Here is a 144,179-nt window from a genome sequence, read left to right on the forward strand (position 1 = left end):
CAAACAAATATACCACATTGCCCTTATTTAATTTTTAACACTGGAGCAATGGCAATATTTCCAAAATTGATGTGAGAGTGATTCCGTAAGATGTTTTGTTGTAAATTAATACAGATGGACCATATGTACTCCCCATGATCAAATACATAGTTTAAATAGCATTAATGATAATAATAATAATAATAATAATAAAACAATAAGAAGAAAATAACTTACAAATGTTTCTGCTGCTTGGTAGAACTAAAAGTTAAATTTGTTTACTTGGATTTACTTATTTATTTATTTGTTTTTTATTTATTTATTTTACATCAAAAAGGGAATGTTATAAAATTGATATGTTGGGTGCCAGTGTATAGCATAACTGCTTATATTTTTGCTCAATTATTTCACCTATATATTTCTTGCTTATCTGCCATAGTACCTACCTCTGACTTCAATACTTAGTCAAAACTCAATAAATATTCATTGACTCAATTAATCAATATATGACATTTGTAATAGTTATTGGTCACTTGGAACAGCTTAATACACCCCATCATTTTCTCTCCCAGCCCATTATCAAGCATTCTCCTTTTCTAACTCTACATCCTGATAAGAACACAGAAAATGATGTGTTAAATGCAAAGATATATTATTTGGACACCAAGACTTGGTAAAAGAGTAATACCACATTTCTCTGAAAATAAGACCTAGCCGGACCATCAACTCTAATGCGTCTTTTGGAGCAAAAATTAATAGAAGGCCCAGTAATGTATTATATTATATTTATTATATCATATTATACCATATCATATCATATTTATTATATTATATTATATTATATTAGACATGGTCCTATATTATATTAAAATAAGACTGGGTATTATATTAATTTTTGCTCCAAAAGACGCATTAGAGCTGATGGTCCGGCTAGGTCTTATTTTCGGAGAAACATGGTAGCAGAATAATAACCAAGTGTCCTTCATTGGAGTAAATACTTCAATCTTGTCACAACTTTCAGTGGGTTACCTGGGACTTAGCCTACCAGCAGAAAGGTGAGATACAGAGGACTCCAACACTGGTATGGACTTGTTTCAGAAATCAAAAAAAACTGCTAAGCCTTTGTAGGTACTGGAACTCACATAAGCCATTTCTATGAATTCTCTGCATCAACAATTGAGTCTGAATACTGGAATAAAAAATTTGCATTTATTACCTATTAGCAAAATAACCTTGTGTATGTCAACAAATCTATGCTCAGTTTACTTATCAGTAAAATAGTGACAGAAACACTTCATGTAGTTGCTGTAAAGATTAATGAGATGCAAAATGCCTAAATTCAGTGTCTGAAACATAATACTCAATACTAGTTATGTTTTTATGATAAATTTAACTTAGTTTTTCACTTTCTTCATTCTATGCTACCAGAGGATTACAGTATGGTTTGGAATGTAATTACCTGTCAACAATAATAGTTTCATTTCTCTAAATATATTCTCTGCATATTAATTTTTCTCACTATCTAAAAAGATGTCAGGAGAGAGAATGAAGATGAGATTTGTGCTTGTAAATCCTGGGATTGAATTAAACACCAATAAATACAAGAATACTTTGAGTGCTATAAAACATGTTATTCAACTATCTACACAAAATAGACAATGCCTCATTTTTCTTAATCTATATACAGGTCTGCTACAGACCAGCAAGTTGAGTTCATGGAGTAAAGTTTGTCCTAATACGATTAAAAGTCTAAATGGTATGACATCTGTATGGAAATATTAGAAGTATTTTAGCTTATTACCAGAACTTTGGATGTAAGAGTACACATATGTTATTTGTGATATATACAGTATAATTTTATATTTTGAAAAGATATGTACATATATATTTAATATCTAAATTTATATATATATATATACTTTACATATAAATACTCTATAAATACTATATATATACATAAATACTTTAACTTTGAAATAAGAATGGGATTTCTAGGAATACTATTGTAGTATCCTTAAGTAATAAATAAAATAATCAGTGCCATTGCTACATCTAAAGAGCCACTGCATGAGTTAGATAATGCAACCATGTTAAACTGTGGAAGAAAGCAAGAGAGATGTTTAGTGGACAAAGCTTTATTATGGTGAAACTATTGGGAATTTGCAATAATATAAAAGCTTTTCTCGGCTTTCTGCTGATCTATTGGAATGGAAAGATAAGTGTCTCTATGATTTATAACACTAGGCATAGAAATTGAATAACATCTTGAGACACTGGAGTTGAATGAAACCTCCAAGTTCCATTTGGTTCTTTTTCTCCTTTGAGAAAAGGAAAAGTTACATTTTTACTTTAAACTATGAATTGCCTGATCAAAATAATAGAAATTAAGAACTTTTGGATGGGTTTGCTGTGAGGCATTTTTCAGAGGTTAAGGATGGCACAGAGACAAACTAATTCCTATATCTCTTGAGTGGAAGAAATGCCAAAATACCCATAAATATAGTGAAAGAATGATGTCAAAGCATGGAAACAAAAAATCACAAACGAAGCAATTTGGACAGTGAGACTAGGTCTTGTAATACACCCAGCAGAGAGAAAACAGCAAAGGAGGGAACAGTCTATCCAGAAGACAGGGCACTCTGTTACTATTGTCGTCATTTAAAGATGCTTTGAGTATCCACAATGTACTAAATGCTACAAAGAGCAATTATATCCAGTTCATGTCTACACGGCACTCCATTAGACACATCAGAGAGGTCTCTTCAGAGTACTTAATGAACACTCCCTATTTGGAGCATATTCAGAAGAGGTTGGCTATTAAAAAAGTTTCTGATGTGTACGTAAACTGGCACTGTAGATGAACAACCTAGCAATTCAATACGAACTTTATATTCTATGTAATTATTTATACTGTTTTCATAAAATGAATTATATAAAAATGTACAATATAATTGTACATTTGTATTAGGTTTTTTTTGTTTTTTTTCCTTTTTCTGCCTTCCCCACCCTCACCCCCGCTGTGGGCCAATCATGCTGGCCACCGACTGCTCATGGCAGCACACGGTAGCCCACGGCAGCCCACAGCAGCCCAGCTCCAGGGAGAGCCATAGTTCACAATCTTTTTTGTTAGCTGTAGTTAGCTGTAGAGGGCACAGCTCACTGGCCCATGTGGGAATCAAACTGACAACCTCGATATTAGAAACACGGAGCTCCAACCATCTGAGCCACAGGGCCAGCCCTGCATTAGTTTTTATATAGTACCTAACATATCGGGAAAATTAAAGATGAAGACATAAAGAGAGTATGAATCCTTATATATGGAGAAATATAGAAATCATAAAAATGTAGGCAATTGCCTGAAGCCATACACAGAAATCTAGACACTTGAAAACTAATCCCAGAATGGTTTGGGATTGTTGGTCGTAATTATATGAGGTCATTTTCCTGTAACTTAAATTCATTCAGATAGATCAGTCAGATACATTCACAAATATCACGAAGAAGCATCTATTATAGAGGTAATGACTCATTAATGCATGCATGTACCAATGAGGACTTACTACATTTGGATGCTGTAATCAAAATGAAATCAGTATTTTTAGGGTATTTATAATTTTCGTGGAAAAGCAATATAGTTGTGCAATAAAATAAACAAGCAAAATGGTGCAGATCACTGCATTGATGGCAATACTATCAGTAAAAAAACAAAATATAAACATTTATTCATTCTTTGCATCAGGAAGGGCTTTTATAAGCGGGTAAAGTTATTGACCGTTGACCTCCATGGCCACAAACTAGGCAGTTTCACAAATACTTTGGCACCAATGTTTCAGTATTTCAGTCTCCCCGTGACTCAGGACCCCAGGAGTATAGAACAAACTCCCCCACAGCCCCGGGGAACTCCCCCACAGCCCCGGGTCTACTATATCACCATGGAATCTGGAATATTTTGTTCATCCAAGTCAAATACTAAGACAACTGGAATATATTCGGACAAGATCATGTCCTTCCTCATTTCTATTATTATTTGCTCTTGTAATAGGATCATTTCTTCAACTTGTACCCTCAAAACTACGTTATTTCAACTTCAAAATATTTCTACCTCGATGTGCATTTTCAAAAAAAATGTAACAGGTAAATAAAGCAGAAATTAATCAGATACAGCAATATTTGTAACAAAATCCCCAAATTTCTGTTATTTATTGCAGTAGGAAAATTTACAATAGATGAACTATTTGGTATAATGTACCTATGGAGTAATGAGTATTTTACAGAGTGGGGAAGAGTGTGGACTCTTGGGTCAGGCTGTATGGGTTTGAAGCCTGGTATAGCAATTTAATAGCTTGTGCACAGACTTGAGTTTGAAATGAAAAGTTTTTTGAGAGCACAAATTCTGTCCATTATTACTCTTTAATGATACTGTTCAAAATGTAAATAATTTGCTATCCTTCTGCTTTCAATATACATCAGCCTGGAAACACTTGTTCAAGTATGATACTGCCAAACACATTATATAACATTGGAGGTAGTGTTCTTATTAGGTTCTGAGAAAATATTTTCCACATCCTGAATCCAGGAATTTGACATGCTTGAGAATTAAAAGCTCTCATCATGACCACCTATAATATACATTCTTAAATGCTGGTATCTTTAGGAGATCCGAGATTTGATTTGTTCACATAATACTGTAATTGGTTTTTGAAAAGGAAAGACTTAATTGGATGAATTTTATCAGTGCCACACAATGGCTATGAAAACAGGAACTGCTTGTCCTAGAATTCCACCTCAGAAGAGTTACTACTTTCATACTGTTTAATTGTATGTTTGATTTAAATTGATTTTTTCACTTGTTTTTTTTTTTTTTTTTTTTTTTTTTTTTAATTTTAGAGACCAAAAACTGGAAAAAGAGATTGATGAGATCAAATCATGGAGAAAACAGAAAATTTTCTACAAAAATCTCTATAAATAAAATGAAATGTCCATATTTAGTATGAATATTAAAATTAGCTATTTTGGAATATAATACATTTATATCAGCTACCAAAAGCATTTTAGTTTTATTTAATATTAAATTATTAAAATAAGTATTTTATCACTCAGCATAAGCTAATAAAAATTAGAAATTTATAGGATAACAGTTGAGAGATCATTGGTGAGCACTGTTAAAATCCAAATCAGTTATGAGTTCCAAAAAAATAAAGTGCACTTCATTCATTTCTATTTTTGAACCTTCATTTAAGAACTTGTTTCTATCGCTATTGCCTACCAATTCCCTATCCTCTATTCCTAATATTAGACTTACTTTAAGTGCCAAATCGCCTCACTTTCTCCAAGAATCCATCTCTAACTACCTAGAACAATGATGGCATTTTTCTGTATTTTATAGTATCTTCTAGTGTGTATGCTGGATTACATAAACTGTTTTTATATCTCTATAACATATATGTCTGCATTATCAGCAAACTACAGTTTGAAAATCAAATACAGCCCATCTTTGTACATATAGATAGCAAGCTAAGAAGAGTTTTCACATTTTAAATAGTTGAAAATAAATAAAAAAGATATTGATATTTGTTTCTCATAAAATTATAGGAAAATCAAATTTCAGTGTCCATAAATAAAGTGTCATTCGAGCACAGTCACACTCTTTCCTTTATAGGTTATCTATGATTACTTTTACACTACAACTGTGGAGCTGAATAGGTATAACAAAGGAAATATGGCTAAAACCCTATTTTTATCTGGGCTCTAAAAATATATATATTTGCCCACCCCTGGTCTATGGCATTAGTACCCAATTATTTGTGTTGTAGAACACATGTACATTAAATGTGACTTGTACAAATTTTCAGCTATAAAATAGATAAAATCTAAAAAACAACAACAAAAAAATAGTAACAATGCAGAATTTTGCATGCAAATAAAAAAAATAGATCAAGTTGTTGGATCTAACTTATAACATGGTAACTACAGTTGATAACACTGTATTGTATAATTGAAATTTGCTAAGAGATTAGAAAAGTGTTCTCATCCAAAAAATTAAAATTTAAATATGTGACATGATGTATATGTTAATTAACTAGATGGAAGGAATACTTTCACAAGGTATATACGTATAATCAAATAACCATGATATACACTTTAAATATCTTACAATTTTATTTATCAGTTAAACCTCGATAAAGCAGGTAATAACTTTCTCCCTACTGCAGTGTTTAAAAAATATATATATGATGTTTATTCTGTTTTGTCAACAAAAGCAAAATTATAGGTTGAATTGACTATAAACTGATACTAACATCACTAATTTTTCCCTTAAATTAACACTGTTATTTCTTTGGATAACATTTAGAAAGGAACTCATATACTCTGCTGAATTTCTCCAGGATTTCTTTTCCAATGACTTTAGGGAAATTTTTGCTATTATTTTTTCACAAGGGAACAATTTAGAAAGTTGGAGCAGCCCGAATGATTTTTTTCTTAACTTAGATAAGAATGCATTGTTTTGGAGAAATAGCTGCTGATCCATCTCGAAAATGATTGCCTTTTTGTCATAGACAGCTAAGATACTGTCTTCTCTCTTACGTTTCTGTTAAAGTTATAAAGAATGTGTCAGTAAGTAGGCGCTGCATGTTCCTGAAACATAGATGTCAATATGTGTCCCATTTGAGTGATGATGATCGCAATCAGATGACACTCTGGAGACTGTCAAACACACTCCACTTTCATCAAAAGAGACGAGAAATGTTTTACCATAAACAGTGTTAAGATGATTAATAGCACTTCTCCAGGGGTTGGACGTTAAACAGTAAAAATATTAAACATTAATTGTTTTTTACAGTGGGATTCTGACTAGATAAATACATTGTTCTCTTTGCATATATAATTGCATATCTGAATTTATATAACTACATCTATACTTTTCCTCACTGTTTAAAATTGAAACTTGAATTTCAGCGTATTTTTAACATGAAATGAATGTACTATAATTTTCTAAAATTGTAACAAATTAACACAATTTTCTTCAAATGCTACAATGTGGAAAACAGTATGAGACCCAAAGAGGACCACAGTATATAAAGCTAAGAATGTGTGATCGTTGTACTCAAGCATTTATAGCTTAGTTTTTTAACAGAATCTCTCATTTAAGTTCACAATAAGAGTAGAAGCTGATAGGAATTTTTGTTAACTTATCAAAAAAGTAATGGTTAGAAATTTTTTATATTTTGGCAATTAAGGTCAATAAAAATGTTGCATTAAAATTTACTTATGGCTTCATTAATTTATAACATAGACCTCACTACTTCAAAGAACATTTGGGTAGCTAATTGCAAAAGTGAAATATGGAAAAGAGCTGGCTTACAGTTCATGCAAAAAAGCTCTGGGAAATTCAGTGATATTCAAATCAATGACTCGGAATTACTGGGATCTCTACAAGATGTCCCCTAGTCACAGGGAATGGATTCTACAAAACCAAATAAATAGTGAAATCTATAATTATTAAGACAGGAAGACAGAATCCTTCAATAAAGTATCAAATTGTAGAATGTTAAAAAAATGTCTAATAATTGTGAACTATGTATGATATTTACACATTAAGTTTTTATAACTTTGACTGGAGGATGGTCAGGACCAATAGCAATTATTCCAAATCTTGACTTTCACCTAGCAAATATTCATGCAATGATAGGAAGACATCATGAACACAAAGCATATAATATATGCTATATCATACATACACATTTATATATTATGTAATATACAAAAGAATTTGTGTGTAATGATTTATTTTATATATATTTCTATATCTATCTATATGTATATATAGTACCTTACATATTATGTTAGTTATATACATATGTATATATACATACATGTGTGTATATATATACACATATATACATATGTGTATACATATGTATATACATATACATGTATATACATATACATGTGTATACATATATACATATATACAAATAGATGTACATATATACATGTGTGTGTGTGTGTGTGTGTGTATAATGTCTGCATCTTCCTTCCTCTTTCCTCAATTACCTCCATTTTTTTATTTCACAATTATGAAACTTTCAAATAAATAAGGTTTTGGCGGCGTTTGGTAAGGAAGTAATTAGTTCAGGTCTACCCTTTAGTTCTAGAAAAGCATATGTAACAGCGTGTCCATGGTAAAAAGGTTTTAATCAAACTAAAGGAGAGAAATACTCTTGGGCTCTGTGGGGTGCAGTAAATCACTGGACTGAGGCATAGGCGTTTCAAAGCACTTGTATGCCAGTGGAGTCTTAACTGTTACCTAGAGCACGTTCATCCTCCACCACTTTTTTTTTTTTAACTCCTCAGTTTTAGAGCTTATACATGAGTTCAATGAAACTAACATGGAGTGTGTGAGTGTGTGTGTGTGTGTGTGTGTGTGTGTGTGTGTTATAATAAAAACAGTAATTCTTCACTCACTGCAAAAACTAACACTAATTTCTAAAGAGCAGAAAGTGAATTAATTCAGTGATTTTTAATAGTATGAGAGCTCCCATATACAGTTTCTCCTTGTTAACATCTTATATTAGTGTGGTACATTTGTAACAATTAATGAAATGATATGACACATTATTGTTAACTAAACTCCATAGTATACATTAGAGTTCATTCACTCTTTGTATATTCAGTGGGTTTTTACACATGTATAATGACATGTATCTGCCATTACAGTATTATTCAGAATAGTTTCAAGGTCCTAAAAATCTCCTGTGCTCCACCTATGCTTCTTCTTCCCTTTCCCCCATCCCTGAGTCCCTGGCAACCACTTATCTTTCTACTGTATCCATAGTTCTTTTTTTTCCAAAATATTATAGTTGGAATCATACAGTATGCAGTCTTTTCAGATTGGCTTCTATCAATTAGCAATATGAATTTAAAGTTTCTTTATGTAGATTGATAATTCATTTATTTCCCCCTTTTTTTGCTGAATGATAGTCCACTGTATGTACATACCACAGTTTGCTTAAGCATTCACCTATTGAAAGACATCTTTTTCCTTCAACTTTTGGCGATTATGAATAAAGCTGCAATAAGCATTTGTATGCAGGTTTTTGTGTCAACACCAGCAATGAATTAGAGTAGAATTCCTGTTGTTCCACATCCTCACCAGCATTTAGTGTTGCCAGTGTTTTGGATTTCAGCTACCCTAATGGGTGCATAATGGATGTCTTTGCTGCTTTCATCTGCAATACCCTAATGACATATGACGTGAAGAATATTTTCATATGTTTACTTGCCATCTGTATATCTTCATTGGTGAGGTTCCTGTTCATGTTTTTTGCTCATTATTTAAACGGGTTGCTTTCTTGTTGAGTTTTAAGAATTACCTCATTTGCTTTAGATAGTCATAATTCCCATTATTTTCCCATATATGTACATCATCCATTTAATAATTAAAATAATACTGGAAGAGCTACGGAAGCTATATATTTATTAAAGTTCTAATACAATGCATCTTGGCTACCTAGTAAGCATAAATCTTCCTAATCAATAACTGTTTTCAAGTCAGAGTGCCAAGGTACACGTTATGACAAAATTAAAATGTTTATTTCTGTTTTTATAAACTTGAAATTCATGTGCTTATTAATTTATGAATTTACCAATTAGTTGCTTAGAAAGTCTAATTCTAACTCAGCAAGCGGTTGCTTCTTTATTTTTCTTATTATTCCATAAAATGCTTTCTTCTTATTAAATGTATTGGGGTGACATTGGCTAGTAAAATTTGTTGCTCCTTTAAATATCTTAGAGCCAGTTCTCTGTAACAGTGGTATATTGTGAACACCACTGGCTGAGTGTAATTGAGAATCGAAAGAGTTGTAACTTTTGAACCCATACAACACATTTTAATTAATGGCCTTGTAGGTATATTTGCCACTGTGTTAGATAGGAAGGACCCAAAGTTGAATAAAAGCAATGGGTACTCTCCAGATAGAAGAATAAAACAAACAAGCAAAAAATTTCAAAGTAATAAATTAATGATTTTTAAAAGAAATTTACTTATATAAGAACTGCCCCATGGAATGAGCACAGAACATAGTCACATGTCTTTTAATCATTTATTTTTAGCCACAGGAGTTCAAAAATACCTTGTTACTATGGGTAACACTTAGTGAGATGTGTAAATCACTTAGTGAGGTGTGTAAATGTTTATTATATAGCGTTGTACACCTGAAACTAACAAAAACAAAGCTTAATGCGGGTCAAGAATTACAATTGGTTAATATGTAAAAACAACAAAAACAACAAAACAAACAAAAAAACAAAACCTTGTTATTGTTATTCTCTCCTAACAGTCATTCTTGAATTATCGAAGAAATCCAGACTCATATTCACATGAAAGCACTCAGAGCAGGGAAGGCTTCTCATCTAGAGAGATGTTTCCCAGCAAGAGGGACATGAGTCCTCTTCCATGGACTTTGAAACTGTTCTAGTCTTGTACAATTCTAGGGGTGGTCACCACTCAGCAACCATGCCCACTCCAGTTCTATGTACCACCACGCTTCAAAGGTGTGACACATTTAGGCTCCAATTATGGTTCTGTTAGACCACGTCACATCACACTGTAAAATTATGTCTGGGTCCTAAAAACCTTCTACCTATTAGTAGTCAACTCTGATGGTGTCAGCCCTTTTCAAGAATCTACATGCCTTATTTACCTAAAACTGTCATCAATCCAGATGTTTCCTCCCCTCAGAGTCATTTCATTTTATTTTCTCTTCCCTGTCATGGGATTTAGGATAGGACAATATCTAAATACACCACTCTATCTCCTTGACTAGATACTCAGGAAGCACGTAAGGTATCAGTTCTTGTCTTTCTTCAAGAATCTTAGGCTCCTTATGCAAAGGTTTTCATGCCTACTGGCTTTGTATCCTAAGGGTATTGTAGACTTTGAGGCATGCCATGAAATCCTAATCTCAGATCTATATATGTTTCCTTACTTTACTTTTGCATAGCAAAACAAAAAAAAAATTGAGAAGTACTGAATCGACTTTCCTGAAAAAATGTATTCCGTCCACAGCAGGAGAATAAGTGGAGAGTAAATAGTGCACCGCTGCCAACCCCACAACCAGTTGGTAACTCTTTTCTCTACCTGGACAGCTACAGTATTACACTTACGAAAAGTAAAAGGAAATTTTCGTAAGTTTAAAATCCAATTTCCTCTTCCGAATTACAGAAAATAGCCTACAATGGGTTCTGGGACTAAAGGTCCCACCTCTCCTAGGCCTTCTTCCGTCATCATCAGTGGTGAAGGGAAGGCCTCACAGTTTTACACAATGGTCCCTAGGAGTCTCAACTCTTCCAAAAGTCAGAGTGGACCAGCACACTTGGCCTACGACTATGCCTTCCAAACCCTGTAACCTCATCATCAACGATGAAGAGGAAGAATCATAAGCCTGCTGCTCCTCAGCATTCAAAGCAACCTCCCTCTCCCTACCTGCATTGAATTCACTACAACAATATCATTAAACCTTTATTCCTCTTGCTATTAGTCAACACAAGAACGCTCAGGCTCACTGATCAACTGCCATGTCCCTCACTCTTCTATCCATTCCATCACTTTCTCATTCCTTAAGATCTTTCCTGAGATTCTTACAAGAAATTATCAGAACAATCTCGAATATGCTGATATTCTCCTCTGAACTTTTCCCTCATATTTGTATTCTAATAAAAATCTGGCTTATCTCCATAAACTCTGCTTCTCACATGGCCTTCTCGAGTGATGGTATTTTTTTTTTTCTCCTACAGCTCCCATACCACAGAACCTGAAAATGGGGCACAGGGATGCCTAGCTCCCATTGACACTTTTCTCATCCCAGACACCCTCAGCTGTGTATCAAATACCTTCCAGGTACATAACACACTATCCTCAATGCTATCATGTGACAACTGACTAGTCACATCCCATCATTTCTAGTTGTTTTTAGTTTCTGAATGGTGGTCACTCTCCCAGTACTTGCTGTCTTGATTTTTCATTATTATTATAATATATATATATATATATATATATATATATGATGAACAATATATATATATATGATGAACTATATATATATATATATATATGAACAATATACAGCTCATACATCTAACACTTTGAACTCAATAATTTGAACCCATTTCCTCTTATAATAAATATACCAAAGAGCAGAATTCACATCCTTCTTGTGAAAGAAAAAATGGTTTCTAAATTTCCCATAAGCTTTTCATCACCTTACACCACTAACTTGGGAATTTCTTTTATTCCCAATTTACCTTGAAACTTGAATAACTTTACATCGTATGCCTTATTTTTTTCTGCCCCTGCCCCGTCCTTGTTAAGTTTTTCATTATTTTATTTCGTCTCCATTTTTCCCTGTTAATTTCTCTGAATATTCTGGTCCCCATTATTGCAATATTAAATTCTGTCACACAATACCACCATGTTTTCTCTACCTTTTTTTCTATATTTATTTTCTATCCTTTTGCAGCATCACTGTCATTTTCCCCATCCCCAAATTGGTTTATGAAACTTTAATGTTTCCTGATAATTTCTATAGCATTTGGCGGTCATTTGGAATATAAGCATATAAAGAGTCAAATGCCAATATTTGTAAAAAAGACAATGAGGAACCCAATAAAAGGGCAAAAGAGGAAAAGCAGGGCCATTAAACTAGAAGGCAGAAACAGGAATTACCATGGCCTGACTTCGAAACAATAAAAGCATTTGTATAAAATCTGCCACCTCCACATGGTACTCATCTCTAAAGACTAAGAAGTGATGAGAATTTGACAACCCTGTTAAGCAAGGTTAAAAAAAAAAAAAAAGTTGAATAGTTCTTATAACAGGAAAGATTTATGAAGACCATGGGTTTTCAGCAAGACCAAATGGTTTGAATGACACTCTCAGGGATCAGATATCTGCTGAAGGAACGGAAGTTATTTTCATTGCATTTTTTTTTTCTCTAAAAAATTACTACATCGCCTCTGCTTTCCTATATACTTTCAATGTGTATTTGTCAGAATAAGACAAGCTCTTCCCCCAGAAAATGCAAGCCTTACTTATGGTAATAAAAATGTGCAACAGTACAAACAAAATTTGTTTCTATCCTAGAAAGAAAAACAATTCAATCATTCTTCGAATCCTTCACCAAGGGCTGAGTTGTCCTATTTTCCCCTTAGCATCAATCCTCTGTGTCACTGTTTTAGTTCAAAACACACTAGAGAGTATGTACTGGAGAGTCTATTAAAAGCTACTGTAGCACCCAGAGGTGTGGGGAAAATGAATTATCAAGGGAGTCCTACTGGAGATACTATATTTATCATTCACTTCTATTCGGGGTTACGGAATGTTTCTTGAAGATTGTGTGACAGTTGTTATTCTTCTTTATTCATTGACATGGGGAAAGAAGAAAATTTAGATTGATATTCATTCCAACAATAAGAATCATATTTTAGGAGAAGAACACATGTGACCATTAAAAATCCTATAGACACCATCATATTAATACAAACACTAACATACATCAATGTTGGAAAAATGCATATATACTATTTTCAAGTGATTTTTTTATTGTTCCTTGCTTTATTTTTTTAAGTGTGCTCTCCTGATCCTACTGCTTTGGCATCCGTTTCCTCAGTATTCTTTTATTGCCATAATGCGTTTTTTTGTGTGTTTTTCTTTACCTCATTAACTTTTCTTATCCTTTCAAAAATCTGCCCCTTTATTCATATATAGCATATTTAGTGCTTATTAGCTGACTTATGAAAATCTTCTTTGAATGAGGCCATCCATCATTTTTTCCATCTCATTTTCCTTTCAAACATATCAGGGGTGCCAAAAAAATGTACACATGACTTGTATTCCTCTTTTGTTGTCAGTATATATTCAGTATTACAATTTTAATACAGTTTTTTCCTTTCTTGAAATGTGTATAGATATTTTTTGGCACGCTCTGTATACTTAGAAACCATCGATTATCTTCATTATTTTTCCACATACTTTAAATAAAAGTGTACCTTTATTTTAAAGATTTCTTTATATATTTTGTTACATTTGATTATAAACTTTGCCTGTTGGTATTATGTACAATTTTATTTTTTATTACTTCATTAAACTGCTGATGTTGAGAAGTAAAAGTCTGGCATTTGTCAATTATTCAACAAATATTAATTGAGTGCCTAATGTAGTTCAAGCAATTTGCAGACTCTTGTGACACAGGAGTACACAAGACTGGTTAAGTCCTTGCCTTTAAGGAGATGGCATTCTAGGGGTGGGACAACAGCGGTGGACATGATAATAAGCACAAAATCAAATGCATAAATAAGTTAGTTCTGATTTATTTTATGAAGAAATTACAGCATAATAATACCATAAAGAATGTCTGTGGAAGTAACTATGGTCTCTCAGAGGAGCAGGGCCAGGAGAAATTAGGCATATTATGTAGTTAGCTGAATTTGGAGGTAAACTGGGAATAAAAGAAATTTGCAGGTAAGTGGAATTAAGGGCATAGTAAGGTTATGAGAAATTTATCTTTCTCAAGAATGGAGCCGATTCTGTCTGGATGAAGTAAAGCCTTGAACCTTGTGGAAGTGACAGGCAGTGAAAGCAGCAATTGTAAACTTCCAGAGCTAGAGAGTGCTTGGCAAGTTTAAAGACTAATAAGGAGGCTACATGTGGGGATGACAGTGAAAACTGAATAGTGGTAATAAATGAGGTTGAAGAGATTGTTAGGGAACAGATCATATAGTCTCTCAGGTCTTGGGAAGGAGATGGGTTGTTTATTTAAGTGTGATTGAAAGATACTGGAGTGTTTAGAATGCGGGCTCCACATGATATAATTTATATTTTACAAAGATCTGCCTGGATACTGTGGCAGTGGGCCGTGGGAGTGTGACAGAGGATGGTACTGTTATTCTCCATATTAGATGTTTGTTGCTCAGACAAGCGTTTTTACAGTAAAGGAGGTAAAAGTCAGTCAGATACAAAATGCATGTCGAGGGCAGAGTCAATAGGGTTTATAGGTTGGTTTTTGATGTGAAGAAAAATATAATCTGTAATGACTCCTTGAGTAGCTTTGAGCAGTTATGCTAACATCTAAACCATTAACAGATATGGTAAACTATTTATGATTAATAGATTTAGGAGGATATATTAAGAATTATGTTTTGGTTATGATAAGGTTAGTTATGAAATGCCTATTAAACACGAATGTGGGAGGCCAAATAGGAGATAGAATATAATAGTTTTGAGCTCTAGGATGTGCTAACAAGTAGAGCTTTAAATTTAGGACAAATTATCACATAACTTTTAAAATTACAGAACCAGATGAAGGCTGATAAGGGAGAGAAAATGTAGGAAAAAAGTGATCCTGAGGGTGTCTCAATAGTTATAGATCTATGAGAAAAAAAGAGGTCAGAAAATAAAACTGGTAAGAAGAAGGTTGATGATGTGCTTGCAAAGGACATAAAACAGTTCAAAAAGGAGGCTATGGTATACAGATATTTCTAGCACATTTTTTAAATCAAAGATCAATTTGAGTGCTTTATAGAAAAATGAGAATATGAGAAGGAGAAAACAAGGAGAATCATGGATGCTGTTCCTGTGCTTAAAATCAGGTTGATTATGGAATGGGACAATCCAGCAGAGGAGGTGCTGGAAAACTATGGCCCACAGGCCAAATCAAGATCACCACAGGTATTTTGCAAACAAAATATATTGAAATATAGTTATGTCCATTCGTTTACATGTTACATAGGGCTGCTTTCATACTAAAATGGAAGAATTGAATACAGTGGTACCTCGGCTTTCGAACGTCTCCGTTGACAAACATTTTGGTTTACGAATGCCATAAATTTTATGGATCTATGGTACCATTAGATAGTATAATTCATGCTAACTTTGCAGTTTTAAGTGTTGATTTTAAAGGTCTGGAGCGGATTAATCTATTTTGCATTACTTTCTATGAAGAAACAGCACCTCAGTTTTCGAACGTTTCAGAACTCAAACAGTCTTTCGGAATGGATTATGTTAAAAAACCAAGGTACCACTGTAGTTGCAACAGAGACCAGATAGGCTGCACAGTCTAAAATATTTAACATTTGGCCCTTCACAGAAAAAGTTTGTTTACTTCTTCAGTTGAGAACAAAGTAGAAGTAATATAATATAAGAGAAAAAGAGGATAGTTGTAGAAGATAGGTTGAAAAAAAATGGATTAAGTGAAAGGGTTGATTTCATATAGAAGCAGGTTTGGGTTTTTCTTTTGTTTGTTCGTTTGTTTGTTATTTTTTTCTACTACAATATAAATGAACCACAGTGTAGAAAGTAGGGTGTATTGTATTATAAACATGAAACAGATCAATTTGAAGATCTTCATTTCCGGCCAAGGTGCAATAACACAAATTAGATTGACCCTTCTGACTGAAACACCAAAAAATAGGCAAACAACAGGAAAAAAGATTTGTAAGACAGAAGATAACAGACAACAAAAGATCGTAATCCTTCTAAGATGAGACACGATAATTAGGTGAGCCTTTTCGCTGCTGCCACTTTTTTCTTTGCAAGAGATTCCATGTTATAACTCAGGAAGGGGAAATGCAGCACAGAGAACTCTAGAACTTGAGGCTAGGATCCTCCTCTCCAGGAAGACCAGAGGTTTTCAGAACAGAGTACTGGAGAGAAAAGGATGACACAGAGAGTAAACTGGAAACCGTTAGTGAGTCTCTTTCAAGCATTAAGGTGAGAATAACCAATGAATACACGTGAGGAAACTATTCAAGACAGAGGAAAGAGCCATCAAGAGGACCAGAAGTAATAGGGCTGAGTCCTCACACAGAAATGGAAATCATGGCTGTTCCCACCAGGAAGACTGGTGCTCATGCTACGTGAGGCAGTGGTAGAATACTAATGAAGTTCTCAATAGTGGGTGCAAGACTAGACTGAAGACCTCTTTGATCCCACATAAAAAATCTTAAAATGAAGACCTGAAATGATCAACTATTTCCAAGTAACTTAACTGTATCCTAAAACAAAGTTCAAAACTATTTGTAGGAATGAAAAATTATTAATCACTCAACAAAGTAAATTTTACAGTGTCTGTTATCCATCGACAAACTATCTAGCATGGAAGAAGCAAGAAAATAGGAGCCAAAAATGAAGAGAGAAATCAATCAAAATCAACCCAGAACTGACATAGATGTTAGAATTAGCACACAGGGATACAAAAACAATCAAACAAAAAACACTTGTAACTATGTTCCATATATTTAAAAAAAATAATAAGTTGTAATATGAAAGACAAAAAAAAAAGAGAACCAAATTAATCTTCTAGAGATAAAAACTAAAATTTCTGGAATTAGAGAAAGAGAAAGAGAGAGGAAAAGAATAAAAAATGCCCATTATATAGGATTAACAGCAGATTAGACATGGCAGAACATGAAGATGCAACCACAGAAACCATGCAAAACAAAATCACAGAGAAAATACAATTGTAAAAAACTTAGAACTTATGTAAACCGTGGGACAACTTCAAGGAATTTAACCTGTATCATTAGAGTTCCCAAAGGATTGGAGAAAAAGGCGGAGAAAGAAAGATTACTTAAAGAAACAGTGGCCAAATATTTCCCAGGCTGTTTTAACATTTGGAAATAACTAAGTGTAACTTAGTGTATTAACAAAATAAACATGAAAAAAACATATGATAATCCTAGTAGAGACAGAAAAAAGCATTTGATAAAATTCAACATCCATTCCTGATTAAAAATTAATAATAAAATCTCTCAGAGAACTAAGAACTGAAAAAAACAACACTCTAGACATGATAAAGGGCTTCTATGAAAAATCTATACTTACCTAGAAATAATCCTGATAAAATATGTGAAAAGATCACATAATGAAAACTGAAAAATATTGCTGAGTGAAATTAAAGACCAAAATAAAGGGAGGCATATACTGTGTTAATGTATGCAGCAGACTATGGTGTTAAATGGTTGGATTTATAAGTGGTCAACATCAGAGAGAAGTATTATATATGGGAGGCAGAACGTGCATTAGTGAACACAGAATATAGATTATCACTCTGCATAAGTGGATGGAATGGAGAGGAAGATATTATCTCCAAATGAGGATGGTCAAGATCGTGAGAAGACAGAGTATTGGAGGAATTGGCTACTGGATCTTGAATTTAACAAGAATGATAACAGGAAGAATGAAGAAGACAACCATAATCCAAGTTTTGAAATCATGAGATAATGAAGGAGCACAATCGGAAGATCTTTAGTTGACATTAACAGCAAAGGAAAAGGGTATGAAATATGACTACACACATTTCAAAAATGTTGGAGATTTTAAAAGAGGGAAAAAGAGATATTTGATGGAAAGGTCAGTGGGGAACCAAGATTCCTACCCATTTACCATTTACACATACTAGAAACATACCATATGAGGTGTGGAAGAGAATAGCCTCCTCTTGTAAAGCCTGAAGGGGTAACTAAAAAGGCCCTGGTTTTGTATAGAGAAAGGAGAAGAGAAGATTCACAGAAAAGTAAAATCCAATGGTGTTTATGATTTGGATGTTCTTTATATATTATGTCTGTAAATATCAATCTAACATTGCTCTTTGTATGAAATGAAAGACCACATATAAAAAGTCCCAGTAGTGCCAGAGGCAAAGTAAATACCTAAGTTCCCTTCAGTACCCACCACTCTTCTTTCCTCTTTATTATTTACTTAGTTCTACATTCTGCTCTTCTCAATTAATTTTACCTGGGGAAAAAAACAAAACGCACAAAACAATACCGATACAACTTATGAAGCATCTCTCTTCCTAAAATTTTAGTTATAATAAGGGAGCCAAATATTTACGTTCAATGAGAAAATGTTGGTGTTGCTTTCTTTTTCAAGGTGTATCTCTGATAAAAATCAAACTTACAAATTCTACTACACTAAAAGGGTAACTACTCCATAATATTGTTTAATTACATTCATAGAAATCCATCGCCATGGATATTGACTGCTGAAACTTCTAGAGTGACTTTATTTCAAACACTGAACTGTCATTTTCAGAAATCAACATTTGCCACATTTGCTATTATCTAACTTATATCTTTACATGCATTACATATTTTTATTTCTTGGATTAAAGTACTGGTGGTGACTTTGTTCTTACATTTCAACACGCATATTTGAATAATGACAGATATTTAATCTCAGTTATGTTTTTGGTGTCATTATGAAAGGCATAGAAAAGTGATCTCTTTTATTATCCTTTATCTTTCATTTTATAAAATGGAAATAAAGTTACAATAAAGCAAAGAAATTTTTAAATTTAAAGGCTAATTTAAATTCTAGAAAAATTGCACTGAATAAATTATTTTAAATATACATGAAAAAAACATTTACTTTGTAGAGTTGAAAAATTTAAATGACATGAAATATGTCAGTATAATATATAATAGGCATTCAGTAATCATTTTTTTTTCATTTTTTACTTTCAATACAAAGAATTTCTAAAAATCTCGGTCCGTGACCTATGTGAGAGAGGCAGCGATAATACTGAAATGTTATTATCTTGATGAAAAAAATAAGATGTACATATATAAAACTTAACAAATGATGTTAATGTCTGTTTTTGTATGGACTGCATTTTTTGAAGCAAGGCTTCATAAAATAGGCTGAACACAAGCAGATTTACTGGAGGAATTCCTTCAACAGGGAATAAAGTAGTATGATACCATCAACTCTAATATTTCAGGTGAAACTGCCCTGGAAAATATTTCAGCATTTTTGTAAATTTCTGTGGACAGTTTTAAATCTACTAAGTAGTGTCCATCTGACAGGGAGTAATATAAACATCTTTAAGTATAATTAGAAAAGATTATTTGTGCTGTCAATCAATAAAATTTTGATCACCTCATCCTTTGAATTGTATTATACATGCAGAACTTTCATTGTTAGACATATAAAAATATTTTTTAAAGTAAAATATGTCTACACAGAAAAGCTATAATGGTCAAACAAAAAATATTTTCTGCTTCTGGCAATTTGAAGGATTATGGTGATATTACTTCTGATAGGGAACATCGGAGAAAAAGCTACTTTGTTGGGAGAGAGGATGAATTTTGACATCTTGATTCTGTGGTGGACATCAAAATAGATGTCTAGGAGAAGATATTGAGAACTGTGCTGTTGGTATACATGCTTGAGGTTAGCACCTCCTTCCCAAAAAAGGTAATGGAATTTTTAGAAATGAATTGATCCATCACTTTTTCGGAATGTATATTTTTTATTTAATAAAAGGCTCACTTTTTTCTTACACAAAACATTTTTCTGGTTTTGAAATTCTAATCTATTGATCAATTTATCCTTGTCTGATTATCACACTGTATTATTTTTAACTCTAAAATATAATTTAGATTTTCTAACATGAGGTAAGGATCTTTTCTTCCAATTATATTCCTGAACATCCTTTATGTTGTGTTATTTTCTTTTTAAAGATAAACTATTGAAAGTTTTTGACAAGTTCAAAAATAGAGTTGTGGGAATATTGAGGTTGTGAGTATTAAAGGTGTAAATTTAATTATGGAGACTTGACATTGTCATAACTTTTAGCTTTTCCTTCCAGAAATACATCTTTTCTATTTATCCTAACCTGAAATTTCCCCTCTAATTAAAAATACATTTTTTTTTATGTGGCAGGTACTATTACTTTTATTGCTATACACACACTGTTTTTTATTTGGGGTGATTTAAAAATTATGTTATATCCTATTAAGATGTAACTCACGACTATTAATAATTTTAAACATATATATTTTTGTTTCCTAGGCACTTGATAGCCTTGTGAATGCTCACAGCCTCTGGTAGAATCCTAAGAGATTTCCATATTCTAAAAACATATTTTGCAAATCAGGAAAACCTTGACACTTCCTGTGATATTAGAAGTATGGTATGGGGAAAAAGCACACAGTTTATAATAGAATGAGCAAAATTTAGGAAAAGGTCTGGAGTGAGAAAAACAATTTTTTTTTTTTGAGAAGTTATTGGGGGAAATAATAAAAACGTTTAAGTTTTCAAGAAGAAGAGCCAATAGAGAGGAAGGAAGAACAAAATATAATTATTGGATGATGTATTAGGTAAGGTGCTAGAGAAGGCAGACGAGATCAGGCAGAGGGAGAAGGCACAGCTCTGAAAGGAACAGAGAGGAACAGGAGGAATGAAAAATACAGCAATGTTTACTGATACATTTGTAGGTTTTTCTGCAGAAATTTGACGAAGTTCTGGACACTTGGCTGCTTTTTTTTGTTAGTCCAAGAGGAGTTGTAGCTGTTATTTCCCTTAGTAAATTAACATTTCTGTTCTCTTTTAACATAGTGATTTTTACAAGGTTAGATTCAGACTAGACCTATCTTGGTAACTTTATGTAATAACACAATGTGATACTGTGTTTTCAGACTTTTTTTTGAAAACAGACTTTAAAAGTCTTGTACAAGCACTAGCACTAAAATGATTCGAGCAGTTTGATTTCTAAAGTACCTAAATGTCAATGGAATTGGAAAGTTTGTCAGCCCCATTTATATTCCATCAACTCTTGGACAATTTGTCATTGTCAGAATTTGCGCACTATATTCACAGCTGTCTCTGTGCCATTATGCTTTTAAAGATTACATTATGTTACAGTGCATTCAATTCCCTCAAGCAAAAAATAGGATGGCTTCCTATAGGTAAAATATTTATTTTTATATTCAAACTGATCATTTCTGCCTTCTACCCTTGCCTGTTACTGGTGTTTCAATTATATATGTGGTGTTAAGGAATGAATCACAATTTTAAGCCTGTATATAAAGTGGAATGTGGACGCAAATAGAGTTTCGCTGAAGCTTCACTGTTAATTAAGTGCTGGCATTTGATAGAATTTTACTACTTTTACATTGATTGCCAATGGCCATGAGAAGTAGCTTATCCTTAAAAAATAAGAGCATTTCTGAAACGAAAAAAAAGGCGGGCGAGGGGCAGAAAAAGAAAATAATCATTATTTTGAGTACATCTAGATAATATTAGTACCACAATGCAAGGAAGGTGAAAATTGGAAGATTTTATTATGAAATATAATCTGAGACAGGTAAGACTGATACAACGGTTTCAAAACCACGCCGCCAGTCTCATGTTGTAACCTCTTTTCTTTCTAGTCTTTCAGATCACTATGCTATTCGGTAAGTGTTTAGCTAGGAAGAGGTAACTATCTGGAAGTAGATGTTCTGCATTATTCTGGAGTTTAGACACCTTAATTTCAAGAAAACAAAATCGGCATGATCTTTCTATCTACTCATTTATTCATTTATCTACTTGTCAACGTGATTATACTTCAAGGTTGAAGGGAGTTATCTGAACACAGATACAATGAACAAAAAAGAAAAGAAAGACTTAGAACAATAACAATGAAAAATTAGAAATTTAGAAAACATTATTCTAGGAAAATGTCATTAAGAAAGTGTTATGTGATTATCCACATTGCACTCTACAAATCAAGAGGATTTGGCTACTATCACATCATAACTTGTTCATTTTCAGTCTGACGGATCATATCACTAATTTTGTACCCAAAATGTATCAGCTTCTCCATAATTAGTACATCTGTACTATAAGCAATAGGGCTTTATTCTGATCAATATTTTAGAAAAATAAAATCAATTGATGAAAATTTTAAACTTTGCTTTGATAAACTTCTTAAATCATGAAAATGTAGCAAATTAAAGTGCTTACCTTTATGCATTATTTAAACTTAATTTATAATTTTAAAATAAGGGAAATTAACTATACGAGTACAGTAGAGATGTTTTTATGAGTTTACATTTATTCCATCATATTTTTAACTGTTCTTATAAATAGAATAACTGAATTATATTTTAAAAGGATTGATTTGGCAAAGTATGTAGCAAGGATTGGAAGAGAGAAAGTCTTTAATCAAATGCATGGACTTTAATAAAAACAGAGAATACGAACAATGATACTGGAAATGTTAACAGATAGCCCACGAAAAATTATGAGAAGAATTAACCAGACTTAATAAATGACTGGAAGTGGACTGAAGATCAGAACTATGCCAAAAATGAATTACAGTCTTGGCTGAGGGGAAAAGAAAAAAAAAAGAAGGAAACAATGTATTATTGAAAAGCTTTTTACCTTACCCTCAGATATGACTGATAAGATAGACAAAGGTAGCGAAAATCAAAATGATACACCTTGAACTGTTCACCAAGAAAAGCATAAATGTGTTCTTTAAAGACCAAATATAGTATGTCAATCATTAAATTGGCTATAAATATACATTAATGAATTCCAAATCTTAGAATAGATACAAATCTCTAACTAAAAGTTCAATAAAGTTGAAAATAAATAAAACTGTTAATGATGCACTCAGACCAAAAGTAATTTTGAATATGTACACTGAAGACCAGAAAATTAGTTTTGAAATTATCTGAATCATTTTTGGGAGCATATATAGAATTACCACAAGAAATATTAAAACAAATTCTATTATCAAGTAAGAAAAAAAAAGGAAATTAGTAGAACAAGTACTCATATCTACCTACAATTTTAGGGAAACAAACAAACAAAAAAAGTAAAGGTTAAGAAAGCAAATTGTTGAAATTAATGTGAATTATTTAAGAGTAATAAAGTTAAACATGAAAAAATAAAATTGTTAAATCGAAAAACATTTAAGAAAGCAAATAAGTTAGACAAATTACTAACTGTAAATGAATCAAGAAAATGTAAGTAGCAGTAACAAACACACAAATTAGAAATGAGGAAGATAAAACACAAAGACAGAGGATGCATATTGATATATAAACATATCTGTACCTTAATCAAAGTTAAACCAGAATAAAATAATTTTCTAGTAAAAAACAAATTTCCAATTCTGACTCACAAACTAATGGTAATCTAACTACATGAACAGTCAGAAAATTTGGAGTGTTTCTAAAAAACTATCTCAACCAAAAAAATCCAGGCTCTTCTATGTGTCATTTTTCCCAAACTAATTAGGGAACATAGAGAAAGAAAAACTTCCAAGATATTTCTACAAAGTAGGCATAGATCTCATTTAAAGTCATAAAATTTCCCCACAGAAAATTAAACCTATAGACCAATATCATTCACTAACAATAATGAGAACAACAAAAATTGTTATTTTGATATATATCAAAAATACATTTGACAAAACCAAATATTTCTGATGAAAAACCATTTGCAAATTAGTAAAATCAATATAATTATTCAATACATAAATAAGTTTTGCATCAGCAAAGACCAATATGCCTAATGATGAAACAGTGGAAATAATCCCTTAAAAGTAAAACAAGAAAAAAAAAAAAAAGAAAAAAAATTCTTATCACCACTATTTAGAATTTTCTCAGCAGAATTATTTGGAAATTCAACTGTATATGGTAATAAAATAGAATAGAAAAAATGTATAATTGTTTCAGATGAAATAGTTAGATTTAGAGAAGTTTTGGTAAGTACACATGAAAAGATTTTTTAAATACTGTTTAATAGGTTGTCTAGCTAAAAAATTAGTGTGAAAGGGCTAATATGTTTCCTGAATAACAAATATAAGTAAAACATAGATAGCCCTTTATATACATAAATAAGCTTTAAAAACACTGAGAAGAAACTGAACCCAAAATGTACAGAACATGTATAAGGATTATTATTAAACTCTAATAAAAGTCAAAAAGGAGGCATGAATAAATTTGGAATGATTCAGATATAGGTAAATACAGAAATTTTCCCTAATCAAACAAAGTAGAAGCTTTCTTTGAAAAACCTCACCTATGCACATCACCTTATTAAATGACAATTTTCATTCCCTTTGAAACTACATGGGTAGTCTTCAGTATGTTCTTGTACTTCCCATAAATAAAGTTCAATGCTAACAAAGAGTCAGCAGTAACGTTAGTTCATAAACCTGTTTGGGCCAATTCTATGTGTGTTCATTTTATTATACGAGGTCTGACAATTAAGTTCACAAACTTGTTGCAATGATTTTGCTAACCTTTTTTGATATCAGAGGGATTATTCATTATGAATTTGTACCAACTGGACAAACAGTTAACCAAATTTACTATTTGGAAGTGTTAAAAAGGCTGCGTGAAAAACTTTTTGCCAACAATTCATGGCTCTTACATCATGACAATGTACCAGCTCACACTACACTGTCTGTGAGGGAGTTTTTAGCCAATAAACAAATAACCGTTTTGGAACACTCTCCCTACTCACCTTCTGGCCCCCAGTGACTTCTTTCTTTATCCGAAGATAAAGGAAATGTTGAGAGGAAGACATTTTTATGACATTCAGGATATCAAGGGTAATACAGAAACAGCTCTGATGGCCATTCCAGAAAAAGAGTTCCAAAATTGCTTTGAAGGGTGCACTAGGCACTGGCGTAGGTGTATAGCTTCCCAATGGGGAGTATTTTGAAGGTGACTGTAGTGATATTTAGCAATGAGGTATGCAGCACTTTTTCTAGGATGAGTTTGAGAGCTTAATTGTCCAACCTCTATATTTCATATTTTCTATAAGCATTATAATGACATGTAAATTATTATAAATAGAATCAATGTGATTCTATAATTTATTTTTTAAAGAAAATACATTATTTACATAAACTGATAGTTTTATTTCTATGGAAAAAAATTGAGTTACTTAGATTTAATAAAAATGCATTGCTATGAAATTGTCAGAATTGGTGTGGCTGAAAAAACAGTAGAGAAATGAAACAAAATTATAGGGAAAATGTCCTACATCCTTATCTTTCAATTGGAATTAGTGTGAACTCAGGATTCACTTCTTTTCCTTTCAAAAATAAATACTTATTTTCAAGCCACCATCAAGTCTTAAAAGCAAAAAACAAACAATTAACAATGAGCTACCCTAGTGACCAGGTTGGCATCTTTAAAAGACTTTCTCACTAAAAGAAACCAGGGCTCCTTAGAAAATGACCGATGCCTGGTAAGAATAAAAAATTTTAGAAGATCAGATATCATGTATACATTAAAAATGCATCTTTAAAATTATAACCAATATCTCTGACAAGCCTTATTCCCAGAGCACTGAGTTAAAGTATGGAAACTGTAAAGAATGCATCAAGTTCTGTGACTTAGTGTCAAATTAGACCTTCATAACAAAACAAAGCAAAAATTAATTAAAGAGAAATAATCAAGATTGTTAACATATTCTGATATGACCTAAAGTAATCCAGGAATTTGATGGAAAACTTACCTAGGAGAGAATATTATCTGTTGTAATTTATCTTTGTGACTCCTTTAGGCACAAGAGAACTTGAAAGTTAACAAGCTTCATAATTCCTTCCTGGGTATTCTTTGTAACAGGCCTATGCACACAAGTAGATGTAAGAAGCATTCTTCCTATTTTATAGCCTTTTCATATTTTGTTGCCCAGAAAATTAACTATTAAATAGAACTTCCTAGTACCAGATCACTATAGGTAGGGCCATTCTCTGTTGTTTTGCTCTCTCACGATCTATGGCTTCCCTGTGTTCTTCACATGCTCTTTTTATGATTCCCCAGACCTGGTCTGCTGCACATCCATCTCCATGGCTGGAATGCCTTCCTTTCTTCCCTATAGCTCTTCATAACTTCAGTACTTTGTGACACTCAAACCCTACATATTCAATCTTATCTCTATGCTTTCCTTCCTTTGTCTTTTCTCTTACAACTGTTCTCTCCTCTCCTTTTTCTGCTCTGTTCTCTTTTCTTCTTTACCTTTTCTCTTTTCATTACTGTCTTCTTCTCTCTTTCACTCTGTGCTACATTACACATTAGGCACAAGATCATGAAAAGGCAGACCCGTATCTTTCAGTTCAATGCTCATATAAGAGACAACAGGCTCTTAGGTCACATTTTAAAAAAGGAGTTAACTCTTACAATTTTTCCATCTGAGTGAGGCCATAAAATTATTATCAAATCACTGAGATAGTTATCAATCTCTGGCTCATTATTCAATGGCCTTGGAGTGGGGCACCCTTATACATACATGAATGGTGATATAATGCAATGGATGCAGAGGTTTGCATAGACAGGTCTATAGCTGGGGGAGGTTATAATGCATGTGTATACAGGGCTATTTGTCCATGCTTTTATTAGGCATGCACAATTGGTATTATTATGAATATATGTACATCTTAAATCTATTTTTATAGTTTCCCCTTTGTCTTTAAGTTAATGAACTATGCATTAAAGTAATTTAAACATGTCAGTTTGTCAAATGAATTTATTTATTGCTTTCTTCCAAAACAGATACCCTATCACTAGTGCCTGTTTTCCCTTGAGAGTTCTCCATTTGCTATATTATGCATGGGAAATACTCCCCTTTTCTGAGATCAGAAAAAAATATTCAACTTTACTTTCCACTAGTTTTTTCAATTTGTCTCTTTCATTTAAATTATTAATCAATCTGTAATATATTTTAGAATAAGCAAAGCAATTAGCTACTTTTTTACATATCAAAAAGATAGAAGTTCTAATGTCATTTATTGAATAAATGTTCTTTGTGATCCAGCTAATAATGTACATTGCTTATAAATAAGATTTGGATATATAAAATTGTGTCTGTTTCTGAGATATCAATTCAGAGACATTGATCTATCAATTGACTCTTGTGCAAGAAAAAAACTGTTAATTAGTGAACATTTACCAATTTGGGCAAGACCCTTCTCTTGTTAATTTTCTATGCTGGGTCACAAATTACTGAAAGCACAGTAGCTTAATTTATTATCTCACATTTCTGTAAAACATGTGTTTGTGCGTGGCTCAACTGGGTCCTCAATTGAGGATTCCACAAGACTGAAATCAAGGTTTCAGCTAGAATCCATTCTCATATCTGGATCCTTGAATCCATTTCCAAGTTCATTTATATTGTTGACAGGAATTTAGTTAGGTCCTTTTATTTTTTTTCCAATGCTGTAGGTTAGGTGGCTTCCAGGTGCTAGATAGTGCTCTCTAATGTTTAACTACATGGCCCACTCCACATTGTGACAGTTCATGTTTTCAAAATCAGCAGGAGAATCTCGGGCTTCAAAACTGTCTCTTTAGAAAGAGTCCGGTCCCTCTTTTAAGGGTACACATGATTAGTTCAGGCCAGCCAAGATAATCTCCCTTTGAATAACTCAAAGTCAATTGATAAATAATTTAATCATAGGGGTGAAATCATACATAAGCACAAATTCCATTTGGATAATCTCCCCATTTCAAGATATATAACTACGCCTGCAAAAATCCTTTTTCTTTATAATATTTATTGGCTCCTTGGATTAGTTAGAACCAGCTCCCTTAGAGTGGCCATTATTCAGCCTACTATAGGAAATCTACACATACTAACACAAAAGAAAAAAACTAAATTTAGTTTGGTTAATGGTAGCATACGATTTTTCTAAGTAGCATCTCAGTAACAATTAATTGTGGTTAATCAAACAAATCAATTTACCTTGATACCGACTAGAAACACAAGTACAATTGTACTAACTAACAAATCCCTCATGAGCAAAGAGAACAGGAATGGATACTTGAAACCATTTAAAAAGATGGAAAGCAGATAAATAAACTGAAACTGGCTTAGCAGACCAGAGAAAATTAAAATTTAAAATATAAACTTTAAGCTGGCAATAAGTGAAAACTGTTTGCAAATTGGTACCAACAAACACAATTAAGCTAAAACAAACAAACAAAAAACAAGCAAACAAACAAAAACTGGTGACAACTAAATGGATGCATATGTGGCTAAAATAAGAATTAAGATTGAAAACTGCAGTGATAGAAAGCTCACATTTCCTCAACCATCCAGAACTAAGACTAAAGTTTTCTGTCTGGAAAGGCTCTATTACAGTTTCAACTCTGGACGGGAGTCTATTGGCACAGCTGAGGTCAAAGACCATAGAGAAAGCACAGGATTAAGTACAAGTTGACAACAGTGACTTACTACATAAAGATAGCAGCCAGGTTTATGACTCTAAACATAGGATTAGAAGGTTTATATATGGAGAAAATAGCTATATAGTAGTAAAGACAAAATTTACTGCAAAGATTCCTGGATAACCAAAGGTCACCAGAAAAAACCATTAACATGCAAGATGAACAGAAAATAACTTGAAAGAAACAAAGTATATAGAGAGTGATGAAAAACCTCAAACAAAAGTAGTAATAATGTAAGTGAGATAAAGGAAAATATATTATAATCATGAAATAAGAACAAAAGACTATAAAAATGATTATTGACACAACCAAAAGAACTCTTACAAATAAATAAATTACTCAACAGAAGATTTGGAAGGTGAAGTTGAGGTAGCCATACAAAGAGTAAACACTACACATGAGAGAGGAAATGGCAAAGTAATAATAACAAAATTATAGGCTCAGTCTACATGTTATAACATGTAAATAATAGGAATTCTAAAAATTGGTGACAGCCAAAATTGCAGGAAGTACATGCAATAAACACACATGCACACACACACACATTCACACACACTCGCATGCAAAACGTTTTTCCCCCCAAGGACTAATGAGCGGTGTGCCTGCCACAGTGGAAGGGGAATCCAGAAAGTCAATTTACTTAGAAATTTCATAAAATTCAAGACAAGTACAAGCTGAAACCATCCGAGGACATTTTTTTAAAGTTATATTAAATACAGAATGGCATTGGACTTGTCAAATGGCAACACTGAAACCTAGAAGAAAATATAATACTGCCTTAGAAATCCTGAGAAAAATGAAATCCAATCAAGCATTCTGTACAAAACCAAAATGAAGATCAATTAATCATTTTCACACATGCAAAATATCAATTTATGCTTCATGTGTCAAGAAACAATTGGAACAGTTTTTCCATCAAAATGAGTTAGTAAAGCCAAGAAGTCTAAATACTGGAATCTAGCAATAGGAGAGAAACAGTGGGAATCACCATGACAAAAGGGAAAATAGATTCTAGTAGGATATGATGGTTCATCAAGTCTGAAGCTGCTTTTTCAAAGACAAGCAGGAAGCAGGAGAGGTCTGCAGCCTTTGAGAAGAGCAGACCATTGATGGTCTACATGGTCTATTAGACTATATGGAGAAGATTTTAATGCCTAGAATACAGGTTTGGACATAAGTTATTGATAGGCTTATGGAAATAAACAAGTGACAACAGGAGACAATTATTAACTTCAAAGAAAACATATTAACATGTAAAAGGACACTTAATTATAGTACTCTACAAAACTTGAATGTGAACAAAATATATATATATATATATATATATATATATATACACACAATTTTGGTAACATTAACGGTAAACATTGAACCATCTAAAAATTTAAATATAATTACATTGGTACTTGGGATAAAGACATAAATATGAGTGTGTGTGAGAAAGGGAAAAGAGAAAACAGTAGGGCTGATCAAAATATCAATCATTTATTTGGAGAAGTCATTTGATATCTAATTCTAATACATCGAAATATAGCAGGATTAGCTTTTTATTTATAAACATGGTGGTGATTACCAAAATAAATTATATCACAATTTGAAAGTGGTTACCAACGATAAATGAAAAACAGTTTTTTAAGGGGGAAGGTGGATAGAATATCATTTGTTTTTATAATGATTTTTATGGAAATACTGACTTCTTAAAAATATTACATATATGCATAATTTTTAAATGATGCTTTATTTCACCCATTCATTTTCTCTCTCAATGGCTTGGTCACAGGTTTTTTTTTTAACTTAACTCTACAGTCCATGTAATTGTGGTTGCACTCATCGGTCTCCTTCCATATTTAATTATTTTATGCTTTCTTTGCATTAACCTAACCTACATATTCGCCAGAGTCAAATTAATGTGCCATCATGAATGTTTACACACAAGTATGTGTGTGTGTGTGTGTGTGTGTGCGCAACCATTCATTTATTCATACATTCATTTATTCATTAAAACAGACATTTATGAATTGCCTGTTTTGAATTAAATACAATGACAAATATTCTAACCTCGAAAGCCAGTAAAGTTAATTACATTAACTTACATTGTTTTTCTTTTTTTCTCTGAATTTCTGAGACACTTTTAGTATGGTCATCCTAATATAGCACTGGATGTTTTAGTGTTTTCATTTACTCTTTTTTTTAAGGCATAAATCTCAATCCATCAACATTTTTAACTCCTCCACAGAGATATAAACATTATTTCTTAAGTAATCCCAGAGTAAGTTACATAGCATAGGATAGTTAACCCTAAATGCCCAGTAATTCATCATGAAAACAAAGCTTGTCAGGCATACATGAAAAGCAACAGTTAATGACAATGATTATCAAAAGTCCTTTAACAACAATCCTGGGGAAAGCAAGTACTGAAATCTGAAGGTGGGATTTGAATATCTGGATACGGGACTTCCGAAGTCTTAATATCCAGTGGCTGTTTTCCCACATATAAGTGATATTTACATATTATCATTTGTAAACAAACACAAGTCATATGTTCGACCTACTGAGTCCCAAAACTAAATGAACTAAAATAAAGACAGAACTAGAGAGTAAGTATGGATAACTGTATCTAAATACTCAAATTACATCCTATGTCGATCCTTCACAGAGGCAGAGAAGGCGCCAGCCTGATGGTTTGACTTCAGGAGCTTCTTCATAACCTCCATTGAAAATTACATTATCTGCATCAGATGATCCCAGTGTTTGTTTTCCCTGGATTATAGCTCTGGCAATGTCTAAAATCAAATACTTACAGCACAGGCCAAACTTCAGCCTGAAGTTTTGAATTTATTAGATACATTTATCTAATGAATTTATTAGATACATTTCCTCATAAATTGGTAGGATAAAACACAGTAATGAGGAGGGAAGAATACTAACACCTACTTTCTATTAGGAACTGTATACACATTTTATATAATTTAAAAAAGATTTCTGTGAGATCTGTCATATTCCCAATTTACAGGTGAGTAGAGTAAGACTTAGTGATTTGCTCAAAGACAGCAAAGAGGTAAGGAATTAAAATTGAAGGCCTCCAGTGCTGAAGCTTATACTTTTCTACAATGCTTGATACGTATGAACTGAATGAGCACGAAGTCTGTGTAAAATAGAACTTTCACTCTTTTCTTAATGTGTCCTTACGTGTTGCTTCACATGGTGTCTGTGAATGATGGGGTGACAGCACACAGGCCAAAAGCAGACACTGCGGATGTCAAAGAGAAAATTTACCTTATTTACATTGTTTAAAGTTGAATATGGTACAGCTATTTATAAATTCCAATGTAATTACATGGGTACATATATAGATACAAATGCAGATTTTTTCAGTAACCATTTATTGCAATATGGGAACCACTCATTAATGAGGAATATCTCAAAGAAAGGCAAGAGGGTCTCGGACGGGTAAACAAGGGAATCATTGGCGATTCTTATGGGAGTCTTGAGAAATAAGGTTATAGGATCTTATCTAGGAATACGTGCGATCAGGTAGCCCTTTGCCGTCAGCTGTTTCCTTGGAAGACAAAGGGGAGATATTGGTAAAAAAAAAAAGCCTGTTCTCCTAGAATATAGAATGCTTAGGTAAAGTTCAACACACATACACACACACATACCAAAGATCTATAATAACCTCTTTAACATTTAATGTGTTTAACAAAGAAAGATATCTGAGTTTTCCCTATTCTTTAAAATCTTATTCTTTCATTGTTTAATATAATAACTTTCATGAACATATTTTTTTTATGAGACCTCTAGAGAAAACTGAAGAGGTAGAAATGTGGCAGTGGCAGCTGTGTTGATTGCATGGTACAAATTGTGTCAATGACAGTACACTTTCAAGAGATCTATTTGTATAAAATACAAGTGTTTTCAGGAGGCCCTTGTGCTGGGAAATTCTGTTTATTTGTTTTGTTATCAAGTACCCTGTTTCTCATCACAATTGTTTTTTTCTAATATTCTGACTGGCTTTTCATTAGACTAAGGAAGTGATTTCTCATCCTTGTTTCCATTGCCAGTTATATTCTCAATAACTGTAATCTGTGACGGGTGACATGACTTCATTTTTGTAGGGCTCTGCTGTCCAGAAAAAATAATTTAACTGCACATTACAGGAACCACCTGAAGGATCTATCAATTCTTCCATGGAAAATATCAACAATTCATGTCTGAAGATTCTCTGAATCCTTTATCTCAACACTTTGCCTTGCTCTTTCCACAAATCCTAAATTATTGTATTGTGGTTCTTACTCAGTCCTAGTCAAGTTCTTGCATTGAAAGGTCTGTCATAAACCAAACTTCCATTTTTCAATCAATTTTTACCTCAACTTCTTCTCCTGCTAAGACACTGCCAAAGCTTTACAAGGTAGCAGTCTACCTTGCCATGGTAACGGCATTGTTTTATAAATAGTTTGTGTTGGTAATATTTAGGGAGTCAGCTTTTGACTTTGTGCATAATAATATCTTGGAAAAAAGTTTAACTTTGGCTTAAGAACTAGCATGGAATGTTTTATATCTCCTACCTCTACCTAGTCATAATGCTTTGTACATAAAAACACGATTTAGAAAAACAAACTTCAGGAATTAGCAGTCATTTAAATGTATGGTAAACAGATTTTATCATATCCTTTCTCTGAAAATACAAGGAAAGTGAGAGATATGAAAACAGAAGGAAATCAATAGTCTCAACCAACAAAGAGATTTTTATCCATACTAGTACCATCTCAATGCTATTTTCCATCTACTTAATAGTTGTGCAAATCAGAGGATGTTGCTCAGCCTTTTTACACATCATTTTTATTTTAAAATTAAAATAACAATATTCTTGGTTTGCAGGATTACCCCTGGAATTAAGCCTCTGCTTTACACACAGAAAGTATTTGCCATGTTTGAATGTCTTTTTTAAAATAGGAAGACTGTGCTTAACTTGTATCACCCATCCACTCCTCATTGTTTTTTTCTTCATTTTCATGAAAACAATTTATAAAATAGCAGAAACCAGGTGAAACAGGCATCTTTTTACTCTAATTATTTAAAGCTAAAATCTTGTAATAATATGGTAAATCTGGAAAAAAAATAAAAAGAATCAGAGGGGAAGCAAAAACAAGATGAATAGTGGCTTTTACTCTGCCGCTGATCACTTTCTATCCCCATGAATCCTAGGTTCCCATCCCTCCCACACATACCAAAGGAGAGTAGATGAGCAAGAAGAGTTAATAAAACTCCTAAATAATTTTGGAAAACTGAGAGAGGAATGAACGAAGATACATTTTCACACTGGAGTAGTAAAAAAGCAGGAGTAATGTTTAGGAAATGTTAAATATTATTGTTTTTTTAAAGCAAAATTATAACATACAGATACAAAATGAACAGATGTTAAAGATTTTGTAACTCATTAATAAGAAAACGCAGAAGATGTCATATCAGTTCAAAAGAGAATCTAAATCCAGCAAGTTTATATATCAAGAATATTAAAGTAAGTTTGCAAATAGAAGCAAAACTGGCTTTTTCCACAGTGCTCAGGGAGATCAACTGAACCTCTATCAGAATTTATTTGCATATCTATAGATAAGAATTTGCATTTCTAAAATTTATCTACAATATAAGAGTGGTAAAGCAGCTCATAATCAATGAAAAACTAGAGTCAAATAAGCAGGAATGGAGTGTTCTAGACAATGTACAGCCTCCTATTGAAGTACAACAGTTCTATAGATCCTCTTAAGTCAAAACGAATCTCAAAGAAAGATTATTACAGGACATGAAATAGAACTGGTCTCATTAGATTTGACCTGATTATTTACATAACTTCAGCAAAAGTCTTAATCTACCAATTATGCTGTTTTAAATTTACTTTGCTGATATTTTCAAAACCAGTCTCAGATTAGACTTAGGAGTATACATGGGAATACAGGGGAAAATGAGTAACTCCCCAGAGGTGGCTCAGAATTCAGATGTAAATGTCATCTTAATAGGGAGGGGGGCATATAGACCTCTGAGGGGAGAGTAAATGATTTTTAGGAAAGATGAACACACCCTTAGAAGAATAGATGGGAAGTATGATAGTGTTAAAGTAATTAAACAAGAAGACCATTAGACTGAGCGGTCTCTAATGCCTTGGAAGCCTATATAATCAAGAGTGTATTCCTGTAAATACCTCAAGGTTAAGAAATTAAAATCAAAGAACAACTAATTACAAATAGCCAATGAGGCTTTCCCAAATAAGGCAACTCCTTAAGCTCTAGCCAATCAAATAATGTCCTTCTGCTCCATAAAAGCCTTTCCCCTATTTACTGTCAACCACTTTTGATTCCGTACTAACCAATATGAAGAGATGTTTGCACAAATAAACTCTTGAAAATTTTAATGTGCCTCGGTGTATCTTTTAACAATAGCTTGTGACAAAGTTTCTCTGGGGGTAGTGTTACTCAATCTTCTCTGGTTGACGAAACTTCGGGGGAGGAGAATTATGGCACTTGAGTTCCTTTTGGAGGATCAGTCTTTAGGCAGAAAAGGGGAATTCAGAGAAAGCCTCCCTCAATGCATTTGCTGATTTTCCAGTGCCTACAGATCAAAATTATTATACCAAAGCAGCATATTTTGGGATGGCATATTCTGTTACCCTTCATGACAACAGTAATGTTAAAAAGAAAGGGCTTTCTTATACAGAAATAGGACATTAAAACAACATCAATGATATTTCAAATAAATAACATTTCCCTTGTCAGTTCATTCACCTCAGGATAATTCATTCTCTTTTTTTCCTTTTAAAAAAAGTTACTTAATGTTAGTTAACATCCATCACCTCATATAGTTACTTTTTCCCCCCTTGTGATGCAAACTCTTATGATTTACTTAAATCTCTTAGCAACTTACAATTATATCATACAGCAGTGTTAACTAGTCACATGTTGTACATTACTTCTCCAGTAATTATAACTAATTCTGGATCTTGGGTTAAGTCTCATGAAACCATCTAGAAAGATGTGTAAGAACTCTGGAAATCCTAACTCAGCCCACTGATATCAAAATGCCATCAGAAGCCCAAAACTAAGAGTCTAGTCTTTGAACTATAATTGATTTGAAGTACCTGGTATGGTCCTGTTCCATGGTGCTCTGATACAGTCCTTCTTTGTGCAAGACACGATCACTGGCAGGTAGCTGACGAGAGAGCCTTCAGGTAGGCATCGGAACAAACTACCTGTACATGACAGATATTGAAAATCACTGTGTTTCAGTTACTAATTTCCAAATGTGAAAAGTCTGACAATAGAATGTAGGGGGGGGGGACAAATATGTTTTCAATTAGCCTCTTAGATTTCTGGTGCAGGCCCTGCACTGACCAAAGAGACACTAAAAAGAGAAAAATAAACAGCGTTATTAGTGTATACATCATGGGTATACTTGGTAGTATTGAGAGATGAATAACTCAAAAGGATGCTTAGAACTTGCGTTTATATAGCAATTTCGGCTAAAACTAAGGAAAAGAGGTTGGGGGTTTCTTGGCAGGAGGCAAATTATGGCAAGATGACCAGCAAACGTATAGTAAATAAGCCTTGTTTAGTTATGATTGTTAGTTAGGTTAGTTAGGTTTGGAATGTAGATTTTAAGTCATTGCCTCTTCCATGGATCAGTTATTAAGAGTCCTCTTCTTCATGTTATGACATCTGGAGACTTTATAAATGTAAATTTCCTTCACAAAAGGAAATGCTGTGCCTTGATTTTAGAACGTCTCCTGTCAGCTGGTTCTCAATGGCTTTTAGTTAAATATAATCTATATACCAAAGTAGCATATTTTGGGGTGGCATATTCTGGTACCCTCCAAGATCATAACAGGAATGATATGAGATCACTAACAAAAAATATTTGGTTGTTTCTGTGTCATGCCTAACATTAAGGGAAACCTAAAAAAACAAGTTTTAGACAAAATGTATACCAGCATGACGATTAAGCTTACTTTCCAAATAAGACAGTGAGTGCTACATATGATTTTTAAATCAGACAAATATAATTTTTTTAGATAAAATAATATTGGAATAAGATATATTATGATAATGAATCAAAATATAGATATTATATCATGAATATATCAATCATATATTTAAAAGTATATCAATAATATCAAGTAACAAAATGAAGACATCTTTATTGTATAAAACTCGTTAGGTAAGTCTGATTAGTGTACAACCACTTGCCTAGAAGATGCTAGTTTCAAATTGATAAGTAAACTTGCATCCAAATTAACATTTATGAACCTATTGCTGGGGTTCAGGACATGCTACCCCAGAATATGACACCTTGGCATGCTAAATATTGTAAACAGAAGGAGTCTGAGAAAATTAAATAAGCAGGGGAGGTGACCTCCCCTTCTTTCCTGAAAGAAGGAGATAAATCTCCTATGTGAAAGGTACCCTCCCTGTACTAGGAGCAAGATATTCTTATCTCAGAGACGGGGAGTTTGGGGGAGAAAAAAATCTACATAAACAAACCTTGATAATCTTACTCTTATCTTCCTAGTTACTCTTTCACCATTTACTACCCTTTGCCCACACCAATCTGTCTTGCCAAATTCTTTACAGATTTGTAGTTTCTTTCTCTAAAAGCTTCCTGCTCTAGTCACATCTTTGGGTCTTCATTCTCTTGTGAAGTCTCCCACGTAATGTAAAAATTTAATAAAATTTGTAGACTTTTCTTCTGTCCATCTGTCTTTGTCGGTTTACTTTTCCTCAACCCCCCTAAGGGGGTTGAGGAAAATATTTTCATCCCCTACAGTATTCATGACTGATAATGCTATACTGTTTTTGCCCAAAATAATCAGACCAAATATCACCAGGTGTCTGCTAAATATAGACACTCAATGAAATGCAATTGCAGCATTTTTCATGAGTTTAGTACATATTATGAAACATAAGGGAATCGATAAACCACCAAGGAGTTCACAAAACCATATAATTTCTGAAATATTCATTTTAATTATATATTACCTATATAAATTTAACCTAGGGAAGACTGAGAAATTCTTCTGAGTTGTCAACTCTTTCCATGAAACTCATTAGAAGAGACATATCAAATAAACCTAATTGTTTTTAGCATCTTTCTTTTTTAAAACTAAAGGATAGATCTTTGTAAATTTCCAGAAGTCATCTGAAATATCTCAAAGATAGTATTAGATGAAAAAGATAACCTCAAATTTTAATTGAATCAAATTAAATTGAATTTTAAATAATTAGGATCCAATTTGGAGAAACAAATCAACAAGTTATTTAAAAATATTTGAATATTTGATTAATATAGGATTATGGGTGCCTGGGAAATAATACTAGGTTACCTATTCAATGTAAGTGTCTATTAAAAATTTAAAAATAAACAGAAGGAAACATGGTTGTAAAGATATTAGTTCTTTTAAAATTAATAAATCTTTGTTTTCTTAGATAATTAAGGCCATAAGTATTAAGGGCATGGGGTATCAAATCTTTGCTATTTAGACAGATTACCCAGAAAAAAGATCATAATCTTTCATATTGTAGAAAAACTCAATAAGTAGAGAACCAAGAAAACAATTCTATGACGTTTTCTGTATCAGTTAGTAACCGGGCAACCTATGTATTTACCGTGTTTCACCAAAAATAAGACCTAGCCGGACAATCAGCTCTAATGTGTCTTTTGGAACAAAACTTAATATAAGACCCGTTATTATATTATATTATATTATATTATATTATATTATATTATATTATATTACATTATATTATATATTACATTACATTACAGTGCATTACATTGTATTATATTATACCTGGTCTTATAGTAAAATAAGACTGGGTCTTATACTAATTTTTGCTCCAAAAGACACATTAGAGCTGATTGTCTGGCTAGGTCTTATTTTCAGGGAAACACAGTAGGAATACCATTTCTGGTCCTAGAATCTGCTGCATTGGCCAAGGGAAGTATGCTCGATCTTGACATTAAAAACATATGAGCAGTCTATTTTTAAATATTCTTCCAAGAGACCTTTAATGATCTAAAACACAAAAGCTTGAACTTCTGAAAGAGAAATTATAGAACACCAGCCATCAAATCCCAATGGAAAGAATCTTATAAGGTACTATGAGCAACTAACTCAGCAACAACATTCCAAGAGGTAGATCCTAAGATCCATCTTTTGAAATTAGAGACATAAATCAGTTTAAAACGAAGAGTATCCCAATTAAAGTCCTCAAATTGAAGATATTTAAACAAAACTTGGGATCAGAATATTGTCAGAAGACTGCAAACCAAGACCTTTGACTCAAGCTGTTGACAACACAAATTAAGCAGCTTCCACCCTAGATCTTTGCAGTAAGACTATCTATAAGCCAAGAGTCATAGATTAACATGTTCTCTTTCTTCTAGTACTTTAAACTTTTAGCCCATTTCTTTCCATTTTGCTGTTTTTATAATATTAGATTGCTAACAATTTAATTCTCATTCTTTAAACTTGTTGAGGAGAGGTCCTTTAAAAACTGTAATATCTTTATTCTTCCCAAAATGTATACCAAGAAATTATTATACATTTTGGCTACAGTTTTATATCTTGTGACGGTCATTTTTAATATCCACTACCTGGTTTCTCTGGATAAAACATCTAATCTCCATTACTCTAAACACTTCAGAGAATTATTTAGCTTCCAGTGGACACTCCTGGCAAATGAAATAGTTCCACGTTATTAATGCCAACATTATCATGTTAAAATTGGACAAGAGCAAAATGTACCTGCAAAAGATAATTACAGATTTGTTCACAGGGGCTCAAGACACAGCAGTGTTGAAACACATATTGGGGCTTTACTTTTAATATTAATAGATAGAGGGTGCCAAAAAAATGTATACAAATTTTAAGAAAGGAAAAAAAAAACTATTAAAATTGTAATACACAATATATACCAATAACAAAAGAGGAATACAAGTCACATTTGACTTCTGCAATAATGAGAAGTTCTCAAAGCGGCTGCCATCAGCATCCAGACACTTCTAATTACAGCAAACTACTGCTTGAGCAACGTTGGCCAAAGTGTCCACTTGTATACATTTTTTTGGTACCCTCCGTATATATTTTTCTTACATATTCTCCATCTCTACTCAGGAAAATTTCCCTCCTCAAAGAATAAATAATTGGAATTAATACTCCTGTCACATTAAATGCCATCTATATTTAAAGGTTTTATCCCATTAGACTAGTATGCCTTATGTAGTCACTAAGACTTCACTTGGTTTCCACACACAAACCTCACTTGTGCCTAGGGAATAATTATTAAAGTTTTTCAGACAACCAAGACCCCTTGACATGACACCCTCTCCCAATTTTATATTATTAGACTGTGCCCTAGAACCACACACACACACACACAAAATTACTCTGGAGAATTACTCAGAGCAATCAATGATTAACAATTGAAACACTTTAAATAACATTGGCATAGTAATTTCTAAAATCAGAATTATTCAAATTTTTAAAAAGTGGTCAGAAATTTATCAATAACTGAGCTAAAATAAATTATTGTATGTTTTTAGGTTCAGAACATACCGCCGCTGCACAGCCTTTGGGCCAGAGCCTGCTCCGGCAACCTGTCCAGGTTTCTGGGGTGAGGCGCCCCTTTGCGGCGATTCAGAGTGTGTTTGTGGCGAGGTGGAGTGGTGGGGGAGACGAGAAGGATTGGGATTTGCCTGAGAAGTGGTGAGAGCCACAACATTTACAGTCCTGGCTGTGATGATGGGTCTCCTACATCTGAGGCATCCAGGTGTTTCTCATCCCAGAACTTCCCAACCGACCCCCTTAGAACTCCTGAGATCCCGCGAGATCAGGCTTCCGCAGGCAATAAAGTCTCCGGGCAGCTGGGCCTCAGGTATGATTTGGCTCTATTATCTATGCATCCGAGTCCATCCTCCCTGTAGGACCTTCCATGTGGTCCTACACTTACTCCATTATAGCCTGAAGTCACGCAGCACTTCCTAAGAGCTCCCACTGAGCCCTGTTTGCTCTCCTAGGAAACGCCACACTCAGCCCACCTGGACCAAGCCCCATGGTTCTCAAAGTAAGTAAAAAAAAAAAAGGCCATTTTGCATTGTACAAGCTAATCTAAAAGCTTAGACTTTGTTTGCTAGCCAGGATGGGTTATTTTGCCCTCACTAATGTTTTGTGTTCTCAATTAACTCTTACTGAACAAGTAGGAAAAAAATCTCTCTCTAAAACGGCTTTCCACTGTATAGAGCATATGAGCTCTGTAAAGTGCTGTGTTTTCTTGAAAATAAGACCTAGCCAGACCATCAGCTCTAATTCGTCCTTTGGAGCAAAAATTAATATAAGACCCGGCCTTATTTTACTATAAGACCGGGTCTTATATAATATAATGTAATATAATATGATATTTTCTGGGAAACATGGTGTTTGCTTGTCCTGGGTTCACCGATTTGGTATCATAACTTTGAAGCATTCAACCAAATCCAATGGATACAGTGCTAAGGTCTGGCTGCCTGCAGCTTAAAAAAGTTAAAAATCAAGAGACAAGGTTGGTGGAAAGAAAAGCAGGTTTATTCAGAATGCTGGCATTCCAGGAGAATGGTGGACTCCTGTCCAAAGGCCATCTTCCCATTCTTAGAATGGGCAGAAAGTTTTATAGGTACACAAGAAGAACAAAGAAACAGAGGAATCGGTCAGGTAGCTGACATCCTTCACTGGAGTCTGGTCTGTTGTAAGATAATGTTATCTTTGGACTCAGGACTCAGACTGGGACACGGGGGCCTGGGGTTTTGTATATTCCCTGTCTGGGTGCCTGAGGATTAAGAAATTGCCCTTTCCAGTTTAGGATTTTGTTAATTATATGGATTAATGAGGTGTCGGTAGTCTTGAGACAGGGATAAAAGCAGGGTTCTTTAATCAGTGAGGGGGAGAAACAAAGAAAACAGCTGAGTATCAGGGTAGATCTAAATGCAAACTAGCAGTTTAACTACAAATGGCTAGCTAACGAGTATGTGGTGAATCAAACTGCAAACAAGTTAAGTCTAATTACTTATTGATTCACCAAGTTTCACCCTTACAGAATCATTTTATGCTCTTAGTTTTGTGTGAGTTGCAGCCAATAATTGTATATTCCTTATGCCAAGAAAATTATGTCATCATTGAAGATTTTCCATCAATCCTTAGGAGATCAACCAATCTACCGACTATGATACTGATATTCCATACTAAGAACTTCTGACAGTAAACTATAGCAATAAACCCTGTGCACTCACTTTCACTAATGTGACATCATTTCAGAATGATCTCTGTTGTCATCTTCCTTAATTGACTAAGTAAATGAAATTCATTTTGCTTATATCATAATTGGTTTATTTGAGGTAGAAATTTTCCTTTGATTTCAGTCATGAACAAGAATAAATTGGATAGCTGCACTCTATCAAAATAGCATCTTCTGTACACATTTTAGGTTGTTTTATCTATTTCTGTGAAACAAACATTATGAGAATTTTGATAGGAATTGCATTGAACCTTTAGATTGCATTGGGTAGTATGTACATTGTAACAATATTAATTTTTCTATTCCAAGAATATAGGATATCTTTCCATTCATTTATGTCTTCCTCAGTTCGTTTCATCAGTGTCTTCTAGTTTTCAGTGTACAGGTCTTGCACCTTGTTGGTGAAATTTATCCCTAAGTATTTTATTGTTTTTAATGCTATTATAAATGGGATTGTTTTCTTTTACTTTCAGATAGTTTGTTAGTGTACAGAAATACAACTGATTGTTTTAATTTTGATTTTGTATAGTGCAAAGTTACTGAATTTGTTTTTGGATGAGTAAGTTCCGAGGATCCTAAGTACAGCATGGTGACTGTAGTTAATAATATTGTATTTAATACTTGAAATTTTCTGAGAATAGATATTAAGAGTTCTTATCACACACAGAAGAGTTAACTATATGATGTGATGAATATATTAATTAACTTGATTGTGGTCATAATTTCACAATGTATACATATATCAAATCATGTTTTACATTTTAAATATATAAAATTATTTGTCAATTATTCTTCAATAAAGCTGGAAAAGAGAGCATCTTTCTCTTGCACTATAAAGTTTCATTCACATTATAAGACAAGAGCAATTTAAAATTTCTAATTTATTGCTCTTTGCCCAGACATTTTCCTGTATATATAAATTAGAACATTTCTGTAATAGAAGCTTTCGAATAAGATTTATTAAAGCTTTCTAGGAACTCATTCTATCTGTTCAAGTTCACAAAGATGTGTATATCACTTTAAATAATGCTTCAATAATGTCGTTACATCATCATATTCAGCCTGAAGTAAAATGTCCAGATCTCAGATTTTGGCCTCCTGCTAAAAAAATTACTTATAAATATAAAATTGCTTTACCATCTGAAAAACAAATATACATTTCCATTTACTAAATTTGCATAGTAGGTGGTTATTTTTTTCCTTCTGTTAGTGCTTGGAGCTCTTTATAGACAGTAATCCAGATAAACTATTAGTAATTGCTATTATAATCAGCTATTTAATTTGAATAGGTAGTGGTGAAATAATAAGGGTTGATGAGCTGTTTTCAGGACTTTTTATGTTAGACAAGTGATAAAAAAAAAGCAAATCAGTAATGAGACTGCATGTTTAGATGACCAAATTTAGTGTCAAATGAAGACATATTAATAAACTATTGACCTTATTTTAGGAAGAGTATGTAGTGCTAATTAATTGAAGATTGTTTGGAAATGAGCTTTACTAAAAGTTGTTTATTTTTTTTTTCAGATTAAAACCTTACCTCATTTACTGATTTTATATGAAAATAATTTAGCAATTATAAATGAAAATTTAGTAGAGTACTTAGTAGCAATTTAATATACATTTCAATAAATTGCTCTTACACTAAATGTCTCCCAACAGCCTGCTTGGATATACTTTTATAATATTTCTCTGTTTTTCTCTCTTTTTAAAATAGAATTCAGTTGACCCTTGGATAACACTAGGGTAAGGACACTGACCCCAGCTTAGTCAAATATCTGAATATCTGCGTATAACTTTTTAAGGGCTGAGTGGATTTAAAAATCCACCTGTAAGCGAAGCCCTGCAGTTCAAAGTCAAATTATTCACGGGTCAACGGTATTGTCTGCTAATCTCTAGTGTCTTGTCTTCAAAGGACTTTGAATTTGGAAAATAAAACAAAAACATAATTTTGCTAATTCAAAGCACAGTTGGTTTTAAATAAGTGACTGCAGAGAATTTCCAGTATTATAGGGCATGGCATAGGGCGTGGGCTTAGGAACTTCTGTTTTTACTTCTCTGTTCCACTTTGAGTATTTATGAGTTTAGCTCTCTTGCCAAGAACTGAAGAGAATAACCTATTGAAAATTGTATGCTTATTATATGATTCTACAGATAAGAAGGAGCTATCATGTCTCCCAAATATTTTTACCGCCTAGTGTTCATCTTTTCGTATAACCACCTCTCCTTGAGTGTGAATGGGTGTAGTGATTCACTCCTAATGATTAGATCATGGCACAGTATATCATTTTCAAGATTGTTACAATAAATACTGTGGCTTCTGCCTTGGGTCTCTTTCTCTCTCTTTCTCTCTCCTTCCCCCCTCCGTCCCTTCCCTCCCCCCCGCCCAGATGCTATATATGATCTGCCCTATGGAGAGGCCCACATGACAAAGAACTAAAGGGGGGCCTCTTATCCACAGCCCTTGAGAAACTTGGCCTTGAGTCCAGCAGCCCACAAAGACCTGAATCCTGCCAACAACCATGCACATGAGCTTATAAGCAGATCCTCTCCCAGTGGAGCCTTCAGGTAAGACCACAGTTCCAAACAATACCTTGATTGCAACCTTGTGAAAGAGCTTAAGGCTAAGCCATGTTGTGTTCCTGATCCATACAAACTGCAAAATAACAAATATGTGTTTGTTTTTCGGTGGTAAATAATATCTATAACATATATTTTATTCTTGATTACCTAATCATAGTTCCCTTGTGATTTGAGGGTCATGTTTTTTCTATTTCACCTGTTTCACAATTCTTGATTGCGTGCCACATATTGGGTATTACAAAGTGATAGACACTGAAGAAAATAATATTTATCATTAGCGAAGGCATAACCTTTCCTTTATCATCCCTCTAAAGTGGGATCTAAATCAGTCTAATGTGTAGTTGAGCTGGGCTTAGGCTTTTTGAAGCTTTAGTCAAATTTAGATAACCACTGGCTTCGTGAGTTGTGAGTATAGTATCGGGAGTCTCCCTAAAGCAGGGCTTGAAATCTGAGCACAGCTGAGACTCCAAACATACCTCTTTCTCATACTCTCTCTTTTCCTCCTGTTCTCCTTCTCCGCTCTATAGCCCATTTGCTCTATAGCCCATATGCCACTGAAGAAGTCTTTGCAGTCTCCCACCCACTGGAGAGTGTACACTGGGAAGATGTCATCCTATTGTCCTGCACCCAGCCTTCTTCATATTTTGTCATAGACTCACAAAACACCATGGGACTCATGGTATCTTTCTCGCTCTCCTGCTCAGTTAGGTGCAATGCCCTTGGCAAGTGCCTCTGGGAAAGAATTGGTGGATAGGTATGTTCCCACTGTACCTCTGGGACACTTTAGGATTTTAATCCCTTTTACCAACCCATGTATGGGTATTAAAGTTGCTAAAACATAAACTGCATTCTGCTTCTCTCTTGGCAGGCTTGTTTGTCTTCACACCATGTACTCAGGGATAAACATGGCTATGACCTGTTTTTCTCCAGTCAGAGATTGTCCCTTTATAGAATTTACTTTATTTTGATTTATTTGCATTGCACATCTCTGGTGTGCTTTTTTTTTTTTTTTAAAAAAAAATATATGTTCTTTTCTAGCGTGTTTCCAGGCTTTTTATCTTTGTTAAGGTGGGAGCCATGGTCTCTTATTACTTTTTAACAACTCAGTCGGAACCTCAGTTTTCATGGATTTTAAGATTAAGTATTTATCTCTAGCCATATTGGGGTTCATTTCTTCTCCATATATCCATAGCGTCCTACACGTCTTTGCTGGATGCTTCATATACATCTCAAAATTAGAACACCCAATGTTGAGCTCATGCTTGTGTTCCTAAAACCAGCCTCCTATAGAGTGTTTCCAAGTTAGTTAATGGCAAATCTGCCCTTTCAGTTGCACAGTTGAAATCTTTAACCCACGTGTACTGTCACACAGGCAATACTTTTTGCTTTTTTTCTTCAAAATATATCCGGTATCAGACCTCTTTTGCCAACTACATTATTGTCACTTTGGCCCATGGACTTTTTCTAGATGAAAACCCTTAACTGGCATTCTTCCTTTCGCAGCACCTAACTACCCACCCTGTAGTCGTGCCACTGAGCAGCTGGAGTGATGCTTTCACAACATAAATCAGACCAAGGTAACATTCAGAACCCTAAATGATTCTTCATTTAATCAAATCAGACCCAAGTCCTTACAATGGCCTACAAGGCTCTGTGCGATCTGTCCACTAACTCCCAATCCCCAACTCCATTGCCAAGTTCACCTCATCTCCTTTCTTCTTCCGTTTGTTCACTCTACCACAGCCACACTGGCCTTGTTTCCCAAACACAGCAAGTGCACTCCCGTCTCTGGTCTTTACACTGGCTGTATCTGCTCTGCCTGGAACGTGTTTTCCTCAGGTACCTTCATGACTCATATCCTTAGTTCCTTCAGGTCCTTCTGAATACTATACCCTCAGTGAGGTTCACTGTAGAACGAGGGTAAAACTGCGCTCTACTTCTCTTGGCATTCCCATGTCCCGTTACTTTGCTCTGTTTTTTTCCCAGGTAACTTATTACATTCTAGCATTTCATAAATCTATCTGTTTACCTACCTATCTCTCTACTTGGGATGATTAATTTTATGTCAACTCGATTGGACCACAGGTATCCAGATATTAGGTGAAACATCATTCTGGATAATTCTGTTAAGGGTGTTTTTTTGGATGAGATTAACATTTGAGTTGGTAACATTTGAGTTGGTCCTGCCCATGGAGGCAGGCCTCATCCAATCAGTGCAAGGTCTAAATACAACAAAGATGCTGACCTCCCCCAAAGGAGGGGAAATTCCTCCTTCCTGATGGCCTTTATTCTGAGACTGCTTTTTTCCTGTCTTCAGACTCAGACTAACATGTGGCTTTTCCTGGGTCTCAGACATGCCAGCCTTTCTCAAACTCTCACACTCAGGCTGGAAGTATTAATATACCATTGACTCTGCTGGGTCTCCAGCTTGTAGATCTTGTCAGCTCCCATAATCATGTGAGAGCTAATTCTTCATAACCTCTCTCTCTCTCTCTCTTTCGCTATCGAATATATATATATATATATATGTATATATATATATATTTATGTATATATGTATATATACATACACATATATACATATATGTGTATATATATACGTGTGTGTGTATATATATATCTATATCTATCTATCTATCTATCTATCTATCTATCTATCTATCTATCTATATAGTCATATGCTGTATAATGATTTTTTGGTCAATAATTGACCACATATATGCTGGTGGGCCCATAAGGTTATAATGAAGCTGAAACATTCCTATTGCCTAGTGACATGGTAGCCCTTATGTAGTAAAATGCATTACTCACCTGTTTGTGTTGAGGCTGGTTGTAAACAATCCTACTGCACTTCCAGTAGTATAAATGTATAGCACATACAATTGTGTACAATACATAATACTTGATAATAAAAGACTAAGTTGATGGTTTATGTATCTATTGTACTATATTTTTTATCATTATTTTAGAGTGTACTCTTTCACCTTATTAAAAAAAGTTTGCTGTAAAATAGTACACCGTGTTATGCTGGCAGCAGCATCATACATCTTGTCTACCGCCTCTCTTGATTGCATCATTTTCTCTGTGCTTGATTTAATCTTATGTTGTTTTGTACAGTCACATGCTGTACAGGCTTGTGGCTTAGGAGCAATAGGCTATGCCACACAGCCTAGGTGTGTAGTGGGCTGTACCGTCTGGGTTTGTGTAAGTACACTATGATGTTTGCGCAAGATGAAATCACCCAATAGCCCATTTCTCAGAATGCAGCCTTTTGGTAAGCAGTGAATGACTGTATCTATATATCTATATCTATCTATATATCTCTATATCATCTATCAGTTATGTTTTTCTGGCGATTCCTTATGAGTACAGTACTTATTTATCATCTATCATTTTATTTCGGTTTTGTTTTAGGTCTTCCTCCACCAGTATGTGACAATCATGAGGGCAAGGATTTTTTTATTTAGGTCTTTTCTATTGCTGCACTTAATTTTTGACAGAATTGCAAAAAACGCTTGAGGCATTTTTGACTTTCGTAACATAACCCATGTAACATTTCTTTGGAAGCTTATTCTGATTATCTTTTGTTTGCTGCTTCGAATGATCCAATTTCATATCAAATTTTATAACATATTACTCAGCATGTAAAATGTACCGGTGGTTTAGAAGCATATTGAATCACATGGCGAGCTCACAAGAGCATCAAGCGCATATTACCAGCAAACATGATGCCCAAACACTGTTCTGAATGTTTGATATACGCGACCTTATACAATTCTCACAACAGTCCTGTTTTATAGATGAGGAAACTGAAGTAAGTTTCTCAAGATTTCATAGTGCGAAGAGGTAGAGCAAAGATTTGAAGCCGAACTTTCTGTCTCTGAAGTCCATTTTTCACCACTAGGTTATATCATGCTGTATCTTTTAACTCTACCATGAGGTTGAATTCCATCAGCATTCCATCCACTCCAAGTTTGTTTTTTTATTGTTTATTTGTTTGTTTTATCTATTGTCCAAACATTATAGAAATTAAGTTTTACATTTTATTTATACATGTGTTTGAAAAGTGCTTACTTTGTCCCCAGATAGCACACAGAAACCTTCTGTCTTAGTCAGTTCAGCTGCTACATATAAGAAAATCCCATAGACTGGTGTGCACAACAAACATCTATTTCTCTCACTTCCAGAGATTGAGAATTTGAGATCAAGGTGCTAGCAGATTCTATTCCTCACGAGGGCGTACTTCCTACTTTGCAGATGGCAGTCTTCATGTGGATGGATCCCCACATGGCAGAGAGAACAGAGAGCAATTAAGCTCTTTCTTGCCTCTTGTTGTAAGGGCACTAATCCCATTCACAGTGTTTCTACCCTCATGACATAATTATATCCCAAAGGCCTCACCTCTAATAACATCACATTAGTGGTTAGGATTTCAACATGTGAATTTGAAAGGGGCACAAACATTGAATCCATAACCTTTTCCCTGACTTTCTGGTGAGCCAACCTGCTGTCAGGCTAATTACTCTCATCAGGCTTTTAAATTCTCAGTCATTGTTTTGTCTGGTTTCCAAAGTGTGAATATTTTCTCTCATTCATCCTATATTTTGCAAATATTTGTAAAGCACTTGCTATAAACCAGGAATTATTCTAAATGTAGAAATGTAAAATATTTTAGAAATATAAAACACCATCACCCAAAACTTCCTATAGTAAGTGAACTTTAGAAAGCTAGTTTAAAGGATATGTTTTCTACTTTTCTAAATAATGAGTTCTTTCCCCACTTCAAGGTTGAATCAAAGAAGTACACATATTTGGTTACCATTATAATATTCCCAGTTGACAATTACATTCTCTAAAATTGAGATTATGTGCTTGACTTGTCAATGATTACTTAAGGAGGCAGAGATATAAATCTATTTCTGTTTTATAGGTAGTTTTTAAGAGCATGCTCGCTATTTCACTCAAAGTTGCTCAAATAAGTTAGAGTACAGTAAAAATAAAGACAATTTTATGCTATGGAAAGAACATAAGTTTTACAATTAAGTATATGTGGGTTCGCCTGTCAATCTACCAAAATCTTTAAAAATAATCTCATAATTTAGTAATCGTTCTGTGAATTTTTGGGAAGGAAAATAAAATATACACAGGTTTATGGACAATAATGTTCAGGGAGCATTATACATAAAGCGGACAACTGAAAACAATATAAATACCTGGCAATATTGGAATAAACAAAACCTGAGGCAACCACAATAAGGTATACTATGCAGCCAACAAAATTTTGTAGAACATTGAATAACATAATTAAAATAGTGGGAGATAAAAGTTGTATTATTCTGATTTTGGAAAAAAAAGAAAATCATCCCTCATCCCCCTTATAGTTAGACAGATGAATTAAAAATAATTAAATATGTAATTATTTCATGTACATGATTGCATTTGGATTGGAAACAATTCTGTCATAGATGAATTATTCCTACTGTAAAGCAAGAGAACTAATGTTTTCAGATGTTAACCAACTTGCCCAGTACAAAATGGTTAGCACAAAACTTGGTAAATTGAACTCAGCTCTTCCGATGTCAATGCTAGTCATACAGTACAGCTTATGCACCAAAAGGCTATGCCCAACTCAACTTGTATCTGCTTTGGAAAATTCTTGCTATCTTCAGTGAAATGAATATAAGATATTTCTTCATTACACTTTCTCTCGTATGTATGTTTCTTTTATTTTATCTAAAGGACAAAAATAATCTGTTTTCTTTAATTGAGAGTTGTGGGTTTTTCCACTTATCTGTTGCTGTTAGACGTGCTCTCATGTGCAGGTTATGCTTTGCTTGTGTTCAAAGTCAATGTGCAAAATTTGTAAGCACTTGGTTAAACTAATGTTCTTTCATAATCATATTTAAGTCTCTAAATTATAAGACGATCTGGGGACAGAGTCTCAGAGAGCAGTTTCCAGGCTCTGGGCCTCACGTGGAAAGGTGCTGGCTGGGTTATTAGATGGCCATCAGCTGTAACCAGTTAGCCATTCGCCACTAATATAACTGTCGTGGCTACGCTGGCAAGGGGTTTTTAGTTGGTTGGCCAAGAAGCGGACTGAGGATTGAGGAGTGTGTTGATTCTGTTTCTTGTATCTCCAACCCAGCGGCCAGCAAGAATATAGTGGTATGAACACCCCATCCATGGCTCCGTTGTTGTTCCTTTTTGGCCTCACCATTTTCTTCTGCAGGGAGCAGGAACTGAGTCCCTGCATTACAGACCATTTCACAAATGAGGGAAAACTTTGCCAAACTTTAGAAAATGGAATTGCTAGAGCAAACAAGCTTAATTGATTAGCTACAGCTTTGTTGTAGAAGACAAAAGAATATTTCTCACTTAAAGTATTCTAAAAATATACCCCATTTATATATGCAAAAAAAAAAAAAAAGAAAAACAGTAAAAGAAAATATATACCTTCGACTGGCTTAACAATATACCAAGACAATGTCATATATGAAGTATCGGGCTTAATTTGAATATTGAAATTGGAGGCTGGAGTAGAATTAAATTTAAATTTAATTAGTTTCAGATTAATATAGTTTGTATATTCCTAAAATTGGTTCCTGTCAACTCTTGGAACTTCATAATTTTTCGTTGGGCCTATCAGTTTATGTTTTTACTCACTGGCAGACTACAGATTTCTTAGGGCCAAGGTCCAGTCTTACTAATATTTGTATTCATTACATTTTTAAATGAGTTTTAAGAAGGAATGAATCAGTGTAGACTAGATCTAGTTAAATTTAATGATGATGGGAATGTCAATACAAAATAGTGAGTTTTTTAATTTTACATTTGTAGGGATTCCCCCCCCCCATTATATACACAAAATAAAACCATTTTCCTGTATTTTCAAAATTATTCTTTATAGGAAATTAGAAAATATTATGAAAACAGCTATTCTCTAGTTTTAGAAAGTATGCCTCATTTGATAATGCTCATTTGATATCCACCTTTGGTGTTAATGCAGGAAATATGATTTGTACAATTGTAAAATTTTGCTATTTGGCCTTCTAATTTAAGATCACACTCTATCTGATGCTAAGAGAAGCATCGAATGAAAGGCAGTGTGCTGTAATTGAATATGTACAGGCCTAAAAATCAATGTCATCAGACCTAAATTTCTGAGCAAAATCAGTTACTGTTTTATATCTTAAAACTTGTATTTATTTATTTATTTTTGGTACCTGTTGCGACTCTCAAGAAAAATATTGGGATAGAGCAGGTAGCCACAAATTTGCTTAAATTGTTTATTCAAAAAGCGTTTATTTCTTTATGTGCACAACACTGTGGTCGCCCACGCATAACAACAAACAAACAACAACAAAAAACCCATAATCTTGGAACTTTAGTAGATGACTTTGATGCCTTATTTTAGGATAACAGAGTGTTGGCATTCATTATTGTTTAAGAAAGTTTCACTGCTGAGAAATGTATCTGCTGAAGTACAGTCGTGATTGGATCAGTCCTGATTTAAAGGAAACAGAAGGACAAAATATCATTAGTTGATATTACTGTCGGTGGGACGCACAGGCACACCTGACAATGCAACCAAACGACTTCATAGGAAAGACCAAAGTACAGGCAGGGTTCAGAAAGAGAGAGACCGGGTATGTGTGCAAAAGGGACTGAAGCTCACCACTGTAATTCTGTAACTTTCAAGGCATCATGTCAGTCGTTAGCCCCTAGTCTGCCTCCACCACCACTGCTACCAGTACCACCTGTATGAGTGACAAAACTCTTTCAGTCTCTGATTATAAATCAGGGTTAAGTCTCAATTTCAAATTAAGTTTTATGTCAACATATAAAAAGTTGGTTTTATACTTTTATTAGAGATTCTAGCAGCCACCGAATGCCAACCCCCCGGAAGGCATACAGGACATCTCTAAGTGATCATGACACTTTCCCACTGAGCCAGGATATGCCTTATGTTTCCTTTGCACAAACCTTAGAGAGCCACAACCAACAGACAATAGATGACCTTTGGGATTAAGTTTATTTTCCATTTCTGAAGTTAACAGTCTCAAAGAATTATTTACCTTTCATTCACTATATATTTGTCAACCCAGCCATTGCCCTATTCTGAAAGCACTCACATTCTACTGAAGGAAAGAGACAATAAAAAGGAATAAATAAATAAGATGTCAGGTTCTATAAATGCCATGGAAGAAAATACAGCAAAAGTAAAAAGATAAGGAGTTCTGAAAGTGGGAGAAGTTGCTATTTATATATGTTGGAAGATTCATTAATAAGTCCCACATTAAGGAAGGATGGGGGAAAATCCGTCAGGTAGAGGAATTGGCAAATGAAAATATCTGAGGAGAGAGCACACTGGGTGCATGTTAATGGAACAATGAGGAGGGTAATATGCTAGCGATAAGGTCAGTGAAATAGGAGGGACCAGAACTTACAGGTTTTATAGCGATTTATAGCAAATTTCATGTCGGATTGAGATAGCAAATCATTGGAGTGTTTTGACCAGTGAGTGACATTATATGATCAGTATTTAAAAGGCTTTTTCTGGCTACTCAGTTGAGAACACATGGAAGCAAGAGAGGCACATGAGGAACAATTTGTAGGCTGTTGTAAATATCCAGGCAGAAGATAATAGGAGCTATAGTTGCCTAAACCTGGTTAGAGCAGTAAATGGTGAGGATAGAAAGAACAGTGTTTGGTGACAGATTGGATGTGGAAGATGAGTGAAAAAGGAAAGTCTAGGATAATTTCAAGCTTTTAGTTCTACCTGGAAGATAAAGTTATACCAAACTAAAATGAGTAAGACTAGAGAAGGATCACATTTAGGGAGGTGTGTGAGTCAGGATAGGTGAGGTTATGTTGTGATGACAACAACTCCAAATTCTCAGGTGCTAAAAGCAATGAAAATGTATTTATGAGCATGGCTATGATACATATCCAAAAGAAAAGGGGTAACAAAAGTTCCGTTTGTCACAGCACCCCCAGAGGCCCAGGCTGACTAAGGCTCTATGTTGATATGTGATTTATGGCACAGGTCAGGAAACATACTAAGTCATGCACTAAATCTTTAAGCTTTTTCCCAGAAGTAAAACTTATAACTTACATTCAATACTTCATTTGCCAACGCAGGTCACGTGCCCACATTTATATTCAAAATTGCACTAGAGATGCATTTTTACCATGTGCCTGAAAAGTGTAGGCTGGACATATTTGGTTAATAGCACTTAAGATTCTCCAGATTTGAACATAACCACATTTGTATTTCTGATTAGACATCCAACTAGCGATCCAGGAGAGTTGCCTGTATAGGTATGAAGTTCAGGAGAGTGATCTGGATTAGAATTAAATATGTAAAGCCATCATCTTGAAAACCAATTGTAAATTGAGAAGAAGTACAAGATATAAGCAATGGACCACAAAACGTTGAGTGGTCAGAAAGGTGAGCTCGCTCATAAAGCCCATTCAAGTTGTCTTCTGTATCCTTTTGGCACGTCCTTTCCACGTTTTCAGTTCTGCTTTCTCTCCAGTACAATGACATTTGTTTGACGGCTTTTGGGATCATTGTTTTTTGTTTTTTTTTCCTGCCTCAAACCTGGAATTGGCTATTTCAACAAGGATCCTGGTTCCTATAGTGGGAGATAATATCTTTAAATTAAGCAGGGTGTTAAATGTGCTCTTTCTTTTAGAGATATCATTGATTTCTTACACCTTTCTTATCTCTTAGTCCTTAAGAAATACATACATTTATTAAATCATAATTTAATACTAACACTTTTTAATTCTAACCCAGGGTTCTTTTTGCCTATCTCCTTCCATATTTATATCCTTTAAAAGAACTTGTTTTAATAAAACGGATTATATGTCTGCTGAGTTTACTTGGCAAGCTAGCGTAAGTCACTTTTCTTCTATTTTAAAACCACTAGAATTGAGGTGTTATATCATAGGTAGCCTCTCTTAATTGTAGAAAGAGACCTACAAGCTGAGCATACAAATTTTATTTATGGAATGATCACATACTGCATTTTATGATAGACTATCCAACCAAATATACACTTTCTAGGGAAGGCTACTGAATCAGTCCTTATGAAAAGCAGTTTGACGGCTAATGTAATAATCTATGCAAGGGATAATTAGGATCGTGGTGCTTAGATCAAGGTAGAACAGTAAATGGGGAGAAGTGGATACATTTGAAGATAGAAGCGATAGAATTAGTTATGGATTCAATAATGAATATTTGATGATGAAAGAGAAAGTGAAGCGTATAGGATGATTTTGCTACTTTGCATGTAAAAAACTAGAAGAATGAAGCTGCACTGAACTTTAGTGGTGAAAACTGGAGAAGGAGCACATTTAGTCAGTCAGGACGGACTAAGTTATGCTGCGGTAATAATTAAGTCCAAAGCTCTAAAGGCTAAAACCAACAAAGATTTATTTCTTACGATGGCCTCCATCTCACTCCAGAGTACTTGCTAGACAGGGTCTTCCTAAAATTATCTTTAGCTAGCAAGAACTGTTTTCAACTCACAGTTTAATCCCACCCACCACCTCTGGGGAGTTAGAGTAAACTCACCCATTGCTTAGCAGACACTCCTGTATTTAAAAATTAGCATAATTAAGAGTTAGTGACTGACCTCAGGCTATACTGTTTGGTGGCTCTTAAGTTTGTTGTGCAATGTTTTATTGTTTTTCTTTTCTATGAGATTCAGGTTTTTACAATTTAGTACACCCTCCTTTATCAGCTACTTTAGATTCTGACAGACTGTGAGTTAAACATGTTTATTAAAATAGGCAATAAACACAGAAGTGTCTCTACTGTGAATGGATCCTTCTCATATGAGGTAAATTTATGACCTGTATAGTAGCTCTTTGACCTATATAATGGATGCATTTTTCTTTTAAATACATTGCCAGGTAATAAGAACATAGATATCATTAGTTGTAGGAAGAGAATAAGGCTAATGATTATTCTGCATAACACAAGCAGAACCCAAATGTATTAACTTTCTATTCTATACAATAATTTACCACAAATTTAACAGTTTAAAACACCACACATTTATTCAGAATACTGTAGTTCAAAAGTCCTAAATGACATTACTGGGTTCCCTGTTCATGGTATCATCAGGCTGAAATCACGCAAGAGTTCTTATCTGGAGGCTCTGGAAACTTCCGAATCCAAGCTCAATCTTATTAGCAGAATTCGGTTCCTTGAAGTTAGAGAACTCTTCCCCATTTCCTTGCCAGTCTTCAGCTAGGAGGCCACTCTTCACTCTTACAGCCTGCCTTCGCTCCCTGCCAAGTGGCACCCTCAGTTTTCAGTGCAGCAGCTGCACATCAAATTTTTTTTGTGCTTTGAATCTCTGAATTCCTCTATCTCTGGCCTCTAGACCTAGATTTAAAGGTTCAGGTGATTAGGGCAGGCCCACCCAGATACTCTATCTATCTTAAGGTCAATCATTTTGGAACATTGTTTCATCTGAAAAATCCCTTTTGGCATATAACATAACAGAATAACAGGAGTGTTATCTCGTCATATGCATAAGTTTCATCCATGCAAAAGGGGAGAGATTATACAAAAGGTGGGTGTCATTTGTCAGGTCTCTGAGACCTGAGCATCTCATAGAGGTAGAATTACCTTGTAATTCTGCTTTCCACATAGCGTTCTTTAAAATATTAAACAATCCTTGTATTCTAGATAAAATAAATACAGAATGTCAATGAATTGATTATTCGGATGTGGGTAAATGACTTTTAGATGGGAAATATTATCCTTGAGAATAAAATTTCATGTAAATGGTCCTATGGTTTGAAGAGAAAAAAAATCAAGCATTAAAAACAAAGATGCAAAACACAAAAGACTGTTCTAGAAAAAAAGGGTATCCACTGAGTTTGGCATATTTCTGAAAACAGCCACTCAAATCAAAATTGGAAGTTCATGCATTGATTGTCAAAATGTATTTTAAAGATGATTGGAGTCCATTAGCTTATTAATTAATCAAAGTCCATTGTGTCTCAAAAGGTTAAAATTGAACTATGTTCTAATAAGAATTTTAAGAGTCCTGTCCTATAACTATATATGAAGGCAAAACCTTGTTCTAAAGGAAAATGTCTTGAATTCTGATTAGATCAAAAGAGGGGGAAGGCTCTTGAAATAGTTTCAGGGTAAATTGAATGCTCCAGCCTGCATTTCTCTCCCTATGACCATTTGGTGCTTGACAATAATAGGGTTAGCCTAGGACAGAACAAAAGGAAATTAAAGATATCAGTGCCACAGATTTGTGGTTTCAAAAGGCCAGTCTAAGCCTTCATAAATCATCAGTGTAGGATTGAGCTGTTGTTCTGGGAAATATCTTAAGTCAAAATTGCAAAGTACAGCTCCTATAAATACCCTCAGAATATTTATTTCCCTATTGCTTTTATTCTCATTTCTTACCGTCTGAAAGGGAAATAGCATACCATTACATTGGATGCCTTCCTGAACGGCCGGAAGCTTCAGCTCTGTGCACAGCAACCACAAGAAGTAAGCATCTCCATTAACCATGCAATCTGATTATTAACCTCTAAAAATAAACACAGGTTGGAAAGCTTATTTCCCCCCAAGAAAGAGAAAAAGAAATCAATAATGACTTAGATTCTATTTGTGAACTAAAATGTTCAAGCTGCTGAATAAAATGTGTCACAATGTGACAGTATTTAAAAAAAAAAAAAGAAAGAAAAGAAACAACAACAAAAAAACCTTCTTGGAAAAGCTTGCAAAAAAAGAAAAAAAAACTTATTGGGAAAGCTTGCCAAAAAAAAGATCCCACTCCCTCCCCCACACAAAACCAAAACACAAGCATTGCTTTTGATGCACATCGGCATTCTTGAGATGGCAATAATTGTCAACAAGATCCTGAAACTAAGAATAACAGAGAAAGGATGAAAGTGTTTGCTGAGTATAGCTACAAATTCTCTTAGATTCATATGTTCCTTCATATGATAGATACAAGAATTTTAATGCTTAATGGTGTGAATTGTGGCATCAGTACTCTGATTAAGTTTCTATTCTTCATGTAGCAATTTGGGCAAATTAAATATTTTTTATATGCATCCCTTACTTCATCTGTACAATAGAAATAAAATACTAACGTGTTTCCCCTAAAATAAGACCTAGCTGGGCCATCAGCTCTAATGGATCTTTTGGAACAAAAATTAATATAAGACTAGGTCGTATTTTACTATAATATAACATAACATAACATAACATTATAATATAATATAATATAATACCAGGTCTTATATTAATTTTTGCTCCAAAAGATGCATTAGAGCTGATTGTCTGGCTAGGTCTTATTTTCGGGGAAACATGGTAGAAAGAATATAATAGACTCAAACATGGGATGTAAAGAAATAAATAGCATTGGAAAGGATATAAATGAAGGTACAGTTCAATTATGTGGTTTTAAAAAATGTAAAGGTCTAAAAGATAACTGTCTACTGAAAAACATTAATTAACAATATTTTTTGTGCTTTAGCATATGTAAAAGTAAAAGAGCAGAAGATGGCTTGTGGAATTGGGCTCTACTGTGCTATGGTTCTTAACCATATGGAGAGGGATGTAAGGCTCTTTGAAGGTAGACGCTAAAATGTCCACTGTAAACCTTAACACGAAACTTAGGGGGAAAAACACAAAACTTTTTAAAGAAATGTGTAAATAATGTATTGATGAGAATGCATAACCTCTTTATCCTTAGTATCCAAATATTAGAAACAAAGATTATTTCCTTCAACCAGTGATTGGATAAATAAGCTGTGGTACATATGTACAATGGAACCCCATACACGAAATATTACTTAGCAATAAAACAGAACGGCTATTTATTGCAGTAGTTAAACTTTGGTAAATATTTTAAGCATTGAAATTCACTCCCTTTAAAAAGGCTTTCAATTTAATGTATCTACTAAAAACAAGGAACTGTTCTTCATGCATCTTCCCTTTGTTACATTTCTCTCAGAAAAATACAAATCTTTGGTTTTTTGAAGAGCTTGATATATAATTTTGTATTGAGTATGATATTGCTTATAAGTGTTATAATGCAGGTTAATGCATGCATAATATTTATGAATATCATTGCATTAACCTGAATATATATATGCATATTATCTATTCATAGATGATATCTATTCATAGATAATAGTCATAAATAGAGTGTAATTTTCTTGAACAAAACTTATACCTCATACTATTGTCTTTCCCTAGTCTAATCTTATTATCAACATGTATATATAGAAAAAGGTGCCATACTAGAGACTATAGAATCATAATTTTTCTAATAGAATCCTTAAGATTCTAAGATTAAAAACATTTAAGATTAAACTTTCTTAAAGAGTATGAATATCCAGAAATCTTTTAGAACATTAAAAATTACCAAATACAATTCTTTATTCACAGACATGGAAATTGAAATTATCCAGATGGTGTGAGAATGACCATTAAAACTCAAGCCTTTTGAGTCTTAAATCAATACACTATTTCCCTTAGTACATGTTGTTTGCTCTTATAAGGTAAATTACACCCAGATCTGGTCCACTTATTGATGAATTTACTGGAGAGGTGTTATAAATTCTTTTTGAAAGATGCATTTTCTTTTATATCTCAATAAAGGACAATATTTGCATCATACAGATTCTCTGTATTCCTAAGAGTAGAAATGAAATAGCATTCTAAGAAATATATAGTTCTCTTTCTCTCACAGTTAAGGACCTTCATTTCCTAAAAAAATAAGTCCAGGTTAACTATTATGTATCAACTTGTGACCTTGATAATAGGTAGGCATTTATGGAGAGCTATGGGTTGTAGAGCAGACTCCTTTACTTAAAGCTGCTTGAAGGTAGTTTTCAGTAGACAAGCTTGCATCTGAAGACACTTGAAAGACTCCACATATGTTAATTATAGCAATCAAGACCCATAAAGCCTGGAATTTTACAACTCTTCAGAGAGCCTCAGGGAAAATAATATTTTCAAATTCAGTGGCCAAATTAATCCAATTATGTTCCCTTCCTTCTTTTGGCAGCCTCCTTTTTTGTACTCTTAAAATCTGCAAATTTAGCAAATTGCAAAAGAAAAAAAAAAGTAAACATCTAAACTGTACCATTGTACTATTATCAGGAGAAACAGTGTATACTATCCTACCATTTTAAGTTCTAATGGCAAAAGAGCTCCCTGTATTTATGTGTGTAAATATTTCATTTTCTAGATTAAAAGAAAAAAGTTGTCTACATTACCAGGATACATTATAGATACACACACACCAAAACCACCACCACCACCAACCTCCACTCCGCACCACCACCTAAAGCTACTTTTGAGTTTCAAGTATCAGATTTGCAACCAGTTATACTTTCCTCAATTTTAATTGGAGAGAAAGAAAACCAACAAAGGAGCTGAGACACTAAATATAACAAGCTGACAATGATAGAACCATATATAAAAATAGAGCTCTGACCCATGTAGGAGCTAAAAAATAACCCAAAACTTTTCCTCCCACCTTCTAAGCTTTAGCTAGGCTAATAATCAAATTAACAAAGATTAACAGGCGAAAACCAAATGTTTAATACATGTGCATGGGGAATTCACATAAGCATGAAAAGTCCAAATACAGTGGATAGCATTGGGCATATATGATATTTTGGACAAAGGAGAAGGGCCGGAAGGGAGTATTGGAATTCAGAAGTGAAAATGGGTGATGTACAGGTAGTTGAGGAAGAGAGAAACATACATGGCAGTAAAATCTTGCTGAGCTACTCAGAAAGTGGGACACAAAGGATATATGCTAACGGCTTAGATTCCTCCTGACTAATGCTAGGGTGAAGATTTTTAAGGTTCAGTTAAGCCAAAGCTCCCTTCCTATAGCAGGTCTTTCTGTCTGAATCTCTTGGGCAGGAAAGGGTGGGGAGCACTCAAAGGTTCTTTCTGACTCCTGTTTCTTATTGAACAGCTTAAAATCATGGGGATCAAAAAACAGCTTCAGGGTGACAATTTACTGGTTGCCTTAACCTACAACCTGTAGCAACTTTCCCAGGTAGCCAACCCTTTTATATACAATAAATAACACAGGAAGTCAGTTAGACTTCCAGGAATGGAGAAAGCTACCTTGAGTAACAATCAGAAAGCTAAAGAATAACTTCTATAACAAATAGCTCAAAATGTCCAGGACTTGATTAATAACTGACAGCTTCTTTAATTTTTGTAACCACTTTCGACTTAGGACCTACCAGAGAAAGCCAAACGTGCACCCCTAACCAATCACATAGGATGCCCACTTCTAATCAGTGCACCTGCAGCCTCCCCATGCCAAGTTTCTCATCAGGGTATACCTGAAGTCTTTCCTTCTTTCCACTATAAAGCTTTCCCTCTCTGCCTGCCTTGGAGTCTCTGCCAAAATGCAAGCGACAATGGCTGACTGTCACTGAAGCAAGCTTTTCTCATTTGGTTGGTCTGCTTTTATTTCCACAGAGCACAAAATCAAGAACAACAAAAAACATTCTATTTCAGAATGTCTAAAATGCATTAATTTGTTTTGTGGTTCAAAATGTCCACTTTCATGGTTAAATATACTCCATCTTTTCAATCGTTTTTGCTAATAAACTCGTAAAGATGATTTCACTTTGAGGGCAATGTTGAATATATTTAAATAGTAAATTATGTATCTATACATTATTAATGTTCTGCTTCTGCATGCAGTTTTGTATATAGAATCCGTAATTTTTAGTGTTTTGCACTGAAATTCTAAGGTAAAATTATCACATATACATATATATGTATTTGTGTGGGAGTGTATATACATATATGTACACGGAATTTTGGTGTATTGAAATAAATACATATAGTTCAATGGAACACAATATGTATTTATTACTAACTAGTGGGATTTATGTTCTCTCTGTGTATTTATTATTTAATCATATAACCAATAACTGGTAATGCATAATTTCTAAAATGTGTATTTAACTTAATTTTTATTAAGGATCATTAAAAATCTATAATAGACTATGAATAATTCTATTATTATAATATTAGCCAACAAAATTTTAATACTGACTTTTATTCTTTATAGATGCTTTAAAGGGTAAGTAAAGAAAGTCAAATTTTCATACATTACCGTTGAGGAACTGCATCTTTCTTATAAAACATTGGACAATCTATTCAGAATTTTTTTCTTCTGTTTTTTTAAAAGTGAAAGTATTTGGAATATTTGTAATATAAAATTTCCATAAATTTATTCTATAATAATTAAATGACATTTGTTAACTAAAAAGCATGAAGTCAGGAGCAGGCAAAGAGAATATAGAACTACCCAAATTCAAATGTTATAGATTCCCTTCCATGTGTCAGCAAGCTTTGCACTGTTAGTTACTTCTTTTTCATCTCTCTGTTACCTGTTTATATAATCTCATTATATTATTCAACAGTATCTTTTAGTTCAACTCTTTGTGCAGGCCAAATAGATGTGTGCATCTGTGAACCAGGAATGTTGGTCTTTGTGAATACCTACATCCTATTTTGCAAAGCATACTACTTAACAGTGCAGATCATAATTTCAATCTTATCACTACAGTTTATAATGACTTATGTGTAACTAAAAATGGTTTTCTACCTATCTAATATCTAAAGCTCAGTTTTCTTATCTATAAACTAAGTATGATAACAGTATCTACTTTATAGAATAAATCGGAGAATTAAATTAAACAAATTCTTATAACATGCTTAGGTTGGGATCTGGCATAGAGTAGCTACTCAATAAACATTTGCTATTATCTAATAACACTGTGTAAAATGAATGCTATTTCACAGTCATTGGATCAAAAGAGTGGCCTCTGAAAAAGTGAGCTAAGAGCTTTCCACTATCTCTTTATGCTTTTCACTACATGATTTCTATAAAGAGACATACTATATTTCTTCCCTTAAACAGAACTCTAGGAGCCACTGAGATAAATCTCACTGGGTAGTATATAGCAATATTCATATTGAATTCCTGTCCAAGGGGTAAAGACATTTATTCCTAACCTTCATAAACACGTTCCACTGACACCATTGAGTTCCTCAACATATAGACTCTTTGAGCCTTTGATTCTAAGTCTAAAGATAGTTGAGATCTTTATACATGTGAGTCCTTCTTTATGGACATATATTTCCACTCTTGTTGACATGACTGTCCCTTACTAAACCTTAATGTTATTAGATTAATGTTACAAGATTAAATGGTATCCTAGTCAGTGACTATTCTATTGGAAGTGTTATCCACCTACACTCCAATTCCTTCTCTGTTACTTCTATGGCACCACTTGGCTTTCTTTACTAGATCCATTACATGTTGTCATTATTTTGCTCATTCATGGCCCTTTTAACCCATTTTTTTTTTCAGTTTGTTATTTTTGTTTTTGTTGTTTTGTTTGCCCAATTTCTTTAATAAGCTGTGTGATCTATGTAGGATGAGATTTTATGTTCTGTTTCTTGCTAAGCATAATGTCTAGGACATAACCAGTGCTCAAATAATATTCTCAAGTAATATGCTAAATGACTATACACTGGGAATTCTGGAACTTGTTTGCATAATTCTACTACCAACGTTAGAAAAGTAAAGAGGAATGGAAAGCGTTAAGGTTAGAGAAGAATAAAGGTGTCAGGAATATAAAAATTTCCTTTTCTTCATCTACACAGAAGTGTTTATTTAAGCAGCTTTCACTAAGAATATGAAAGTATTTTTAAAGCCACATAGAAGGTGAAATTATTATTGAAGATACATAGAATGATACAAGACATCCTGTGTAAATAAATAGGTTCTTTTAGTTTTCTTTAGTGTTATTAAGCATCTGTCATGTAATACTAATCTAATAATTGAAATGATGCAAGTATTTAGATGTGGCCTAGTAGTTAAAGTTATTCAAGAGTCTTTGTTATTCAGGAATTTAAATGGTTTGTCCTCTACAATTAAAAGCTATTTTCTTGAATAGAAACCCTATTTGATTAACTGAACTAATACTCAGTACATGGATTGGGTACATTTAATATGACAGTTATTTGTTGTTACTTTAGTTTCCTCTACTTTTCAGACATTGCTTTCCTGCTATGGGGATGTAAAATCCTGTAAGATAGGAACGATGTTTTACTTATTTGGCATATCCATGATGCCTGATATAGAGCTTTTCTCATTAGAAATGCTGACTAAATCTATGTATAATTGAGTCCATGGTGTGCTGCTTACACTGCTACCATAAAGATTGCTATTGTCTCTTTCTTTGAAAGTCTAATCAATTTATTGATGCTCATATTTATAGATAGTTCTCATAGTAAGTGCAAAACAAAATTATACTGAAAGAAAGAGATGACCTAATTTAAATTCATTTGGGACTCTTATCCAGAGAAACTGAGATAATAAACGTGTGTTGTTTCAAGCTACTGAATTTGAGAATAATTGGTTATGCATCAATGTATACCTGATACAGGCACGCATCAAAATTATTCATCCATTCATTCAAAAATATATTCATTGCACAAATTTATGTGATAGACTATCAAGAAATATGAAAAGGGTAACAAAATGCAAGATACAGTAGCTGTGAACCCTGCTAAAATTGCTGAAATCGCATACTCTAATTAGCAGATAACACATGTGAACAGATATATAGTAATAAGGTCGAGAGTGATAGATCTTAACATACTTTAAGATTCTGGACTATGAGAGCATAAAGGATGGGATTTGGGGTTGGATTGTATAGCCCCTCCCCCATCCTAAATAAATAAATACAGAAAGGAAGGAAGGAAGGAGGGAGGGAAGGAGGGAGGGAAGGAGGGAGGGAGGGAAGGAGGGAGGGAGGGAGGGAGGAAGGAAGGAAGGAAGGAAGGAAGAAAGAAAGATATGTTGAAGTCCCACTACTTCAGAATGTGATCTTATTTGGACATGGGCTTATTTTAGATGTAATTCGTTAAGTTGAGATGAGCTCATGCTGGAGTAAGGTGGGCCCCCTAATCCAATAAGACCTTTTTCCTTATAAAAACAACAGCCATGTGAGAACAGATACGCACAGAATCTCATGTGACGACCATGGCATAGATTGAAATTAGACAGTTGTAAGCCAAGGATTGTCAAAGATTAATGGAAAAACCACCAGAAACTAGAAAGAGGCAAAAATCACCAGCATCTAGGAAGAGACAAAAATCACCAGAATCTAAGAAGCCTCAATCAAGTATTACCCTACAGGTTTCAGTGGCATATGGCTCTGTTGACACCTCATTTGACACTTCTGGAATACAAAACTGTCAGACATAAATTTCTGTTGTTTTAAGCCACCCAGTTTGTGGTAATTTGTTCCAGCAGTCACAGAAAACTAATACACGAGGCTTTGGAGTCAGACCAATAGCGTTTTATCTCTGGCTTCACATTCTGATGCTGGGATCTTGGGCAAGTTATTAAACCTCGCCTAATTTGTGGTACTTTGTTATGTCAGCCCTCAGAAACAAATGCGAACAGAGAGATTTTTCCTAGTACTATTTCATTAGGATTTTCACATCGCCATTTCAGGATCATAGGACTCAAAGCATCGATCTACTTCATTTCTCCTTCAACACCAGAGGCACTTCCAGCCCAATAACTCAGTCTCTAGAGTCACCTTTGTCAGCATGGGAATCCCAGTTCCAACAGTTAACACGTTTTGTTGTATGTTTTGGAGCATCTAACTAAACTTTTTTGCCTCAGTTTTCATATATCTAGGATGGGCATATTGAGATGTAATAGTTCAAAGTTTATCACAGGATTAAATGAGACAATGTGGATCAAATGTTAAGAACAGTTCTGTGTGCATTATGAGTGCTCAGTATACGTTAAATCCAATATTCTCCTTGGAACCAGTCTCATCACGCGTAGATCTGGCTGTAGGTGAGAAGACAGAAAAGACTTATCTTCTGGTGGTGTTTGATTTATTATAGGTTGTCTAGTTGATCTCTGCCACTGAGCTACTTCAGAGTTTCTTATGCCACCCATATGGGAAATGTGTGTTGAGTTAAATACCTACGGAATGATGATTTCTTTTCTAGAAGTCTCTTTTGCAGCAGCAGTTAAATCTTCAAAATGTCTAACGCACAATGAAGAAGGTAGCTGCACAATACAGAATCACTCTTTCCTAAGACTTCCCTCTGCTCCTATAGCATATCTCAGTTGATAAGACAGTCCTGCCTCTGAAGTATGGAAATGGTTCAAAATAATCTAACACTCTTTAGGATGCCGTATGCGATATTCCACCAGCTGTGTGGCTAGGGCAAATAGGAGAGGGCCCAAAAGAGAGGGCAGACAAAAATACTGTACTTCCCAGTCACAATGAGTTATAGTTTCAAAAGAACAAGAGGACTTGAGAAGTGTTATGAAAACAACAGTGGTTGTCAGACCCACCTTGCCTGAGGCATTCGGAAAGCGGGAGGTTTTTTTGATCAAAGGCAGCAAGGATGAAGGGAACCTGTAAGAGAGAACCACACACTGCACTAGCTTGGGCAAAGGGTTGCTGCCTCTGAAAACTAAAAAGTCTGTGTAGATGCCATGTGGAAAGAATTATAGCAAAAAGGACTGCCTTATAGTCCACAGCTGCACTCTCCAATTACAGTCACCACAGGGAATATTTCCTGAGGCAAATATTACCTGAAATCTTTGCCCATGACCTGGATAAAGAATTTAAGCTATATCCATTTCATTCACAGGTGAAAGAAACAACATAGTGTGAATTTCTTTACAAAATCAAATTTTAGTAAGAGTACTATTTAATAGTAAACTTTTTTTTTTTCAAAAGAAAAGGTGAAAAAAAGCAAACAATACTCTCATAAAAAGTTTAAAAACAGGAATACAGAATGTGGAAAAACAGATTAAGTGCACCCACCTAGCTACGAATCTCAGTGGATAAAAATAGATAAATCTGCAGTGTAATACTGTTGTTTTTTCAAATAGTGTAATAAAATGATATTGAGACATTCAAAACATTTAATTGAATTTAACTGCTAATATTTTGTTTCAATTCTTGTTTTAAATTTTTCTGAAAGCTGTTTCATTATTGTTTCTGTGGTAATTGTGTTCAGTGATTTGGATTTTTGGTATTCTACCACAATCAGTCCATTTATTTTTTCCCATGTATAACATTAGTAGAGAAACTTAAAATTTTTGAGCTGCACACATACTAACCATAGGGCTGAGTTAGAACTTAAAAAAAAAAAAAAATCTCAAAAACAAAACAAAATTCCTAGAATAAACAAGTAAGTTCAGCAACATTTTAAGATACAAAATCAACACATACAACTGGATCACTCATTTATTGTTAGCATGAACATAAAATAGTACCACTGAAAAAAATGTGATGTTTTCTTTTTATAAAACTAAACGTATAACAACCATACTCCCCAGCAATTGCACTCTTGAGCTTTTATCTCAGAGAAATAAAAATTTATATCCACACAAAAACCTGTACATAAATGTTTATCACACCTATTTTTGTAATGACCGAAAGACTGGAAATGGCCCAAATATACTTCAACCAATGAATGTTTAAACATTCCGAGGTATTACTAGTCAACACCCTGGATTACTAGTCAACAATAAAAAAGGAAAACACTATTGATACCTATACCAACTTAAATGAATCTCCCAGGAATTATACCAAGTAAAAAAATCCAATCCCAAAAGGTTACATTCTGTATAATTCCATTTATGTGACATTCTTAAAGTAAGAAAGCTGCTGAAAGGATCTCTGTAGTGATGGAAATGTTCTGCACCTTGAATGCATCAATGTCAATGTCCATATCTTGGTTGTGATGTTGCAGTATAGTTTTACATGATGTTACCATTAGGATAACTGGATAGGTGGTCCATGGAGCCTTTCTGTGTTATTTCTTGCAAATGCGTGTTGTCATGATCGCTCACGGGTTGTGGAAGAATTCAAGAGTCACAGGTGGGTAGAAGTCAGAAAACTTTTTTACAAAGAGAAACACCGGCAGAGGAGTTGCCAGGGGCAGAGTCTAGAGTAGACAGCTGCACAGAGCTCCACGCTACCTGCGTTTCTAAGCTTCCCTGCAGGGAGGTAGGATTTGGCAGTTCATGGGGGTTTCTTATTACAGTCAGCCATTGGTGAGAATCTGTCCCCTTCGTCCTTTCTCAAAACCATAGTATTCATCTGGGTCCCGATCTGGCTGGCCCTGGCCTAGTCTATTCTAGTTTCCTGTTTGTTGTGTTTCCTGCGTTACCCAGGGGTGCAATTCATCATGAAGCCTATTTTCTGATTCCTAAGCTCATTCCTATTAACTTTTTACCTGTCTCATCACATATGAATCTATATCTCAAAATAAAAAGGTTTAATTTTAAAAATAAAGTGAAATTTGTTCCTAGATCTCTAATTTAAAAAAATATAGTACTAATTCCAGCAAAGAAAAACAAAATTTAAATGAGCTTAGACCCAAATAACCAGTACCCTCACTCCTCTTTATGCTCTAGGCCACAGTGTATCATGCAGTTATTTGCTTATGTCAGATAATTAAGAAAAAAAGAACTATTTTTTTGCTACTAAAACTGAACATATGTATAAAATTATATCACAGTAACTCCTACCATTTTGGACATACTGAACAGAAATGTCTACATAGTCTTAACCAAATGTCTACATAACTTTGCCAAGTATCATATGCAGAATGTAAAAAATAAATAAATAACATAAATCAAAAATAAATAAAAAAATACCGGATATAACAGCCAAAATGAAAATAATCCAAATGTTCATTAATAGTAGTAGAATAAGTAAATAATGGTATATTCAAATAATGGAGAATTATATAGCAATGAGAATGAACCACTGTTGCTACACCCAATAGCATTGATTGATTTCACAAATATGTTATTGAACTGAAGAAGATATTCACAAAAAGATGCATATAGCCCAATTCTATTTTCATGAAGTAGAAAAAGAGGAGAAAGTTATCCGTGGTGTTAGCGGTATGGATGCCATCTAAAAGGAACAGTGTCTGGGAACAGGATGAGGAGACTTCATGGGGAGTTCCAATGTTCTACTGCTTCACCTGGATGCCAGTTACTTGAGTATATTCCCTTTGTGAAAATCTGAATGATATTGTGCAGTGTCGGTGTTAATTCTTTGAATGTTTGGTAAAATTGTACAGTAAAACCATCTGGGCTTGGAGTTTTTGTTTTTGTTTTTTCTTCCCCGAGGAGATTTTAAATTTCAAATTCAATTTCTTTGATGATTTTAGAAGTATCTAGGTTGTCTATTTCATCTTGGTTTAGTTTTGGTGACTTGTGATTTTGAGGAATTGATTGGTTTCTTCTAAGCTGTTGAATTTATGAGTGTAAAGTGTTTACAGTATTACTATATACTTGTATACTTCTAATGGCTACAAGATCTGTAGTGATATCCTCTGTTTAATTCCAGATGATTCTTTTATCTTTTCATAATCTTTGTCAGCTTTGCTTAAGTTTATCAATTTTATTTTAATTTTTAAAAGGTCCATTTTTTTACTGATTTTATTTACTACTTTTTCTAGTTTTAATTGTATTGATTTCTGTTCTTATATTTATATGTCTATTTATGCCATTATCCTTCCTTCCACTTGCTTTGGATTGTTTTGCTCTACTTTTTCTATTTTCTTAAGGTAAGAATGAGACTTTTAATTTAAGATCCTATTTTCACATATAAGTAATTAATGATATAAATGTTCTTCTCAGGCCTCATTTAGTTGTGTCTTATACATTTTGATATGTCTTCATTTTCCTTCAGTTCAATGTAGCTTAGTATTTCTATCGACCCTTCATTTTTCACCCAAGTATTACGTAATGTTTTCTAATTCCTTATGACTGAAAACATTCATCTTGTCTTCTTGTTAGTTATTTCTAATGTGTTTCTACTGTGATTATGATTTTAATTCTTTTAAGTTTGTTGAGGTTTGTTTCATGGTAATTGTATTTTGTACTTTGTAGGCTAAATTTTTCTTCCATTGTTTTGTGGTATTGTATCAATTACAGATTTCTACATTTAAGAAAAATATGGAAACATATAAGACATCTAAGGAAAAATATTTTACTGTGAAAGGGATAAAAAAGAATACTCACGATTGAGAAATAATTTATTTTTTAAAAAAGTTAATTGTTATGTTTTAAAATGTTCAAAACATAACCTGTTCTGCCAAAAAATTAGTTTCCTGTCACTTTAAAATTGTTATTGTGGTTAAATGTACATGACATAAAAGTTATCTTTTTAACTGCTTTTAAGTACATTTAATTTTGGGGCATTAAATGTAGTGTCACTACAATCACACTTATTTAGCTAATAAATCTTGGGAAGCAAAGACTGTACTTAAACCCAAATAGGCCTTTTAATAAATTGTGTTCTGTAATTACAAATCTTATCCCGCTTCATTATGAAAGATGCAGAGGAGATTTTTTAATTGAATGTATGAAGACAGTATTTCATTTTTTAAACATCATTACAAAAAGCTGAGTTCTTTGATTAGGCTGTTTTAATTTAAAGATAATTTTATAGTTTAAATTCTGCTGTCATTTTTAATTATGTCATAGGTATGATCTTTTATCATTTTTAACATTTATTTTAATCATCCATTTCCCCCATTATTTTCATTTATTTTGAAAAAAATATGTTGACACATAATCTTGCTTCAGTCATTATTAGCTGTAAAATGATCAAGAAAGTTGGAGTAACAGTCCACCATTACCATCATAATGATTTTGATTGCTCATTTATCTTGTCAGTATTCTAAACAGAATTAACATCATCATCTCTGTAATCAGTTACTGTAGTTTCTTAATTTTTGTTCTAACCACCTCACCAGTCACTATTAATGCAGGAAATAAGTATTTAGTATTTTCTTAAAGCAGATTAAGAGCCATAATTTTCACTTTTGCTTTATTTTATTATTTCCCATTTTGTTTCTCCTAAATACTTAAAATTTTACCTATACCTGCACTTTATAAGAAGAACAGAGAAAGTTGTATGAATAGTTTCAAAATATACACACACATACACACAAAATTAATGATGAAATCAATATGCCACAGGGGTTGTTGGGTGATGAAGAGAATGGTGACTATCTTGAGTATTTTCAGCTTCCAAGATTTATACCCATTCAAAAATATTCCCAGCAATTTTGTGAATTGGATATTATCATCTTTATTTTGTGGGTAACAGAAACAAAGGCTCAAAGAATTGCATTGCCAGAAGCCCTTCAGTTTTGCAAAGAACAGCTAGCATTTTGATTCATGTTTAACTGATTATGTATTATGTTCTTTTCGTAAAACAAAACAAAACAAAACAAAAATCTATAAAATAGAGCAAATAACAAAGAAAAATGTATGAAAGAAGGAAAACTTGTGCAATTATATAATTCAAAATGTATATAAAAAAATAAATTAGTTGGTCTCTTTATATGAAACAACATCCCTTATTAGCATTTTATTGTAGAGAATTGTTTGTGCTTTATACTTATTTGTTTTGTTTTTCTTTCACACAAATTCATTCCTCAGTTAGAAATGGATGTAAGGCAGTTTTTCTTGTTTTTTGTTTGTTTTTTTGTTTTGTGTGTGTTTGTGTGTTTCTTTTTCTTTCTTTTTTTTCTTTTTCTTTTTTTTTTTTTTTTTGCCAGTTCTCACTTTTACTGTAAGGTGTCCAATGTTTTTTGTTCCCTGAATTCCAGAGGTAAAGTAACAGGCTCTGTGTTAATCTAATTACAGTGTAGAATAGGCCCACTGTGAACAAAAACTCAATGCAGGTTTTTTTCTTTTAAGTTTTTAGGTACTTAAAGAGATAAGACAAGAAAAGAAGAAAAATGGAAGATTAGTTGAAGAATGGAGTGATCCCAGATTGCCAGAGACTAGGAAAGAGGGCAGTAGGATAACTTGAATGGTAGAAACATTGAGAGATGTTTGCGCGATGGAAAAATTTCTTATTGATTATCTCTTATATAACTTTTGGCTCTAGAAAATAAAATAAATTTCTTGTTACTGAGTTTGGCCCCCAAGTTTAAATGGGTCACATAGAATGAACCTTTGTAAGAAGATCAGTGGTCTTACTTGCAATGACCCAAATCCTGGGTCCTTTCCATGCTAATATTATAATCAATTATAATCAGCTAAAGCTCATCTATAAGTAGCAAGATGAAGTCCTGGATCCTCTCTCAACTCTTGAAATCCAGTCCTGGCCAGATTGTAGTGTTTTTTTTGTTTTGTTTTTTTGTTTGCATGTTTGTTTTTGTTTTTGTTTTAATGGGAAGGAGAAGAACTAAAAGAACTAAAATCATGGTGGTAAATGAGAATGGTTATGAAAAATAACAGCATCTGTGGGGGTCCCAGGTGGGGCACAAGTAAAGAGGAGGACTAGGGCACAAATGAGGATTAAGAGAAAGGTAATGATCAGCAAATCTAGGAATCCGGGATTAGTCATCAGTACTTATCAATCTTTCGATATTGACTTGTCTGCTTGAAGAGAAGCTTAAGGTCTTCAACCGGCTCACAGGAGTAGGAAGGTGTCTCGGTGTTCTCTGAGTGAGTCTTCCTTTCTGGGGAAGTCCTATGGAAACTTAAATGAAACAGGTTTAGTTTGAGACAGGTGAGCCCAGCTACTGACTCCTTGTAGCTTGACAGTGGTTGGAATGCTCAAGAGGACTGTGTATGGTCCCTTCCATTTAGGAGTCAACTGGTCCACTAGGGACCCCTCTTTCCAGGTCTTTAACAATACTTGGTCACCCAGTTCTATGGGGTTGTAATGGGTAGAAGGGTCTTCCTGGTGTAGGTGCTGATCCCTATATTCCCTGAGTGCCCATTGAACCTCTCCCAAATTGATGATATAATATAACCTCTACGAAACTGACAGAATTGAGGTCAGAGTCTATGCAGATCAGATGTATGAAGAGGTCTCCCATGGAGCATTTCATAAGGGTTAAATTATAAGGGTTCTTTAGGAGCAGCATGACAGCAAAGTCGGAGATATCCTGACAAAGCTTTCCTAGAGTCCTTTTTGAAGTCTGATTGTCTCATTCTACCTTCCCCAAAGATTGAGGAATTCAGGAAGAATGGAGTTTATAAGTTATTCCTAGAGCAGATGCCAGACTTTGGGTGACTGTACTGACAAAGGAAGGTCTGTTGTCACCGTGGAGTGACCTGGGGAGTCCAAGTCTTGAGATTATTTCTTTTATTATAGTAAAGTCTTAGAAACTTCTATAGCCTTTTCAGTCCTAGTAGGAAATGCCTCTGTCTACCCAGTAAAGGTGTCTATGTAAACAAGTACCCTGTTTCCCCGAAAATAAGACCTAGCCAGACAATTAACTCTAATGAGTCTTTTGGAGCAAAAATTAACATAAAGCCCAGTATTATTATTATAGTATATTATGTTATGTTATGTTATGTTATGTTATGTTATGTTATGTTATGTTATGTTATGTTATGTTATACCGGGTCTTATAGTAAAATAAGACTGGGTATTATATTATATTATATTATATTATATTATATTATATTAAAGACCGGATCTTATAGTAAAATAAGACCGGGTCTTATATTAATTTTTGCTCCAAAAGACGAATTAGAGCTGATTGTCCGGCTAGGTCTTATTTTCGGGGAAACACGGTAGGTACCGATATCTCTGGCACTGGGGCATCTGAGTGAAATCAAGTTGCCAATCTTCCCCAGGGTAGGTACCTCTACATTGAAACGGTTTTAAGAATGAAAGTGGCCATAAGCCTCCAGCTGAGTTGTTTACAATGCATAGGGTACAAGCTTTGGTCACCTTTTTAATAACTATGGAGAACCCAGTGAAGAGGCAACGAGCAAGAGAGAGCATGACATTCCTTCCTAGGTGAGTAGAGTCCTGTAGGGTTTTAAATACGGCCCATTGACAGTGAGCAGGTAATTAATCCACTTATCAGGAGTTATCAACCATCCCTCTGCCATTTTTGATAGCCCTTCTGATAAAGTTCTTTCTTCCTAGGAGGGGGAAAAAGAAGGAGTAGGGAGGAGTGCTTTCCCTCCAGGGTACAGGACAAATTATCCAGAATGATGATTTTAGGAGTTCCGCTCTTTCAGCTGCCTGATCATCCAGTCTAATACCTATAATTTGGGTTGAATCTCCTTTTCAATGCTCTGGCAGTGCATTACGGCAACTTCAGAGGGCTGCAGGATGGCCTGAAGTAGGCATAAGATTTCATGGTGTTGTTTAATAGGAGAGTTTTTTTGTAGTTAAAAAGCTCCATTCTTTCCAGATTGCCAAGTATATATGGAGAATGAAAAATGCATACATCAAGTCAGTGTAAATTTAACCTTTTTTCCTTCACCCAGTCTTAGGGCTCTGGTGAGGGCGTTAAGTTCTGACTTCTGAGCTGAGGTATTAGGAGGTAAAGGACCTGACTCTACAGTGAAATTGAGACTTACTACAGCATATCGTGCCCTGTGTATGTAACTGCTGCCGTCTGAATACCATTTCTCATCTGGGTTGTTTAAAAGAGTATCTCTTATATCAGGCCTCCTAGGGTAGACCTGTTCTGTAGTCTCAACACAGAAATGTGTTAAATTGGCACAAGGCCCTATAGGCATCAAGGTAAGTGGGTTAAGAGTTTGGCATGCCTTAAGCGTCATTTATGGGACGTCGTAATAGGAGCACCTGATACTTGGTAAGGCATCCTCCCGTGAGCCAATGGTGGCCTTTAGTCTCTAGGATTCCTTGTACCTGGTGGGGAGTCCTAATCTCTAGTGACATTCCCAGAGTTAGCTTGGTGGCTTCCTCTACTAGGGGAGCCATGGCGGCAAGTGCCCTACAAGGAGGGCCATCCCAGCCATCTCTTGGCTACAGAATCTAGCTGTTTGGAAAAATAAGCAACTGGCTGGAGATTTTGTCCCAGTGACTGCATCGGTATCCTTAGTGCTATTCCCTGTTTTTCTGTAGTGAGGAGTATGAAAGGTTTATTGAGGTCAGGTATACTTAGGGCTGGGACAGACATCAAGGACCCGTTGATATAGTCAATGGCATTCTATTGTTCTAAGGTCCAGTCCAATGGTTCAGTGTCCAACCCAGTTAGGGCGTCATCTAATGGCTTTGCCATAACACCCAAACCAGGAATCCATATCCTACAGAAGCCCGCCATACCTAGGAAGGTTCTAAGTTGTTTCTTCATCTGAGGATGGCCAAGCTGAGAAATGGCATCCTTTCCCTTAGTGGATAAAGCCCTGTGTCCAGGAATCAAATGTATTCAAGGTATTCTGCTCTCTATAAAGAAATTTGGGCTTTTGTCTTAGAAAATTTATATGCTTAAACCTTATATCTGAGATTTGGCTCTCTCAGAACTGTCATGGCAACCCCGGGGGTGGAGAGTTTTCTTGGCTGCCATGCTAATAGTATTATAATCTATTATAATTAGCTAGAGTTCACCTAAAGTGGCAAGATGATGTCCTGGATCCTCCAGTCCTAGCCATAATGTCGTGGGCTTTGTTCCCTTAACAGATGGCCTGTCCTCCTTCCTTTCTCCACCCCTCCCCCCCACCCTCTTCTTCCTGCCTACAGTGATGCCCTTAAGGTAAATATAGCCTTCCCCAGTTCATAGGAAAAGGAAGACACCATTGTACGAAGCCCCCACATTTCCACGACTATGATTAATTCAAATGTCTACCGTTACTAATCCAAATATCCCATCCTACTTTAAACATGACACGGAAGGCTCATTGTATATGTCTCATTACATTAATCACCTTTAGTTTGCCAATGCTGTATTTCTTTTTCTAGATTGTCACTTATTAGAGAAGGAATAGCTCCAGTTTTGTCTCTACTCCCTTATGCACTAATTTTAGCATCTACTACAGCAGATTATTTCTGGCTAGCGATAAGTACAGCTTTCTGTAAAGTTAGTTATGGTTCAAATTGTAATTGCTTATATATGCATGGCGTAGTTTTTCATGAGCCAGATTTTATTTCCATGTTGGCATGTAATTGAGGTGGAACTATAGCTACTTGTGGATTTATTTTATTTATATTAATTGATTCTGAGTATTTCAGTTGTATTTGGAATTTATGTATGGTTTTACATAATTTATTACTTAATCGAATAGCCTTATAAAGAAAATACTTGATAAGTGATACTAATACTTGTAAAAAATGAATTCTCCCATCTTCTGAATGAGGTTGTAAATAAAAATTTGAGGAATGAAAATGATCATTTATGTTTTGAATGTTACTGTGTACTACCCATATATGTTAACAAGCAAATGCATGGCGAGATCTGCATGATGAAATGAGGTGAAGAAAAATGTGCAGTCACAGTGAGAGACACTGAGGTTTGGAATTGTGATGCACAAGGAGTTCATGGAATCTGTATCTTTTCAATATGGAAGCTGCCCTCTTTCTCTGAAAAACAGAAAGAGGACTACTCACCAGTTCTCTGCACTGACTGCCTTTATAAGCCCATGTAGAGTTCTCAGGTGGATAAAGAACAGAAAAACCCAGACAGAGGAATACCATTAGAAGTGAATGTGCGCTGCACATCCTGTTTAGCAACTCAGAAGCAAAAGATCTTTCTTAAATGGTGTGTCTTTAAGGCAGGGATGTCAAAACTTTTTTCAACGTTTTTCACCAAGGGCCATATGCAGTAAAATACACAAACAGCCGGGCCACTCAGTTGAGGTGAAGTACGTATTGCCTTACCTGGTTTATTTAAGTAAACTATATATATTTTTGGGATTTGCTGCGGGCCAATTAACAATGGATTGCGGACCGCAGTTGGCTCGCGGGCCGCAGTTTTGACACCCCTGCATTAAGGGTATAAATAACCAGATCCATGGAAAAATAGTAGACTAAGACCAAGCACTTAAAATAAGAGTATTGAGTAATTACAGGCATAGATACTAAGAATACTCGGCAGTTAGTGTAATTACTCTGATACAATAAAGATCATGGAATGGAAGTAGTACGGGAAACTGAAGAAATTGGTAAACTAAACAGAAAATAGATGGAGGTAGCACACCGTGTTTGGGCTGTACTGAGGTGAATCAGTAGCCTTAATACCTAAACTCTGCTCTTCCCCATTTTTAGAGATTAAAAATACTATAAATAGACATAATACATCTTCCAGAAATTTCTTTTCACCTTTATTCCAAATTACTACTTTCATTGAGTGCATCAATATATACCTTAAAATTCACCATAGACAGAAAATGTATAGTCATTATAACATCTTTCTAAATGAGAGAACATAAGGGAGACTAGGCATAAATTAAATTAAACATTTCCCGCTAGTCTGTTCACCAGTACTGAAAAATGCAATGCCTGTATGTTTTTTTTTCATGTTCTTAACTAAGGGGAAAAAAAAAAAAAAAAAGAAAGCTTGAAGAGATTTATTGCCCATTTATCTTTGGAAAGAATCCAAGGATAGTTTTTGTTCCCTGTCTTGGAGAAAGGAGCATAACTGTAATTTTCTTAATTATGTGAGGTGCCACAAGTAAAAACGTAGCAGCACTAGCTCAGTTCCCTGTGGGAACATCAGCATCTGTGAGAATTTGCACAATTCTTGAATTGGTAAGCTTCTCAACAGGGGGGAGCTAAGATCGCTATTTTATTTTGGCTCTGAGAGGATGTTTCACATTTACCAGTGGCATTCTGAAAATGCCTAACCAATCACCTAAGCATTGTTGTATAATTTTAAAATGTTCTGAAAAAACGTTGACAAGATAGATTTTAGAAAAGTAGGTTTGACAGTGGAATTCAAATTAGAGGAACTTAAATCTCCTTTTTGTTCACTGTACAATTTTTATAAATGTTCTTAAAAGGAGATAACTCTGTATGTGGCATTTGAAAATACACTGTGGAGTTTCAGGTATTTTTTTAATAACTTCCTAATAATAAAAAAGAAAGATATATATCCTGTTCTTTTTTTCATAAAATGATTAATGTGTTACACTGTAGAGTTATAAACTTCAGAATAAGGGCCTAGAAATTAGGATACGCCTATATTCTGTTAAAAAAAAACAACATAAAGAGGCAGTCAGGCACTTCTTTCCATTCATTGTCAAAGTGCAGAAAATGCAAAATTCTACTTTAAACTTTAAATAATACTCAGAGAAAAAAGGAAGTATGTATTTTATACATATAAATTAGATATTATAGATGCATTTTTTCACACATCCGTTTAGGTTTGCTATATGTCTCTTTGTTGGGTAGAGGGAAGTGAAGACTAGTTACAGGTTTGGGAAGGTGAGACCAGAAAGGGTTGAAAATTGTAGAGGGTTAGGTGAAAACTCATGAGCCATAGCCTCTGAGAAGGCGAAAAGGAAAGGTACATCAGCTAAAATTGTTTTTTTGCAGCAAAAAAATAGAAAACATGTCTACCATGAGTTAAGCTAATAGCAATTTACTTTTTTTAAATAGTAGGAGTAGGAGATTACACAATTTGTTCAGTGGTTCAGTTATGGAAGGACCAAATTCTTTTCCACAGGATAGGAAGATGGCTGCCGAATTTCTTTAGTCATCCCTTTGACACTGAAGGAAGGAAGGAGAAAGCCACATTTGAATCCTTGCCCTCTTATTCCGGGAATGCAATAAATTTCCCAGAGACTTCTCCAGGCAGGAGACATCAAATTAAGTGGGATTAATTAGAACTGGACATATATATGGACCCCATTTATGAGGGCTAAAAATAGTGGGAAATGACATTGTTCAGAGTGGCTTTAAATCACCATGATCATTGTCCTGGTGTTGCCATAAAATCAAGGTTATGCTAGCAAGAAAGAAGGAGGGAAGAATGGGGGTAGAAAAATAACCAAATCTCTAATTAGCTGCAGTAAATTGGAGTAAATGTGGAAATAGGCTGGAAAACTGGTGGGAATTTTTTCCACTGAGATAGGAAGTAAGTAGAAATGACAGGTGCAAATGTTGATCTATTTGATGGTAAAGGGATAAGTTTTGAGATAATTCATGTCAACTTATCCTCAATTTAAAAAAAAAGTAAGGGAGAGACAGTGATTTGAAAGATATGGAAAAAGAGCAATCAGGAGAAAAAGGAGATACAGTGTCTTTGGGAGAAATGTTTGCAACTTAATTCTTAATGTTAGCCTAAAATCATTCAATTAGAGGCATTAATTTTCTTCAGTAATTGCACATGCATCAGAGTTGACAAAAGACAGAATTTATGTCTCATTGCTCTCTGTACGCTCACAGCAACAAATCAGTGCCTGAGTATAATAGCAGCTCAGTAAATATCTGTTGCTATATGCATGACTATATGCATGATTGACTAATTGGTTAACTTTGGGGAAAGTTTTTTAATTAATGGGTGCTCAAAACCCAGAGGGAAACTCTATCCTGGTAAAATCAGTCTATTTATGTTTATTTCTCACTTTCTACTACTTCCCCTGATGAGAAAGACATTTTTTTTTTCTTTCTACAACTAGGTAGTTTATGTTACAAACTTGACAAAATATTTTTTATTTGGCCATCTGCTTTCCCATTTACCACAAATGGAAACTTAATATGCCAGCATAAAAAGTCATCTCGAAGAGAGCTATTTGCATCCCCAAGTGTTCTTCTCCTGTTATGGATCCCAAGTAAATCACCTTCTGCTCAAAGATGCACACATTATAGATAAAATGTCATAATTATTTTCATCACCAAGAATCACTTGCTATTTGCCAGTTGATAGGAAACTATTTAACTTTTCCCAGTTGGAAATGTCAGTCAGCACTTGCTCTTTCATTATGTGAAAATGCATAATGACTTTCTACTAAAGACAGATAATTTTGAGGTCTGCTTCAAAGTACATCATTATTTCCATTTTTAAAACGCTAACTATTTTGTCTTTCTCAAGAATCATTGATGGAACCTGCTTTTTTAGGTGTAAAAAAAAATGTTAATAGTCATTCTACTTATCTCAGAAAATAAGCTACTTCTTTAGTTGTGGTTAGCACCGGTATTCAAAGCATTATATTTCTCTCTGGGAATTAAATAAATTGTATTCATACAGCTAAAGAGTTTCAGCTTCATCTGAACAGACACATGGTTTCTATGGAAAATGTGCTGCAATTCCTTGGTTTTTATCTCTAAAGCAATGACTTTTTCTTCTCTTCCAATGTAATGCCTGGGACCAGTTGTGTTAATAAAAGCATTTTCTTCCTCTTTTCCCCGTGTCAATTCCAAAGGGAATTCTGTCAATCACAATCCTTTTTGTTTTTAACATTGTTCTCAAACTTTGCATTTCCATGCTATTTTTACTGTTCAGGTTTTCTACTTTGAAACACTTTTCTTTCTTTGACTTCCATGGTAGCATCTACTGCTGTGCTCTGCTTACATCACTGACTGTTGCTCCTCTTCTTTCTTTGGTCCCCCTCAGCTTTCTACCCTCATAGCGCCCTGGGGCTTAGCCCTTGGAGCACTTTTTTATTTCTTTTTTCTCTGCCCTGACTCCCTCTGTAAACAGACAAACATGTACGCTCATGGCATTCAAGAGTACATCTTGATTTTGGGTTTTTACCGTGAACTCTAGATATGTAAATCGAACTTCCTACTCTATACCCCTAGTTGAGTTTTTAGTAGGCATCTCAGAATGAACATGTCATAAACTGATCTCATGATCTTTCTCTCTAAACCCTCTCCTTTACAGTTTTTCAATGTCAGATAATGACAACTCTATCTTTCTATATTCTAAGACCAAAAACTGTAGCACTTGTTTTTTGCCTCTATTTTTAATTAATTAATTAATTAATTAATTAATTAATATTATTTTCCTGTATACAAAACAACATAGTGACTAGACATTTATATACCTCACAAAGTGATAACCCCAATAAGTTTATTACCCATCTGACACTGTCCATAGTTATTATAATATTATTGACTATATTCTCTATAATGTACTTTATATCCTTATGAATATTTTTTTTAAATTATAGTTGACATATAATATTATTTTATTTCAGGTGCATAGTGTGGTGGTTAGACATATAATTTATGAACTAGTAATCATCTAACACTATACACAATTTTTACATTATTATTGACTATATTCCCCATACTGTACTTTATATCCCCATGACTTTTGTAACTACAAATTTGTACTTCTTAATCCCTTTACCTTTCTCACCCAGCTCCCCAGACTCCCTCCCATCTAGTAATCATCAGTTTGTTCTCTGTATCTATGAGTTTGTTTTGTTTGTTCATTTATTGTGTTCTTTAGATTCCACATATAAGCGAGCTCACATAGTATTTGTGTTTTTCAGTCTGACTTATTTTACTTAGCATAATACCCTCTAGGTCTATCCATGTTGTTGAAAATACTAAGATTTCATTCTTTTTTATGGCTTAGTAATAATTCCTTTGTATATATATGCCACCTCGTCTTTATCAAGTCATCAATTCATGGGCATTTTTGTTGTTTTCATATCTTGGCTATTGTAAATAGTGCTACGGTGAATATAGGAGTGCAGACGTATGTATCTTTTCTATTCATGTTTTGGATTTCTTTCAATACATACCCAGAAGTGGAATTGCCCAAGCATAAGGTAATTCTACTTTTAATATTTTGAGGAACGTCCATTGGCCATCTGTATGTCCTCTTTGAAGAAATGTCTATTCAAGTGTTCTGCCCATTTTTTAATTGGGTTGTTTTACTTGGTGTTGAGTTGTATGAGTTTTTACAAATTTTGGATATTATCCCCTTATTAGATATATCATTGGCAAATATCTTCTTCCATTCAGTGAGATATCTTTTCATTTTGTTGATGGTTTCCTTTGCTGTGCAAAAACTTTTTAATTTGATGTGGTCCCATTTGTCATAGACAAATAGCCATATAGGCATGGATTTATTTCTGGGCTCTCTATTCTATTGATCAACATGTCTGTTTTTATGCCAATAGCATGCTGTTTTGATTATTATGGCCTTGTGTAGTTTGATATCAGGTAGTGTGATGCCTCCAGCTTTGTTCTTCCTTCTCTAGATTGCCGTGTCTATCCAGGTCTTTAATGGTTCCATATACATTTTAGTATTATATGTTCTAGTTCTGTGAAAAATGCATTTGGTATTTTAATAGGGATTGCATTGAACCTATAGATTGCTTTGAGTAGTATGGACATTTTAACAATATTCTTTCTATCCATGAGGCTGGTATATGTTTCCATTTCTTCTTTAATTTCTCTTGTCAAAATCTTATAATTTTCTGAGTATAAGTCTTTTACTTCCTTGGTTTAATTTAGTTCCAGGTTTTTTGTTTGTTTGTTTGTTTGTTTTTATGCAATTGTAAATGGGATTGTTTCCTTACATTCTCTTTCTGATAGTTTGTTATTGGTGTATAAAAATGCAACTGGTTTCTGAATATTAATTTTGTATTCCTCTACTAAATTCATTTATCAGTTCTAATAATTTTTATTTTTGGTAGAATCTTTGGGGTTCTATATATATATATATATATATATATATATATATATATATATATATATATATATATATATGCCATGTGCAAATAATGACAGTTTTACTTCTCCCTTTCCAATTTGGATGCTATTTATTTGTTTATTTTTTGGGCTGTGTCTAGGACTTCTAGAACTATGTTGAATAAAAGTGGTGGAAGTGTACCTTCTTGTCTTGTTCCTGATCTGAAGGGGAATGCTTTTAGTTTTTCCCCATTGAGTATGATGTTAGTTGTGGGTTTGTCATATGTAACCTTTTTTGAGATATGTTCCCTGTGTTTCCACTTTGCTGAGAGTTTTTACCATTATGAGTTGCTGGATTTTGTTAAACACTTTTTCTGCATCAATTGATATGATCACATAATTTTTATTTTTCATTTTAAGTGGTGTATGATGTTTATTTATTTGTGGATATTGAACAAACCTTGCATACCAAGAATAAAACTCACTAGATCATGGTGTATGATCTTTTTAATATATTGCTGAATTTGGTTTGCTAGAATTTGGTTGAGGATTTTTACATCTATGTTCATCAGGGATATTGGCCTATAATTTTTTTGTGATGTCTGTCTGGTTTTGGATCAGGGTAATGGTGACTTAATTGAATCTTGAATTTTTCAGAATTGTTTGAGAAGAATACGTGTTTGTTTGTTTATTTATTTATTTATGTTTGGTAAAATTCACCTGTGAAGCCATCTGGTTGAAGACTTTTGTTTGTGGGAGCTTGTTGATTACTGATTAGATTTTGTTGATAGTAATTAGTCTGTACAGATTTTCTGTTTCTTCTTGATTCATCCTTGGAAGATTGTGTGCTTATAGGAATTTATCCATCTCTCCCAGATGGTACAATTTGTCACTATATAATTGCTCATATATTTTCTTAATTTTTTTTTCATATTTTCCTGGTGACCGTTGTTACTTCATTTCTTTCATTCCCAATTTTATTTATTTGGGCCCTCTCTATTTTTCTTGATGAGTCTGGTTAAAGGTTTTATCAGTTTTGGTTGTCTTTCCAAAGAACCATCTCTTAGTTTCATTGATCTTTGGTATTGTTTTTGTTTTGTTTTGTTTTGGTTTGGTTTGGTTTTTCAGTTTCTATTTAGTTTACTTCTGCTCTGATCTTTATTATTTCCTTCCTTCTACTTACTTTGGGCTTTCTTTGCTATTTTTCCAGGTCTTTTAGGTACAAAGTTAGAATGTTTGAGATTTTTCTTGTTTCTTGAAGTAGGCCTGCTTTGCAATGAATTTCTCTCTTAGGATTGCGTTCGCTGTGTCTCATAGATTTTGGGTTGTGGTGTTTTCATTTTCATTTGCCTCAAGGTATTTTTTTCTTTATTTCCTTGATCTCATTGTTAACCCTTTCATTGTTTAGTAGCATCTTATTTAGCCCCCCATGTGTTTGTGTGCTTTTGAAGGTTGTTTGCTTGTTTGTTTGTAATTGATTTCTAATTTTATACCATTGTGGTCAGAGAAGACACTTGATATGATTTCAGTCTTCTTAAATTTATTAACATTCGTTTTGTGGCCTAACATGTGATCTATGTTGGAAAATGTTGCTTGGGAACTTGGAAAGAATGTATATTTTGCTGCTTCAGGGGTGAAACGTTCTAAAAATATCAGTTAAGTCTTTCTGGTCTATTGTCGTTTAAGGCCACTGTTTCCTTGTTGATTTTCTGTCCAAGAGATCTGTCCATTGGTGTCAGTGGGGTGTTAAAGACCCCTATTATGATAGTGTGACTGTTGATCTCTGTCTTTATGTCTGTCAATATCTGTTTATATGTGTAGGCGTTTCTATCTTGGGTACACAGATATTTACTAGGTTTATACCCTCTTGTTGCATTGATCCCTTTATTATTATGTAATGTTTTCTGTATTTTATTATAATCTTTATTTTAAAGTCTATTTTGTTTGATATAAGTGTTGCTACCCCAGTTTTTTTCTCATTTCCATTTGTGTGAAATATCTTTTCCCATTCTTTTACTTTAATCTGTGTCTTTCAATCTGAGGTGGGTCTCTTGTAGATAGCATATGCATAGATCTCGTTTTCTTATCCCCTCAGTTACCCTATGTCTTTTAATTGGAGCATTTAATCCATTTACATTTAAAGTAATTATTGATAGGTACATAGTTATTGCCGTTTTATGATTCATATGTTTGATCTTCTTTTGTTTGTTTTTCCTTTTCTTCATCTTAAAGAAGTACCTTTTACATTTCTTGTAATACTGGCTTCCTGGTAATGAATTCCTTTAAGTTTTTCTTGTCTGGAAAACTCTTTATCTCTTCCATTTTAAATGATATCCTTACTAGGTAGAGTAGTTTTGGTAATAGGCCCTTATTTTTCCATCACTTTGAATATTTCCTGTCAGTCCCTTCTGGTCTGCAAAGTTACTATTAAGAAATCAGCTTCTAGTCTTATGGGAACTCCCATGTAAATAACTTGTTTTCTTTTTCCTGATGTTTTCAGGATTCTTTCTTTGTCTTTAACCTTTGGCATTCAAATTATAATGTGTTTGGTGTGGACCCATTTGGGTTCATCTGAATTGGGACTCTGCACTTTCTGGGCTTGTATGTTTATTTCCTTTGCCAACTTAGGGAAGTTTTCAGTCATTATTTCTTCAAATAGGTTCTCAATCCCTTGCTCCCTCTCTTCTTTTTCTGGTATTCCTATGATGTGAATGTTGTTATACTTGATAATGTCCCAGAGGTCCCTTAAACAATCTTTGTTTTGTTTTAGTTGTTGTTTTTTTTGTTTTTCCAATTGGATGTTTCTGCTACCTTGTCTTCTAAATTTCTGATTTCATCCTCTGTTTCTTCCAATCTGCTGTTGATTCTTTCTAGTGTATTCTTCATTTCAGTTATTGTATTCTTCATTTCTGTCTGCTTCTTTTCTATGATTTCTATGTCCTTCTTTATACTTACCATCTCCTTGCTGAAATTCTCACTAAGTTCCTTAAGCATTTTTATAAGCAGTGTTTTAAATTCTGTCTCTGGTAGGTTGATTGCCTCCATTCCACTTAGTTCTTTTTCTGGAGTTTCCTCCTGGTCTTTTATTTAGTATGTGTTTGTTTGTTTCCTCATTTTGGCTGCCTCTTTGTTTTTGCTTCTATGTATTAGGTAGATCTCCTATGTCTCTCAGTTATTGCCAGTTTGCCTTATGTAGTAGGTATCTTGTGTAATCTTGTAGTACAGTCTCTCTGATCAGATGTGCATGTGTTCCAGGAGTATCCCTTGTGTAGGTTGTGTGAGGTCTCCTGTTGTATTTGAACCTTGATTGCTTTTGACGTGTTAGTGAGTGGTATTGACTCTCAGACTGACTTGCTATGAGGATTAGCTACACCCTATGAGCTGCTGTGGTGGGAGGCTGACCTCTCAGAGGGAGATTCCCCTGAGCCTGCTCTTATGCCTGTTGATACCACCCTTTGGGGGTCGTTTATGGGGCTAATTGGGTCGTGCTTTGGTGTGGTCTAAGGCTGGCTTCTGGGTGTGTTGTTTCTGGTCCCTCTTGGGAGGGGCTCCTGGATAGGCCAATTTCAGCCTTGCCTATGACTGGCCTGGGGCTACCTGGCAGGAGCTACAGAGCTATATGCAGTAGGTTGTGCCTATGTTGCACTTGGAGGCATGTGGCGGTGGCCTCACTGTTAATGCAGACTGCCTGCCTCCAGGACCAGCCCTGGGGCAGCTTAACATAATGCCCAGGTACCCCTTAGGCCTCTTGTCACCTGACAGCTGCCAATGAGACTCAGCCACTGAAAGAGACTACTTAGTCTGTGGACTGGGCTAGTTGACCCAGTGTTGACAGTGCCTATGGAGATGCCACCCAAGTTGGGTGGACCAGGATCCCAGGGATTCATAGGGTGTGGCCAGTGGTTTTCCCAAAGGTAATGCAGTTTCAGTTCTTTTGCTAGTGCTCAGCCTGTGCTCACTCTGTAAAATGCCCTGAGAACACTGTGGTCAACCATTATTCACCTCACGTCTGCAAAACCTCAAGAGCCTCCCAAGAACGGCTGCAATGTCAGCTGGGGCTGACTGTCCACCACCAAAAGTTTCCCATGCCACTGCAGGCCATCTGATAATGTACAAGCCTCCAGCACCTTACAGGGCAGGGCTGACACCCCAGGAGCCAAGAGTGCCCCCATTAATCCTGTGCTATTTGGGTGAGATGGGGTCCTAGGGAGTCACCAAGGTGTGTGCCCTCACAGATTTTACCAGGCCAACGTTGTCTCAGATTTTGCCATGTGTGGGAGAGTTCAACACAGGAAAGATAATACCCTCCAGTAGGCCACAGGTGAAGTGGGATCTACACAGGGACAATGGCACCTATCCTTCTCACCCTTGCCCCGAATCCACACAACTCAGTCTTTCCCTGTATGTCTCTGGCACTTTGCAAGTTGTTGCGCCTCTGCCAGAACCCAGGGTAAGTGCTGGCCAGTGATTGAGTCTGTATGTGGGCCCTTTAAGAGTATGTCTGAGTTTCTTGCCACCTTCAGTCTCACCGGGAGGGAATGATGGAATTCTGGCTGATTTTCACTACCGGATGTTGTGGGGACTCCTCTTCCTGGCCCAGGACCCCTGGGCTAGGAGGTCCTGTTCAGCTAGTTTTTAGATGATTCTCGTGTTTGATTATTCTATAATTTAGTTGTAATTTTAGTATGATCCTGGGAGGCAGCAGACATAGCATTTACCTATTCTGACATCTTGGACCTTCTCTCCAAGATTCTGTAGCAATCATTGTTGACTGTTCTTTTTCTTTCACATTCCGAATATGATCCATTATTTTATTCCAAGGCTCTACCTTCAAAATACAACTTTCCACCTTTACTCCAGCCATGTTTTTATTAGGACCAGAGATATCACTCTGGTCCAAAACTCCATCATTCTTATTAATGCTATTATTGCAATAGACTTTTTACTGATCTCATTCCTCCACCTCCTTGCATTTCTATCTATTCTTAGTGGGGCAGCTAGAGTAATTCTGTTTCAAAGAAGATATCCTATCAGATCATGTCACATCCCTGGGTTAAAACTCAACACTGTCTTCCCATCTCACACTAAGTAAATGCCTAAAGTGATTTTTCTCTAGATATCCACATGGCTGGGTCCCTTTCTTCTTCAGGCTTTTTCAGAGAAACGATGCCTGGCCACACAATTTAACATTACAGCCCTTTCCATGTCTCCTGACTTATTTATCTCCATAGCACTTACCACTATCTGATACACTATGTCAGTGGTTCTCAAGGGATGACGGCCAGACTAACAGCATCATCCTCACCTGAAAATATGTTAGAAATGAAAATTCTCAACCATCAAACATGCCTACAGAGTCAGAAATGCAGGGAATGGAAGCCAGCAATTGGTGTTTTAAGAAACCTTTCAGGTGATACTGATATATGCTGGAGTTTGAGAACTACCGTAATATATGTTTTATTTATGTATTGTTAATACATATGTATTATGTATCTCTACATAGAAATGCTTATTTATATGTATACATTTCTCTCTAGATAATATATATATTTGTGTGGACACGCACACACACACACACACACACACACACACACACACATATCTCCTTCCCAAAAAGTATACATATCGTGAGGGTGGAATTCATTTTTATTATTATTATTGTTATTTTAACTACTGCTCCAAAGCATCTGGAGCAGTGGCTGGTCTACTCTGTGTACTTTAAAAATACTGTTAAATGAGTAAGTAAATGTAGGATGTCACATCCCCATGTTGCTACTCCTATTATCCCCTCTGTCTGTAACATCCTTCTTTCATTGTTTGCCTTATTAATCCTGGCAGTTTTTCTACACTTAACTCATGTAGCATCTATACTGTCCTTGAAATTCCATTCCTTTTCCACTGCAGCTCAGTCTTTGCGAGACACTTCTCTGTCTTTCTGTAGAAGATGTTATGTCATTTAAAATGAACACGACACACATATACATAAGTTATCTACTTGCATGTCTACTTTTTTCACTATGAAATGGATTATTCGAGGGCAAATTTCCTTTTTACATACCTAGACCATAATGCAGAATATAGAGTAAGTCCTCAATATCTCTTAAATTATTGAATGAAATGTGGAAGCTTGTGATCAAAGTGGTGAAATATTGAAGACAGCTAAAAGTAATTTAAGAAAAACATTTTGATTGTTGTTAGGATACAGGGTGTCTAGGAAATGCCAGGGCAGGGAGAGAGCCAGGCTTCATGAGGGCCCAGGGTCAAGAACCAGAAAACCTTTTTGAAACAAGCCAGCTATTACCCCTGTGTTCATCAATCTGGACCTGCATGCTCATTACAGACAGATGTCCAGTCTTCCATCTGAGCAGGAAGAAATGGGAAACTAGGCCTATGAGTTTCCCATTTCCACTGCAAAATGAAGACTTACTGACATCACTTATCTCTTTTCCAATTTTCCAAGTGAGAGAATCTGATTGGTCTTCACTTAGGAACTCACCTCTGATAAAATAAACTGCATCCCAAGAGTTTATTTTCTGTGAACGGATGGGGGAATGGCAGGCAACATAATATATTCTTTGCCTTCATATACATACACATGATTAGTTTTGTATATAACCATAAATTACATATGTATATAATGATATAAATCATTGAATATGATTATATATGAGATGAGATTCTATACAAGTGTTATCACTATTAGAGTAAATGCATAATCCCTGAAACAAATGCAAGAGAATTTTTTATAATTTTAACATGGGTATCAATATTTTTCAATACATATACTGAAGTTTAAATATTTACAGAAATTGCAAATAGAGATTTGGAATTTGGTTTGAATTATATGGTTTGAAATTTTCTAATAACTAATCAAGTCTGCTTTTGATGTGTATATCTAAGCAGTGTAACAGTAAAAGCAAAAAAAAAAATTTTTTTCTCTGCATCTAATAAAGAACATTTTGGGAAAAGTGAGCCCAACAATTCTCGCAGTCATGGACAAACCACTTACTGATTGTTAATTATCTTTTGCTGTGTCAAATGAGGGAGAATCTGCTTTCAACTTACATCCTGTGTACAGAAACAAAATAAAAAAGTGAAAGTATCTATGGCATGTCGTTCATAAACCAGTACATTGAAAGGAACTAGCATGTATAATATTGGTCATAAAATTCTGATTTTCTTTGAGGTAAGAGAAAAATATCATACCACCTGCATACTTTGTAATCATTCATATGTAGGAAAAATGGACCTGTAATCTTGGTGAATTTTGTAGGTACAAAAAAGGACCACAGACTACAGAGAATTTCTCTAGAGTACTTCATATTGAAATGCTCTGTGCAGCTCAACTTCCCAGGGTTGGTGTTGATGCAGGCCAATTCTGGGCTCCTCTACATCAAGTACCTGCAACAGCTAATGAGGGTCCTTCATGGTAACACGAGTGCCTACAGAGCGTTGGGTATGATATGAAGAAAGCAGATCACTAATCAATTTTTAAATTTTTGTTTCTGCTTGAACTCATGTGGTTCTCCTTTTTGGTTACAGTAGGGTTAGGAATCAGAAACAGATTCCAGACCATGCTTTCTCTTCTGGGTGTTCATGGCAATATTTTGCTAGCAGCGTTTCTAGCACAAAGAGAAGAATCAAGGAAAGTACTTCAAAATATATCTAAACTGCTAAATCACTTCTTAATTCCACTGCCTGTTTAACATAATGATTACATTTGGAAGACTAAATATTGACTAAACTTCCAGTTGGGTAATCTGACCCTCCATGGGGTCATCTAAATAAATACTATGGAACATGCACATCTGGAACAGAGCATGTTGCTTGAATAATTATATTCTTGTCCTGGATTATCTAGATTTACTTGTCTTTGAGCTCCCTGTGACTAGGGGGTATGCTACAGTTTATCTGCCATGCAGAGAGACTAGCTCAGGGCCTAGCACAAAATAGGACCTCTGTGAATGTTATTTGAATGGAAATGTCTGTTGTGCTATTGATTTGCACTTACAGAATTGATTGCATGAAAAATACTCTCTACCGTGATAAGAGGGAAATATAATCCTGTGGCTCTTCTGGAATGAGCTTAAAGTCAGCCATTTTCTTGCTTTTGTTTTTCAAGAAGAGAATAATATAAAAATATAATCATAGGCTATTCATTTACCTGTCAGTTCTTCTGACACTTTTCTGAGCTCATTTAGGTCTAATGCAATTCTTTTACTGTCTTTATAGATGCCGATGTTTTTAATAGAAAAAAGAGAGAGAGAGAGAGAGAGAGAGAGAGAGACTCTTGAAGTCTATTTGGAGTTTTCTGCTTTCTCTCAGACTCTTTGATGTATTTCAAGAAACGTAGCACTTGAAAAGTGCATTGTGTCCTTATCCACATCTGCCCCCACCCAACGTCGAAAGAAAGAAAAAAGAAAGAGAAGTGTGGGCTGATATATTTAGTTCTTATTTTTCTTTTTTACACTCCTTTTCACAGCCTTTCTCATGTAGTCACTTGGCCATCTCACTCATACTAAACTCTGAAAATTGTTTTCACTATAGCAAAACTACTGAAGAAACATGCTTCACAGTCTGATGAACTCTCTTTGTGGTTGTGAATATACCTTATTCACTCAGTAATTTTTCCAGCAGAAAACAGTGAAACGTGTGACACAGGAAGGTTAAGGCTTAATGCCGCTCCGTACAAACTGTTTTTTTTCCTTGTATATTTATATACATACACACACACACACACACACACACACACGTATATGGAAAAGAGTGAGGATCTGCACCTGTGTTTAACGAAGATTATGGAGGAAAGAGGAATCATTAAGTGAACCTGGTGTTTGCAAATGATCAATCACTGTAATTTAGATTCCATATTAATATATTTATTTCCTTAAAAATCTAATTTAACCCTTATTTCCCCAGGCCACAAAATCCAAAGATGAAAAACAAAAAGGATAATATTAATAGTCATCAGCTGTCTTTATCTGGTTCTTACTTCCCATTCATTCCCCCATCCAATATGTGCTATTTCATATTAAATTCTAATTATCTGAAAGAAGTAATCCCATTTTTTGATATCCACAGAAAATATGAGTATAATCTCCTTTCCTTCTTCCTGTCCTGAACTGCTTTGTCAGTGCATGTTTTTGCTTTCATTGCTTGTGGAGACTTGTGACAGCACTAGCACCTCCCCTATCCCAGCACCTGATACCTATTCTGAGACATGAGAGAGCCTGTCTCCACAAGCTTCAGATAGAGCACACCCTCCTGTCATGAGTTGTGTCTTTTGCACTTACTGAGAAATATTGCCACGACCTATACACTTTTGCTACCATTCAGCGTGTCAGGTTGCATGAATGCAACTGGTCCCTGGGATTTCTCCATATGTGAACATTTCCTTATTTTCATTACTTTCTCACACACTAAAGCTACACTGATGAAGTCATTGTTTCCAAGGTTGCTATCACTCTGAGTGTACTAGTGTCACCATATTCTCTGGATGTCCCTCAAAGTAATAACGTGCTTGATTGTGGAAAAATTTGTTTCCCCACCTTTTGGAATAATCTCTCTTACATTGATTCACAAGTTCCAATGGGAATATTTCTATATAAGGTATATCTTTCAAAATGTTACATGTGGCACCCTCCATCCCATATCCCTTTACTGCCCAATGACTCAAAGTCCCTGGACACTGAACCAGATGTACAAATCTGAATTCTCAGGATTTTCCCTCTTCCTGTAATACAAATTATCTTCCCCAATCCATCCTCATGTCTTGGTTGACAGTCAGTCAACCAGTCCTAAGTAACTCTGATGGTGCACTATGCCAGAGCTGGGACAGGCCGTACTACCATGCTGTTTCCCCTGAATCCAGTTGTAGCGGGGAAGGGAACCATATAATTGAGTATCACTCAGTGTGAGGGTTCTGTGTGCATGATACCAATTCATTCTCAGAATAACCACGTAAGGCGATTGTTTAAAGAAGTTTGTAATTGCTTAGATTTTTTGTATACTTTGTGGGTCCTGTTTTGGTCTTTGTAACCAGAGGGAAGTAAAATGTTCATATGAGTCATGTGTCGGCTGTGCAATTGGTAGGCAACAAAGTTTAAAAAGCTTACATGGTCATTGCTGAAGATAGGAGTCAAGGTTTTTGCTTTGTTTTCCTCTTTCCCTTTAGTTGCAAGGAAAATAGGTGGTTGATTGTGACAAATGAAAAAAACTTTTTGTTTTTATCCCAAATTTTTAAATACTAATATAATATATATTGGTAAATATATATATATCTAGTATGTACCCAGATGGAATCTAAATCCATTGTAGTTCCAGAAATTTTTTTTTTTTTTTTAACTGAAAGTTTAGGAAAGGAAACTCAAACATTCATAAAAGGCAATTGCCACAAGTGGTTTTAGGTCAGGAGACAAAGTATTTAAGACTCAGAGGACCTAGTAATTACAGGATCTATACGCATAGTATCACATTATCAAATCTAATATATGTGCGTTTTTGCTGTATTAACACAATTTGATTTTATGGTAAGAGTCCTGTGTTATATTTCAAATAGTCCTTTGAAAAAATGAATAGACAGAGCATCAGTATTCTATGGAAACAGTCACATTTATGGTATTTGAAGAAAACGATACCATGACGATTAAGGCATTTGTGTCGCATGATGGAGACACACACAGTGAGGGAAGTGTTTTGTTTTGCTAACATATCTTGAGATGTCTGTATTGCAGACTTAGTTTTGTCTGACAACCACATGTTCATATTATCAGGCTGTAGAGCTTTTTGTATCTTCACTGGCAGCAGGAGAGAAGAGGGTTAGGAGCCTCTCCAGCAGCTGTTTAAGAGATCATCCAATTCTATAAACATGATGTCATCTAAATTAGCATGAAATGAGAACGTTGGAAAGAACCATCAGCTATGACGTATGGAGATGGCTTGATAGAGCAGTGTCATTCCCCTTCTACTGTCCCGGATAGTATAGACAAAGGTGGCATCCCTAACTGAAAATATGAATGACAGAAGAAATTTCCGTAATAGGTGCGATGGTTAATTTTATATGTTAACATGGCTAGGCCAGAATACCTGGTTTTTGATCAAACTACAGTCTAGATTTTTCTGAGAAAGTATTTTTTATCTGTGATTAACATTTAAATCCTTAGACTTTGAGTAACGCAGTTTATCCTCCATAATGGGGTGGATTTGATCAAATCACTTGAAAACCGTAAGAGACAAGATAGTAGTCCCCCAAGGGAGAAGAAATTCTGCCCCATACTGCCTTTGGACTTGAGACTGCAGCATCAATTCTTTCTGTGTCTCCATCCTGCAACCAATAGGAGATATAAGTAGATTTCCTATTGGTTCCCTGGATAACTGACTAAACAATAGTTCTCAGTTTTGGACCATCCATTGTAATACAAATAACATAATTTTCAATTTACAATGCTTATTTACTAATATCCCTGCAAGGATCCTGGATTTATGCTCTCCAAATGGATTTTTTAGAGGAGGTATATTATTTGTATTAGAAAAAATTCATGATTGTAGTTTCTTACACGAGCTGTGTTAGTATTCACCACTCAATGTCTTCTTTAGGCGACATTTCTCTTTTACCTAGGTGTGGCAGGTACACAGTAATGTGACCCCCAATAAGGCACAGTGTGAGCATGACCTCGATTTGTTTCTAGTCAACAGAATGTGGCAGCAATGGTGATAAGATGACACTGTTGATATGGCAAATATGATGGGCTAGTTACCACCGTAATTATGTTTCCTTATATAAGACTTTGTCTTAGCAGACTATAAGCAGAGATTCTCTTGCTGGCCTTGAAGTAGTGTTCTGTCACGTTGTGACAGGGCTTGTGAGAGAATCACATGGCATGAAAATGTGGGCAGCCTCCAGGAGCTGAGAGTAGCCCCAGATGACAGACAGTAAGAAAATGGGCTCCTCAGTCCTACAACCACAAGTGGCTGAATTCCACCAATCACTATATGAGCTTAGGAGTGTCCCAAGCTCTAGAAAGAAATACACCTAGAAAGAAATATTGCTTCTTTTTGAGACCCTGAGCAGACCTAGTCAAGCATGGCCCAGATTCCTGACTCATTAAAACCATGAGATAATAAATACATGTTGTTTTAAGACCCTATGTTTGTAGCAATTTATTGTGCAACAATAGAAAACTAATATAGAAGATAAGCACTCCATAATATGATAACATTATAGCATTTTATACACTGATTAATTAATTAATGATGCACACTAGATAAAACACATAATGACATATATTAAGCAAAGATATTTTATATGTTCTTTATGCACAGGAGTATAAGAAATATGTTTTATAATTAATTTGTATTTCTTGATTTTAATTTAATTTAGCAAAGTTTCTTAAATTGCTGACTATGTATCATAAACTATGTTAGATACAGGAGACTTAACTTTGAGGAAGAGAGAATCATAGGTTCTTAAATCCTATAGGAGGAAATACATATTAAATAAGTGTGATCTCTATGTCCCTCATCACTCCAAATAGAGACAAATACAGTTTTTGCCTTTTCCCAGAGATTGAGTCATTTTAATACACAAAGTGAAAATCTCCAAGTTAGAAATTACCTAAGAAATAGCTAATGCACGTTCATTGAGATTAAGTATGTGGACTATTACTTTCTGTATTTACTGATTTAGTATTAAATGCAGAAATACTTAAAATACTAGAGTTAGAATAGACCCTGAAAAAATTAGAATTTAAATTTTTGTTTCATCACGTGTCCTTACAACTTTTCTTATGGGTGAGCTCTTTTCATTTTTCTTTCCCCAAAGGTCGGGGGCTACAGGCAATAAATATCATCCTCTCCTGCTTAAAATCTGAACCAATTAAAAAATAAGACAAAGACGTTGTCAAGGGGATTAGCACAGACCCTTGAATACTGACAAAGGACAAATTGCATGATGTTCCTTATTTCTCTAGGCACCTGTTCTGAATGCAGAACTAGGCGACCTTATGAATCCAGTTACATGTAAGCTGGGCCCTACCAGTCTTCCCTGCCAGTGAGGCCAGTCGCTGTGGGATTTAAGACATGGTGGAGAAGAGGCAACTGTACAGTTTTGTGACGATATAACAGAGTTGGACTCTGTGTTTAATGTTTGCTGGTGACTGTCAACTCTACCTGTTCCTTTTACACTCTTGTTTCACTAGCCAATAAGAAAGCCCAGGGGCTCCATCCTTTGGCACTGGGAGAACCATGCCGGCCCCAGCCTGAGCATGCACACAGGAAGTCTCGCCCAACCCGCCTCTGACCTCAGTAAAAGCCAAAGCCATTCGCTGATCCTGGCTTTCTCAAGACATTTAAGGAACTGCTTGGGAGCCTAACCTGCTCTCTCCAGAAAGCCTCATTATGTGACTACTTTCTTCATGTTGTGTGTGTGTGTGTGTGTGTGTGTGTGTGTGTGTGTGTGTGTGTGTGTGTTTGAGTGTTTGATTATCAGAGTCAACATCCAAACACAATTTTAGGTGAGAGGTCCATCCTGCTTCTGTGGGCTGCCACATCAGGCAATGTCCCCCTAAGGGGGGAAAAAAGAGAGAGAGAGAGAGAGAGAGAGAGAGAGAGAGAGAGAGAGAGAGAGGAGAAGGTTGGATACACTGTACTAGTTTCTCTTTTCAACTGTCATGTCAGGTAAGCCATTCATTCATTCCCCCTAGGGGCTGGAGGCAGTAGGTGAAGTGGTGGAGAGAAGTGAGAAGTATAAAGCCTCAGGTGGAATACTCTTTATGGAAGGAAACATCAAGATGAGGGAAGAAGCATTACTTCCACACATAAATGTCGTATCTCTTACTCTTCTCCAAGCATGTGGATGCTGTTCCATTCCCTTTGTTCCAGCCACACAATTCCACTTCTCTTGGAATTCTAGATTACTATTCTCAAATCCCTAGTGTCCACATTCTTGACTTTTCATGCCTGTATTCTTCAGAACTCTTACTTTTTTGTTCTTTGGGTGATCAAAGTATTTGACTAGGAAACTATATAATGTAGCCATATAAATAAAAATATGCTTTCTCCAGAATGAATACATTAGTGTTTTTCCCATAGTCATGAATTTGATCTCCATGTCCTGAGATCATGTTATGTCCAGGTAAGAGATTCCTATGGAAAAGTATTGTATGCACTCTGCTTAATCAGGGGAAAGATCTTTCCCTATCCCTCCAATTGAATTACACCCAAAGGGATTGTTCTGACCAGAGAAATACAACTTCTAAGCTCTGTTTTCAAAGAGATAAATCAAAAAGCAACTAGTTTCCAAAGTTACTCTTGAAATGAGTATCACAGCTATTTGTTAGCAGTCTAGCAGAGCAAGAAATAAGATACCAAATAAAGTGTGAAAAATAATTTTAAAATTCCTGTATCCCAGATTTACCAGTTTCTGTAAAATATACCCATGGGAAGTTTACACAAAATCCTAATATATTTTAAATAGCATTTTTGAGGCTATTAGGCTCGATAAAACTTAAATATGCCATTTTATAGTCTCATGATAAGAATTTACCTATATCCTTCATAGGCAAATACATGAAATTTCTTTTAATGTTACTATTTCTTGTGGTAAGGATGTGAGTTAGCCTAGGATAAGGCATGATGCACACAACTTTTAGTTTGTTTTTTATGTCGTAAATGTTGGCCCTGAACCAAACTAAAATCAATCATTTATTTCTCTTGTGCAAGCAATATATGTCCACTTCATAAGACATGAACCCTCAAATAACTACTCCAACTCGCCTTTTAAAGAATGTGTGATGCTTATATTTCCCTTATTGTTCCCAGACCACACTCCTCAAAAGCAAAAGCAAAACAAAAAAGAAAAAAAAAAATCTCCACCAGCAAACAGCGCATTGAAGGCTGGCCCTCAAATAGATGACTAATTGTTGTCTCACTTGACAGTGCTAACCTCATAGCTGCGTAACATTTAAAGCTCAGTACAAATGATAGATTTTATAAACTACCGCTCAATGTTAGGTTTCCACAACCCTCTTATGGCTTTTTGTATCATCAGATTCAAAAATCATATCTTTATCCTCAGTAATATCCTTAGTAATAGTCTCTTTTGCAGGCTGCTTTTCTTCCTCTGCATCTTTCATAATGTTAACATTTTCTTCGGATTTTTTTTTTTGGAGGGAAGATAGGGAAGACGCTCTAGTGTCTCTTGGAGATTTCACTCCCACCTAAGGTTTCAACCACTGCCAACATGTAGATATACTGCAAACATTTACCTCCAGCCCAGATTTCTCTTCTAACTTCAACACCATATAGAGACATTTTAACACGAAAGGAAAAAAAATAAAATAAAAAAGCTCTATATCTTAGTACTCTTGCATTGCATATTTTTTCCTTCTACGTAGAATTTCCAGCCTTCATTTTTCACGTGATGATCTTTTAAGACTCACCTCAAACATCACGTACTCTGTCTCTTTTCCATGTGGAATTGATCACTCCTTCCTGTCTTTTTTTCCTGTTAATATTTGCATTATAGCATATGCAATACTTTATTGTCTTGTACTTATATAAAGATTTCCACCTAATATATTGCAATTTTTAAGAAAAAAATGTTACTTTTGAAAGGTTTAGATGATTTTGAAATACTTGTTATTTTTTTTGAACTTTTTTTCTAAGTTATAGATCTGGTAGTATTTAATAAAATGCAAATTTTTCAAAGTGATGCTGCAATAGAAGGGTTGTTTTTTTGTTTTTGTTTTTTGTAGTATGTATTTTTACAATCAATGGGAAATGAACTTCAACTTTTTTATATGGTCCCTTTGTATTTTCCATACTAAAAGCCTGACAATCAATAATGAGGGTTTATGTATTTTTATTAAAAAGCATGCAAATACAGATGTGCAAAAAAAGCCTCCTTGAAGCACAATAAAGTAACATCTATTATTTTTGGCTTAATGAACATGATTTTTAACTGTCACAGAAGGAAATGAAATTGGTCTGAAACAATTTCTAGTCATAAGTTCATATGTTATTTATTACATGCTATTATGTGTGCTTATCAATTCCAGCCTCATGCTTGTGTCTCTTTTTTATGTTTGATTTTCTTACTCTGTTTTTCAGATATTCTATAAAATTGAGCTAACAAAAGGACCTAAAATTCTTTAAACATATTTTCTCAAAATGGACCCCCAAATCCACCCTTGCATAGAACTAAACATACTGCATCCAAGCTATTACTGATGGAAACCTACAGATATTATATATTTTTCTCTGTCTTCTTTAATAGTTTACAGATAGGTGCAACAGTACTTTGCTTCTACTTTTTAATTTTTTCTCCTCTTTCTTCCTAGAATGGAATGCTACTTCTAGAAATTTCCAACCATACTTCAACCCCCAGTCTCCATTAATTTTCTTCTTATAATTTGTCAGGACATTAAAAATCTGATGGAATTTGATGAGAGATCATTTAAATAGCAGTCAATTAAACATTTATATGTGAGATGATCAGAAGTTCAATATAAAGCAAAAAATATGAAAAACTATTTGAAATGTTCAAAAGTATCTGCATTCAAATCTTACTTGGGATTATGTTCTAAAGGCTTGGAAAATTGGAAAAATTATATCCATATAAATGGGGTTATTGTGTTGAAATTTTACATGGAACCTGGGCAGCTTGGATTAAGTTTTAATTTGCCTATGCTACAATTTGCAACACGAAGTACAGAGAAACATACGTACAGAGAGACATATGAAATATACTGACATTAATATTAAAGTGGAGAATCACCTCCTTTGTGTTAGCAAAGAATGTGGCATATTTAAGGACATTTCTCATTAAATTTATTGTATGAGGTATGATCAAAAGATACAGTGAATGTTTAAATTAAAAGAAAATTGTTACAGTAAAAGACACATTGCCATTAATCCCCCTCAAAATACTCTCCTTTGCTTCAAACACACTTATCTCATCATTCTTGTCACTTTCTGAAGCAGTTCTGCAAGTCCTCTTTTGTGAGTGTCTTTAGTTGTGCTGTCGTGGCTGCCTCGATGTCCTGAATCATTTTGACTTTGGGGAAGAGCCAGAAGTTGTATGGTGCCATATCTGGTAAATAAGGTGGATGAGGACAAACCATAATGTTTTTATTTGACAGAAATGCCACACCAGAAGTGATGTGTGACACAGAGCATTATTATGATGGAAGATAAAGTAAAGACACTCAGGAGAGAGGACTTACAGAATTGCTTCAGAAAGTGGCAAGAATGATGGGATAAGTGTGTTCTAATTGAGGGGAAGTATTTTGAGGAGGACCAATGGCAATGTGTCTTTTACTGTAATATATATATATACATATATATATACATATATATATATATATGTATATATATATTAATTTATTTAAACATTCACCATATCTTTTGATCATAAATCATATTTACCCATATTTTTACCCATTTCAATATTCTTTGCTTTCTGAAGTTTCATGCTCTCTTTTGTTACTATTTCCTTTTTGTTTAGATAACTTTCTTTAGTCATAAAGGTGGATTTGCTAGCAACAAATTCTCCTAGTTTTCCTTTGTTTAAGAACGCCCATATTTCTTCTCCATTATTGAAAAATATTTTCAGGAATCCAGGAATATTTCTGCAGATTTCACAGTTGACAATTCTTTTATTTCTTGAAAAGAAACATATCACTTGAAAAATATATTTGCTACTTCCTTCTAGAAGAAGATGAAAAATCTGCTGTCATTCAAATTGGTATCCCCCTACAAGTAATGCAATATTTCTCTCTGGTTGATTTCAAAATATGATTATCGTCTTTAATTTTTCAAAGTTTAATTATCATGTGTTCAAGCATATATTTATTTGGTTTACCTTTTTCTAGTTTGCATGGTGTCTTCAGTCTATAGGTTTTGTTCTTCCACAAGTTTGGGAGACTTGAGCCATTTTTTTTTGAATACTCCTTTATTCTCACTCTCTCTTTTCCCTTATTCTGGAACTCTAATGATACAAACTATCAAATTTGTTATTGCCCCCCAGGTTTTTGATGCTGTTATTTTAGGGTCATCTGATTTTTCAGATTGGGCCAATCTGAACAGGTCCTCAAGTTCATAGAGTCTGTACTCTGTCATCTCCACTGTTAAACTCATTCAGCAATGGATATTATATAACAAAACTCTGACTCCTATTTAATTCTCTTGTTTAGCATGCATTCTACCTGCTGAAGTCTAGCAAGCCAGAGCTGGGGGTGTTTGTAAGTTCACTTTCCCATTGGACCCTCAATACACCACCTCTGCAAAAATGGTGAGAGTTAATTCATATTGCATTGGAGTGGTAGTTAAGATAGCTATTTCCTGGTGAAAGTGAGGCACGAACACACCCTTCCATGTTGTTCTTGAATGGGGTTGTAAATTCAGCTCCCCACTGAGCCAAAACAGTGGAGGAAGGAAGCAGAGCGATGACTCACAGGATTTTTTACTGCAGGGTGGAGCAGAAGCTCATGACCTAGAGCTCAGCTCCTTGCCCCACTAGGGGACTGATACCACCTTGACAGATAAAGAGGAGCACCTTCTGTTTCCACTGAACAGGAGACAGAAGATCAGGAATACCACTGTCGGCTTCCATGCAGAGATGGTAGGGGAAATGGAAGATCAGCTTCCGACTCAGCTCAGAAGTAGAGTGTGGTAATTTTTCCTTTCACATTTGGCTGTAGTAGGATAGGTATTGCCAAAAAGGTTTTCTGTTGTGAGGCCACACTTTCCAGGTCTTTTGGCTAGGGGAAACAGACTTTTCTTGAAACTTTTCCTGTCTGTGCGGATTGGCAGTTCTAGGTTAGAGGCTTCCAGAAGTCTCTACTTGATATATGGGAGCATAAGGTAATTTAGGGAATTCACCACCCTGTATGAAGAACCCTGGCAGAGTGCCACCTTCTTTCTACTTTTCAGAATGTTCTTGTTGTGTTATCTCCAGGGTTTGGTGTTGGTTTTGGTTTTGGTTGTGGTTGTAAAAAAGGAAAATTTGGAAGAATGCATCTCCTCCATCTCCAGGGCCATAATTTTCATCTTATTGTAAACATACTCCTCTTTCTATTGTGACCTCACTGTGTCCACCTTCTATTGATGGGCATATAGCCCCCTCGCCACACTTCACTTCCTCCCAGAATTTCTTCAACTCTTCCTGTAAGCTTCTGAAGGGTATTTCTTACACAGTTCCTCTCAGCCACCAAAATACATTAGCTATTTTACCTCCTTTTGCCTTCCTTCCATCATCAACATTACCGATGAAGCTTTGTGAAAATGCATCCCTGCTTGTGCTGATTTTCATGATGGATTCTCAGAGTGACAGTATGGTGGTTCTACATTAGTCCAAACACATTGTGCTAAAGTTGGAAAAATGGCCCCCCACTAGCCCACACTCATGTAGGAAGTACCAGAGCAAGTTCTAATGATTTAAAGCGGGTCACTTTTACTTTTAATAGCACTAAATGTTTCTGCATACCACTTATGCTGTGTTGAATAGTATCCTGCCCCAAATCCTATTTCCCCAAAACCTGTGAATGTGACATATATAGAAATAATGCATTTGCAGATATAATCAACTTAAGGTGAGATCATAGTAGGTCAGGATGGGAACTAAATCCAATATGATTGGTGTCCTTATAATAGGAAAATTTGGACCAAGAGATACACAGAGGACACCTGACTTAATTAATAAAATGTACTTAGTTAGCTTCTTCCCTGTGCTTAGGAAAGTGAGTCCTAAGTTCATCAGTTAATCATAGGAAACAGAAATATAAGGCAGAACACCGTTAGTGGGTTGTGCTAAACTGGTTTTGTCTTAAGTTTTCCTTAGACTAGGGACATGTGTACTTATATTGAGAGTTATAACTTTAATCTGAGTTTGCATCAAAATCCAGAGCTCTTTTATACTATGCTTTGCTTGAAGTTGCCATCACCTGAGCCTTATCGTGATGATATCACTCCCCATTGTTTCTTTCTGAGGCGCCAAAGAGGAAAGCATATGATAAAACTTAGTTTGTTTAATCCCATTAATTATGTTCATCAAAGAAATAGTAAATGAAAACCCAAACGGTATATGTCTGAGTCTATAGACGATGTTATCTCTGTCCCCATGATCCTCACATTCATCAGTTTATGTGTTAAAACTTTGCCTTAATGACAGAATTAAGCAAAACTTTGCCATTCAACAGCTCTCTGTGGCTTGAACTCAGAATATGTTCTCCTCCTACTAAGTCTGTCTTAGGCCCGGGGAAATTATTAGAGTGACTGCTGCATATCAGAACCACCTTTCCAGTTCAGACTGAGGAACAAGCTACGTTTGGTGTGGCCACTTTATTAGATCTGATGCCTCACTGAGGAAAACAGTGATTTCTTAACCACAGGTGAATTAAGTTGGGCTGTGGGTGTGAGATTTGTTTGGGGGAGGTAAACAGGCTGGCCCCAAGAAGCGAGAGATGCTGACAGATCTGTGGGATAACACAGAGGGCATCACAAAGATGAAGCACATATGTCTATTATCATGTTGTGTATTTATGTAGGAGGGTTTCTGTTTGTGAAGATATTTTAGGGAGATAGAGCCATTGTCTGGCTGGCACCATGGGCTAGAACTCCCGTTCTGCTCCACTCAGGCTTGGAATGTGAATACAGAATCTCAGAGCACACAATAAGGGTGCTAGCTTTGGGGAATCCCTGCTGCGTTCAGAGTCCAGTGAATTGTTTTCTGCTGTTTGAATACCCATCACTTACTCTGAGTTTGTTTTTAACACATCAAGAGAATAAGGCTCAGAGTGTGTAAAAACTCAGGTAGCTTTCATAGAAAATCCCATTTGTCAAACAGTGAGAAGTAAGAGCCCTGCCGAGTCCTCTCTAACAGAAGGTGGCCGGGTTTGTATGATCCAAATAGTGATGATCCTACAGTACCCAAAGCTTGTTGTGTTCCTCATGGTCTTACTTGTCAAACAGTAAGAACAGTCAAACTATTGACTAGTCTACTCCTCGGGGTTCTCAGGAAAAATGGAAACAGCTGCCAGAAATGCTTGAACATATGCTATTCCAGCACAGCAAAGGACAACAGGTCTAGTCCTCTGCACAGACTCACTGATAAAGTGAAATGCAGAGTGGAGAAGGAGAGACAGAAAGAAATGCAACTTAAATACACATAGACACATATTATAATAACCATGTGATTAGTGAGATTTCTGGCAGGCCGCTCTTAAATTATACTCATTTCCCTGCTTGGGTTCTAAAGAATTTGAGACGCAAAACATAAAAATGACGTATGAAGATCAAAGAACTTCTCTGTTACTGATAGAGGCCAGGGTGGGGTCCAGGTATATTAACCAAGTGGATGTGGTAACACTGAACTACAGAGTTAAGCACACCCTCTCACCTGTACCTGCAAGAGCTGTCCTTAGGGCCAGCTTGTCCATGTGGCAGGAGGGGGGCTAGCCTTTGGAGAAACAGGAGACTTCTGACTTCCTGGAATATCTGATCACCAAGGGAAAGGGAGAGAGAGTTCAGCAAATGTGCCCAGTTTTTCTTCCCAAATTTAGCAATTTTATCATCTCTACACACTTCTAGGGAGTAATGACAAAATGAACAGAGAAATTAGAAGGAGCATTCTATGGAGCTTAAGAAACATGAGAAAAAAAAATCAGAAATAAGGATTTACCCTCAATGCATTGCTTATATAGATACTCTTTGGTTCTCTGTGTTGTATTTAAGTGCAACTGTAAGCACTATATTCTCATTCACTGATTCTCCTATCCCAAAAGAAAATAATTTGTCTATTTTACATATCCCACTTCTGCATCTTCACCCTCAGCACCGGTATTTTAAAGTGTATGGAAAGTCTAATTGAAGAGTCAGCAATGTATGGCCTGAGGGCCTCATTTGGTAGCAGCCTATTTGAGTATGGCCTGCTTGTAAAGGTTACATATGACCTACAAGGCTTACAGTATTTTCTGTCTGGCCCTATAAAGAAAAATTTCGTCAACCCTAATTTAGTTTTATCTTTTGAAAACATAATGAATAAAATATAAAACTTGTTGCAAAATATAATTTACCAATTTCACTTTGAAATTAATATAGAATGATAGAAGGGAAAACATCTATTATAGTTTTATTCTAAGTGATGCAAATTGATAAATAATCCACAATCCTATTTTTATGCTTCTAGTTTTCCTAATAGTACATTTACTTTATTAAGACTCATATGAGATGCTAAATTATCTCCAGTTTGATATTTGTGTGTATGGAATGCAGAGGACAATAAAAGCGAATCCAGAGAAATCCCAGGGTACATCACAACAGTTGGTATTTAGACTGTAGTAAGAGAAGACTGAATTCCTAAATTTGTTTCTGTATGTTTTTCAGCTTTTTGACACATCACGGTAGGTGGAACCTTTCAAAATGAAGAGTGCTCTCAAGTCAGTAGGTTTTTGAGTACAGATGTCAATGAACCCCTGTATTTTGTCCATAACACAGAGAAAAAAGACAGGAACTCATTTACTGATTATTTAATATTTATTAAGTTGTTACAGTCATCGGGGACCTGAGGTATTTTTGAACAACTACTGTATTTAATGAAAAGATTTTGAAATCTACACCAAACTCTGCCTCCTTCTTCAGGCCAATGCAAGCTCCATCAAGCTGGGGAAACATGCAGATCCTCTCAGTTTTCTCTTTCCTTTGTCTCACTCTGCCATCCCTACGGTAAGGATGGAAATTTAGGGCTTGAGAGTAAACAGCAGAGGTCTCTTTCTTACCTGTAGGTAAATTAGGATTTTAAAAATCACAGACTTTGAAAGATGTCAAGAGTAACATTAGCTAATTTTATTGAGTTCTTATTATGTGTTAGGCATAGTGCGGATTGATGGTAGAACTGGGTTCCAGAGTTCCCATTCTTAAAACACCATAAAATATTACTTCCCATGGCATAACACAAAATGTGCATTATGACAAATTTCTGATTTTGAGAGTAATAATCAGGGCTTGAAGTTTTCAGATTCTCATTTTACTAGTGCTGTTTTTCTTTGTTGCTGTAGTTTTCTTCCTTTCCATTTTTTTTTATTTATCTATTTTCCTACCGTTTCCCCGAAAAATAAGACCTAGCCAGACCATCAGCTCTAATGCATCTTTTGGAGCAAAAATTAATATAAGACCCGGTCTTATTTTAATATAAGACCGGGTCTTATGTAATACAACATAATATAAGACCGAGTCTTGTATAATATAATATAATGTAATGTAATATAATATAATATAACATAATGTAATACCGGGTCTTCTATTAAGTTTTGCTCCAAAAGACTCATTAGAGCTGATGGTCCGGCTGGGTCTTATTTTCAGGGAAACACTGTAGATAGGTCCTCTAGCTTTCTGGTTTAATTGTTGTCAAATTGCATAGTTATTATACAATTCTCGTATCCCTGTGTTTCTTTTTTTTAAAATTAAACGTATATTTATCTTAGCTTTTTAAAATGGTAAAATAATATTATTTTGGAACTGAAAAAGGCTTGCTCTCTTTTCTAGAGAAGATACTCTAAGTTTCCACATATAAGGTAAACAATTTGTCTTTCTTAATCCATAGAAAATACTAACTTTGCTTCAGTCTAGTTACTTAAAACCAAAAAAATACATTTATAAATTATTTTTTTTAATTTTATTATATATACTATAAATATATATACTACATAAATATTATATATACTATATTATATATATATGTACTATATAAGTACTATATTTTCAAGGCATTGTATTTTAAAAGATATACCATTTATTGAATATATATTATGCCCAACTTATAAATAATTTTTCTAACATTTCTATAAATTGCTACATTTTATGCCTGATTTTCGATGTGTAAAGGGTTGCAGAGGTTAAGTAACTTGCTGTGGTAGGATACCAAATCTACTCTAACTATTAACTATATCAATGATAATAAACATTAATATTCATTTGTTTGTTTTATAATCCACGCTAATCCACATAGCTTTGTTTGTTCCTGGTGACTACTATAAATGGGACAACTGTTACTAAATCCACTTGTATGGTTGAAAACAGGAAGACTCAAAAGAGTCTTAAGTTATTTAATCGGAGTAACATGACTAAACTTGTCAGGACTGGAAAAAGAACTTTAGTCCCTTGAGTCTTAGCCCAGTGACCTTTTGCCTAGATTGAATCATACAGCTATGCTTATTCAGTGGAAAGTCTGAATTTATGAATAAAGTCAGTCTACTTATGGAATGGTGATGATGGAAATATTTTTCACAACAAATATATATATATGTATGTATGTATGTATGTATGTATGTATGTATATATGTATGTATAAAGCTGTATCTTCAAGAGGGAGAAAATTCAGTCCTCTATAAACTGTTTTAGGTTTCTTTGGGGCCCATTAAATTCACCATAGTTTCCCTGATCATTTTTTTTCTTCAGGGGATGCTGAAAGCTCTTTGCAGTTAAAAATGAAGGCTCTTGAATTACTTCAAGGCAATCCAGGTTGAACAAGAATTTGTTCTCAACAGTTTATCTTACCTTTACTTAACAATGGTATTTTTAAAGGAAAACCATTGCCCTGGGTACCCTAAAATCTATATAATTTATACAACACCATTTTTACAATGCTTTCATTTTATATCTTATGACTCTGTGAACTCTTCATTTGCTTTGATCTGAGACACATTTCCTCATAGGGATAAGGAGGCAATATGGACAGAGCTTTAAGTCAGTCAGTGCTGACCTAGTGAGCCAATGGACTCTGGTTTGAGAGAAAAATAAATGATATTATATTCTGTGTTGCAAATTTGCCTAATTGGTTGTTTTGTTTATGTAAAGAAATATTTCATTATTGCATCTTATATATGATAGAGTTTGTGAATATAAGAATAAATGAGATAGCTTTTCTACCCTCAAAAGCCAGTAATCTAGAAGAGATAAGCTCATAAACAGACTTTTGTAATTACAAAGATTAAATGCTGTAAAACCTATGTACAAGGTGGGATAGGAGGCCAAGGAGAAGGACCTAACCGTCTTGTTAAAAAAAAAAAAAAAGCATCAAGAAGGCTTTATCTAAGAAGTAATGCATAAATTAATCTTAAATGTTAAGTACGAGTCAGCCTGGAAATAAGGAGGAAAAGAACAGGGGTAGACACTGCTGTTAATCACTGAGATTTCTAGCTTTCTTCTTCTGGGGAAAAGACCTTTTAAAGATAGGCAAGGCCATGTGACTCGTTTGGCCAAGTTGATGTAGCCAGTGTGAGTGGACGTGACATGGTTTTACTAGCGGACCGAAGCAGTTAAGACCAGAGTACAGTGTCCATGCTCTCTTCTTATGCCACAGTAAAACCTGAAGACTCAGTTTTGTTTGGAAGCTCCTTCAGATGGTGAGCCTCCAACTGCTTGAATCCCTAGTGGGTACAAAGAAAATACCTTCCCAACATCCATTGGACATGTAGCATAAGAAATAAACCTTTGTGGTCTTAAGCCATTTGTATTTTAGTGGTGTTTGTCAATGTGCCACATCTTAACCTACCTTGACTGATGTAGACATGATTTTTAAAGTGGTAAACGATTGAGAACAAGGAGGTAGAATGAGAATACATAATATTAAAATATCAGCAGGAATTAAATTATAGAAGACTTTATGTGTTAATTTTAATGAATTTGGATTTTATCTTGTGACTAGGCACATCACTGATATAAATAAATCGGCATGTTATTAGCATAGAGCAAGTTTCCACAATCTTGGCATGGTTGATGCTTGGGGCCAGATGATTATTTCTCATGAGAAACTGTCCTATGCATCGAAGATGTTTAGCAGTATTCGTAGCCTATATCCACTAGATGACAGTTGCACCCTCTCCCCAGTTCTGAAAATAAAAAAAAATATCTCCATATATAGCCAAACGTCCCCTAGAGGGCAACATCACCTTGAGTTGAAATCATGGCCATAGAAAAAGGGGGAAATGGACGCAAAGTAAGTAATATAGAAAAACTATCATAGCTATGAAAGACCATTCACATTTTCTAAACTGGACTGTGTATAAACCTTATTTGAATTATAGAAAAAGTGTCTCAGATTACAGGATTGAAAATGAGTTTGGAGACTGGCAATATTCACTTTGGAGATACTTACTTCCTTGCAAGATATGCACATCATTTGGTTGCTGAAAATTTGTAAATGTTCAGCCTGCTCTATAACTGCTCTCATTTTTATCCCATATCTGCATGGCAAAGACATTAATAAAAGTTGATTGTCTTAGAATTTCAAAACAATCTAATACTCTGCATAAATGGAAAATTTTCTACATATATTATGCATGGTTATACCATAAGAACTTTGTACTTTGATGTATGAATGATCAATGGAGAGAATTGGATAATTGTCTAATCCAGTGCCTAGGGCTGGTTGAAAATATAGTACATTCTAATTAACTTTTCATTGATGTAACTTATTGTAATTTAGAATGGGGTTAAGAGCTGTGGATCTGGGTATTAGTCTTACCTCACATGTACTGCCTTCATGGTTTGTATCAAGATTTTACCCTATGTTTCAATTTTATTATTCATATAATAGTGCAAATAACTTTTTGCCTCACATGTTTCTTCTAAATATTAAATAAGATAATGGTATGATTGAAAAATCATGCCAAATTGAATAAATACAGTTGTCTATCTGAAAGACTCTTAGAATTTTTAAAAGTAATCAGGTTACGTTTTTTTTAAAAACATCAATGAAACTAAATTGTCAGTTTTCCTGTTTACTCCCTATGCTTTGCATGAGTTTGTTTTTATATCATCAAAATATATGGTTCTCCCGAAATTCCTTCTTTCCTCGAATCTGGCTGAGCTTTTTTTTGCCCTCCTTTACTCTCCTTTCATAAAGGTAAAGCAATATTGTATATTTTCACGCCACTTATATATTTCTATATATATATAAGTAGTGGCCTGGGATGGTCAGAGGGACTCATTTCTATAAGAGCAAATAGGATAATTCTTTCATTTTTAAAGGCAGTGCCTCTAGGCTACAGAACATGATAGTACTTTACTAGATGAAAAGCATTCCAAGGGGAAAAACATATTTATATGTATATCTATATAGATATATGTCTATATACCTATATCTATATATGCATATATAATATACTATATTATATATAATATATAGATACATATATATCTATATAATATATGGATATATGTATATAGATAGATAGAGATTAGATATAGATATAGATATATAAAATATTCACTGAGCATATATTAGAGGTCTAGACCTGTGACAGGTGTTGGAGATACTAATGTAAACGTTCAGATATACTTTTCCCTCACTGAAATTAAGATGCAATGGGTGAGATGGCCAAATAATACAAGGATTTTCATGAAATTATGATAAATAAAATAGTAGAAATCCAGAATGATGTGGGAAGTAATAGGCTAGGAGACACCTACTTTGTTCTATGTAGGATACGAGGGGTTGAGGGAGGTCTCCCTCCACTCAAAGTTTTATAAATGTAAAGGAAGAAAGAGAAAGAAACTAAAAGTGCTCCAGATAATTGTACTATTGTAATAGGGGATAGGCCAAAGGACTGAATGAAGCTCAGGGATATTCAAAGTAGGTAGTTATTTATGGGGTATGGAGTGTAACCACAAGAATAACAATAGATTGGATTGGAAAGCAAATCAAGGAGGGCCTAGCAAACCGTCTGAAGACATTTGGGTTTTATTATAAGAGAATTGTGAGATATCAAGGTGTTGAGGCATTAAGTAGACTGAGCCATTATAGTGGAAAAATAAGATCGAATTTGGAGGATAATTTGGGATGCATGGTGGGGAGTGAATCGGAGAACACCAGGACCAAGGCAGGCAACTTAAGTATCACACTGCTGTAATGTACAAAATAGCTGCTAATGCTTTACTACGTTAATGAGAAACAGAACTGTGAAACGCAGACAGAATTATGGAAGATCCGTTTGATTTGGTGGTTGATATCATGTGTGGAAGGAGGGACGGGGGGAGTCAATGATGTGTCCACGGTTTCCTGAGTGACCTGCGTGCATACAGATGCCGTCACATGACATACAGACGCTGTCACGTGCCGTCCCATGCCATCTCCCCACCAGAGATGGGGATTGTGTAACGGTGGTGAATGTTAGGGTTGTATTGGAATTCCAGTTTGAATTGTCACTTGACTATTTAGGACTGAAGATAGCTATAGCTAGGAGACATTCTGAAATGTAAGGTGTAGCTGAAGAATGCTAAATAGAGACTGGGGTGGTAGAAGGAAAAGGCAGCATGCTGCTATATCTTGGAGGCCAATATGAACAACCATACTTTGAAAAAGGAAAATAGAAATCTGATTATTATAGAGTATAACATAACAACAACGTTATTCATGAAAGAAGTATATGTACCTCTGGTAGAAAGAAAGCAACTTAAAGGAAAAACTCTTAATGACTTCCTAATTAGAGTGATAACCTCCTTTAAATTATATACGGATGTCAAAGATAAAAGGCCTTATGAAATTTCCTGCATTATACTCTTAAACCATCTCAGTCTTAAAACATTTAACATCTTTCCCTGAAACCCGGGCACTGGATTAGCAGTCAGGTTTTGAAGGGATGAATAAATGCTTACTTTATCATCTTTGCAATGGTTACATGTTTCTTTCCCTTAAATACTGCTCAGGTTCACAGAATCTAGGAACATTGTACCTTCATCCTTGCTGATACAGACACATTAAAGCCATCTTTTTTCCCCATTCCACCATCTAGTTCTTCACACTGAAATAACAGTTGCTGAACATCGTTCACAGATCACTGTAGTGCTAGTGGCAGGTAAATTGTAGATCGGCGATTAAAATATAAAGAGGAAGCTGTATCCTCAGAAACTTTGTGAAATGGTGTAGAGGAAAGGTTGCAAATGTAAATATAGAGGAAAAGCTCACTCATAATGTTTACTTTGTTATTCCACTGCTATTACACAGATTGGGTTATTCAAAAATAGATTTCTGTTCAATTTTAATAATGGTCTTTGTGTCCCTTGTTTTACTGCAGGCTGCGTGCAAGAGTGGCAATTTTACAATAAGCAGCTGGATTGATGCTGTTCATTAATAATTGTACAACATATCACAGGAAAAAGTAATATTCCGTTTTAGTTTCAAAATCTTAAATCTCCCAACTGAATGTCTGTCTTACCTACACGCTGTATGTATAATGTCATTACATTTTCATTAATAAGATGAGAATAAAAAGATTTAAATTTTAAAAGTTGAGGATAAACTTGAAAAAGACAGCTTTGTGAAATCCTGTATTTTATGCATTACTGCTATAGGCAAGAACAATCCGTCTCATTAGCCAGACTTCCTGTTCAGCCCAGCTGGGCCATTCCAGTGATCTGGGGAGTTGAGGTGATCATGAGCCAATGATTATTCATTTGTGTGCGCCGCCAGCATAACCTGCCAGTAATAGTTACCCATATTCAGCATCTGTGCATAGACACTGATAGGGGTAATTGTGATGGCAGCCAAAATGGCAAATCCCAGCATGTCTTGTGCTTGAACACAGCTATTCAACTGAAAGAACATTTTCAAATTGTCTGAATTGGCATAAATTCCCCAGTGAATTTGACCTATATAGTCATGGGCAGATTATGGTTACAGAGTCTCAGTCCAATCTATCCCAGATTGACTACCAATCATGTTAAGAAAAGTTGGATTAAAAAAAAAATACCTAATACAAATTTTGGGCATATGAGCAACAGACAAAATGTATGCCATTATACTAGCAGTTAGTCTTCTGGAATCGTGCATACTGTCAATTTATGGTGTTAGAAAATAGAAAAGTTTCTCATTTGTATGTATATGTGTATATTTACTGCATACGCATGTATATCATCTATATAGTAAATACATATTTATTGTGCATCAATTGATTAATAGATGGACTTAGAGCTTTATAATTGTATAGCTTAAGTGTTATCTAAATATATGTTTTTTAAATTTTTTTCTGATAGCTTTGATTATATTAACCTATCTTCTGTGAAATAATGCCATTCATTCATTCATTCATTCATTCATTCTTTGAGCAATCATTTACTGAATAATTACTCTACTCAAGGTTTAGGCAAGGTGAAAACTGGCTCACTGCACCTCATGGAGAAATGTGTCCATTGGATGTCTGTGACTGATTTCATTTGCACCATAGTTTAAGTCAGAGGTTTCCAAAATGTATCTTCCTCAGCAACACCTGGTTTGCTTGTTCAAAGGATACATTTCTATGCTCTGTTAGAATAGATTCTAATTCAGTACTTCTGAAAACCAGCTCAGTTATCTGCTTTTTTTTTTCTTTTTTTTTTTCTTTACACACATATTCCCAGATATTTGTGGCATGGTCATTGTAGAGATTGTTGTCTGAGAAAAATTGATCTCACTAATTAAACTATACCACTCAGATAATAGGTATAGAAAGAGAAATGAAGATGGAGAGAAAATATTATAGTGACATGACTTTGGGCATTAGAAATTATGTATAGATTTCTTTTATTTCTCTACTGTTCTCCTTATCATCGATATTCACTCAAATACATTTAATAGTTGTGTCCTTGAATAAAAAACTTTTGTATTTCAATTTACATAATGCCTTTATTCTATAGATCGTTTCTTACTTCTCCAACTCAGCAATAACAATGAACATATATGTTATTTGACTATTCAAATTATTTCTTTGTGTATGTTTAGCACATTTCATTTATTCATTTTGTCTGGGTGGCCTTCAACATTCTCCTGCACAAAGCTGCAATGAGCATGTCCTCCTATAGAAACTTGGAGAGTTCCTCGATTCAGGAGAGGACCTGCTAGTTCATAAGGTATTATATAAATTATCTCTTATATTTAGCAGTATTCTCATTCAGGAAATATGATTGATGCACAGTAAGTGCAAATCCTTATCCATTGTGCCATCATTTATAAAAAGTGGCATTTAAGATTGCTGTTAAATGATAAGTGGCACTTTACATTTTTGCAAAAGAGAGAAAGCTTTTCAGAAAGAAGAAATCATATATACAAAGTCAGGGAAAAGTAAAAGTTCATAGCTTGGATCTCCAACAGATAAAAGTGCATTTATCTGAAGGCTGCAAGTGGTTGAGATTTTAAGAAATGCAGTTAGAGAGTCAGGGTGAAATTGAGCTGAATTTGAGCCTTGTAGAAAATAAGAGTCCCTATAAAGATTTTCAGAAAAAGACCGTCGTAGTTTGATTTTTGATGTTAGATATACCCCAAGCAGAGATTTAGCTGGATGGAAGAAAGCAATATGTCAGTAATAAAAATAAAAATAATGACTACATGTAATGACAACAACCACAACTAACATTTATTGATCCTTCACTATGTTTCAGAGCCTATACTGAGTAAATATAATATATAAATTGTCAACTTCTATAGAAAATATGTACTTTGCGAATGACCCACTTTCTTAAACTATGTGCAGAAGCGAGATTAAGAGGTACTTATTCATAATATGACCGAAAGTAACCTATTTCATAACATTACTCCATTTCTTGTTGCCTCATATGAGGTTGGAGTATGACAAAGGTAAAGAGAAATACAGATAATTTGACATAAGTGAACAATCGGACTTTGTCATTGGATACCTGCTGTGTGTTAGGTATCTATTCAGGTCATTTCTTCAGGATTTGAGAAAGTTAAGGTGTAATGGTGTCATTCTTAAAAGAAAAAGGAGAATGTATTAACCTTCAATTGAGGATAATATTAAGATGAAACAAAACAGCAAAGAAAGGCTGATGCTAAGAGGCTTGAGGTCTTCAGGGTTATAGAAAATTAACTTTGTTATGCCTCCTGATTTTCATCGTAGATTTTCACCATTTTTATCCATAAGGGCATGAGTTTATGAGTGTATGGTGGGATGTATGTGGCAGAAGCTAGTTTGAATTAGGTTGTAAGGTAAAGTCATTGTCGTGAGGAGCTTTGGACTAAATGAAAAGAGATAATCAACTGTGGAAAGAGCTTTCTAGGCCCTTTTAAGAAGGGCTTTTTAGACAAAGAATGTTACAAGGAAGAAACAAGACACGATGTTTCAGAACTATAAGGAAGACAACATAACAGGAATTAATTGATGAAGAAGAAAAGGGTATGAGATAAGTTTGGTGAGGTAAGCAACTGGCAGATCATGTGGCATCTTCTAGGCCAAGAAACTAATTTTGCATTTTATTCTATGATACGTAAGAAAATATTCAAATATTTTAAGTAGAGAAGAATCATACACTTATTTACATTTCTTAAAGTTTTCTATCCCTACTATGTGGAAAATTTATTGGAGAGGAACACAGGAATAAAGAGATGAGGGTGAATGAGTAGTGAGGATGGAGAAAAGACAAAGAGCAGGATTTTTGTTGTTGTTGTTGTTGTTTTGGAAGGCAAAGCCGTCTTGCTATTGGAGGGAGCAGTGACGAATGAAGGAGTATAAAGATTAATGAAATCAAACTGGTATTTTTGTGTGTGTGCCACTGGGCAGAGGGTGGCATCATATAGTGGGAGAGAGACAGGTTGGAGTACTGTATGATGATTGTGGTTAAGTAGGAGATACCTAGCATACCAACAGTGGAAATATCAAGTCTTTAAGGAGACTTTTAGGATGAAATCTATCTGGGCAGTGATTTAGATGGCATTGACCTCCATAAGAATGGACTGGATTACCTCAGAGTAAAGGCAAGTAAAGAAGAAAAGCTAGTCCAGGACCAAGCTTTCCAGTATTTACAAGCTGAGCAAAGAAGAGGGAACTAACAAAGTGGACTGATAAGGAGAAACATTTTAGGGGGAAAAAAAGAGAAGAGTGTTGTCTTAGGAAAGCCAAGAACAGGAAACTTCCAAGGTGGCAGAAGACATAATCAGATTACATAAAGGTCATGAGTACCCTTGAGAAGTGTACTCAGGAAAAAAAAAATGTGAAGAAGTCTAGAGACAATTATTTTGAGATTTACTTTTTTCTTTTTCTAAAGTGGACAAGAAAATTGGGTGTTAGCTATACAGGTCAAAGGAGCATTTTGTTGGAGTAGGGGACATGCTGTATGCTAATGGGAGGGACTCAAAAAAAGAAGAGAGATGATAATGCAGAAAGAGGGTTAGGTTATATGAGGAATGAAGCTCTTAAGAGATTAGAGGACTTAACATTTCAAACAAAAGGGGATATATCGAAATGATTGTAAAACATGTACATCCCTGAATTCGTCGCTTTACTATGAGGAATATAGAGGTTTATGGGTCACTTTAGCATGATGCAAAAGTCACCAGTTTACATTGATTTTTCCTACTGCAGAAAAGTGTTTTCATTAGAACTTTGAGAAATGTGTGTCTCTGCCTGCTTGTTCTTATTTTTCAAATAGAAAGCTCTTAATTCAGTTACATTTAAATTTACAGAATGTATACTATCTAGTAGCTTTACAGACATAAGCGTTATAAAGAAAAGTGAAAAATAAAGAGATTTACTTTCTTACGAAAAAAATATTGAAAAAGTTATGTGGTCCGTCTTGATTTATTTTACTTAATGTGAATTACCGACTTGCGTAACGAACATTATCTACACAATGTGAGCGATATCTGTTACCTGTGTCACTGTTTTCTATTTAAGCTGCTTAGAATTCACAACACATTAACTTTACAAATTGGCTTAACACGTCACCATAGGCCTTAAAACACATATACTTTCGCTCTTATCACCAACAATTTAGTTGCATTTTCAATGGTATTTTCAGTACTGCGTTTCATTAGCGCAGTTTTGTTTGAGCTATTCTTTTGGTTACAAAATTAATACATGGAAATTATTTTTTAAACTGTAAAAACTTTAAATTGGCATACAGTTAAAAGGCCATATCATTGCCCCTGCAGAACCGGCTAGGGATAACTTCTATCAATCACTTCACATGTATCCTTCCAGAATCTTTTATAAATCCGAGGCAGTATTGTTGTCCTAGTGCTAAGAGGTGTCCTGCCCTGCATGTCCTCACCTGACCTCCCGTTTACATCAGAGTGCTTTGCCTGCCAGGCTCACTTTAGATATCCAGACACAGTTCTTCAGTGATGGGGAGAAGGGTGTACCAACACTCAGCAGGAAACTGGGACAACAGTCTCTCACCTGCTGGAGTTGGAAAGCTCCTGCTTAGTAGTATATTGGGTTTTCTTGAACCCTAAGTGAAAGAATCCACAAGTCTGAGAGTTTGAGAAAGGAGAACTCTGAACAGAGTAAGACTGAGAACCCACCAGAAAAACACCAGCCATCACCAGCATTGCCTATCAATCACCCAAGAGTGTTTACACCCAAAGACACTGCACAGCTTCTCACCGAATGGGAATAATCGCCAGGTCATCTACAGGTGAGGGTCTGGACGGCCTGAGGAGGATTGGAAGAGAAGTGCAGAAGAGAACAAGGTGCCACGTGGCCTGGTTCTTGGGTCCCACTCCTCCAACTTTATTTCCTGTCTCTCTTTCCCTTGCTGAATCTGACCTTAACCACACTGGCCTTCTTGTGGTTGTGCTAATAGCTGTCACACTTCTAGCACTTGGCTGTGCTCTCAGGATGGATTTCTTACCTTGGATATCCGCACATCCCACTGCCTTGTACATTTAAATTTCTCCTCAAATTTAGCGTCTTTGAAATCTTTGCTGATCATTTAATCCACAAAGTATCACAGCTCCATTCTCATCCTCTTATTTTGTTGCATTTTTCTTCGTATCACTTATTTCTATGGGACATACCTTTATTTATTTTCTGTATTCCTCCACTTGTGTATGATTGTATGCAGACAGACACTTACTTCAGTTTATCTTGTGTATTAGTGTACCCCTCATGTCTAAAACACAGCATATGACAAGCACTAATTACATTACTGAATAGATGCAATTGTTCATATGTTAATAAAGACGATAATAGCTACTCATCAATTTGATTCTGTAACCACTAAGAAATTTTGCTTCCTACATTAATTTTTAAGAACAGTTTGATTTGATTGTACCATTGTTCATAATTCTCCCAGAAAGCCCTCTCGCTTCTGTTGACTTATACTTCCCCAATTTGCCGTTTGCTGTTACCTAAGCTAAAAAACATTCCCTGAGCTTCTGTTATTCATGTATACTATCAGACATTTTATCATTCAGTGCCCATTGTGCTGTTCAGTACATTTTATTTTGCATTATAATCAGGAAAATCTCCTTATTTCCCCCTGAATATATTCAGTAACACATGTATCAGATGTTATTCTGTTGACTGAATGTGTGTTAGCCTCTATATTAACTGCTTTACGTTTGTAACTCAAGAACAATTCCGTACCTATTCAGAGAAGCTGACTTTGGGCAAGGGTTAATAAATACTTACAGCGATTCCATTTATGAAAGCAAAGGCAATCTTTAAAGTGAAAATGCCTACTTGATTTGAATGTAGCCAGTGCTGTTTTGTTTTGTTTTGTTTTGTTTGTTTGCTTGTTTTTTTCAAAGTACCTGTTCTTATAGTTTGGTAACACATTTTAATGGGCTTGTTTCTTATCTCTTGGTAAGCTGCTGAGCATGATTTGGAATCCAGAGAGGGCAATTGACATAGCTTTCCATAAACATTCAAAATACTGTTGCATTCAGGATACATATTTATTTTCAGGTTATATCAGGTTATAAAAGAAAAGAGATGCTTCTGTTCGCATCTTTTTATCTAATGCAGGGGTGTCAAAACTGTGGCCCGCGGGCCAACTGCGGTCCGCAATCCATTGTTAATTGGCCCGAAACAAATTCCAAAAATATATATTTAGTTTACTTAAATAAACCAGGTGAGGCAATATGTACTTCACCTCGAGTGAGTGGCCCGGCTGTTTGTGTATTTTACCTCATATGGCCCTTGGTGAAAACTGTTGAAAAACGTTTGGACACCCCTGATCTAATGTATACTGGTCTCAATTTTGCATATCATTGTTGATTTTGGTTGTGATAGGGAGTCGAGAAATCAGTTGAGTGTTTTCAAGTTTCTTTTTTTTTTTTATTATTCCCAGAGGCAGTGGGGTTGCAGTTTAGCTGGGACCTAATGCAGTATTGCAACATCACACCTGAGATTGTGTCTGAGAACAGTTGACATTGTTTAGGTGCCTCTTAATTTCAAGTGACAGAAAATCCAAATCCAAAAGTAAAGGGGAGTTTACTGCTTCACATGAATGAAAAATGTAGAGAAAATTCCCCTGGATATTGCTAGATAAATATTCAAAGACTAGTTCTAGGGCCTAGTTTGCTTCTCCCATTCTCAGCTTTCCTTAGATTGGTTCTTATTTCATAGTCCAAGATGGCTTCAGTAACTTCAGATTTCCCGCCCTCAGCTAAACATTAAATAGTGGTTTTTTTTTCCCCTCCCATTCCCCCTTTTCTTATTTATTTTAGAAAACTTTGAATTTTAAATTCTTTCTTTCCTCCTTTGAGATGTAAATCTTCTGCCAGGCTCTTGCCAGTTTTCCAACCCAAGAATTTCTTTCTCAAAGACCTGGGAGCCATCCCTTTTAAATGTAATCATTCAAAAAGATAGTACTCCCATCTCCCAGGCTCTGTGGGAGAGATAGGAGTCTAATTTCCACCAGCACCAGTTAGCAAACACAGATGGCCTACTCACACCGACCATTCTCCTAACGCCCCGTGTCCTCCAGCACTCTAAGTGCTGGCTCACATCAGCTCTTACAACTCTCCTTCCTTTTATTTCAAAGGATTTGAGCTCACTCTCTCTCCCCTAGTGCTGCTGTCTCTCTCACTTGTTGCAACCATTGTAAATAAAGTTTTTCTTACATTTTTAACCCAACCAGTGTAATTTTTCTTTGACAGAAGAAAAAGTAGATTGTATATCAATGGGTTAAAAAGAAACAAGCAAAAAATGCCACATATTATGCTTAGCAAAAAGTTTTGGTACAATGCTGGCTATGAGGTGGTCTCAGGGCAGCAGGAGTTACAGAGAGGTAGATGTTAAGTCAGAGCTACAGGGATGGGAGGTAAACAGTCCAGTCCCTTAAGATCAGTAGATTCTGCCTTCACTGTTAAACTTGGAGAAGGTCCAAAAGACTCATTAGTTTGACAACCAACTTCTTTTTTCCTAAGGATAAATAAGAGTAAAAGATGTCAGGTGGGACATCGATGGGCTTCAGGACATGCCATGCTATCACAAAATATGACGCTTTCGCATATTGAGTATCTTAAGCGAGGGAGTTTGAGAAAACAGCAGAAGCAGGAACTTCACTCTAACTTCTTTCCCTCTTCACCTTTCTTTCCTGAAACAGGTCAGATAACCCTCATGAGAGGTGCCTTCCAGGTAGCTAGAGGAAAGGAGCATCTTTATCTCTGAAGGCAAATAGATCAAAGAATCCTAACAAACAGACCTCGATGGGTTTCCCCCAATTTTATACAGTTCCCTTATACTCCTTAACCTATCATATTCCTTCATGAGTATTCACTCTTCATCAAACGTGGCATGAAAATATACGGGTCTAATTGTTTCTTTGGGTCTTCATTTCCTTATTAAAGGTTCTCATGTCACATGAATCTTACATTAAATAAATGTGTATGTTTTTTCTCTTGTTAATCTGTCTGTATCAGTTCACTTTTCAGACCCATCCAGGGACCCTAAGGAAGTTGAGGAAATTTTTTTTCCTCCCCTATAATAGCACCTGTCCCCTTTTTTCTCCATATCCTTTAAAGCTACCAGTGCTGCTCCAAAGTAGGAGTAGAGATGCAGGGGTGTGAACTGGAAGGAGACAAATGAGCCAAAAGGGCTATATGTAAGCTTCTTGTTAGACAGTCTTGTGTAAGTAAACAGAAATTACACAATGGATGTTGGCTGTAAATCTCTGTTTTTAAATCAACTCTAACTGTTTGTAATAAAATAGGATTTGTGATCTAAGAATAAAAATAATGAAACAACAAAAACTCAGAAAAATTATGTTAGAGATATATAGTTTTTTCAAAGTACTGAAAGCCTTTTGTAATGCAATATAATTTTCCAAGTGTCTAATAATAGATTTCACCTATACCGTGTTAAGTTAGTAATATTTGTTTCAATCAGTATTATAGGAAAATCAAAAGACTGTCTGTGCCTCCGGGGAATTTTCTAATTCTGTTTGGTTTGCAGGAGCACCTGTTATATTTGATATCCAGATCCTCTGTGTCTAAGAAAAACACAACAATTTACTTCAATCTATGGTGGTTCTCTCAAAGAAATCACACTTAGCAGCACATGTTTGGAGAGATTAAAAAATTGCAGTTAGAAGTTTTGCATGCATAATTTTGCTGTGACAACATTAATCTGTCCTAATTTTTATTTCATTGTAAAAATAATTGCTTAACAAATAGAGTTCAAGATTCTTTTTTGTTTTTAAAGTATCAATTAACTGACCAAGTACGAGGAATATAAACAACCTGCATCACAGTAGAACTGAATTAATCTTCCTTCCTTGAGGATGAGTTCAAAAGACAAGAGTCATTGTCACGATCTGTCTGCATACACTTCTGTTAGAGATTTTAGCTAAGGAAACTCTTCATCATGACAGTGACATTATGATAATATAAATAGAAAATGCCTTGAATTGATTCTATATTTCCAGTATTCTCATGTAGGAATTCTCAGCTGCTGTTTCTTCTCCTTCCTACAATAAGTTGTCTTATGTTTTTATTTTTTTTTCATTCTGTGTAAGTAAAAGCAGTACAAATGGGAAAAAAAAAAACCTCATTACCAAGAATTCATGCTTCATCATGTTGCATTGGCGTCTGATACAGCATTGTGCCGTATGTTCTTTTAAACGTACTATCCTGTAATGCAACCGTTTGGATATGAGACTTAGGGTTATTAGAAAAGAATCAACAGATCATACCCACACGTACAGTGATTTATTCCAATGGTACTATTAGGATTGTAAAGCTTTCAAAGACAATCACTAAAATTCTCAATCCAGGGTGAAAAAATAGCTTGCCTGAAAGGAAAATCATTTTCAGGGGAACAAAACCATTTAGTGTATTTTCTAGGTAATTATTCTTTGCTGAACCACAGTTGCAATGTTGATGATTCTTTTCACGAGGAAGATGTTGATAGAAGGTGCATGAAGGTACAAAGAATGGCTTAATTTTGACTAATTCCTGTCTCGATCACAGCAGACAAGTTTTCTACCTGTATTTTAGGGCTATTTGGGGAAATTATGGCATGGTACTGACCACCAAGATATTTTCAAGTTTTCTATTGTAATGTCGCCCATAGTTCATTGATTACTTATCCCTTATTCACGTGGCTGTATGGAATTCAAACACTAGTTTTGATGTAAGTTATGCTAGCTAAATCAGTGAAGTGGGGGGGGGGGTCTTTTCAGATGGTGGCAAGTACCTACAATTTAAGCTCTTTTTATTCTGTCCTTCCTTATCTTTCTGTATCTTTTTTTTTTTTTTTTTTTTTTGGTGGGGAGGGCTTCTTTGATTTACTGATTAATTTTACCGCTTATATTATGGTAGTATCGTCATTTAGAATGTGAAAGTTGAAGTCAGTAATACTTCCTTTTTCTTTTTCATCAATCTTTCTGACTGATAGCTACTGTTATCATGCTAATATTCTTCTCACAATATTTGTAGACCATCCTTTAGCATATATTATCTCATTTCACAACTCCACTTGTGTGGTTGGTTGAAATATTATTCTTTCAGTTAAAAGTTATGACACCAAGTGGAATCTCAAAAAATGTATTGTTGATTTTAGCTTTTTGTTGTGGTAAAAGAAAGAGGGGTATACTTTTTCACCTTTAAGTATACTTTATTACCAGGACTTCTATCATAATATTTTATTATTGTCTGGATAGAATCTCATAAATTCAGCCACTCAGAGGGACATCAAGTAGTAACACTTGGGACCTCTATTGACCCTCATTGGCCTTCCTCAAGGGAAAATATATGAAGTTCCTGATAAGTGAGTTGGGTTAGGATGCTGAGTGTGTATGGTTCAGCCTTCCAGTTTCTTTGCTTTGAGAAGGTACCCTGCAGGAAATACACACTTCATGTTATACGTTCTAGCGGGAATTATGGCATCTCAAGAGATCACCACTCTTCAGCTATGACTGGGACTGGATCAGTAGTCCTTGCTGATTATAAGGTAAGAATTAGAGCCCTTTAACCTAGTGGCTACTAGTGATAGAGATGCTATATTTATTTCTATCTGTTTTCTCTTCACTGATTCAGAACTTGGGTGGAGAAAAGGGTGACTTTCTGTCTCAAGGCTACATGTTTCAATGATGTTTTTGAGGCAACCACAAAACAACATGGAATGTTTAGATATTTTTTTGACCCAGATTAGACTTGAGAGAGCAACCTGCGGAGGAGTGATAGGAATATTAAATGGGAGATAATTCATTAAAATCTCTTTAAAATATTTGTGATAAAAAGTCTCAGTGTTTTCTGACCCACATGATACAGCATAATATACATGAGGTTTGTGACTATTTTTCCATTTCCATGGCATTGATTGTATTCAGAACAGTAGCTATATTAGAAGTAGCATCAGGGGAGGAACTAGTGTCTGAGTAGCAAGATGTCAAAGATTATATAAGGCAATATGTTGAGACAAGGCCACCACTAGGACATGCACAACCTTGGGAAACTATTCCTGTGGGGCCCTGGTCTATATAAAAATTTTGAGTAAAAACTGTATTAAAAATTCATAGGTCAACATGAGGTATAGTGATTTGTCAATAAAGATTTAGAATAACAGGTAGAAGAGAGGTATTTGTTTTCATCCAATCAGTGAACGTGCCCCAGAACCAGTTCTTCCTGTTTTGGTTCTTGAACCCAAGAACCAACTATTCCTGTTCTTTGTTGTCATTTTCAACAATGTATAGAACTAACTTGTATTGAAGCAAAGTAGATCTTCTTACCTCTGCAGTTTATTTCTTATTGGTTATATTATCACTCATATGATGAGGTATTATGCATTGTGCCACAAATGACTATTGATTTGCAGTGACTCTCTTAAAAGTTGCTTCTGTGCTTCATTGGTAAAGACCACAAATGTGAGTTTTATCTGGAGTATGAAGGAAAATGTGAACCATAATTTGTTTTCTGGTCATGTTAAATTAACCATTCAGAATGTCTTATCATAAACTTAGAATAGTGCACCTTTTAATCATGCTATCTGTTGAAGTCTTTAGGCCAAAAATACTGCATTCTAGAGTGTGATCTCATTCGATATTAACCACACTCCTGCCTTCCACATAACCCTCTCATTTGTTCAAGGAGTATCCTTCCGTTATCTGGCAATTCTTGAGACAAACCTAGTGGAGTATGAAGTCTCCACATGGATCAGGATGTCAAGAGAGAACACCAATCATAAGCATCCATTGGCTTTAAACAGTGAAGGTCTTAAAAGCCGTAAGTGATAGACGTGTCTCCTTCCAGAAGATTGCCTGACATACGACATAGAGCCTGCAAGGTGGGAAGGTGACTGTCCTGGGTGCCAGTGGTGGTGTCCCACAGGATAAAAGATGCTATTAGGACCCTTCAGATTTTAACACTATAAACTGGAGATAGCACCAAGGTCAGAACATAGATAGACAAGGGACAAGAGTCAAGTCCAGGGTGACTGATGGACAATAGCTCAGAGGCCTGTGTCTAAAATGAGTAAAAGCAACCCAAAATCCAAGTGTCACCATCATGCTGGTGGTCCAATTTCAAGGATGTTAGGAAAGAAATAACATGAGAGAGACCTTCTTTCCAAGCCAAGATTAGGACTCCATTGGTGTGAGTCTTGAAGTTCCTTGGGTATCTGGTCTACTCCATGTAGTAATGAGGGGGGCATTGGGAGGACAGAGTTTGAAAGTACCCTAAAGGAAAGAAATAGGACTGGTAGTCATAGCTGGCACTGATGTTTCTGGCATATTCCAAGTCCCAGCGAGGGATATCTTTCAAGGAAAGCATACCTAAGCTGCAAAGATGGCAGAGAACCAGAGCCTACCTGTCTAGGTTGGCTTTGGACATTTTTAATGGTTAATATTTCAAAGCCCAATTTTCTTCATAGTTACACCAGAAATGATAGCTACCTGGCAGATTTGTTGCAAAGAAGAAATGAGAAAATGTATTAGGTGAGTTTGTAATAGAGGAGATCCTAACTAAATAAAAATACGGGATCCAGCCCAATTCGCATAATGGTGCAACAATATCATATTACTTTGGTGGACTCCAAAGTAAGATTTGAGGAAACCCGAAACCACAGGAAAGAAAGAAGGATATCATGTGGTAGAATGGAGGACCTCATTCAGAGCTCCATGTGAAAGCCAGGTAGATATCTGGAATTTCTCTCATATGTTAGAATAAAAGAGATGCTATAGTGGAAGAAAACAGAGTTTATAAATTATAAGATTGTTGTTGTTACAAGGATATACTTTGTTGCATCTCTTCTCTTTTGACTAAGGAGTTATTTTTCCCCGTTTTGGAGAACCGTACACTTGCTAAGCTACATTTTTACAAATTTGGGATTCAAATTTTGGCCTCAGAATAGCACATAAGTTGTTTACGGGAGATCAAATTGTCTAATTTTTAAAAGAGATTCTGTGGCAATGCAACCAAATTTAAAAGAAAAGTACTTGAAAAACTATATTAGAATACAACAGTAAGTGAGCAATTCCATCCTTTAAGAATCTATACTATGCTCCCTGAGAGGCGAATGGTTACCAGTCTCAAAGGGAATATGTATAGTCATTACCTACAAAACTTTACGCACTATTCATCTTTCTTATGTATGGGTATATACATATAATGTATATGTTTGTGTGCTATATATGTAGATATATATGTGCATATGAGTATTTGTATGCCTCTGTATGTATATATGTATATTTACATGTGTGTGAGTATATAAATATGCACACACAAAAACAACTATATGCAGATAGCATCATAGACAGTGTTGTTTTTGATTAACAACAAACGTGATATTTCCTTAGCCTTATTTCTCACTGCCTTAGGAGTCAAACAGTCTACAATAAAATGTTGTCAGAATACGATAGATGAACGTGTCCCTATTGCGTCTATAAAGTATAGCATAGGGAAAAAAATGTTGGCAAACATGTAGCTCATTAGTTCATGCAGCTAAGTGATTATTTTATTCATTAACTACTTCATCTTGTTCCCTTTTGTTTTCTGAATTTTGTCAATTTAAAATTGGCCTGAAAATACATGAAAACGTATTAGCTTGCTTTCTTAGCTATCCTGGATGCCACTACAGAGTTGCTATGTCTACTTAAAGGTGTATAATATAAAACTATTTTCCTTTTAAAAAAAATTAATATATTCTGTCTGAAAAGTTTGGAAAGGTGCCTGGTTCTCTAGTATAAATAAAATCATATCAAGACTACGAGCACAAAAATTGAAACATACATACATTTTTTGGCCGCCTTCCATAAAGGTGCGAACCTTCTGGTAAGGCATGTTTTGCTTTTCAGGATTACAGCCAGTGGCCACAGAGCCTACATTCCTTGTATATTTCAATTATATTATGACTATACTTAAGTCTAAATCAGGGGTGTCCAAACTTTTTTCAACGTTTTTCACCAAGGGCCATGTGCGGTAAAATACACAAACAGCCGGGCCACTCACTCGAGGTGAAGTACGTATTGCCTCAGCTGGCTTATTTAAGTAAACTAAATATATTTTTGGAATTTGCTGCGGGCCAATTAAAAATGGATTGTGGGCCGCAGTTGGCCCGTGGGCCGCAGTTTGGACACCCCTAGTCTAAATGATGTTGTAGCGGAGGAAGAAACTTTCCTTTTCCGTCAAGGTTCTGTCGGCTGAAATAATCAAATAGACATCAGACAGAGTAACAAAAAAAAAAAAAAAAAAACTAAATTTAATGCATACATACACACATACATACATATGGGAACCCTGCATACATAAGAGCTTAAGAGATCCCTCGTCAGGGGAGGTTCCGAGACAGAAAGGGAAAATAGGTATATAAGACATTCTGAGCTAGTGATGAGGTAAGATCCCGTGGTGGTGGTGGTGGTGGTGGTGGTGGTGGTGGTGGTGGAGGAGGAGGTGGAGGGGTGCTGCACAAAGTAATGTCAGGGAGAGCACAGGTTCACTAATCATTAGTTTGCCTTACCATATAGATAGGTAAAAAGGAATTTCTGGTTTTAACTCTTGTTATGAGACAGGCTCCTAATTTAAATTCTTCTAGATAGTTAAGAGAGAGAGCAGAAGTTTCTCTTGAGCCTGTAGGCTCTTGGTTGCCTTTAGCTCAAAATAACCCACACACCACTGAGGCACATCTTGGGCTGGCTCGTCCTGAACCCCTATAATGTACATTGCTGCGTGTCGCTGGAAGTTGCTAGTGATTTATCCTATTATCCTGACATTTATAGTCCTGTCTGTCTAGCTCTGCTCCCTTGTTAGTTAGGGGAATGTAATAATACCCATACAGAGCACTTGACTTTCATCCTTTCAGTCTATCATTCATTCACTCAATGAATACATTTTAAGTGTCGTCCATACACCGCTGTGATAAGAAGCTTGTAGTTCAGAGCAGCCATTCTCATCAAAGACATTGGCACACATTTAGGTTCATGGATCAGTGAAAGAGAAAGTGCAGGAGTTCCTTGTATTGGGCAAATGTTAAAATGGGAGTATAAAAGTGGAGAATGCCGCTACTGATATATGAATGAAATGAGGTAATTCAGAATATCTTTTCAAATTCATGTAAACACTATGATTTGTTTCTCTTAAAAAACACGATTGAGCGGTTTTATATGTAAGGAAGTTGAAGTTTGGTGAGTAGTATATATTTTCTCCTAATTTATTTGGTTTTATTGCTAATTTTGGAACATTCATACTATATCGTTCATTCACTAGATATTACCTTGACCACCCCATTCTTACTTTCACATTCAATCTCTGAGTAGTTTCTTTATCTAAGCTTCCTTCTTTGTCCACACTGTTTAACATTATTTAACACCTACTACTGCGTTATTAAGCTTCCCATTATTTAACACCTTCTCTTCTGTCATGTTAACATAATTTCACAGAGGCAGTGATTTTTATATAGGCTGTTAACAGAAGTCTGGAATGGAAATTATAATTATCTTGGAGGTGGATGCTTTAGATAAGCACATAAACAGTCCCAGCATGAAGCATTTACTGATTCATCCCAGTCAGAGTGTAAAGGTCACATTTGAAAGAATGGAGAATATGGAGAATACTGTGTTTCCACGAAAATAAGACCGGGTCTTATATTAATTTTTGCTCCAAAAGACGCATTAGGGCTTATGTTCAGGGGATGTCATCCTGAAAAATCTGCTAGGGCTTATTTTCCGGTTAGGTCTTATTTTCGGGGAAACTCGGTAGGTGAGCTGATGACATGCTATAAAAATTTTGGGTTTGATCAGTTTTTAAGGTTAATTCATATTAGATACCTGAACAAAGGGATGGTCAATTGTTAGAACAATCCCAATTCTGTGTTAACTCATATTTATAATTTCTTATTTTCAAAGTCTCAATTTCAAAATATGCCAGTATAAAAGGATGTGACTATTTTAGCAACTTTTCTCCTTGCTTTTATCATTTATTAGTCTCTAAAATGTCATGTGTAGGTTTTGTATGTTTTTTTTTCCCCTCACTCATTAATTGCTTTGAATAAGCAGCATTATATTCACTGCCTTTCCCTAATAAAGATAATGAGCCAAAGTAAAATGCAAACGACAACAGCTGATGCAATGGTGAATCATCCAAATGCTTGATTTTCTTGACTTAAACCTGCTGCTGCTATAGAAGCAACTATTAGCACACTGACAGATGGTGCCAGTACCCATTGTCTCTCTCCCCGTCTCCTTCCTCTTCTCTCTCCCTTTTCTGCATCTCCACTTATGACAAAATCATTGTGCTTAGGAGTGTTAATTTTCTTTGAGCATTATATTAATGGCATCAAAACTCATCACAGTTGGATATTTTATTGGCTGTAAACAAGAAAAAAAATAGATGTGATCTATTAACTGTTTCTCTTTTGTCACAATATGGAATTCTCTTTTCTCACCGGTATGGGGCTTTTGCATCCATTATAATAATTCAAAATAAATATATTTGTGATTCCCTCAACTGCTATGCTTTTCAACTCTCTAAAGACCTTAATCAATGGAAAAGGAAAATATGTGTTTTCTAAAGTTCCTTTCCCAGACAATTATTTCTTTTCCATCAATACAACAACAACATCAACAACAACAACGACAATAATAATAATAGTAACAGTAACAATAATAACCCTAAAATATATTTAGCAGCGTGGCAAATTCCACACACATTGGCTCACTCATTCAACATTCTCTTTCCATCTGCAGATGTTATACAGCTCTGCCTTTATTTCTTTAGTCTACTGAATGGTCATAAAAATATTTCACATATTTTTACATAGTAACACATTGTCAAAATTGTATTTTCCAAAAGTCTAAGGTTATATTCATCAATGCAAAATCTATGTGCAGGAAAATTCTGTTACCTATATGGTTATTAGTTTTCTGTTGCCACTGTAACGACATATATTTCATGGTTTAAAACAATGAAAACTGATTATCTGAAAATTTCGAAGGTCAGATTTCCAAAAATGGATCTCCTTGGGCTAAAACAAAGGTGTTAGCAGGGCTGTGTGTCTTCTGGAGGCTCTTTGAGAAAACCCATTCCCTTGCTTTTCCAGTTTATAGATTCAGCCTGCTGTTCCTTCGCTCATGGCCCCCTTCCATCTTTGAAAGCCAGCAATGGCCAGTTGAGGTTTCCTCGTATTGCATTCCCCTGATACATCCCCTTCTGTATCCCTCTTACAAATTTATAGAACCCTTATCATTATTTTTAAACCACCTAAAAATTCAGTATAATTTCCCCAGTTCAAGGTCTGCTGATCAACAATTTTTATTCTATCTGTAACCTTAATTCTTGCTTGCCATGTAAAATAGCATAGGTTCTGGGAATTACAGCATAGGCATCTTTAGGAGCCATTATTCTGCTTACACTATGGGGAAGGGAAAAAACTTGTATTCGTGTGCGCGCACACACACACACACACACACACACATGCACACATGCAAATATACCGAGTGAACATAAAGATGCTGTGCTAAAGGGTCTGCAGTAGGAATTTCTAGATGGTAAACTCTGACTCAGAAATCACGCACTCTGTGTATATCAACCCTTGTCGTACTATACAATGTTAAGTTTCTTAATATTCTGTCTACCCTTGATTATCATAATAATACTGTGAGTTGGCAGGACAGATAACACTACATTCTACCAATAAAAAATCATTCATAAATAGTTAAATGCTGCATAAATAGTCTTTCTACTACCAAATTAGGTCTCTCCAATTCTGATGCAATAAGGGAAATCTCCCTTTCAAGGACCTCCGTGGCTTGGAGGTAGACTTGTTAGTTAAGCTTATTCATCATCTTTGTATTCATTACACTTTAGCCAGATACAGGCAGCTTGCCTAGGGTAGCCCTCAAGAAGGTGTAGCTTTAAGAAGGTACAATTTTCCTCACACACAGCATTTCCCCCTGCGTAGGGAATAGCCTAACATGGTGAGGTCCACACAGTTCCTATATATTTAGAAATGCATCTTTTGTTTAGTAAAGTTTTCCTAAAACCTTCCAGGAGATACATTAAACTAGCTCTTTTATCTTGTATCTTTTTCTTCAAAGCCAATCATGTTGGATTCCCCAGGGTGATTGGGTCAAATTCATGCTCCTTGACTTGGTACCCCACCCTTGGTTCTCCTTTCCTTTGTTTCCCACTTGTCTTCTGCTCTTTCACATAGACAGATACCTTTGTCGGGGCCTGCTCTGGGAATCTCCACTTACACCAACAACCTTGCTTTCTGTTTTTTAGTATTTTCATATTTTCTGTCATATGGATGGCATACATGGCTCTCTATAACTTGGCATTTTATAGTCAAGTAAAAAAAATGTAACTTCCTGTAATCATCCCTACATGCCAGAATGACAGGCATTCTGCCTATATTTATTCTGACCCCTCTTCCTTCCTGTGTTGCTTGTTCTTTTTTTTTTTTTTTTTGGCCTAACACCACTGAATCTTTCAAGAGTGAACTCTTATTCTTTGGAAACTATCTTTGCCAATTCCTAAACTTTAAGCTGAAAATTTGCTTCCTTAGGTGTCTTTCCTGGGTGCCCTCATGGTCGCTCTGCACCTACCACTGATTACAGTGAAGTAAATTCCATGTTGCCTCCTCAAAGCAGCACAGAACAGTAATTAAGAGGATTGGATCTCAAGTCAAACTATTTTAAATTCTAGCTCAGCCACTTGCTAGTGATGTAAATGGAATAGGATGCGTAATCTTTGTGTCATTGTGTTCTCGGTTTTTAGGTGGGGATTATAATGGGTTCCTACCTTGTAGAATCATTGCATGGATTAAAGTAATCAGTCTAAATAGCATGCTTGGAACCAGAATAAACATGTGGCATATATTATGGTGTATATAATAGGTATAGTAGAGAACAATTTTAAAGTGCAAATGTATCAAGAGTGCTTAGGAAGTTAAAAGAAGTGGTTGCAACTTAATATAAAGTGGTTAGGGTAGGCCTTACTGAAATACGACTTTGAGTAAAGACTTAGGCCATGAGGGAGTAAACTGTGCTGTTATCTGGGGAAGAGCATTTTAGGCAGATGGCATAGCTAGTTCTCCAGGTAAGAGCTTTCCTGACATGTTATGAAAGTAGCAAGAAGGCCAGCATGGCGAGAATTGTTGAGGAGGGAAGTAGTAGCAGGTGAGGTTAAAAGTGTAACGTTGACCAGGTCATAGTGAATCTTGTAGGTCATTTTAGGGAAGTTAGCTTCTACTCTTGGAGAAATGGAGGAGCCAGTGGAAGGATTTGAACACAGCAATGGAAACACGTCTGACCAGAAAAGATCATCATAGCTTTTGCGTTGAGAGTACGATGCACGTGGGGGGAGAGGAGGATTGGAAGCAGGGCAATTGATTAGAGAGGTATTTGCAGTTGTCCAGGCCATAAAGGAGGACAGCTGGGACCCGGACCCAAATCTGAACTGAACAAGTTGTTTTCAGATTCTGGATTTATTTTTAAAAGTTGAATGAACAGAATTTCCTGACCAATCGGATATGGATTGTGAGAGAATCCATGGATGAGTACTAGGTTTTTGTTTTGTTTTGAACTGAAAAATTGGAAGAAATGGAGTTTTCATCATATGAATGAAGACTGTGCGTAGTGAAAATTTGAGGAAGAGGAAGTCCTGGCATGCAGATTTGGCTGTACGGATTTGACAATGGAGGTATGAGTCTGGGCTACAGAGGAAATAAGATGTTTCTGGGTTTCTGCTAGAGAAAATATTAGGAGGTTTAGAGACATGAATCATCCAAGGGATAAATCCTACAGTTGGAGGTTGAAAAGAAGAGAAGTAACCAACAAAAGACCAGCTAGTACTGGTATGGCCTGTAAGGAAGTCCAACAGTAAGGGGACAGCATGGTCTGACTCCCAAATTGTAGGATTTTCCCCTTGATACCTTACTGGTGGAAGCAGAATAAAATCCATTCTCTCTCTTCCCCCCTTCCTCCCCTCCGCCCCCACAGTGCTTGGTGCAATGCCTAAATATTCCCCAATGAATTTCTCCAATTGGGGATGTCAATAGAGTTGATGGTGGAGAAAGTGTTAGAAAAAGTGCCTCAATATCTTTCTTGACAAAAGTATTTAAAAATGCCCAGTTCTATGACTACATCAAGGAGTGCATAGTTTCTGATGGCATTAGGGTAAGTAGTTTATTATGAAAAAATAAGACACTGTGCTCAGATTGGAGTTAGAAGATTTGGATTGAAATTTCACTTCCATCAACCACTACTTAGGCGGCTTTGGCTAAGTTACTAAGATTCTCTGTTCTTCAACTAAGACAGGCGAGAAGAGAGACTAATACTCTGACCTCTGACTTGAGAACTGGGTTGAATACTAAATTGTGTGACTTCTGGGATGTAGTTTCCTCATCTACCAGGGCAGTGGACACATTGTTTAACTTCTCTTTCCTCTTTTCTTTGATTAAATGAGAATAATAACAGCACCTACTCTAATGGGTTCTTGGGAGTATTAAATAAATTGATACATGTAAGTACTTGCAACAGTATAAGCCACTAATAAAGTATTCATTAAATATTAGCTATTAATGACAGTATATGAATAAACATCTGAAATGAACCCATATAAACATTCAGGTAATGAAAGCAAAAGCCATTTAAAATAAACAGAGACCCTGAATTAGAAAAACAGTTTAGAAAAGCATATTTAAGGATTTCTGGGAACTAAACCTCTTACATTTAAACTCCCTAGATTTAAAATAGTTTTTCTTTAATTGTGCAAAATATACTGTATATCTATGGCTATAAATGTGCATTATCTATAGCTATAAAGGTACCTATGCAAATAGAAAAACAATTTAGGAAAAAGGCACACAACATGAAACTACTGGAGCAGAGATACACTTAGTGCATCAAATAACTAGAAGGAAGTGTTGCTTTATGAAAGTGCCTCTAAAAGCCATTAGACTATTTAAAGACAGTTCATTTCTTTAATTGTACAGAGACTTATGCACTGGAGAAAGTTCAGGGAAAGCCTCTTTAACCACTTTTCTAATGCTACTTTTATTCCTAAATAGATTATTTTCTGGATAATACGAGGGACTTAAAAAGCCATCTTTTAAAACTTCTTAGCTGATAAGATTAAGGATTTTCCTTAACATAAAGACTATTCTAAAATATTAGAAATATATTATTCTAAAATATTAGAAATATATTTGAAAGTGAAAGAGTATGGTAGTCATAATTTGCATAGGGACTACACCTGTGTATGAAATGTTTCGTTGGATTTTTCCTGAAGTTGAATCCTCTTTTTATGTACAGGAGAATGGTAAAAAGAAGCTCTTTGTAATAATGATGAATAATAAGAAATTTCCTTCTTTCAAATTTGAAGAAGAACAACTAAAACATTGAAACCTAAATGGTGGGTGACCAGGGAAAGGAAAGAATGTAGGATTGTGCCTAGGAGAATAATCTGACATTATGGGGGGCCTCAGAAGTGTGTGAACATTAGACCAGATCGTAAGAGGGAAGGATCTCTTTCCCAATTTGAGCTTGTGACACTCTCCAAGTGCTCAAGTATGGCCCATTGTACATGGTTGATGTGATAGTTATCGTAAGTGAAGTGAGATAGCTATAGTGTATTAGGCCTATGGAAGTTAAATAGGTATCACTAATATGACTTGGCAACCAGAAAACAAAAGTCCAACTTCTAGAAGTCATCAGGTGGGTGTCCTGGTCAGATGCCCTGGGCCTTAAGGAAAGGCTAAAATCTAACGTGGAAAAACTTTCAAAGAGTAAGGAAACCCAGGTACAACTCTCATTGAAAAGACTGGGTGAAAATGACAGAGGCTGAACCTCTGGCAAGGGAGTAAAATTTGGCCAGGGCCAAATAGCAAGAGCGAAAATCACTGCTTTGTTAGCTTGTGGGTATCGGTGGCCCAGAGCAGTGTTGGAGCTGGAAATAATGCTGCCAGATTTGTTTGCCTAGGTGCCTAGATATGGCTGGTTCGGAAGGTAAGAATATCAGAAATCGAAGCAAAAGGAAGCAAGACCCAGCACCAGCTGAGATGATACACCCGAGTCAGTGTTGTCTTTGTATTATTTGTACCTTTCTATGCAGTATATTGTAACTTTACTCCCAACTTTTGGAACATGTAACAGACCAAAAAGGACAACTATGTATTACCGTTAATATAATTATAAGATTCTGACTTACTCAACAAAAGCTTGTTTCTCTTTCAGCTGTGATGGGATACATAATTTTCTTTAATTGGGTCACTGTTGATGTGAAGGGATAGTGAACTTGAAGTGCCTTTCCAACTCTGAGGTTGTATAATTCTCCAGTACTGAGTGCATGTCCCTCTCTCGTTCACTTGTCCTGGTCAGAATATGCTTTCTCTTTGCCAACATGAAATCTGTAATCATAATCATATGGGTAGTCACGGCCAAAGCATCCCCAGGGAGCCTGGCCATCGCAGACATAGCTGCCCTCCTGACTAGACGCATATACAGGATTTGGGCAAAGCTGAAACAGTTCTGCTTGGATGTATGTATAGATGGATGTTGTTTCAGGTGCCTCAGGAGCCAAAGTGTGTGAGATGAATCCCTGCTGAAAGAAGTCTGTGTGGGAAATTGTTCTTTCCACCTAATGGAATAATCCTGGCTCTGCTGTCCTCTTTATTGTAATTGGGGTGGTAGAAGGATAGCTAAACTGAAATCATGCTTGTCCTAATAGTCACCAGGGAGGCATTCCAAGTCCCGAGTGTGATGGGGAGGAAGTACATTTCACTCAGGAAAAATAAGAGTCTGGATTGCGGCTACATGCGTGTGAATATCAGCTCCATCTCCTTCAGTTATATAATGTTTGGCAAATTATTTAGAGTAAATTTCAGTTGTCTCATCTGAAAATGGGAGGTAAATAGAACAGCTGCCTTCTGGAATAATTATGGACCCCCAAAGAGTAAATACTCGATAAACACGCTTAGCACTGATGCCTGATACAGAATACACATTCGACTAATGCTGCTTTTTATTATTGTGAGTCATCTATGAGTATATGTGTTTATTTCTTCCCTAGATCATTAAGAGCTGGGGATATTTTGAATGTGATGGTGAATGCCGAAGGGCGTGCCTAAAGAAATCCTGCATCAGTGATGTTCTAAGCATCCATTTCAATTCCAAATGCCTCATTTTACTGTAACACACATGATGAGAAATCTGGTTCCTCCAAAAGATGATAAAATCCTTATCTTGGAAAGATAAGGGCCCATTATGCACATTTGCACTCCAGGTAGGAGGCAATAGATAAATAATTGTTGCATCAGGGTATTCTAGTGGGTGCTGCAGACTTGCGTCACTTTTCTGTATAACTGAGAATACTGTGGTTAATTGATATAAACTGTTAAGAACAATAACAGTGATAAGTGTCACCATTGTGTGTTCTAATAGCCCTCAAACACATATATTTCCACCTGATTTTGAAAAAGAGATTGTTAACCAGAATAAAAAACTTGGTAAACGTGAAATGGCAGATAAATGCTGGAAATATGCAAAATTTACAAAGCAGTGTTTTGAACAGATTCTGGTTTATTGACAATACACATCATTATGAATCTGTAATTTAATGGTGCCCCCATTAAACTCCCTGCTTGTCTAAAAAATGACGGAATTACAAGGTTAGACTCCCAGTGTGGAGTTCATCTGGCGATGTTTGCTAATTAACTTTTTTTTTTTTAATCAGTTTACGAAAAAAGAAAGAGATGGAAAAATGTCCTGCCTGGTTTTCAATTAGTGTATTTTGCTCCTTGTCATTTGTTCCAAATTGTCTATTTTGACTAAACCTTGCATTTTCCTTCGCTGAACTTTTTTTCTTAACGTTTTTCTAAATTAACCTCTTCCCTTCTTCTGTTTGCAATATAGCAAGCAGTTTAATATCGAGCAACTAAATCACTTCTTTTCTGAAAACCTGAAGTCATTCACAGCTGGTATAAACAAAATTACAAATGATTGTGCAATGGAAATGCATTTTATTTACTGTAGCATTTTCATTGCCTTGAGCATTGAATCAAATGGAAAATCAAAGAATAAAACCTGCCTTCTATAAGCGAAGATCATTTTTATTGCAGCGAATATCACCCCTCTCACTGTCATCTTTTCTGGCTAATATGAAATCATGTACTGTTATACAGAAATGGGGATTTGTAAAATTGCAAAGCTTGTTAACAGTAACTACTTTCTTAGGTTGAGATCAACCAACATTTATTTCATTTTCTCTGACTATAATTTTGACATATTCCGTCATTTGATAGGAGAAGATTTGAATGGAAAAGTCTCAGAAACTGGCATCATATTTTGTGTTTCACATTCTTTTTGACATAATGAACATCTGCCCCTCTTTTGCTGAAATCAGCACTGGGAGAGATCAAACACAGCAGTCTTTTAGCAGTGTAAAATTGCCCCTGTCATTATCTTGTCAGTTACATGAGCCCTTGAGTGTGCAGTGCTAGGGAAATCTTTCAAGACAAATTTGCTAGAAGTACTGGGGTGGGGGCGGGGGGCTGTTTATAAAACCTAAGAATTTTAATCATTAGAAAAGACATGGATAACTTGTGTTATTTAATGATGGCCAAGAAGCAGAATGACTTGTTTTTCTAAGCATGGCTATTCAAGGATAGTTTGGGCAGCTTGGTCATTTAACACATTTTATTTCTATCACCCTCAATGTTTTCTTCCCAAGTCAACCTGTACATTTGAAGCCTGTATTTATTTTCCTTCTCTCAGTCAGTTCCATATGTGTTACTTTTGTTATCATTGGTGGGGAAAAGGACATTTTAAGAGCGTTTGGATGAGTCCCAGATCTGTGGTTTGATAGCATTTACTAGTCATTTGATCTTAGGCATATCTTCTTTAAACCCTAGTTCCTCTCTTTAGCTGGCACACACTACATGATCGATAAGTAGCCGCATCTCCAGCCTCTAAGTCTGATAAAAACTCAGAGCTCAGTGTGGTTCCTCTGCTTTTGAAAATGCACTATGTATATTTCTCCCAATCTAGGCTCCCATTACAGCTGTCAATTCTTAGTAATAATTCTGCATGTTGATATTTTTTTAATTTTAATTAACCCTCTACTTTGATATTTCAAAATTAGGAAAAAGAAATGTGTACTTAAATGCCCAAATGTCTAAAAATCCAAATATTAATATTTGATTTTTAAATTCCTACATCAATGTGTCACATGTATAGCAATCATGCTATTACTCTCTATTTCAGCCAAGTCCTGAGAGTAAGACTTCACATATTAATTTTTCATTTACTTCCTTATTCACTATATGCAGGACGCCCCCTTCTTCCTCTATAATATCTTTTGGATGGTTATTTATATCCAGTGCTGCCACTTTGGTCTGGGTTCCTGGCACAGAAAGTCTCATCTAGAGAAATAACTTTCTAATTTTGTATCTCATTGAATTTGTTCTGCAGTCAAACACTTGGTCACTTTTTGCAAACACCACTTTCATTATTTAATTCTCTTGCTGAGAACCTGTTATTGATAACTATGGCCAATGTATACTTTATGAGCAAAATCATGTTATAATATCTTAATGTATGAGGTGTGATCAAACAACATGGTGAATGTTTAAATAAAAAAATGTTACAGTGAAATACATATTGCCATTAATCTCCCTCAAAAGACTCCCTCTCACTTTGAACATACGTATCCCATCATTCTTGCCACTTTCTGAAGCAGTTCTGGAAGTCTTCTTTCCTGTCTTTAGTTGTACTGTTGTAGCTGCCTGCTGTCTTGAATTGATTGAAAACGTTACCTTTCATGGTCATTTTGACTTTGGGGAAGAGCCAGAAGTCACATGGTGCCAGATCTGGTGAATAAGGTAGATGACAACATACTGTAATGCTTTTATTTGGCAGAAATCACCGTACCAGAAACAATGCGTGCCTTGCAGCCTTTCCATTGTGATCACAAAATACAGTGAATGCTGCTGCCATGTGCCATCCAACGGAAAGGCAGGGATCTTCAATACAGGAAGTAGCGCTTCGAACCTTAGTAATAGTGTGTTGACAAGTTTCAACTTGTTCAGTGCAGTCAGTCGGGTGTGAGCTATGGTTGAGAGAAGGTGTGTTTTAAAGTGTGCTGCTAATCATCTTCCGTGATGAAAATGCTCCATGTTACACATCACTTCTTGTATGGCAATTTCTGTAAATAAAAACATTATAGTGTGTCCTCATCCACATTATTCACCAGATCTAGCACCATGCAACTTCTGGCTCTTCCCCAAAGTCAAAATGATTCAGGACATTGAAGCAGCCACGACAGCACAACTAAAGACACTCACAAAAGAGGACTTCCAGATCTGCTTCAGAAAGTGGCAAGAAGGAGGGGATAAGTGTGTTAGAAGCGAGGGGGAGTATTTTGAGGGGGATTAATGGCAATGTGTCTTTTAGTGTAATATATTTTTTAAAAATTTATTTAAACATTCACCATATTGTTTGATCACACCTGGTATTTATTCAGGAAATTCCTTTTAAAGTCTACTATGTGCCTGAGGTTAGAAGAATGAACAAGATACCATTCTGATTTAAAAAGCTCATAATCTTTTAGGGAAGACCAGTAACTTCCCAGAATAACATTAAAAAACAGTGGTAGAAAAGAAAGTAACTTCCTGCTTACATTCCATTTTGTCCAGCTCATTCCATAAGTAGTTATCCTTGTTATTGTTTTCAAAAGTATTGTATATTGAAAGCTCTGTGGTACTTTTATTTTTTAAAATAAAATTAAAAGTTTAAATATCAAGAGACTTGAGGAGCATTTTAATGAAGACTACCGATAGCTAAGGCATCATATTCTCCAAGAGTCATGACTTTTCTTCTTTAACAAAAATACCGTTTTTATTTTTGATTCTTAACTCTAATAAGGGTAAACAACATATGGAGGGGAAAAAATACGTAATGCTAGGGAAAATTTATAACAAAATGCATGTTCCACTTTCACTAAAATTGATTTTAACAATTGGTATTACATTTTTAAAATTGTTGACACATGAAAGGATGACTGAAATTGTTAAACAGAAAAGAAAGAAAGAAAAAGCTTGAATAAACTAATCTCATTCAAACTCTGGTGTTAATGACCATAATCTGAAGGAAGTCTATTAGAAATTTAAGATGCTACACGCTTATTCGAGATCCTAATCAGCAGATACCAATGTTTTGTTATTTTTCTCAAGCTTCTCTACGCTTAAAATTCTCTTCTCTGAGACATGTTTTTAATTGGTTTCAAAGAACCTGATTTGTTTTCTTTAATTTGGTGGTCACTGTGAATTGGAGGTTGACAGACACTGGGAACACATGAAGGCAGAATATAAACTGATTGAGATGGGGGTGTTCCCCTAAAATTTGTTGAGCCAAAAAGTACATGAGTTGAGGCAAGAAATTTGTGTAAGATGTGAACCTGCAAAAGAGAAAGCTGGTATGTGATTGTCTAGTGTCCTGTCTAAAAAAGTCAACATGAGAAGTGGAGACAGCTCAGCATCAAGAAAGTGGTATTGATTGCTGAATTATTAGGACCAGAAAGAGCACCCATCATAGTGAGGCAACCGCTCTCAACAAGAGTTAGAAGTGCCCGAAGATGGGAATTTCTGAACATCCTAGGAGAAAGAGACTATTTTAACCACTACCTGACTCACACAGCCTACAGCCATGTAATCCACACTTTATCCTTTCCCAGCTACTACAAGAGAAGATACAACCATGAAAGGATGAGAAGTTTACACATACTCCATCCTAAAGTGCTAATGGGACACGGGAAGGAAGTTGTGTTCAGTGAGTAATTACTTATAATTAAATAATGATTACTAGCTTCAGCAAGATAATCTAATTTCATAATGGAGACCCTGATTGCACCATAAAGAAGGACTAGCATTGTTTATTATCTAAAAGTTTGGGAAGCCTTCCAAGGTTTCCATCCAGTGGCATGAAGATTATCCTCATGAATAAATTTTAAAGGGACTATGGGAGCCTAAATAAATAGATAAATAAATAGAATTGTATTTTACTCTCATTCTGGGAGTTGTGTGCTTTCACTGGAGCAGTACTAATCTGGCATTGTGGTGCTCTTTGTCCCATGGACAATAAATTCTATGGGATTCTTCAGGGATCCTCTTCCCCTCACATACCACTAGGGGCCTTTGCTTTCAATTCCCTGACATGAACAGCTCTTCCTACTGACTCCCTCCAATCCTTACCACTGACCTCTGCCTATTTTACACGCGATGAGACCCCCTTAAGCCTCTTTTTAATGAGTTTTCCTTATTCCTGGCAACAAATCTTATGAGGAAGGGACATTTGCAATATTGCTAAAACACTGCTATCAAAGAGTCGAAGCTAACTCTATGGCAAATGCCCACACTTTGACCATCATCAGTGGAGAAAGAACAGCTGGTTTTCTTTGGAAATTGTTAAACATTAACCAAGTACAATCCCCTTTGTCCTCCAAATTTTAGAGGACATATATAGTTTTTCTGAATGATTCTATTAAAATCTTTTCAATTGATCTTTCTACAGTCTATCACTACTTTTATAGAGCTTGAAGTTGGGTAATTGACTAAATGTGGTTGAACTTGGTACACAATCTGATAGCACTTATACTTATCAGATTATGGTTCTTCCCTAAGAAAATTTAAAAAGCTGTTATTGATACAAACACTTAAACGCTCCTACGTATCTTTCTGAATCTATTTTCTACCACTATAGTTCCAATTCTCCCATAGAGTCAAAAATACCAACTGTACTCCTATTTTCAGGGCATGAGGTTTTGATGCTTTCGTTTGTAATGCTGCTCTCCTAGGGAGAATGTCATCTCCCTAGACAGGTCTTTCCAGACCTTTACTTTTAATTCCTATGTGTCTATATATTTAAAGTGTGTTTCTTGAGGATGGTGTATAGTTAGGTCTTGGTTTTTGATCCACTACTACAATGTCTGTCTTTTAATTGGTATATATTGGCCTTTATGTTAAGTGATTATTGATTACTTGAATTGGTATCTACCATATTTATCACTGTTTTCCATTTGTTATATTCATTTTTTAATGCATATTTTTTATCTTTTACACATTTACTGCTTTTTGTGGTTTCAGTTGAGCATTTTATATGAATCCATTTTTCCCTTATTTATTAGCATATCAAAAAAAGTTACTACAAATTACACTTTTATTTTTTACTATTTTTCAATGGTTGCCCAGAGTTTGCAGTATACATTTACATTTGATCCAATAATAGCAGTATACCACTTCATAGTTATACAATACAAACAATAGTATAATAACAAAATACTCCTATTTCCTCCTTTCCATCCTTTGTATCATTGTTAGCATCCATTTTATTTATACATAAGTATATATTTACATATGTAATCAAAAACATTGTTGCTATTTTTATTTTTAATAAACTATTTGTTAATTAAGAATAAGAAAAATATATTTTTTTAAATTTTACTCTCACTTTTTCCTTTTCTGAAGTTTTTTTTTTTTTTTTTTTTTTAATGTACATCTGAGTTTCCAAAATTTATCATTGTTCTCTCTGAAGAATATTTCATGCAATGCAGGTTTACTGACAATACATTTTCCTAGTTATGGTTTGTCAGGTAAAGACGTTATTTTCCTTTTACTTTTGGAGGGTAATTTCACAAGGTACAGAATTCTAAGTTTTAGTTGTTGTTTTATGTTTTTTCTCTCCACATTTTAAATATTTCACTCCACTGTCATCTTGCTTGCCTGGTTTCTGAGGAGAACTCAGATGTAATTCTTATTTTTCTTTCCTCTGTAGGTAAACTTTATTTTTCCCTCCCGTCTTTCAGGATTTGTTCTTTATCTTTGATTTTTAATAGCTTGAAAATGATATGCCTAGGAATAGTTTTTGTTTTGTTTTTGTTTGTTTGTTTTGTTTTGGGGAATTTTTTTTGTTGTTTTGTGTGTGTGTGTGTTTTGTTTGTTTGTTTGTTTCATTTATCTTGATTGATGTTCTCTGATCTTTCTATATCTGTGTCTTGGTATCTGGAATAATTTGGGGAAATTATCAATGATTATTATTTCAAACATTTTTTTGTTTGTTTGTTCTACTTCTGGCATGCCCATTATAGATATGTTACACTTTCTGTAGTTGCCCCACAGTTCTTGGGTTCTTGGATATTTTGTTCTGTTTTCTTGTCTTTCTCTTTTTCTCTCATTTTCTTTTCAGTTTTGGAAGTTCCTTTTGTCATGTCCTCAAATTTAAAGATACTTTCCTCAGCTATATGCAGTCTAGTAATCAGCCCATCAAAGGTATTTTAATTTCTGTTATAGTGTTTTTGATTTCCTTACAATTTCATTTTGATTTTCTTAGAATTTCCACTCTGCTTACATTATCCGTCTGTTCTTGCATATCATCTTTTGTTTCCATCAGAGCCTTTAGCATATAATCATAATTTTAAAAACTGATTTGCTCTGATAGTTCCAAAAGTCCAGCCATATCTGACTCTGATGCTAGTTCAGTCTCTTCAGACTTTGCTTTTTGCCTTTTAATATGCCTGGTGATTTTTTGTTAAAAGGTTGACATGATCAAATGACTTTAAGAACTGCTATAAATAAATAGGCCTTTAGTAGTATGGTGATAAGGTGTGAAGGGAGGAGAAAACTCTTATAGTCCTGTAATTAGGTCTCAGTTTATTGGTTAACTTGCTCCCAGGGCTCAGTTTTTTTCTCTTCCTTAAGTGGGACATGATGGCTAGTGTGGTGTGGAGTTGGGTATTTCTCTTTCCACCAGGTAGGTTAGGCTCTGATAAAACCCAAGCAGGTTAGACCCTGGTAAAATAGTTTTTTCTGAGGGTGGGTCTTGTTTAGAAGAGCAGAATATTCTGGAATATTTAAAAATGGTTATTTTTTCCTTACCACTGCTGGAAACCATGAGGGAATTTATCTTGGATAGTTACTATGAGGACCTGAGCCACTGGAATAAAACTTACAAAAGTGCGTGTGTGTGTGTGTGTGTGTGTGTGTGTGTGTGTGTTGGGAGGAGGGGCGTGACTGGGTCTCCCTGCAGTTTTTAACTCTTAGAGGACACTGAGCCTCCAGGAATTTGTCAATTACAGTTCAGGTTTTTTTTCCCTTTGTGCTGGTTCCGGGGGAGGTTTCGACTCGGATAAGCTGTGATTCTGTTCCTGCCTGTCTTTCCAATTTTTGATGCAGCAGTTTGCACTTCTTTGACAGATTGAAGAAGAATTGTTCATTCTTCAGTTTGTTCAGATTTTCTTTCTTGTAAAGAAGTAAAAAATGGTGACTTCAAAGCTCCTCATATTCTGGAAAAGAACCTCAAGTCTGCATGTTTATTTTACAGTTGTAAAGTTGTGTGGGCAATTGAATATTTTGGCTCTGGAATGCCAACAGAGGGTTTTTGATCAGTGACATACATTTGAGAATGTCTAGCACTTAAATGCTAATCCTCATATTAGACTGCAAATTTCTTGATTTCAAGTGTAGATTTGGGTCAGCTCTTTATTCATGATACTTTACTATTGACTGACGTATTATAGGGGTATCAACAGATTCTTCAAAATACAGTAGTCCCTCTTATCCACGGTTTTAGTTACCTACCGTCAACCAAGGTCCAAAGATATTAAATGGAAAATTCCAGAAATAAGCAATCCATAAGCTTTAAATTGCATGCTGTTCTTAGTAGCATGATGAAGTTTCGTCGCTCCATTCCACCTCAACCTGAGACATGTATCATCTTTTTGTAGAGGACATCTATGCTGTCTGTATTACACTCCCATTACTTACTTAGTAGCCATCTCAGTTATCAGATCAACGGTGGTGGTTTCACAGTGCTTTTGTTCAAGTGACCCTTATTTTACTTTAATGATGGCTCCAAAGCACAAGAGTAGTGATGCTGGAAATTGGATATGCCAAAGAAGTCATAAAGTTCTTCCTTTAACAAAAAGGTGAAAATTCTCAACTTTATATGGAAAGAAAAAAAATGGTTTGCTGAAGTTGCTAAGATCTACAGTAAGAACAAATCTTCTATCTGAAAAATTGCCCAATTTAAAAGTTCAGCTTTGTCTTTATGCATGTATAGGAAAAAACATAGTACACATATAGGGTACTACCTTAGGTTTCAGGCATCCACTGGGGAGCTTTGGACGTATCTCCTGCAGTAAATGGGGGGCTACCTTAAATGACA

This window comes from Rhinolophus ferrumequinum, chromosome 5 (assembly GCF_004115265.2).
Source record: "Rhinolophus ferrumequinum isolate MPI-CBG mRhiFer1 chromosome 5, mRhiFer1_v1.p, whole genome shotgun sequence".
Lineage (NCBI taxonomy): Eukaryota > Metazoa > Chordata > Mammalia > Chiroptera > Rhinolophidae > Rhinolophus > Rhinolophus ferrumequinum.